At 36.9% G+C, this 128,558-nt stretch overlaps 10 protein-coding genes across 11 annotated transcripts; 5 read left to right on the forward strand and 5 right to left on the reverse strand.

Annotated features, from left to right (window-relative positions):
* Positions 1–4,236: 4,236 nt before the first annotated feature.
* Positions 4,237–7,292, reverse strand: tmem18 (transmembrane protein 18). The gene is made up of 5 exons (XM_073823758.1): positions 7,137–7,292; positions 6,854–6,971; positions 6,610–6,664; positions 6,435–6,528; positions 4,237–5,448 (listed from the first exon to the last, which is right to left on the reverse strand). The coding sequence occupies exons 1-5, from the start codon at positions 7,221–7,223 to the stop codon at positions 5,353–5,355; spliced, it is 450 nt and encodes a 149-aa protein (XP_073679859.1). The 5' UTR covers positions 7,224–7,292; the 3' UTR covers positions 4,237–5,352.
* A 1,722-nt stretch (positions 7,293–9,014) lies between these two features.
* Positions 9,015–21,693, forward strand: ccnt1 (cyclin T1). Of its 2 annotated transcripts, XM_073823239.1 has the most exons (9): positions 9,015–9,191; positions 9,997–10,078; positions 10,169–10,297; positions 15,445–15,505; positions 16,657–16,719; positions 16,834–16,879; positions 17,284–17,447; positions 17,780–17,850; positions 18,935–21,693. In XM_073823239.1, exons 1-9 carry the CDS (start codon positions 9,022–9,024, stop codon positions 20,186–20,188), a joined length of 2,040 nt encoding a protein of 679 aa, XP_073679340.1. In that variant the 5' UTR covers positions 9,015–9,021; the 3' UTR covers positions 20,189–21,693. The 2 variants fall into 2 exon arrangements, with proteins under 2 accessions (XP_073679340.1, XP_073679339.1); XM_073823238.1 differs by having other exon boundaries at positions 16,657–16,879.
* A 3,232-nt stretch (positions 21,694–24,925) lies between these two features.
* Positions 24,926–33,498, forward strand: pmelb (premelanosome protein b). The gene is made up of 12 exons (XM_073823240.1): positions 24,926–25,035; positions 25,803–25,916; positions 27,672–27,818; positions 28,626–28,766; positions 28,844–29,005; positions 29,091–29,456; positions 30,554–30,745; positions 30,882–31,022; positions 32,320–32,425; positions 32,506–32,711; positions 32,802–32,895; positions 33,093–33,498. The coding sequence occupies exons 1-12, from the start codon at positions 24,981–24,983 to the stop codon at positions 33,229–33,231; spliced, it is 1,863 nt and encodes a 620-aa protein (XP_073679341.1). The 5' UTR covers positions 24,926–24,980; the 3' UTR covers positions 33,232–33,498.
* A 275-nt stretch (positions 33,499–33,773) lies between these two features.
* LOC141291071 (tubulin alpha-1B chain) lies at positions 33,774–37,305 on the reverse strand. The gene is made up of 4 exons (XM_073823241.1): positions 37,148–37,305; positions 35,273–35,495; positions 35,047–35,195; positions 33,774–34,958 (listed from the first exon to the last, which is right to left on the reverse strand). Exons 1-4 carry the CDS (start codon positions 37,148–37,150, stop codon positions 33,978–33,980), a joined length of 1,356 nt encoding a protein of 451 aa, XP_073679342.1. The 5' UTR covers positions 37,151–37,305; the 3' UTR covers positions 33,774–33,977.
* Positions 37,306–53,454: 16,149 nt separating this feature from the next.
* On the forward strand, positions 53,455–56,157 carry tuba1a (tubulin, alpha 1a). Its single transcript, XM_073822833.1, has 4 exons — positions 53,455–53,591; positions 54,507–54,729; positions 54,813–54,961; positions 55,041–56,157. The coding sequence occupies exons 1-4, from the start codon at positions 53,589–53,591 to the stop codon at positions 56,019–56,021; spliced, it is 1,356 nt and encodes a 451-aa protein (XP_073678934.1). The 5' UTR covers positions 53,455–53,588; the 3' UTR covers positions 56,022–56,157.
* A 2,125-nt stretch (positions 56,158–58,282) lies between these two features.
* LOC141291221 (tubulin alpha-1C chain) lies at positions 58,283–61,337 on the forward strand. The gene is made up of 4 exons (XM_073823390.1): positions 58,283–58,414; positions 59,487–59,709; positions 59,975–60,123; positions 60,218–61,337. The coding sequence occupies exons 1-4, from the start codon at positions 58,412–58,414 to the stop codon at positions 61,190–61,192; spliced, it is 1,350 nt and encodes a 449-aa protein (XP_073679491.1). The 5' UTR covers positions 58,283–58,411; the 3' UTR covers positions 61,193–61,337.
* A 581-nt stretch (positions 61,338–61,918) lies between these two features.
* jph2 (junctophilin 2) lies at positions 61,919–84,159 on the reverse strand. The gene is made up of 6 exons (XM_073823389.1): positions 83,380–84,159; positions 77,344–78,163; positions 68,000–68,118; positions 65,946–66,907; positions 63,566–63,662; positions 61,919–63,449 (listed from the first exon to the last, which is right to left on the reverse strand). The coding sequence occupies exons 1-5, from the start codon at positions 83,756–83,758 to the stop codon at positions 63,582–63,584; spliced, it is 2,361 nt and encodes a 786-aa protein (XP_073679490.1). The 5' UTR covers positions 83,759–84,159; the 3' UTR covers positions 61,919–63,449; positions 63,566–63,581.
* Positions 84,160–85,944: 1,785 nt separating this feature from the next.
* Positions 85,945–101,476, forward strand: gdap1l1 (ganglioside induced differentiation associated protein 1-like 1). The gene is made up of 6 exons (XM_073823187.1): positions 85,945–86,144; positions 90,776–90,968; positions 95,404–95,577; positions 96,186–96,280; positions 96,746–96,860; positions 99,722–101,476. Exons 1-6 carry the CDS (start codon positions 85,965–85,967, stop codon positions 100,063–100,065), a joined length of 1,101 nt encoding a protein of 366 aa, XP_073679288.1. The 5' UTR covers positions 85,945–85,964; the 3' UTR covers positions 100,066–101,476.
* Positions 101,477–104,026: 2,550 nt separating this feature from the next.
* mfsd5 (major facilitator superfamily domain containing 5) lies at positions 104,027–106,993 on the reverse strand. The gene is made up of 3 exons (XM_073823186.1): positions 106,855–106,993; positions 106,078–106,172; positions 104,027–105,734 (listed from the first exon to the last, which is right to left on the reverse strand). Exon 3 carries the CDS (start codon positions 105,650–105,652, stop codon positions 104,207–104,209), a length of 1,446 nt encoding a protein of 481 aa, XP_073679287.1. The 5' UTR covers positions 105,653–105,734; positions 106,078–106,172; positions 106,855–106,993; the 3' UTR covers positions 104,027–104,206.
* A 2,864-nt stretch (positions 106,994–109,857) lies between these two features.
* On the reverse strand, positions 109,858–121,643 carry nr1d4a (nuclear receptor subfamily 1, group D, member 4a). Its single transcript, XM_073822717.1, has 8 exons — positions 121,616–121,643; positions 118,887–119,186; positions 118,651–118,739; positions 118,401–118,545; positions 114,895–115,469; positions 113,247–113,432; positions 112,796–113,006; positions 109,858–111,106 (listed from the first exon to the last, which is right to left on the reverse strand). The coding sequence occupies exons 1-8, from the start codon at positions 121,641–121,643 to the stop codon at positions 110,910–110,912; spliced, it is 1,731 nt and encodes a 576-aa protein (XP_073678818.1). The 3' UTR covers positions 109,858–110,909.
* Positions 121,644–128,558: the final 6,915 nt, after the last annotated feature.

Consider the following 128,558-nt stretch of genomic DNA (forward strand, 5'->3'; position numbering starts at 1 on the left):
AGTATGCAAATCGCATGCAAACTGATAAGCTCGGGAGGCAGTATAAATGTGGTGCATGCAGCAATTGCGTCAGAATTTTTTTTTTCACAACTGATTTGCCATTAGAAGATGACGTCCTACATCCGTATTTGCGCGGGACAGATCGACCCACCTGATAGCCACGACCACTGCATCGTCTGTCTGGGCCTAGCCCACGCAGGGGCAGCCCTGGAGGATTCTGACTGCGGGCGCTGTGCAGACCTGCTGATGTGCGTGCTGAGGACTCGCTGGAATGAAACTCGTGGCCTTTTTGGAGTAAGGCCCACTGCTGTCAGCGAGTCACTGGAGAGCCTCCCTCCCCAACCCAAAGGTACAAACGATGATTTTGTGCAAAGCCACCTTTCTCAACGGTCACCACATTCCCCAGCCACCTTCTCCGACGAGTGTTTCCGCCCCCCTCCGTCCATTGTGGAATTTGTTTCCTTCGGCTAGGAAGGCAAAGAGGACTCGATGTCCATTTCAGCCTCGGAGAAGGAGGACTGGGCAGAGTCGGAGCAGGATCGCCCCGACAGCAAAGGACCCACAGACCTCCAAGAGGAGGTCATAAGGGTCATCAATAAGGCTGTCCAGGAGCTGGAACTCTCTTGGAATCATCCAGAGGAGCCCGCCAAAGAGCAAGCTCAACTCCTGGTACTTCAAGTCCAGCCACCGCTAAGTGAATTCGAGAACTTCGGTGGCGCTCTTTCCTGACGTCCACAACCAGCTAGTTAGGACATGGTCTGCACCCCAATCAGCCATGTCTCACATGGACGAGGCGGAAGCCCACGGGTATGTGCACATACCCCCCATCGAGGAGACTGTCGCCGTGTACCTGTGTCCTGCTTCGGCCAAAACTCTGAGCTCGGATATCAGACTGCCCTCCAAGCCATGCAGGATGACAGAGCCATCAGTGAATGAGCTGTGTGCGGTGACAGACTTTGCGCTGATGCCAACAAAGCTTGCTGCCCAGGCGATTGGCCGAGCTGTGGGATTCATGGTAAACCCCCCTTCACCCCAAAGGAGGGAGGAAAGACCTGTGCCGGCTGCCGCAGACCCTCAGTGGGAACCGGATGCGAGGAGGAAAGTGTGGCCAGGTCCAGGGAAAAGGCATCACAGATACCCCTTTTCCAGAGATGGTCCTCACTGCAGAACACAAGATCCAGGGGGCGAGGTTGGATCCAGATCCAACTCCTCCCTCCTTACATATCCTTAAACCTACCCATCTCCACCCCTAAACCTACCTATCTCCACCCACTAGATGTGGATCCAGCCTCGTCCCCTGGATCTTGTGTTCTGCAGTGAGGGGCTACTGCTTTTCCACTAAAGCAGTTTGAGTGCTGGTTCGGAGACAGAGCCTAGTTTCACATTGGTTCTTTGTCTTTCGATACCCAGAACACCAGCTCGGAACCAGTGTAAAAGTAGTTTGTAAGTAGCACCAAAACATTGCTGGTCTAGAGGTAAGAACCCCTTGCATCAGAGGCTGGGGGCAGGGTTACCGTGACCAATAAGACAAACAGAAACTTTTGACCAAGCTTTTTATGAAATAGCTGATGTTTGGATGCTGATGTAGGTTCGCAAAGCCATTGTTGTAATTAGGCTTGTTCGGGATGTGTCAACGCTGCACGGACCAATTGGCGTGTGGCGTCGAAGTACCGCAAGAGAAATTTAAAAGCCTAAAGAGTCATCTGCTCTCTGATCGTTCGCGCTGTGCTTTGGTGTCGTGCGCCGGCCGTTCTGCGTGGCAAGCCTGGTGTGTTTGTTTTTGGCCTTGCCACACAAGCTTTGCTGGGAAAGATGAGACATATTCAGTGACGTAAGACCTGGCTCTGTGGTGGCTCTATAGCCTGTGGAAAAGCAAACTGGTTCTTAGAAGGCTCGACAGTCGAACCAACTCTGAACCGGCAATAACACTGGCTCTGAACTAGCCCCTGGTTCCTGCTTGTAGTTTTAACTTGCTTGCTTGGCGATGGAAGCACTAAAGGATTGTAGTTGGATAATTTACAGATGCCGCATGTGAGACCCTTTAAAACCGAGAGATTTACAGCTGCTGAGAAAGAAGATTTGGTATCATCAACATGTTTTAATGATGCTTACAATAAGGAACGTAATTTTACATTACACCTAAACGTTATACATTTGTTTTGTCAGATTTTCCAACATTTTCTCTCATTTTCTGGTAAACATAGTTCTCCAATGATGTTTAAAGACTAATACCTAGTTGATTTAATACTTTTGGCCTTTTTGCATAATGAAGGTAGTTCAATGAAAGGATATTCTAGACAAAGCAGAAAACCACAAATCCTTTAACCTCATAAAACTCATTTATCTTCCTGTTAAGTGTACAGAAAAATAGGAATTTTACATCTCAGCAATCCCCAGAAAGCGGAAAGCTTTCCAGAAAAGCACAGACCACCTGTTTCAGATGGTTCCTGTGTAACTCCTCTTGTGGTTTGGCCATAGAATTGGCATGGAAACCAAATGAAATCTCACTTAGAAGAGAAAGCCTGGTTTCACCACAGCTAACTCACTTGAAAACATATGAACGTTCAATCTCAAGACCCTTGAGGGGGATTGTTAGCATTACAGCTTTCCAGAAAAGAATATCATGTAACATCACACATCACACCTATGTGAAACAGAATACATTTTGGAATCCACAGCTGGATTTCGGCTCCTTTCGCTTTCCCGTAGAGAGGGAAAGAGGGAGTGAATAATGAAGATTGAAAAGTCAATAACCCTGTATAATATGACTTCATTTTACGGACTCCGGAGGATGGTAGTCACTTTGAAGTTTGGCCACTGTCAGTTTTAGGTTGAGATCTCAAGACTGCGTAAGTGAAGCGTGATCCCCGATAGTCGCACCATCACTGCACATCAAAAATTCAACATCATCTTGAGGCCAGATGATTTTCATAATGATTAGCTTTGCATTTTGAGCATCGCCTCAATGGATTGTATAATCCTGAACTCTTCAAAGCTGCTTATAATTATGCATGCATGCATGCATGTGACTCTGACCATATAGGGTGCACTGCAACATTTATGGACAGCACTCCACTAAACCCTGGGGAATTGGTGTACTGCCCCCTCTACTGGTTAAAGGAAGATATTAAAAATTGTTTTTCCTTTATACTAATTTTTACGTTTTCATTGCAGATTAAATTACCTGCATAACAATTTGTGTGAAATGTAACTATTTTAAAAACATTAAAATATTAAAGCATATTAAATGAATATATTTACTGAAAATGTAATCCCCCACAGGCCAACCAAGATGTACACTATCAGTCAAAAGTTTTTGACCAGTAAGATTTTATTGTTGTTTAACATTGTTGATTAATGATGCTGAAAATGTAGCTTTGATCACAGGAATAAATACATTTTAAAATTCATTCAAGTAGGAAACAGTTATTTTAAATAGTAAAAATATTTCAAAATTGTAAAGTTTTGCTGTACTTTGGATCAAATGAATGCAGGCTGGGTGAGCAGAAGAAATGTATATATATATAAAAAATAAAAAAAAAACATTAAAAAATCAAAAACTTTTGACTGGTAGAGTAGATGAGTTTTTGTTTCTTCATCATACAAGACTTGGGAGAAATGTAGCATTACATCACTTGCTCACCGATGGATCCTCTGCTGTAAATGGGTGCCGTCAAAATGAGAGTCCAAACAGCTGATAAAAACACAGTCTACAAGTAATCCACTCAACTCCAGTCCATCAGTTAGCATCTTGTGAAGTGAAAAGTTGTGTGTTTGTAAGAAACAAATCCATTTTTTAACTTGGTTCTGAAATCAATCCAAAAATTGCTTTCTCTAGTAAAAAAAATCAAGTCTAAATCAGAAGAGAAATTTGAACAGATTAAGCACTGTTTATAAGTCGAAACAGTCCAAAGCAGTTCAATACAAATATATCGGTGGATTTTGATGTTAGAGGACAAGAGAAGATTTCTCACTTAGAAGAGAAATCCTGGGCCCAAAGCCTGGTTTCACCACAGCTAACTCACTTGAAAACATATGAACGTTCAATCTCAAGACAGCTGATTGTCCTCTAACTGAAAGAAATGGATTTTATGGATTATTGACTATTTTGGCCAGAAGCAGATGGTTTAAAGTTAAAAAGCTTTAATGATGTTTTTTTTAGCAAACATGCAGCATTTCACTTCACAAGACATACAAGATAATTGTGATGGGTTTATCAGCTGTTTGGATTCTCATTCTGACGGCACCCATTCACTGCAGGGAATACATTGGTGAGCAAGTGATGTAATGCTACAGTACCAGTCAAAGTTTTTGAACAGTAAGGTTTGTAATGTTTTTTAAAGAAGTCTTTTCTGCTTACCGAGCCTGCATTTATTTGATCCAAAGTACAGCAAAAAGAGTAAAATATTGAAATATTTGTACAATTTAAAATGTACTAAAAATTTGTAAATATATTTCTGTGATTTCAAAGCTGAATTTTAGCATCATTACTCCAGTCACATGATCCTTCAGAAATCATTTTAATATTCTTAATATTATTATTATTATTATGTTGAAAACAGCTGCGTAGAATTTCTTTAGGTTTCTTTGATGACTAGAAAGCTCAGAAGAACAGCATTTATTTTGATGAATTTAAAGCATCCCTGCTAAATAAAATAATTAATTAAAAATATAGTGAAATATTTTACAATATTACTGTTTTTGCTGTATTTTGGATCAAATAAATGCAGGCTTGGTGAACAGAAGAGTTTAATTAAAATTAAAAATCTTTTGACTGGTAGTGTAAATTTCTCTAAAACATTGTCTGATGAAGAAACAAACTCATTTACATTTTGGATGACCTGAGGGTGAGTACATTTTCAGCAAATATTCATGTTCAGGTGAACTACTCCTGTAATGTTTATCTTTTTACATGCAACTCATCAAAATAAAAACCCCTGTGTATCTCAGTCTTTGTCGTAGTGGTAACAAAAGAAAACCACAATATTTATTAAAAAAAAAAAAAAAACATTCTGTTTATTGACATAAATAAACAATTTACATGTTCAACACTCAAAAACAGGATAGTATCAATTCATGTCAACAAGACAAAAAAGCAATATTGAGCTCTGGAATGGTCAATATGTACACAAAGCTGTTGCATAATACAGTTGATGGCTTTGTCAATAGGTTCGATAAAATTGGATAGCAGTCTGATAGCAAGTCGTCCATCAGCAATCTGAAATAACACTTAAGAACCTTCACACCACATATTTTCCCATGATCACCACATACTAAACAGTTGTTTCCTTCCGCTATATCTGCCCTCCACCACTGGACATTATGAAATGGATCACATCCTGTTCATATCTTCTACTGCGCTTTCTTGTTCTCTCTGGCAGCTTTTCTCTTTAACTGCATTATCTTCAATTCTGTCATGGTTGAGAAGGTCCTCCATACCCACACAGCCTAAAAAACAGAGATTATGTTCAAATCAACAGCAAAACTGCGTGCAACTATGAAAAAATATTTTGGAGGAGCACCATTGATATAAATGGAACTTTATGAGATTGAAAGTGATTTTTAATTTTTCCAGGGGAGTTTGTAAATGAGATATTAATTTGATACAACAGTTAAATAAACAAGAAGTTATTATTAAGTGACTTACATTGTCTGACTATAACAGCATTGCCTGATTTTGCTCTATTTCATCATCAAAAATAGTCTGAAACAAGTGAGCCGCTGCGCATCCCCATTCAAACACAGTAGTGTTTCGTTTATGAATGAATGTGCGTTTTTAAACGAATCTAGTGAAATTATTTAATTTTTCAGTCATAAAGACAGTCACTTGCTTTACTCCTGAATGAATCAGCCGTTCGAACGAATCAAATGATGATGATTCAGTAATTAAATCAGTGTCTATACGCCACCTGCTGGCAGATTTAGTTTCATTTTAAAGTATCTTTTCAGTTATTTAAATCATTTAATATTTCTGTATTCAAAATTGTATATTTAAAACATTCATCTCAACATGAATTTATGAATTTGACTGCACTCATGCCACCTCTGAGCCTCATTAAACATGAATAGCCACTTTTGTGTTCTTCTGTGCCACCTCTGTAGTACAAATTAATTTTGTTAATACTGATTTCATTTGATTGGTAACTTGTTCTTATTCTGTTAATTAAAAAAAGTGACATAAAACATTACATAATAAAGTTAGAAAAATGCCATTACAAAGGTAAAAACAAAATCCCCCTGTTAATCACTTTAAGGAGTCAAATATCACCTCATAAAGGCTACTTTTTTTTAATCAGATTTTTTTATGTGCTCTTGAAATTTTGACTGTGCTCCTACATTTTTAAAGTTGGAAAACAGAAAAGACAGAAAAGTAAGTGTAGAGCCCTGAGTGGTATTATATATATAAAGAAGAATATGCTAAAAGGAAAACTTACCACGATAATAATAGTGTTGAGCAAGAGCGGGACTGAGTATACTAGTGATATGAACATTCCTTTTGAATCAAAGTATTGGAACTTTGAAAAAGACCTAAAAACAAAATTCAGATGTGTTCAGTATAACAATAAAAGACATAACATCATGTCAGAGGGTTATGGTGGGTATAATCACCTCCAATTCATCGCTGCCAGCTCATTCAGGTATTCTGCACTGTAAACCATAGCGACTGACAAAAAAAAAGTTAGCTGTTAAATATATAACTAACATATTTAAAATAATTGTAAAAATATCAATTATATTTGGGGTGCTTCACAACTCACAACCCATTTTGTAATCTTTACAAGAAGTTAGTGCTGTGTTTTCCAATATAATTTAAGAAATGTACCCTGATAACATGTTTATTGCAAAAACTCACCCATCAAGAGAAAATGACAGATCTGAAGGCGGTAGTATTTACAGGATAGGATGGTGAAAGCAAAACACAAGACATGAAAGATCAGCAGACCCATCAGCCAGGGTTCAGACCAGTCAACCTGGAAACAAGATCACATGGTTATTACTAGGTCTTCCTAGGTACAAAAATACGTTTTCTTTATTTAATCTACGTGGCTTCGGTTGTACTGGGGGAAAAAACTACTAAACTGAGTTAGCTTTATGTGAACCATGACAAAGAGAATGTAATGTTGCTGTACACTTACAGACTGTAGAAAGCTCCATATGGACGTGATGCGTACATTGCTGAATCCATCGATTGGAATAGCGCTGATATTTTTAGCTTTAGTCATTTTAGTTCAGTACACGCCACTGTATTAGCGACTAAACCACATACAACATAAACACTTCCGCATTCGTCACTGTCTTTTTCCCTCGACACATCCTCCTGTCGTTGTCGGCTTGTAGTTTACCACTGGATGGCGCCAGTACGTCTCTAAAAAATGTAACGTTAGTTGATGCTGAAGTGCAGTTTGTTCACATACAGTAACATGGGACGTTTCGTATTAGTTATTATTACTTGTGCTAAATTTTAGCACTGGGTTTGAAATAAAAATAGAATGTTTTAAATTCCCGCATCGGGTTGAAAGGAACAAAAGTGCGACAAATAAATGAAAGACGATGTGTAGCAATGAAAATTTCAAAATAAAAGTCTCATGGAAACCTTTATTTTGGAGAAGGCTGGACGACATGGCGATACTCAACCTACTTACAAACTGCAAGAATTAATGATAATCATATTTAAAATGTTACAGCAAAAGTTACGATTGAACGTCAAAGAAAACTTACATATAGCTGACGCAATATATTTCAAATCTAAATGCCCTATCAAAAAAAAAAGAAGCTGGAATATTCTTGGATTTAGTTGATAAAATGTTTCATTGTAAATATAATTAATAATATAATTTATTATAATTTTTCTATTTTGTGCTCATTGATATGAGTTCTCTCTCTCTCTCTCTCTCTCTCTCTCTGTGTGTGTGTGTGTGTGTGTGTGTGTGTGTGTGTGTGTGTGTGGAAAGTTATAATTATTTTGAGACTGATGATATCTCCTATGATTTATTTTATTTTATTTAGCCTTGTTATTTTGTGCCCATGCCCGTTATAATGTTGAATAAGTTGATTGTAATTTGAATGCCATTTTATAAAATAAAAAAGTTAAGTACACTACCAGTCAAAAGTTTTTGATCAGTACAATCTTTGTTTTTAAAGAAGTCTCTTCTGCTCACCAAGCCTGCATTTATGTGGTCCAAAGTACAGTAAAACAACACTATTTTGAAATATTTTTACTATTATATTTTATATATTTAAAAAATAATTGATTCCTGTGATTTCAAAGCTGAATTATTCTAATATTCTGATTTGCTAAAAAAAATATATATATTATTGTGATGTTGAAAACAGCTGAGTAGAGTTTTTCAGGTTTTTTGATTAATAGAAAGTTCAGATGAACAGCATTTATCTGAAACCGAAATCTTTTGTAACATTATAAATGTCTTTAACATCATTCTTCATCAATTTAAAGCATCCTTGCAATATAAACGTATTCATTTCTATCATTTCTTTCTCAAAAAATTATACCTACTCCATGCTTTTGAATGGTATAGTGTATAATGTTACAAAAGCTTTTTATTTCAGATAAATGCTGATCCTTCTGTTCATCAAATAATTGTAAAAAATATATACTCAACTGTTTTAAATATTGATAATAATAATAAAAATGTTGCTTGAAAGCAAATCAGCATATTAGAATGATTTCTAAAGGATCATGTGACACTGAAGGCTGGAGTAATGATGGTTTTTATTTACTGTATATTTTATGTATTATGTATAATTTAGTTTGATCCTTATATCAGGGTGTCTCTAATGTGGTAATGGGCATTACAAAAAAATTCAACTAAAAATACCAAAAAGTAATATAATTATAATTTATGGACGCGTTTGGAGCAGAAATCAAGATAATGGAGTGTCCGTGGAACACGATTCAGTTCTGAAGGGGTTAAAGTGAAACCACACCGCAGTCGCATACCAGCCGGCGATGACGCGCTTCCTGTGACGCAGTGAGATTTTAAAACATTGTCCTTCTCAGTAATGGCGGCTTCGTTCCCTTCGCTTTCGCTAAATAACAATAAATGGTACTTCACGCGCGAACAAATCGAAAACAGTCCATCTCGCCGAGCGGGACTTGATCCCGACAAAGAGCTTTCGTACCGACAGCAAGCTGCTAACCTGCTGCAGGACATGGGACAGCGGCTCAACGTGTATCTTTTTCAGTTTGTGAGGCGTCGTTCTCGGCAGCTGCTCAGAGGAGACTGACGCCGGTTTGGGCAGCTTGTGTGGTGTTGAGTTTCAGCATTATAATCACCTGAAACGGCTCTACCAGTAAACACGCCTTTCGTACTGTGAAACTATGGGATTAAGGCGAACGGAATAAAAGATTTATGTCCCAGTTTGGTGTTTTTTGGTTTAGTTTAGGCCGCAGGGCCTAGCTGGAGGTGTCTCTCCTACTGAACAATAGCGCAGCCGGTGTCACTGCCATTCCCACTCTCCATTTTCCACTATATTTTTCATTGTACCATTTGTTTACACTCTAGTATTAGATTTATATGTATATCTATGCCATTCCAAACATATATCTGTTCGCATTTATTAAACATATCTTGATTTGCCCTGTTGGACAGAAGTTCTGAAACAGAAATAGAATATACAGTGACAGTAACAGAATAATATGAGTTATTCACTTTTATTTGAGTTTATTGGTGTTCCTTAGATTAAAAGAAAGTAGATAAATTGTTTTTCCTTTGGCAGGATTGAGTACTTTGACTTTTACATTTGAATAATGCCTCTAATGTGTCTAAAATGAAATGGTAGTACCTCTAATGAACTGAAATACAAGAATTTAATGAAAATATATGTCTGTGGTTGACGAGCTCAGTTTATTAATGCTCTTCTAAATATTAATAGTAGTTATGATGATTATGAAATGCTGAGTTTGTTGAGATGAGCGGTTGTGCTGTTATCTTAAATGCTTTTAATGTGTTACAATCCTTAACTTTGGACCATTAGGTCTCAACTTACAATTAACACTGCCATTGTCTATATGCATCGGTTCTACATGATCCAGTCCTTCACTCGCTTCCACCGAAATGTATGTGCTTTACCCTTCCACATGTTTTTATAAAAACCGCTGGCTGCATTTGACAAGACTCTAATCTCTTTGCTGTCATGTGTTACACAGGTGATTGCTCCTGCAGCTCTCTTTTTAGCCGCGAAAGTAGAAGAACAGCCTCGCAAGCTGGAACATGTTATTAAGGTGACCCATGCGTGTCTCAATCCTCAGGACCCGTCACCAGACACTAGGAGTGATGTAAGTAATGCTAGTGTCAATGTGAGATGGCCTTCAAACCATTTGCGAGAGTCATTGGTTCCACGTACTTGCTTTGTTTAAATTTGTTTTTTTTGAGTGAACTATTTCTTAAAGGGATAGTTCACCTAAAAAATAATAATTCTGTCATTTACTCACCCTCATGTCGTGCCAAACCCTTAAGACCTTGGTTCATCTTCAGGACACAAATTAAGATATTTTAGTTAAAATCCGAGAGCTTTCCCACCCTGCGTAGCCGGCAACACAACTGACACGTTCAAGGCCCAGAGAGGGGAAATCATTAAAATAGTCCATGTTACTAAAGTGGTTCTATCGTAATTTTATAAAGCTGTGAGAATAGATTTTGTGTGCAAAGAAAACAAAAAAAGACTTTATTCAACAAACAGGGTTCATACAAGGTGCTTAAAGTGCTTGAAGTACTTAAATTTGACTGTGAAATTTAAGTCCTGGAAAATCTTTGAAAACAGCCTTGTTTTTGAGAAGGTCGATAAAACAATCTTTTCATGCAAAATTAACAATGCAGCCTGTCTAATATAAATACAGAGTAAGGTTGCTCATTTCGGTTAATTTCCCTGACCGACAACCACTGCTCGTTATCCGAGCATTAAACGTTAACTGATAAAATTAGAATAATAAATTCGTTTAAAATAAAAATAGAATGCACGAGTATCTGTGATGATACATAAAAAATACAAGCAAATGTTTTATTTTAACGTGTAAACAGCAGCATACAGAGCAACAACAAAAACTGCATTCATACATAACGTTACTCAAATTAGCTGCGCTTCTGAGAACAGAGAAAATCAGAATGAAATAAAAAAAAGAATAATATAAACAGGCCTACACTAAATATGTATAGATTAAATAACTACCTAATTAAGATGACAAAACTAAAACACACTGAATCCTTCTATGCGCTTTGAAGAACTGTTAACGTTACCGGTCTTATTCTTCTCGTCAGACATAAAAAATATATAGCAGGCCAGCCTATACCTCAGTGTGCCTAGTTTTTAACATGTGGACATGCTGTACAGATAGACTGGAGCGCTGCCTGTTAACTGTTAGATCCGCGACAAAATCACCATCACAAAAATCCTTTCAATTTGCGATTCGGGTCTCTTCATCCACTGGTCATATGTAGAGAAACGTGTAGCCAATCACAGACATATCTGTTGATTTGTGGTCAATCAGAGGCGGCTATGTTACAATCCACTCACCACTCAAAGTGCAGGTTTCAGTTTTGCTGATTTCTACACCTCTGCGAACTCTCTCATAAAAACAAAGAAAATGTAGTCATGATGTAAATAAGAGATTAATTGTACAGTGTAAAGGTTATATTATTACTTTTTATTAACTTTGTGAGGTTGCCATGAACTACAGCAATGTATGAGTGACAGCCTTCCAGTAATTGTAAGGGGAGCGCGCACTTTTAGACTATATTTTTAGACTATTAATTCAGAATTTGAAGACGTTTATTCACGGATTCATTCTCTGGTAACCCAATATCGCCATTGCCATCGTGTTGCATATAGGCCACTACATCAGTCCCACAAACTAAGAGAAGGTAAAGCAGGTGCTTACTCAGTAAAATATGTCTGAACTGCCGCACTCGACACGCGCCCGTGAGTATTATTATTTTTTTTTTCACCATGCAGCAAACGTAAAAAAATAAAATTAGAAAAAAGAAATTAAACCGTTAAACTGATAGTAATAATCTGTTAAAATTCTTACTGTCGGTTAACGGTTAAACGGTCAATATGAGCATCCCTAATACAGAGCCAATTCTGGAGCGCAAAAGATCTTGCGATATTAAGCGTGACGATACTCCTTGAGGTGAAAAGCGGTCTCGCAATCTCAGTATAAAGAGTTTGTGGTAAAACCTTTGATACTGCTTGCTTTATATCAGAGGTCTCAAACTCAGTTCCTGGAGGGCCGCAGCTCTGCAGAGTTGAGCTCCAACCAGCTCCAGCTCGCACCTGCTTGGAGTTTCTAGTAATCCTGAAGACCTTGATTAGCTGGATCAGGTGTGTATGATTAGGGTTGGAGCGAAAATGTGCAGAGCTGTGGCCAGATATTAAAATTAGAGGTCGACCGATGTATTGGTTTTGCCGATTAATGGAACTATCGGTTATCGGCAAAAAGGTGGATTTAAAACATCGATAACGAAGCGGTGTGTACACAGTATACTGTGGTGCATGTTTTCATATCATTACTAAGTGATTAATTTGTTGACTAGATGCTGCATTAGTGAAAAAAGACAGCAGTATTCTTTTGCCCAATTGGTGATCAAATAAACTCTTGTAGGCCACCGCTTGTATTGAACTCGACGCGTCCGGGGTGTGTGATAGCAGATAGCTGCGAGTTCTTCTAGAGGCAGAGCTGCACTTTTGCCCGGTGTGTGACTAACATATTTTGATTAGATAATCATGAATGTTCTAGAATAGTACCAGTTGAATTGTGAAAGTACACAATATCCATGTGTTTGTAATTTCAATAATGTAGCCTTTGTGTAGATCAGGGGTTTTCAACTCTGGCCCTCGAGGTCCACTTTCCTGCAGAGTTTAGCTCCAACCTTGATCAAACTCATCTGCCTGTAACTTTCTAGTGATCCTGAAGACCTTGGTTAGCTTGTTCAGCTGTGTTTGATTAGGGTTGAAGCTAAACTCTGCAGGAAAGTGGACCTTGAGGGTAGAGCTGCACAATTAATCGTTAAAAGATTGCGATCTCGATTCGACCCCCCCTCACGATCTTAATCCAGCATTTATACGATTCAGCCAATTATGTTTTATTTATATTTTACTTTGATATTGATATATTGATATTTTATTAAACCTTTGCTAGCCTAATTACTGCACAGACTGCTGTGAGCTGATGCAGTGACAGGTTCGCCGGCCGTTCTCTCCAGCATTACATAACCATTTAAACTTCATCTTCAGCGCACATTCTGTCAGATGCAATTCATGGCGCCTCTGTCTCAATATCCTGTACAACGCGGCATTCATTCACATTAAATGATAACTCAGCGGCAGAGTTCCACTCACACGGGCGTAATTTCCAATGGGGACACGCTTTTTAAAATCCCGTTGGTGTTCACCCACTTTTAAATGGTTTTGTTCAAGTAATCTCTTGTATTGTAGAATGCACGCTCAGCGCCGCCAAGAGTTTCGCGCGGTCGTTAAAACGAAACCAAAAGTAAAACCCGCACGCTATTCAAAAGCTATTTTAATACCCTGCGTTTAGAGAGCGACTCCCCAATGCGCGCAAATTAAGATGCATTAAATTTCAAAGAATGAATTTTGAAATTTTAAGTTTTCATCTGAAATCATTTATTATTATTTCTAATGTGTAATAGGGAAAAAGGCAACAAGAAAGTCTGTTTGTGAAAAAGGTCAGAACTCCTGTTATGAAAGAGATTTTTGAGGTGCACTCAAAAAAATCATGATTCTCATTTTATTCAGAATCGTGCAGCTCTACTTGAGGGCCAGAGTTGAGAAACCCAGGTGTAGATATTTAAAGATGCAGGGGTCACAAAATCGCTAGCAAAATGTTTTAAAAACTCCTCAATTTAGTTGTATCAAATTTAAGGCCATAAAAAGTTTTAAATATGTTAAATAGTATAAGAAAAGTCTTAATTATAATGTTAAGAGGTCTTACAGTTGGGTATGGAAGAATCGCTATAGGGCTGGATAAAACTTTAAAAGGCAATGATGTCATTGAATAAATATGCGCACTGCGCGTTTCAAATCAAAATGCGGCACGGATGTCTTCATTTCAGAAACATGTCTTTGCCATTTTCATTTCATGCCTGATAAAACAGCGTTAATGCTGCTTTGTGAACAGTCATTACTAGGGAATGGTCAAATGGTTTATGGTCAAAGTATTGCAAATATCGACCCATGTTTTTATACAGCAAACACATAGAGTTGTTAATGTGCCTTCTAAAAATCTAAACAATTAAGGCAGTAATATTTATGTTTTAAATAAATATAATAAATTATATACTTAATTTATCCCTTTTAATGGTATAAAGGCTGAAATGCCATTGTATAAGATTTTTTGTTTTTGTGAAAACCTGTATCTGAATTATAAATCATGTCAGTTTATTGCTTAATATGCTACCATACATTGTCCAACCCCACTCATACTGTTCATTTGACTTGTGCAGCTCTTAAAAAGGGTTATAAATTGCCTTAAATGGGTTGACCTCTAGTTAAGATACTTTCGTTTTAATTGCTACTGTAGACAATAAGTCTTTATACCCAAACTATAAACTTTTATCTGTTTGTGTTGCTCTTTCTGGATCAACAGCAGCATGAATGCAGATATGAATGTCTTTAACACCTGTTTCACATCGTAAGCGTCAGTAGAGCATGAACAGCGCATTGTGAATTGTTGTCATTCAGGAATATGATCGTGTGGGTGTTTGAATGGAGATTAATCAAGCAGCTCTAATGCAAACACTGCTCAATTTTTGCGAGGATATCATGTATCGGATATATCGGATCTCTATGCAAGGTCAGAAAGCCCTCGGATTTCATAAAAAATATCTTATTGTGTGTTCCGAAGCTGAACAAATGTCTTCTGGGTTTGAAACGGCATGAGTGTAAAATTAATGACAATTTTCATTTGTGGCTGAACTATCCCTTTAAGAATTAGTGTACTTTCCAATGTCCTCAATAAATAGGGGATTTTCGTTTTTTTTGTGATGTTTTTTTTTTTAGAAACAAAAATGTATTTTTGTTTAATTTTTTTAGCCTGGCACAAATTCTTACCTGATATCAGAACAATATTTGTATCGACTAATCAAAAAATATCAAATTTATTCTCAAGCAGCAGAACCACAGCATCAACCATAACATTGCTTTTCTTTTGAACAGGTTGTGTAACCCACATATTTCTATATTTTCTGTTGAATTGATCTCATTTTTTCCCTCTCAGGTTGGATATGTGTAAACTGTCTTCAGTCTTTATCTAACTATCGTATTGATGAATTGGAAGGTCATAGCTTGTATGATAAGGTGATTGGCTTGGTGCAAAAAGAGGGTCATAATAATTTGATGAGAGCGAGTGAGCATGTAGCCCGTGACCAAGAGACCATGTGAGTAACCTGCTTGTCCTCTCAATCTCAGACATACCTGCAACAAGCCCAAGACCTGGTCATTCTTGAGAGCATTATACTCCAGACCCTGGGTAAGTTTGGAGGGGCAAGAATGGGTCAGTGAATCACCTTACTAGAGAGATGCACCAAATAACCACATATACTCTCATTCACTGCTAACTCCCAGGAGTCAACCGATCTATTACAAGCTCCTCATTAAGAGCCATTACTACTGTCACCTTTGTTATTTTTATTTCCATGTCAATCTGGCAATGCGCCCTTCTTGTGTGTGGTTTCGAGATTCTATCAATTTTGTGTTAATCTTGATTCCACTAAAAATGTCAAAACGTCATTGTAACATGCAAATATTTTTTTGCAGTATCAGTACCAAGAACCAACCTCAATCCGCTTTAGTCTTTTTTTAATGTATTTTAAGCTGACTTTATGTCTTTGTTTTACAGTGTTTCTGCATGTCTTAAAAAGTCATGATTCACCCTTCCACAAATTAAGGCCTAAAAGGTCTTAAATTAAATCAGAAGTCTTAGAGTCATTAGTAATGACATTAAATGTTGGATAACCTGCAAAAAAATTATATCTTCAGAAGATACAGTAAAAGTTATTTCCATATTCTTCTGGTCGTAAGCAGAGCCATCCAAACATTTTGTTTTTTGTAAAATAAGTTAAATGGACATCTATAGTTTTTGTTTTACAACTCTGAAGCATTGTTATAGGCCATAACAATGTGTTTGTGTTCCTTTACATTTTTTTTTTTCTTAAAATTTCTTTACTTTGTCTTAAAATGGTCTTGAGAAGTTTTAAATTTGCCTGTATAAGACTTGCAGAAACCCTGTTTGAACTTCAGTGGCATTTAGCCTGCAAATCTTTCTCATTGTGATAAAATTGTTTTTAGGAATATTTTAAGTTTTTTGTAGGATTGTTTGCAATAGCATAATATTTTTACAGCGTATTATATCAGGAGATGGTATTGGTATCAGCTCTTTGGAAAATTCTCTTCCCGTGCCAATAATGGTAATTTGTTTTGAAGATTTTGACTATAACCAAATCGCCCTACAGGCCACTTGCATGGAGCTCAAAGATATTTCACCAGTCAAGTTCAGGAAGACCCATGTTTGTGATTCACTCACTCATTGTGTAAATTGTGTTGGGGCTTCACTACTGAAGTTTCATTGTAGTTCAAACAAAAAACTAAAAGTCTCTCTCTTATCTGCTCTCTTCCTTCTAGCTTTTGAGATCACCATTGATCATCCCCACACACATGTTGTCAAGTGTACTCAGCTTGTGCGAGGTGAGAACAAGCTGCTCACAGTAAACTGTGCTTCATATTGCTCAGTAATGGGTACTACTAGCCCAAGAAGCTCACAGATCACGTCTGATTATGAGCTTTCCTTTGTTGTTCCAGCGAGCAAGGACTTGGCTCAAACCTCATATTTCATGGCAACAAACAGGTATGTTGATTTTCAAATCAATGTTCAGATGTGCAAACTACCAGAATTGTATACAGTTTTACATTTTTACTACAAATTAGATTAAAAATGCTAAAATTAACATTTTTAAAATGTAAATGGCTGGCACTTACATACATATATACAACAGACTGAGGTTGACAGTGTTGCCTACTACTTTTTGAAATACATGTTTGTATACTGAATAGTAATTTTGAATTTGAATCTTAATACATTAAATGCATCTATGCTGGATAAAAGTAATAATTACAGAAATCGTGCTGACTGCAAACTATAGAATAGTAGTGGATTTATTACTAGTGTAGCAATAGTGTTAAATGGTTTGTCACAAATTTGTCTTGTGTTTTGGTGTTCATTTGTGCTTTTTTTTTTTTTTTTTGCTGCAGTCTCCACTTGACTACATTCTGCCTGCAGTATAGCCCACCCATCGTAGCTTGTGTTTGTATTCATCTGGCCTGTAAATGGTCCAACTGGGAAATTCCAGTTTCCACAGACGGCAAACACTGGTGGGAGTATGTTGACCCCACAGTGACCCTTGAACTGTTGGATGGTATGTCTTTGCAAGTGATTTTCTTTTAAAAAATGGCAATTGTCTATCTAATAGAGCGGAAGTTTAATACTAGATATTTGGAATAGGATGTGATGGCTGTTTTAATGTTTGATTCATTGTTTAAAAGCATTGGGGTTTTTTTTGTAGTTCAGTTTACATTTAAAGACCGTTTTACTGTCATTTTTAAAAAAGCAACCATTAGTAGGACTGCAGTGTAGCCTTTGAATACATTTTAGGGTTTTAGCCAGGAAAAGAAACTGTAAAGATTTTTAAATGATTTTTAAGTAATCTGTTTTACTCAAGTCCTAAAGATTTTCATAATGATTTCACAGAGCTCACACATGAGTTCCTGCAGATCTTGGAGAAGACGCCTAGCCGCTTAAAACGCATCAGAAACTGGAAAGTAAGTCAGTTTGCCTTCATTGTTATATCTAGACAACAACAAATACAATGGGCCCACCTAGGAAGACTACCCCCGGTTTCACAGACATTGCTTAAGCCTAGTCCCAGACTAAAATGTAAGTCTGAGCTGTTTCAACTAAAAGAAACTTGCATTGACTGATCTTAAAATATATCACTGCCTTATCTCAAGATGCACATCAGTAATGTTTTTTTCTAAGGCACATTTATAAAAATTACGTAGATGTCCTAATTGACCTAGTCCGGACCTAGTCCCTTTAGTCCGGGACTAGCCTTAAGCCTTGTCTGTGAAAATGGGGAAAAAGTCTTAAATGGTACAAGAAAGTCGTAATTATGATTTTTTAAGAGGTCTCAAATTTGAGCACAGAAAGACAAAAATTGCAATAGTTTAATGTAATGATTAAAGTCCAAAAGGCCATGATTTCATTAAATAAGCATGACTGCTGCACGTATCAAAATCAAGTGTTGAGGTGCTTCATGCACTGTGGTTACTGGAAAAAAGCTTAATTTCTGCCATTCCAAAATTGTCATCTGCTGGAAGAAAATGAATTAGCATTTTCAATAAACCTGTCTGCTGTTTTTGTTCAGACCACTGTGACAATTCACCCATGTTTTTACACTGCTAAACAATTAAGACAGTAAAATATATTTGTTATTAAATAGAATAATAGATTGATAATAACTGTAATAATATACTAATTGATACTTTTGACTGATCCATATTCTTAAAAATTAAAGGCTGAAACGTTTATCATTTTATAAAACTTTTTGTTTTTGTGAAAACCTGTATCTAAATCATGCTTTATACGATCATTTTACAGTTTAATCTGTTACCATAGACATTGCCCTACCGCAATCATTTTATCTGTGCAGGTCTTAAAAAAAGTCTCGATCAGTAGAAATTAAAAAAGCAGCATTTCTTTGAAATATAAATCTTTTGTAACATTATAAATATCTTTACTGTCATTTCTATCTACTTCAATGTATTCCTGCTGAATAAAAGTAGCAATATCTTCCTTCGAAAAAAACGTTCCTAATAATTTTTTTTCTTCCTTGATGTGCTTTAGGCTGCAGGTCAAACGGCAAAGAAATCAAAAGTACAAGATGGTGATCAGTCAGAAGCCATTATGAACATGATCTCCATGGCGGCGTCCGACAGCACATTGGCCGGGCTGATGAGTCTCTCCGCCCCACCCTCCGGTTCCTCCTTAGACTCCTCAGCCGACGACCCCAGCGCTGCTCCCTCATCCCAACACTGGCAGGGTCCTGCCAAAGAGCAGCCTACCGCCAACGAGCTTCACGTACCTGCTAAGTTGTCTCTGAGCGAGTATCGGGTGAAGCACGCCGACGAGCTGGCGGCGCAGAAACGAAAGCTGGAGAACATGGAGGCAAGTGTGAAACAGGGATACGCCACTGCCGCCCAGGCCCTAATGAACCAGCAGAGGAAGGAGAAGCACCATCACCACCAGCAGTCCAGCTCTACTTCCTCAGACGTAAACAACCCCTCGCCCATCGTCCTAAAGATCCCGTTGGACGAACGATCGGAACGCAGTTCCATAAAAATGCGCTTCCCGGTGCCAGGCCAATCCAGCAGCGGGGGGCACAGCAGCAGCAGCAGCAGTCGAGGATCCGAGCAGGACATTAAAGTGCGAATTCGGGTTCCAGAAAGGCGATCCGGAGAAGACGGGAAAAGCCGCGAGAAGCACCGAGAGCGCTCCAACCACCACCACCACCATCATCATCACCATCACCACCACCACTCTTCCGCCACCGGCTCTTTATCAACATCGTCTTCCTCATCCTCAGCACAAAAACACTCGAGTTCTGCCAGCGCGTCAGGAAGTAGCAAAAAGGTCTCAGGTGATTCGGTGCGAACGAGTTCTTCGTCATCCTCGTCCCGAAAAAGAACCCACTTGCCGGATCCATCCGGCACCCATCCCTCGAAAGTCAGCAAATCGTCCAGAAACTCGTTTCAGTTGCCGACGCTTTCCGGAGTGCCCTCCCACGCGATGGGTCAGGGGTCCGACATCCTTCCCTCGCTGAGCCTCTCGCACCATCAGGGAAACTATTCGCACTCCAAGTCGGACAAAGCCGACACGAACGGCCACAATTCGGGCAGCCAGTCCAACGAGTACCAGGACACTTTTGACATGTTGAACTCGCTGCTCAGCGCGCAGGGGGTGCAGCCGGCGCAACCTCAGATGTTTGACTATCGCTCTCAGTACGGAGAGTACCGATTTAGCAGTAACGCTCGCGGAGGAGGCCAGGCACCACCTTTACCCTCAGAACCACCTCCACCTCTGCCGCCTCTGCCCAAATGAACTCCTTTCCACTCATCCGTCCACACACGCTGATCAAATCAGCCGTCTTGGGAATCCTTCGTGCATCTAACTTTGTGATATTGAGTTTGACAGCAGAGTAATGTAAGGCAAAAAATGTACCCGGTGAATCTTTGCCCTCATGTTGTCTTGCGTTTTGTGCGAGCGAGTGTGTTCACAACACCCATCTGTGGCAATAATGTTATAATAGAACAAAATATTGCAAAAAAAAAAAGCAAAAATGTTATTTATTGAAAAAAAATTGTACATACTATTTTTGATGTTGCTCAGTTTTATATCAGCGCTAACAGAAAAGCATAATGGAGTTAAGGGTATGTATTACTGAATGAGAGGGACCCGTCGTCCTCTTTAAAAAGTGTAACTGAATGCAAAAAGGAAAATGTTTTTTGTTTTATGTATGGATTTAAGTCTTGCTAACAATATATGTCTTTTTTTATCGAGTATGGTATTTATTATTAGCCTTTTAAAACCATAGTTATTAGCAGTCGTTGCTTGAACGCGTCAGACGATATCTGGATTTATTTTTATACTGTTGTAACCTGCTTCCCAGTCTGTATTTACTTGACACGTCATGTATGGACATACGAACCCCAATATTTGCATCAAAATGTATGTTTCTAATATATGAATAGTCACTGAAGTAATGTTTGGTAAATATTTGTGGTGTCTTGTTTTTTTTATCCTTCAGCTTTGTATTAATTCTGTAAATTGGCTATTTTTCCAAAAAAAAAAAATTCGGGAAAGTATGTCCAGTAGACCTACGATTCTAGATTCAGAGTCAGATGCAGTCATTGTTTTAAATGGTTGTTGAAAATCACACTTGTTTATGATACACTATACACAACAGTATGTCCAGCTTGTACTCATTTCATTGTTTAATTTCGTTTTTGTCTCTACACAAACCCAAATGCTGCCAGATACAGGCTGTTTGTCATTTTATGATAGAACTGACTTAGAAATGGCCTTTAAACTTGAGTGAAAATGAATCTGTGATGGGTAAAAATCCATTTTTCCACCAATTTTCAGTGGAACTAACTTCTTTTGATGCTTCTTTAAAAAAATGATTCTGTCTGCATTTTTAAATGATTGATGTTTAAAATGGTGGTACTGTTGTCCAACAAAGCTTAATATTTTTTAACCTTAAAGGGATAGTTCACCAAAAAAAAAATGTAAATTCTGTCATTTGCTCACCCTCATGTTGTTCTAAACCTGTATGACTTCTCACAAAAGTGGTTTTGTCCATATAATGAAACTGTGTGGGGGCTCCAGCATATCTCTATTTTTGGATGACTGTCTCATTAAATTGTTATTGTCTGTATTTGAACACTCAGATTGACACTTGTAGAGCGAATGGTGAGAATGCTGCCCGCTCATGTTTGTTTGTAGTCATACCTCCATTTTTGTTCAGCTTTGTAATCGTGTCAAGGTCATGACAATGATAAGCCATCCGATCCTGATTCATGAAATTAAAACTGGTGGGAACTTAACTGTTTTGAGCCAATCGGTTTGTACCTTTAACAAGATTGTCTCCATATCTTGCTTGATCATGTTTGTGTATGCAGTTAATAATGCAGATTACTTCTCTAACTGTCCTGAATTAATGGCATGACTTTCGTTGATCAGTTTTTATGGACAAAAAAAGTGGAAGCATGAAATTGAGTTTCTACTGTCAGAGTAAATGTTGCATTCTTTTACTAAGATGTTAGCAGGGATTCCGGCGTACTTTTAAGGTTTCCTGATTACGCCTGTAGATGTTGAGGAACATTTCAGGAGCATTGTGAAATCATACGAAACACACTATAAGCTATAAAAGATCTGTTATTCACAGTTTTGGCATATATTCCCTATATGATGCACTCCTCATTTCCTGTCCCTGTTTTGTCCTTCCTTAGTCGAATGAAGATTGAAGGTTTTAAGATCATGTTTTACTTTTGTGTTTGCTGGTTTCTAGTTTGGTTCAGTAAGACTGAAGAGAGGCGGCGTTCTGTGGGTCTAATGCAATTCATGTCACCACTGTATTTTCTGTGTACCTCCGTCTCAAGAATATAGCGTTTTATCAAATGTATATACTGTTTTCTGTGTTTTAGTGGTACCACATGAACTCTCAGGTTTTGAATTGTCGGGGTGTTTCTTGTCAGAAGTTAAGGTTTGCATTTTTGTGAACTTGGTTCCTTTTTATAAATGTGGTTGATGTACAATACTGTTTTATGAGAAACATACCTGTGGGTGTTTTTCTTACCGATTGCAGTGTAAATTGTTATAATGTGACAGACGTTCTACTCATGCTTCTTGCAGTAAATTCACTTTTCAGATTTTTATACGACAAATCGACCAGTTTTGCTTCCACCTGATGTCAACACCTTCATGGTTTGCCTTTGAATTCAGTGCTGGAATAAAGAGATACAAGAATAAACAAGGAATGTTAAATGTGGCTGTTTAAAACAATTCTGAAAATCTGATTTTTTTTTTTTTTTGTAAGGATGCTGAAAAGCCAAAAATCCGGGTAAACCAAAAAGTCACAAGAGCTGCCGTAATCCTGATTAACTTTCCATTCCAGGCATTTTTGTCTAGCCGTAATGTGTAACGTATTGTTTTATTGATGACTTATTAATGGAACATTGCCTGAATTAGAGTAAGTCATAATTCAGATTTCAACCCAAAATTATAGTTGAGGTCATAGGTTTACATACACCTTGCAGAAATGCATGTTATTTTTTTATTTAGTACTGACCTGAATAAGATATTTCACGTAAGATGTTTACATGTAGTCCACAAAAAAAAAACAATAGTTGAATTTATAAAAAATTACCCTGTTCAAAAGTTTACATACACCTGATTCTTAATACTCTGTTGTTACCTGAATGATCCACAGCTTTGTATGTGTTTTTTTTTTTTTGTGTGATAATTGTTCATGAGCCCCTTGTTTGTCCTGAACTGCCTGCTTTTCTTTAAAAAAATATGTCAGGTCCCTCTGACATATTCAGCTGTATGATTTTGAGATTCATCTTTTCACACTGAGGGCAACTAAGGGATTCATATGCAACTATTACAGAAGGTTTAAACGCTCACTGATGCTCCAGAAGGAAACGCAATGCATTAAGAGCCAGGGGTGTAAACTTTTGAACAGAATGAAGATGTGTACACATTTTCCTGTTTTGCCTAAATATCTAGGGTTGTTTTTCATTTAGTGCTGCCTTTAAGAAGCTACAGACAATAATTGCTTATTTCCCAGAAGACAAAATAAGTCAAATTTACTCTGATCCTCAAATTCAAAAAGTTTTCACCTCCTGACTCTCAATGCATTGTTTTCTTCTGAAGCATCAGTGAGCGTTTGAACCTTCTGTAATAGTTGCGTGTGAGTCCCTTAGCTGTCCTCAGTGTAAAAAGATGGATCTCAAAATCACAGTCATTGTTGGAAAGGGTTCAAATACACAAAAATCTTAATAAAAAAAATTGCAGGACCTGTTTCGGACAAACAAGGGACTTGTGAACAACTGTCACTCAATAAGAAAAACACAGCTGTGGATCATTCAGTACCAACATAGTAATAATAATCACACACATGTTTGCATTATGTAACTATTATTTTCTCTTGTGGACTATATGTAAATGTCTTTTACGTGAAATATATTTTTCAGGTCAGTACTAAATAAAAACTTACATGCATTTTGTACGATCCCTCTTATTTTGATAAAATATTAACAATATTTTTTGCAATGTGCCATTATTTTTGACAATTAAGAGCACTCTGTCCCTTCCTTCAGTAAAGTATTTCACTGATATATAGTGCGAAAACAAACCTGTTAACCTCTGTGCATTAGTATTCACAAAATGTAGATGATTTGTGCCGCATTCACAGTGAATGTGCGCTCAAACCTGAATAGGCTATTGTTCTTGGAGTCAGCCATCCTTGATCTCGCATGACTGTACCAGCCATCTAGAGTAAATCCGCCACCATTTCCCTTCATTTGCATATAGCATTGTTTTTCACTCACATCTCGATATTAACAAGCATGTTTATCTTTAGGACCAAATCTGAAAATGCAGTTTCTTGCATTTGTTAGGGTATTAAATTGCAAAATGCTCAAATGTGGCAGAAAAAGCACATTGGCTTATGGCCACTGACCCATTTAAGAAACAATGCTATTAAAAGCGTCAGATGTCTAGCCACATGCAGGTCCACTAATATCACATGTAAGCATTCTCCAACTTGGTTCCTCATTAAAATAAGATCAACTTGGAAAAGTGTTTGTAATCTCAATGTGACCCTTAAAAGTAAAAAAAAAAAAAGCCTTAAAATGTCGAATCAACCATTTTACACAAACAATAGGTTCTTCGTGGTTGTTTGCAGCACTAAGGTTCAGAACTATTTAGATGTTTTAATCTTTTTTATTGTTATTTTTCTCAATATGATATTGATATTTTAAGTACAACTCAGGCTCTATAAACTGCAAATCCATTTTAATTATATAGTGTCATTAATAATTAATGGCATTTTAAACTGCTACATGCTACACTAGAATATGTTGCACATTTATGTGTGTGTGTGTGTGTGTGTGTGTGTGTGTGTGTGTGTGTGTGTGTGTGTGTGTGTGTGTGTGTGTGTGTGTGTGTGTGTGTGTGTGTGTGTGTGTGTGTGTGTGTTTGTGTGTGGGCGTGCCTGCATGGTCTTAAGTGATGGGAGGAGCTATTGAGCCCCAGATGTAGGACGTGACTATATAAAGAGCTATGTCTTCGAAGCTGAAATTCGTTAAGGTGCCAATAAAGTGAAACAATGAAGCTGCTTTCAAGAATATTGCTAGTGACCTGTTTGTCTGTTGCCTTAACAAGTAAGTAAACATTTCAATATTATTTATTTAGATATATTGTACAGCATCATATTCTTGTATATTGCATTTCCCTGGTTATATAATGGAATTATGTTGACCAGTGTTTATGTTTAGTGCAGGGTTCTTACCTGAATTGGAAAGAATAACTATAATAGTTAATTATTTTAGTTATAACCTGCACTGCTAAAATTCCTAAAGCCTACAGGCAGATTTAATGCTGCATGACAACGTCCTGATCTCCTTGACCGCCTTTTATTCGTTAAAAGTTCAGTAACAATGTGGCACACGAGAAAGTCTGGGAATTTTCCAAGATTGGTCACAATGTGTGTTAGCTAATCAGATCAAATAAAAACTAATAGATTGTATAACTTATAATACTTAAAAACTTATCATTTCTGTGTTGTCTTTGATACCCATAATCTGGTGCAGCACCCACTGTTTCATTCATAATTGTAACACTGCATTCGTATTTTGAGTTATGTGCTCTGAAAGCAAGTCCCGCCTTTATGCAGTAAAGCCCAAAGTGTGGTCACATAGACAGCTGACCATCACATGCACAGGATTTGGGGTAACACTGCAGAAAGTGTGCTTAATTTTTTTTATCCGGTCACATGCCCTGCCTCTCATTGGCTCAACTAAGTAGACTTTAAAGTTTGTGGCTTTTATTGTCAAATGAGAGTTAAAAGGCTTCCAGTGCCTTTACTCTCATATTATTGAGAGTATTCAGTATTCAGTTATGTATGTATTTATTTTTTTCTCTGCATTAGAACAAGTTGACAGAAGCAACTCGAAATCTAGATTCAGTCAATATCAGACATGGAATACAAAACGGTTCCCCATGTGGAAAGATGGAGACCCACGCTACAAAAACAGCTGGACAGGTAATAAAATGCAGTATTGAAAGAAAGAACTAGATTTTCTATATTGGATGTTTAGAAGTGTTTAAAAAAGCTGTTTTTGCGATGGAATTTGATGTGGACTCTTACTTTTTTTTTTTAACCTTTAACATCCATGGAAACTTTCAATTGCACAAAAGATTCTTTAGTTGAAAAATTTGCTTCACACTATGAAAAAATGTGACCCTGGACAACAAAACCAGTCATATGGGTCAATTCTTTGATAATTTGGAACCTGAATGTGCAAAAATCTAAATTTTAAGAAAATTCCCTTTAAAGTTGTCCAAATGAAGTTCTTAGCAATGCATATGCCTAATAGGGCTGCAACTAACGACTATTTTAATAGTCGACTAGTCACCGACTATTGAAACGATTAGTCGACTAATCGGATAATTATTCAATTTTTCTCAAATTTAGCATGAGATTGCTTTAATTATGTGGAAAATTATAGTAAATACAAGAAAGAAGGGGGTACTTCAATGAAAAATGCATATTTTATTGAACTTTGCTGCTGATAGGCCAATTCATACTAAAAGTAAATAAAAATGCCCTGTCTAAAACCATTTAGGCACAGTAATCGGTCAGTACAGACATAAATGCATAAATTAAGAAACTCTATAATCTTTTTAAAGGACAGGCACATTTGTTTTATAAGAAAAAATAAATTAAAATCAAGTAAACATTTTCTTCCTGTAAACCAGGGGCAGGCACATCAGCAGCAATAATACCGTAAACAAACATGTATCCAAAACAAAACGTATTGGCTTCCATGTTATTTAAATCTTACCGAGGCCAGCCAAACTCTGTTTCATTCAACTGTCCGACGTGCTTTCTCTTTAAATGTTCGTGCATCACAGAGGTGCTGCCGTGATGCACAAGGACTGCTTTACAAACCATGCAGGTAATCTTTTTATTCGCCGTAGCAGGCTAAAATGCTCCCAAACTTTACTCCTGTTTCATACATACTCAGTCTGCATTGCGTCTACAGTCCGTGTGCGTTACGTATGCGGTGCAGAAGCAGCACGGACTCGTTTTGCGCTCACACAGAACGCGTTTACAGTCCGTACATGGTGAACGTTGTAATCCGTTAACATGGGTGTGGAAAAAAAATACGCACTGCCGACGGAGTATGTGTGAAACGGGCGTGTTTTGGTACGCGCAGCTGCTGCATTCAGTGCATTGGACGCCGCCATTTCTGTATGTTATCGCTCAGCATAGAAGCTAATGCCTATGTGCGACTCTCGGCAGAGAGATGCCTCACTCGGTCGGAGAAAACATGTCTGGCGACAACATCGACAATGAAATTCATTGTCGACTATTTCTATTATCGATTTTTGTCGACAATGTCGACGAATCGTTGCAGCCCTAATGCCTAATCAAAAATTAAGTTTTGATATATTTACAGCAGGGTCATGAATGGTTCTTTTAAAAACCAATCACTGAAAGGTGTTATAGGTAATACAAAACTGAGGTTCTACAACTTAAAACTAAAGGTTCTTTATTTGCATCGATGGTTCTATGAAGAACCTTTAACAGCCATGAAAACTTTACATTGTACAAAAGTTTCTTTATGTGTGAAGATTGAAATGTTCTTCACACGTTCTTTTAAAATACTGTTCACTGAAAGGTTCTTTGAGGAACCCAAAATGGTTCTTCTATGGCATCACTGCAAAACCTATTTATTTGTGTGTAGATAAAAGCATCAGTACATTAAAAAATCATAAACGTACATTTCTACAGGTGGACAACTGAAGTTTGATGTGGGAAATGATGCACCCACCTTGACCGGTGCCAAAATCACTTTCACCATTGACATTGTGTTCCCTCACAACCAGAAGGTCTTGCCAGATGGACAAGTTGTTTGGGCAAAAAACTGCACAATCAGTGGTATGTTTCTTTCATCTTCAGTTCATACTATTTAGAAAAATGAAAATGTACACTAGCAGTCAAAAGTTTTTGAACAGTAAGATTCTGCAAAAACGGTACAATTTTGAAAAATTTTACTATTTAAATTAACTGTTTTCTGTTTGAATATATTTTAAAATGTAATTTGTTCCTGGGGTCAAAGATAATGGGGTCACAGGATCCTTCAGAAATCATTCTTTATTATCAGAAATAATGTATTATTATTATTATCAACAGTTAAAACAGTTGAGCTTTTTTTAAAGACTCTTTGATGAATAGAAATATCCAAAGATCAGCATTTATCTGAAATAAAAAGCTTTTGTAGCATTATACACTATACCATTCATTGGAGGGGGTATAGAAATTAATAATTAATACTTCTATTTAGAAAATATGCTTTAAATTGATCAAAAGTGATGATAAAGATATTTATAATGTTAAATTATTTTATTTCAGATAAATGCTGTTTTTCAAAGCTTTCTGTTCATCAAATAAACTCTACTCAGTTGTTTTCAACATAAAAATAATACAAATGTTTTTTGAGTAGCAAATCAGAATATTAGAATGATTTCTGAAGGATCATGTGACTGGAATAATGATGCTAGAAATTCAGCTTTGAAATCACAGGAATAAATTACATTTTAAAATTTATTCAAACAAAACACTTTTACTTTTGGATCAAATAAACGCAGACTTGGTGAGCAGAAGAGACTAGAATGTTTTGACTGGAAGTGTACATTCTGCAGTTTAGCTGTATCAATCTTAAAAGTGGCAACTTTTCTAATTTAGGCACACAATTCCACGAGGGTGAGCCTGTCTATCCCGAGGAGAACTCTGCTGATGAATGGAGCGCTGTGTTCCCGCATGCTCCTCTCCTTTCTAAACAAGGAGACAAGCAACCTCCCTATGTGTTTGTATGGAAAACCTGGGGTAAGAAAAGAAGCACTTACTGTTCTGTGATGCACAGTCATCTAATCTTCCTGACAATCCTCTGTTGTGTCTGACAGGAAAATACTGGCAGGTGTGCGATAGCCCTTCCTCATCACTGACCATCGGCACTGATGACGTTCCTCTTGGCTCTTACATGATGGATGTTGTCATTTATCACTACAGGCAAAAAGACAAATTCATCCCTATTGGATATGCATCCACACAGTTCAGTATCACTGGTAAGCATAACGTAATGTTGATCCTTTAAGAACCAGTGGTTTTACGGTTTAACTGATGCAATATATTTAATCCCTGTGATTCCAGACCAGATTCCCTTTGCGGTTTCCCTGACGCAGGTGAATGACAAAGATGAAGGCGATCAGAAATTCATTCAGAACAGAGCAGTGGCCTTCAGCGTCACCCTTCACGACCCCAGTCAATACTTAAGCAAATCAGATGTGATTTTTAACTGGAACTTCGGGGATGGCAGTGGCACTGTAATCTCCAGGGAACTCACTGTCACACATACTTACATCGCAGCTGGTTCTTTCAAGCCCCAAGTTATTGTACAAGCAGCTATTCCAGATTCATCTTGTGCCACTCCACCAATCCTTCCAACTGAGGCTCATCCCACCATCAACACCCTCACCTCTGAGAGCCCCATCCGTCCTACTGAACACATCACTGCAGGTGCATTGACTTGTACTTACCCTCTTGTCATCCAAGATGTTCATGTCTTTCTTTCTTCAGTCGAAAAGAAATTGTTTTTTGAGGAAAACATTTCAGGATTTCTCTCCATATAATGGACTTCTATGGTGCCCCCGAGTTTGAACGTCAAAAATGCAGTTTCAAAGGGCTCTAAATTATCCCATAAGAAGGGTCTTATCTAGCGAAACGATCAGTTATTTAATAAAAAAATTCTATTTATATTCTTTTTAATCTCTACACAAAGTGCACAGAGCGTTTGAGGTTAAAAGGTATATAAATTGTCTTTCTTTTTAAGAAAATAACCGATCGTTTTGCTAGATAAGACCTTCTTTCCTCGGCTGTGATCGTTCAGAGCCATTTGAAGCTGCATTTTGGATGTTTGGATGTTTGGAGAGAAATCCTGAAATGTTTTCCTCAGAAAAAACATAATTTCCTTATGACTGAAGAAAGAAAGAAATGAACGTCTTCGATGACAAGGGGGTGAGTACATTAACTGTACATTTCTGTTCTGAAAGTGAACTACTCCTTTAAAATAGGTCCGAGTTCAGTCTTATGAATTAGTATAGTAAACTAACGTTAGTCCTCAGCTCTTAAGTATTTCACACAATGAGCTTCAACAACAGCTCGCGTTTTACAGCAAAATGTTAACTGGCAACTTACAGTCATACCCTAAACAAACTTTGCATTTACAATAAACATTGCTAATATTTTTCAGGATTAGTCACTTACATTTCGCGGCATCAGTCGACAGCAATCGGATCACGTCAATTTGCCAGTGAATCGTTCATTTCAACAGATCCGTCAAAAAGAAAATAATGATTCATTCATTGAACGTCTCGGGTTCGGAGCAGTTTGATTTGTTCGTTTCGAAATAATGAGGAAAGATATAGTTATTAAAATGTAGTTGTGTAAAAATAAAATATTCTTTAAAAGTTAATACATTAACTAAACGTTTCCATCACACAACATTTGCTTGTTTATCTATGCTTAAATTAGTGACATTGAAAATAAGCAGTGCTAGCCTAATTTCAGTCAGTGTAACAGTTAAAATATTTATCATTTACTTTATGATTCAACAGATCAAGCTACCAGTAAGTCTTCAGCTCCCATTCAGAAATCCACACCTGCATCTACAATGAAAACTATTCCACCCGCACCTACAAATGGAGTTCCAACAAGATCAAGCCTTGAGAAGGTCTTTGATCTTAGATCTGCATCTGAGATGTCTGCAACTTTGAATACTGCAACAAAGACAAAACTGAAGGCAACTGGTGAGTTGCAGTTAGAAATATTTAAAAATTTCAGTTAATATAATTTAATTATGTAAATTTACATAATAGTGTTTATAATGTATAATAATAAAAAATAATATATTAATATAAATTTGAACACAAATTTTCAAAACAGCTGCTGACATGGAAGCGAAAATCAAAGAAGACCATATTGAAAACCAGGCCCATGTATCCATAATAAAGCGTCAGGCTCCAAACACAAATGACTGTGTGATCTACCGCTATGGATCCTTCTCAACTGATATTGAGATTATTGGTGAGATTCCTTCCTTGAGCAGTACTGCGTTTTTACAGTTGAAGTCAAAAGTTTACATACACCTTGCAGAATCTGCAAAATGTTAATTATTTTAATAAAATAAGAGGGATCATACAAACTACATGTTATTTTTTATTTAGTACTGACCTGAATATGATATTTCACATAAAAGACATTTACATATAGTCCAAGAGAAAATAATAGTTAAATTTATTTAAAAAAAATTACCCTGTTCAAAAGTTTACATACACTTGATTCTTGATACTCTGTTATTACCTGAGTGATCCACAGCTGTGTGTGTTTTTTTTTTTTTTTTTTTTTTTTTTTGTGATAGTTGTACATAAGTCCCTTGTTTGTCCTGAACAGTTAAAATGCCTGTTGTTCTTCAGGTACCACAAATCCTTTGTATTTGGACCCTTTCCAACAATGACTATGATTTTGAGATCCATCTTTTCACACTGAGGACAACTGAGGGACTCATATGCAACTATTACAGAAAGTTCAAACGCTCACTGATGCTTCAGAAGGAAAAACCATGCATTAAGAGCCAGGAGTGTAAACTTTTGAACAGAATGAAGTTGTGTACATTTTTCTTATTCTTATTTTTTTTATTAGAATCATATTTTTTTTCATTAAGTACTGCCCTTCAGAAGCTACAGAAGATACTTGCATTTTCCCAGGAGACAAAATAAGTTAAATTTACCCTGATCTTCAAATTTAATAAGTTTTCACCCCCTGGCTCTTATTGAATCGTGTTTCTTTCTGAAGCATCAGTGAGTGTTTGAACCTTCTGTAATAGCTGCATATGAGTCCCTCAGTTGTCCTCAGTGTGAAAAGATGCATCTCAAATCATACAGTCATTGTTGGAAAGGTTTAAATACACAAAAATGTTGAAAAACCAAAGAATTTGAAGGATTTTTCTGAAGAACAGCAGGCAGTTTAACTGTTCAGGACAAACAAGGGACTCAAGTACAAGTATTACTAAACAAAACAACACATTTCATGGATCATTTAGGTAACAACACAGTTTTAAGAATCAAGTGTATGTAAACTTTTGAACTGTGTCATTTTTATAAATGCAACTAGTATTGTCTCTTGTGCACTATATGTAAATGTAAACCAAATTGTAAAACTTATTCATGTCAGTACTAAATAAAAAAAGAACATTTATTTTGTATGATCCCTCTTAATTTGGTGAAATAATTAGCATTTTGCAGATTCTGCAAGGTATATGTAAACTTTTGACTTCAACTGTTTGTGTCGTGTATTGAAGAGTAAAGTAAGTTTGTGTTCTCAGAGGGCATTGAGAGTGTGCAGATCATCCAGGTGGCTGTAGCTGATGGTTTTTTGCTAACAGAGATGGAGCAGAGTGCTGTTGATTTCACTGTTTCCTGCCAAGGAAGGTGAGATCTGGCAAAACATGTAGCTGGAACCACAAAATCCTGCCTGATGGAGCATTCACAACCTTACCTCTTCTTTCTAGCCTCCCCACTGAAGTGTGCACTGTAGTGTCAGATGCAGACTGCCATGTGCCAGTTACGACCATCTGCAATGCTGTGAACCCCTCCTCAGACTGCCAACTCATCCTTCGACACTTCTTCAACGACACTGGGATCTTCTGTGTCAATGTGTCCATGATGAATGATGACAGTCTGGCTGTCACAAATGCCAGGGTTAATATTAACATAGGTGAGTTCATCTATTTACTATTGATACATTAAGCAGGGTGCTCCGAAATAATAGCAGTGCTGTTTATTCATCTTACATGTCTTTATTTAGCAAGTTCCAGGTTGACATCTGCAGGTGCCGCTGCCCTTTTATTGGGCATCCTGACTGTCGTATCAGCAATGGGTGCTGTGGCTTTTGCATATAAGTAAGTCATTCCAGCATAGCAAAATATCCATGCACTGATTTATTCATTTAGCATGAATTATTCATGAATCATTATTATTTTTTCAACCTGCTGCTCTAGATTTCCCAAAACTTTAATCAGTAAGCAAATTAGTGTGAACATTAACTGGTAAAACTGGTTGGAAAACACTAACTGGCCTTGTTTTTCAACCTTTCTAGACGTCTCAAAGGGTATCAAAGGCTGACTGAGGATCCTGCTGCATGCCAATCTAAAGACGCTGGCGGGAGCTCAATGCCAGTGCTCTTCTGGGGCCTGATGAACCAGCAGACAGCAGATCAGAAAAAAGGAGTAGTGTGAATTCTGTTTAAAAAAGTAATGTTACATTACCAGTATTTTGAATAGCGTATTCTTTTATACACATTTGACCCCAAATCCTTTTTCTACAAAGGATAATTTTGTACTTTAAATTCAAATAAGATAAATTTTTGGTCAACAAGAATTTTTTTAAGCAATTGAATAAAATATCACAAAAGCTGCTATTACTTTCAGGCCTTTTATCTTAGACATTATTGTCAGATTTCTGGATTATAAAAATAAATCCAATTAAGGCTTTTTACTACAAGACCTTTTTGATACCATGACCTGTCATTTCACTGCTGTAACTCATTTGTGCCTCCCTAAAAACCTAGAATGGCCTTAATACCAACTTCTGAGTGAGTACTAATCTACTTTTCCTTCATCCAAAGTGGTTGGAAGCTAAACCTGTCAAAGGCCATCAGTTGACCTGTGGAAACTGGTTAGTAAGCAGATTACTTCTCTTGAATGCCTGGAATGTCTTAAAACCGTCAGCTTATGTTAACATCCGCAAGAAAGATTGTTAAGAACTGCACGCAGACAGATTTATTTAACATCACCATCAATTTATTCAGTCAAAATTTGGCAATCAATTTCCACAAATAATAATCATACTGGCCATAACAATACAACAACAGATCAAGAATGTGTCTGTAACATTTAGGAGCAGACTTTACACTTGATACCTCATGTATATCGTGTGTAAATTACCAGTCTACTGTTTTAATTTCAGACATTTAGTGAGTATTTTAATACTCCTCTCCCTCTTCTTCTCCTTCACCCTCAATGGAGTCGACACCGACCTCCTCGTAATCTTTCTCCAGGGCAGCCATGTCCTCTCTGGCCTCTGAGAACTCGCCCTCCTCCATACCCTCACCCACATACCAGTGCACAAAGGCGCGCTTGGCGTACATCAGATCGAACTTATGATCGAGACGAGCCCAGGCCTCAGCAATAGCTGTGGTGTTGCTCAGCATGCACACGGCCCTCTGCACTTTAGCCAGATCACCACCTGGAACCACAGTGGGAGGCTGGTAGTTGATGCCGACCTTGAAACCAGTGGGACACCAGTCCACAAACTGGATGGTGCGCTTGGTCTTGATGGTGGCGATTGCGGCGTTCACATCTTTGGGCACCACATCACCACGGTACAACAGGCAGCAAGCCATGTACTTGCCGTGACGTGGGTCGCATTTCACCATCTGATTGGCCGGCTCAAAGCAAGCATTAGTGATTTCAGCCACAGAGAGCTGCTCATGGTAAGCCTTCTCTGCAGAGATCACTGGGGCATAGGTAGCCAATGGGAAGTGGATACGAGGATAGGGCACCAAGTTGGTCTGGAACTCTGTCAGATCGACATTGAGGGCACCATCAAACCTGAGGGAGGCTGTGATGGAGGACACGATCTGACTGATCAGCCTGTTGAGGTTGGTGTAGGTAGGACGCTCGATGTCGAGGTTCCTGCGGCAAATATCGTAAATGGCCTCATTGTCTACCATGAAGGCGCAGTCGGAGTGCTCTAGGGTGGTGTGGGTGGTCAGGATGGAGTTGTAAGGCTCTACAACAGCGGTGGAGACCTGAGGAGCGGGGTAGATGGAGAACTCCAGCTTGGACTTCTTGCCATAGTCCACAGACAGACGCTCCATCAGCAGAGAGGTGAAGCCAGAACCGGTTCCACCACCAAAGCTGTGGAACACCAGGAAACCCTGGAGACCTGTGCACTGGTCAGCCTACGGTTGAGAAAGAGAAACAGTTTGGTTATTAACCCAACATAATATATAATTCATTTTAAGGATGTATTTATTTACAACTGCCTACCAGTTTGCGAATCCTGTCCAGCACCAGGTCAATGATTTCCTTTCCAATAGTGTAGTGACCACGGGCGTAGTTATTGGCAGCATCTTCCTTTCCAGTGATGAGCTGCTCAGGGTGGAACAGCTGACGGTATGTCCCAGTGCGCACCTCATCTGGAAACACAGGTCTATGTTTAGAAAACGGAAATAAATAAATACAAAATAGCTCAAATTAGGTCCCATCCTCTTACCAATGACAGTGGGCTCCAGATCTACAAACACAGCTCTGGGGACGTGCTTTCCAGCTCCAGTTTCACTGAAGAAGGTGTTGAAGGAATCATCACCTCCTCCAATGGTTTTGTCACTGGGCATCTGCCCATCCGGCTGGATGCCGTGCTCAAGACAATACAGTTCCCAGCAGGCATTGCCGATCTGGACTCCAGCCTGACCAACGTGGATAGAGATGCACTCACGCTGTGGAAAGAAATGGGAAAATTAAATCAAAACCTTTTTATTGGATTGCTAGCTCTCAAAACATACAGAGTTGACATTTGCATTTGTTTAATATTTTGGGTACAACAAAAATGCATGACTGACATTTCATCAGAAATGTACCATAAACGTCTTCCGTTGGAATCATGAATGCACTGTGAACACCTGCTTAATTATATTTATTTTAAGGACAGACATGCAAGAAGTGAACTGGCATGATAAGGACTTAGTAGGTTACCAAAAAAGAACAAAGAACGCAGTCAGTTCTCTTTATTCAATGGGAATGAGGCAGCAGAATGGGAACAAGGCAGATGCCCCACCCACATAGAACAGGCTTGCCAGACCGTGTCTGACTACCGTCGAAAGAGAACAATAAAAATGTTGACAGAAATCCACCTTTTCCCATTTATGCCATCTTAAAGGTCTACAATAGAGTATGGATTTCAATAAAGGAACAGCCTTTATTTTAAAGAGGCTTTTATAAGCAGCAACTGAATTTTCTCAAGGACTTAACACGCTATTTGAAAGGGAATCCAGAATGTTCCTTAATGAATATGGGTTTTAAAAAAAATACCATTTTTCTTAACATCTCAAATATTCAGTTGCACTGTTACATTTCTTATTTTTTTAAATAGACAGCTCCTATGAATTTAATAAGAAACAACCTTAGCAAATTAATAAAATGCATAAAAGCATTTAATGTAAAATCTCAATGGAGATAATAACAGCTGTGGAACAGAACAGGAATAGAAATCCAGTCATCTGCTGCACAGGCTAGATATGAGCTTCTGCAGACAGCTGCAGTCCCCACCCAGTTTACTCCTCATGCGGATGGAGGAGGGGTGGATGCAAATTTCAAGAAAATTCTGTCATCTCTGATGACAAAGAGCTTGTGAAAAAATAAATAAATAAATACAATCATTCCATTTGTGCATTTTTGTTAATATATTAAGTCAGATTTATTAACTATGATATATTGTGATTTTTAATTACGCTGCAATTTTTTCAATAAAAATCTGTGTTATATTATCCTATCGCGTAGGCAATAATTGCGGTAAAGATAATGCATACTATTGTGGCTATAATTTCAATGCATATGTCAAAAATAATTCCATCATGTAAGGCTTTAGAGATGCACCCTCAAAACAGGTGCACTACTAAATGTCATTTACATGAGACGTTTCAGTATTTAATCATGTGCTTGATCAAAACTGATGATCATATTTAGGAAAGCATTTGACAAATAACGCGTAATTTCGCACATATTCCGAAGGCACCGTTATGGATGAATGAATGAATGAATTGATGGATGGATGAATGTAATCCTGTAGGCGTTTCCAAAGGCAATAATATAAGCTCAATGCATGTACGACGAATAATATTTTTAAGTGTGTCATTCTTTGCATTACAATACTGAAGATTATTTGTAAAAAAAAAAAAAAATCAATTCGTTTCAATGTCGCGATCTCTGCCTCCATTTTAAGCAAAGGGCGCTTGGTGAATGACAAAGAAAAGCCGCTTGAGCTGCTTTGAAAAAATAACAGACGAGGATTAAACGACACTTACATTTGTAGCCGAAAACCTTTTGCGCGTGGTTATTTGAAAGAAAAAGAAAAAAAAATGCTATTACTCACCATTGTTCTGGTGGGGATGGAGCGATGAAGCGAATATCAGCAGCCAGGAAATTTCTTTATTGTTGGGAGTATACTGTGAGTACACTGTCCAAGATTGAGGCAGTCAGTGAGGATGAAAAGGAGGGGCTAGAAAGAGCGTGACGTCGAAACGAGGAAGAGAGATTAAAACGCAGCCGGTAGTGACCGATATAAATCAGTTCAATGCCCATCTGATATTTCTTAACTGACATTTGTCGTTTTGGTATTCGTCCCAGATTGTGGTGGAGATTGAAAGCTGTTATCATCCATTAGGTTTGTACACGTTTCCCTCCAATAACACCTCCTCAAGCAAATCAATGCGTTTTTGTTATCCTGGACCACAAAACCAGTCATAAGGGTCAATTGAGATTTACACATCACCTGAAAGCTGAATAAATGATTTTCATTATTAGGATAGGACAATATTTGGCCGAGATACAACTGAACCCTGAAAAAAACAGCATATGCTGGTTAGGTATGTTTTGGTGCTGGGATGCTGGTTTTAGCTGGTTTATGCTGGTCATGTTGCTGGTCAAAGACCAGCATAAACCAGCAAAGGACCAGCATAAACCAGTTAAAACCAGCATCCCAGCACCAAAACATACCTAACCAGCATATGCTGTTTTTTTCAGCAGGGAAAATATCTGAGGGTGCAAAAAATCTAAATGTTGAGAAAATCACCTTTACATTTGTCCTAATGAAGTTCTTAGCAATTAGCACATTTACATTACATTTACATTTATTCGTTTAGCAGACGCTTTTATCCAAAGCGACTTACAATTGGGAATACAACAAGTGATTCATCCTAAGGAGGCAGATCAACATAGGAAGTGCTCAAAAATACCGTATGACAGGCGTTGTTAGATGAGTACGGGCTAGAAAGGGAAGATCAGAAAAGAGAGGAATTTTTTTTTTTTTTTTTTTTTTTTTATTGAGTCAGATAGTGTCGAAAAAGATGGGTTTTCAGCAGTCGCTTGAAGACAGTAATGGAGTCTGCGTTCCCGGATGGGGGTGGGAAGATCATTCCACCAGGCAGGGACGTTGAAGGAGAATGTTTTGGAAAGTGATTTCGTGCCTCTCTGTGGTGGTACAAAAAGGCGTCTTTCACTAGAGGATCTCAGACTTCTGGAGGGAGTGTAGATGCGTAGTAGTGAATGGAGGTAGGCAGGTGATGAGCCGGTGGCTGTCCTATAGGCCAGCATCAGTGTCTTGAATTTGATGCGAGCCGTAACCGGTAGCCAGTGCAGGGATATGAAGAGAGGTGTGACATGGGCCTTCTTGGGCTCATTGAAGACGAGCCGTGCTGCTGCATTCTGAATCATTTGTAGAGGCCTGATTGTACATGCTGGAAGACCTGCTAAAAGAGCATTGCAGTAATCCAGCCTGGAAATGACCAGGGCCTGTACGAGGAGTTGTGCAGCATGCTCTGTTAGGAAGGGCCTGATCTTTCTGATGTTGTGCAATGCAAACCTGCAGGATCGAGCAGTTTTAGCTATGTGGTCTTTAAAAGTCAATTGGTCATCAAAGATTACACCAAGATTTCTGGCTGAAGTCGATGGGGTAATTGTTGATGAACCTAACTGGATGGAGAAGTCATGTTGTAAATATAACATATAGCATATAACTATAAATAAAGCTTTGCTATATTTATAGTAGGAAATTTACAACATGATCTTTACTTAATATCTTACAGATTTTTGGCATAAAAGAAAAATCTATAATTTTGACCCACACAATGTATTTTTGACTATTGCTACAAATATACCTCTGCTACTTAAGACTGGTTTTGTGATTCAGAGTCACAAATTTATAACTGAAAACATCTCTAGTTGTTTCTCTAGTTTACGGTAAGCTCCAGTGAGAATATACTAGTGTTTCAAGAACCATGTTTTGTTTACAGGAGCAAAGGAAGCAAAGTTTGCTTTGTTTAGTCTCCTCTTGGCTTATATTGAAAATCTACGACATTTTCTTTGCAAATCCTCATTTTATACTAATTCGTGACCGTGTTTTGTTTTGCTTCCGCATTCGTCACTTCTCACTGGAGCTTATGCTACACCTAAGGCTATATGTTTACACTAGTGTAAACTATTGTAATAACTTTTGGTACGGTTACGCCTGTCGTTTACACTACACCGGCATTTCAGACCCTTGAAAACAGAGACTTTCGGAAAAAAAAACTCCAGGGTTGCATTTCAGTGTAAACGGACCAAAATGGAGACTAACAATGGAGTAGCTGCCCACATTCACTCTGCGTATTCTTGATGACCATGTAAACAAAAACAGCATGCTCATTTGTTGCGTCTCATTTCGAAAGCTGTTTTAAGAAAAGTAACTGTTAAATTGCACTGTTAAAAAATACAGTATTTTTACACCCCCAAGGAATAACAGTCAATTTTATTGCGCTTATTTCTATTAAATAAGACATCCTTGATGACGTATACAGCCTGAATGGTCATGTGACATGTGTTTTCGCTTGTGTAGTGTAGGGAGATCATTTCTGAAACATTCAGTGTAGATTAGTTTTCATTTTAAAACGGCATTTTAAAAGTCCTGCGTCAACCGCTGGAACGCCACTCCCTCATGTACATGCGGTTTATAAACTTTTAAATATGGATATTTTTCTTACAAAAACGCATGGATTATTGAATAGTCAGTTACACCCATTCACTGCCATTATAAAGCTTGGAAGAGCCAGGACATTTTTTAATTTAACTCTGTATTCATCTGAAAGAAGAAAGTCATATGCACCTAGGATGGCTTGAGGGTAAGTAAATCATGCAGTAATTTTTATTTTTGGGTGAATTATCCCTATAAACAGAGCTGGGTAGATTACATACAAATTGTAATCCGTTACTGATTCCAGATTACATGACAAAAATTTTAGTCAGTAGCGTAATCCATTACATTACATGTTTTAGGTAATATAATCTAATTACTTTTAGACATCCTTTGAATTAACTAATTTATGTAAAAAATGCAAAGAAAAGATGTTCCAGTCATTGTAATTTGCAACATGAAATGCATTAAACATTATATTACATCAAGGTTTCCTAAACTACAGTTTGCAAAGGAAATGCCGGGGGTTTGTCAGTTTAATGAAAAGCTAACAGTTAATTAAATCATAAAAAATTACAATTAAAATAAATAATTTTAAAACAAAGTCCCTTTCAAGGAAAGTCTCTTTACTCTGCAGCCATATTTGCAACACCTCCGGGCAGATCATACAAGACAAAGTCCATTCTTAATGAAAGGGGGAATCCTGAAATCTCAAAAACTGCTGGCTGAACTCACAATTAAATTACATATGTCAAATCAGCAAAAAAAAATATCTGTAATTATCCCATTAATGTTATTTTTTATGTTAAACAAGTGTTTAAAAGCTTATTTTTCAGGCTAGACCAGCCAACGTGATTACAATTAGCTGGTCAAGCCTCAGGTTTCTATGGAAAATTTGGCTCTTTCATTTAGAAGATGGGACTATTCCTCCATATTGCGCATTGCAGTTTCTCCCATTTGTAAGTATAGGAGTAATGCTGCCTTCATGTGATATGGCAAAGATGATGCTTTCCACTTGTGAAGTGGAAATTACCAGTGTGTCGTGTTCAGGTGCTTTTGTTGTCGTAGTGAAGAGAAACATGGCGGACTCGGAATTTGTCCTCACATGCTATTTGGGTAAAAGTTTTAAAACGGTTATAAACTCCCTAATGCATCTGCTACAGGAAGAAGAGGATGCATCAAAACGCAAACGATAAAATGATAGGCTGTATATCTTATTGATCATGAATAGTATAGTTTTTTTAAAGACAATACTAACTAATGGTTCTGTTTTAGCTAGCCTATATAAGTTTTTATATAAGCCTATATAAGTATATATATTTTATATAGCCTATATAAGTTTTTTAACTTTTAACATCATGCAATGTTTACCATTCAGTATAGTTTCGTAGCTGTCCGCCATGTTGAAAGGTCAAAGTTTATCTCATCTCGGCAACTCGGGTATCATAAAAAATTTCGAGCTTTCCAGTGGAAATTACAACGTGAGTGGGTGTTCATGTGCAATTTCGATGTCGGATTTTGGTATTTACCATAATTACGATAGCACATGAAGGCAGCATAAACCGTCTTTGTATTTTCATAGTCTTAAAAAATCCAAACACTGGATGAAGTTTGTTTCAAAATTCTTGTTTATTTATTTTTTTGACATATTAGAGTCAAATGTTTTCACAGAAGGAATTATTGGGTATTTCATTTTGTCGCTCCATAATTTAGAAAATGCTTAGAACAGGCAGAAAACAATAGATTTTTTACAGTTTTGGGGGAAATAAAATATTAAGCAAATTATATATGAGCAAATCCCTCTGTAAAAACCTTCAGGATATAGTCAATGTCAAGTTTGGTGTGTGTAAGTGCTACTGAAGTGAAGATTTATGGCTCAGTCTAGGACAGGGGTTTTCAAACCTGTCCTGGAGCCTCCCCTGCCCTGCACATTTTGCTTGTCTCTCTCATCTAATACACCTGATTCAAATCATCAGCTCATTAGTAGAGACTGCAAGACCTGAATTGGGTGTGCCTAATAAGGGAGACATACAAAATGTGCAGGGCAGGGGAGGCTCCAGGACAGGTTTGAAAACCCCTGGTCTAGGAGGAAAAACTCATTTTGAGAAAACGGCCTCTAAAATGTGATTGTAATTGAAATCTATTGACACAAATAGATAAAGTGCAAAAAAAAACTTAAGTGTATTTTAGATGTTTTCTTTCCACTAGTCTGAAAAAAACACTTTATGAAAAACCAAAAAGTCCAAAATCTCAAGCTTGACAAGGTGCACGAAAAAAAACTGTTTTTGCCTGCAGTGTCTCCCCTTAAAAAACAAAAGCCTTGCAAAGACATAATAATACATGGTTAAAAACCCTACAGAATGATCATTTAAACAAAAATGAATGTGTTCATCATAGTGTTACCTAGTAGTTGATGCAATGTTAAAACCCTTCTTAAACCTAAATTTCTTTTGTAAATCCAGTGGTCAAATGCTGTGTCGCCACCTGACCAATGATTAGTCTATGTGTAAATGTCCACAAAATTGGACTTTCTGAATGCATATAATTCTCCAGAAATGGTTTTACAGGTCCATTTACAAGCCTAGGTTTTGTCTCTAGAATGAAATCTGTTATTACCTTATTTGGAAGGTTCATGAATAATAATGATGAGCTCTGCTCTGATTGGCTGTTTCACAGACCGGCTCATTTCAGTAGCTCGCACATGGAGGAAAATTATATATATATATTCACGGAGCCCGAGCCTCTATTAATATGCGGGTCATTGAAACTGCTGTTTTGAATGCACAAACATTTTACTTTCACTTTTGAGATTTGCAATTGCACGTGCTCTGCGTAACTTTATACTTCCGCGGCAGTACTTACCACATATTTTACAAGTTTAGATACATGTTAGTGATGCTCAGGATCTGTAAATCATTCGTCATCGTCCGCGCAGTCATCTCTCCTTACTCTGTTTATGTGGTAAGTGAAATCTTATGTACTGCAATGTAAGAAGCAAGAAGCTAACCGTGTCCCTTTAGAGGCTCGCCTTATTTTATTAGAACGCGTTGTTTGTTTTCCTTGCCTTTCTGAGAACAGACACCAACCCATCCCCTGCACTTAAAGGTGCCATCGAATGTATTGATACAATATTTTAAATTGTTCTCTGATATCTACATAGAAGGTATATGGCATAGGTAAGGGCAAAAATTCTCCAGAAACGGTTGTACAGGTCCATTTACCACCCTATATGTCGCTAGAATGAAATGGTCTGTTATTACCTTATTTGGAAGGTTCATGAATAATAATGATGAGCTCTGCTCTGATTGGCTGTTTCACAGAGCGGCTCATTTCAGTAGCTCACACAAGGAGGAAATATATATTTAATCACGGCGCTCGAGCCGCTATTAATATGCGTTTTTTTTAAACTGCCGTTTTAAATGCATGATCATTTTTGCTTTCACTTTTGTGATCGCATGTGCTCTGTGCAACGTTATACTGCAGCGGCAGTACTTATCACATACGTTTAGATGCTTGTTAGTGATGCTCAGGATCTGTAAATCATTCACCATCATCAGCGCAGTCATCTCTCCCGCTCTCCATTTATGTGGTAAGTGAAATCTTATGTACTGCAATATAACAGGCTACCGCTAGCAGTAAGCTAACCATGTCCCTTCAGTGGCTCGACTTATTTTATTAGATCGCCTTATTTGTTTTCCTTGCCTTTCTGAGTAAGTTACAGACACCAACCATCCCTGCACTTAACATCTCCTGCACAACCTGGAACATAACATTTATTCCCGTGATCTGCAGTTTTCGCTATTGTCCTCGCTTTGTTTTTTCTCACAATAGCCTAGCTGCAGAACTTCTGATGTTTGGGCTATGCAAATGTTGGGGGCGTAACTATTAATGATCGCAACTCTAGTCACTGTTATGTTAGGTTTAGCCTATTTTTCAGTGGTCTTTTCCAAACACCAGATTTCTATAAGAAGGAGGAAACTATGGTGTTTGAGACTCACAGTATGTCATGTCCATGTACAGAACTGTTATTATTCAACTATGCCAAGGTAAATACAGTTTTTCATTCTAAGGCACCCTTAAGGACATAAGGTTAGCTGAGGTTAAGTTAGTGACTAATACTGAATCATTTTAGTAGCTTGAGACACCAAGATCAGCAAACTGCAAACATTTTTTAGGTTAGCTGACATTTTACAGTCCTGAGTTTGTGAACACTGTGCATGAACGTATAAAGTATCTAAATGCAGATAGTGTCGCACAGTAGATGCTATCACACTGAGCCTAGTGTTGCATGGTACCATGAGCCCTCCCACTGTCCTGCTTGCTGTCTCTCCTCCCTCTGTGTCCTAGATTTTGTTAAAATGATGTCATCGCATTTGTCACGTGAACGACTTGACTCTTTTTTCCCCTGCTCTGTCAGTGTCAGTGAGCTGTTCACATCTGTAACCGGCTTTCTGCAAAACTGGAAGCCTGTTTGTGTGTGTTTAAACGAATACATGACTGCACATTCCTAATTGCAGGGTTGGTTTGGTTTGAGCCTCCTACTTACTTCCCCAACTCAGCTATCTCTGGTATTTAAGGCAGTTTGTTGAGTCTTTCAGACTCTTGTTTCCTAAAATAAATATGACGGAATAACCCTTGACTATATTGGTTAATATAACCACACTGTCATTTTTTATCCAATCACAAGTGTGCTTGTTTACAACATAGCAAACATCTCAAAAGATTCAAGCTTAGCATTCCGTCGGAAGTGTCCTATTGGCTAGAATACTGCAGGGAATTTTCACAGCTGCTGCTGTGAGAATAGGATGGGAGGGACGGGTCTGTGTGCAGTTGCCAGTGGTGAGCAAACTTTAAACATAAACCTTACAACCTATTTGGAATTCTGCCACTCACTGTGTGTACTTAATGTCAGTCTGTATTCCATAATAAATGAGTAATGGATTTTTTTACATCAGCTAAATGCTTGGAGTGCTTACGAATATATAAAGTATTGCCCATTTAGAGAGAAGCCTTTGCACTTGATATATATTTTATATTAGCAGGTTTTGCTAATAAATAATGCAGTAACCAGATACTGTCTTTACACAAATTTAAACACTGATATAAGTAACAATAATCTGTCTAATGCATTTATTTCAACTCTATTGTTCAGTTATCACAATGTCTCCAGTGTAATAGCAGATAACATCTGGAAGTAGTTAAGCCAAAAGAGAAGCTGTGAATTTAAATAAAGATAATCATATCATGTCCTTCAGTATTTGCAAATCACTTTGCATATCTGTGTTTTGTTATATCTTGTGCTTTTCCTGTTATAACCTCTTGTCCCTGCAGGTTAGCTGTAGTCTGTTTTAGGCCTGCGCTATTGAAAATATTGATTTCTGGCTCTTGTCTTAATGGGTTGTGCACTGCAGTGAGCAAAATCAGATTATGCTGAAAAAGCAACAGAGATGTTATCCATCTTAGAGCAAGTGCATTCGAACTTGCCTACAAAAGTGCACAGTTGAAAAACTAAACATGCAAGGGTGTTACAAAATAGTTCAGATACAGGGTTAACCATTATTAATGAACGTTCATACAATTTAAGAACTACAGTGAATTCCTAAAGGTATATGAAAGCATTATTATTCTAAACATGTCTGCGGAGCTATATGAGACCTGTAGGATTATTGTCTTCACTGGTGGACTGTTGTTAGCAACCAGCCTATAAACACTCATGCGTGAAAACAAGGAAAGGGAAGAGAAAGAGAGAGAAGAGAGGGAAAAGCATTTAAGAATAGACTGGTTTTAAGCAAACTGTAATAAAGGCTTAAATAAGAATTTTGCATTGAGCAAATGCAATAAAATATTTTAAATGCAAGTCTTAGAGGATATGTACACTCTTAAAAATAAAGGTGCTTCACGATGGCATAAAAAACCTTTTTTGTCAAAATGGTTCCATAAAGAACCTTTGACATTTGAAGAACCTTACTGTAAAAGGTCATAAAAGGTTCTTTGTGGCGAAAGAAGGTTCTTCAGATTATGAAAAGGTAAGAAAGAGATGTTTTTTTAAAGAACCTTTGACTCAATGGTTCTTTGTGGAACCAAAAATGGTATCACTGTGTATTTTTAAAAGTCTACAGAATTGGTTCAAAGTCAGAGTTGGAAACATCTTGAAAAAAAAAAAAGATTTTGTGGTCTTTAACCACAAATTTTGTATGTATGCAAATTGTATAATATCCAAGGTACACTTTTCTAGTAATTGTGGAGCTAATTAGGGCCCGAGCCCAAAAGGGCGAAGGCCCTATTGTTCTTCTAAGGGTTCTTATTTTTTTTTTTTTTTTTTTTTCAACCGTTTGGGCACTTTTGGGGGCCTTAACATACTCAAAAACTCTTGAAAATTTGCACACACGTTGGAATCTGCCGTCGTCCGGACGCCACAGAGGCTGGGACCCGGGCGTGGTTCAGGGCCTCTACAGCGCCCCCTGGAACACAGTTTGAAAATTTGATGTACTGCGCACACATACTTACACGTATTGATATGAAACTCGGTACACATATAGAACTCATCGAGCTGAACAACTTTTGTACTCTATGTCATAGGCTCCACGCAACAGGAAGTGAGATATTTAGGGCTGTTTAAAAAGCGCATGCTCTGGAATTTAACGTACTCCTCCCAGGGTTTCCATAGGATTGTCACCAAACTCGGTCAGCATGATCTCAAGACATAGGGGACGCTAAATTGCGAGGGGATTTTTGATATCTCAAACGGTTTGGCCGTGGCAAGGCGACAAAGTTAAGGCGAGAAATGAGAAACAGGAAGTGTCTAATAACTGTTGTACACATTGCCTGATTCTGATGAAACTTCACCAGTTTGTTCGTTGTATGATGCCGATTCCATAAATGTGACTATTATGAGTCATAGTTATAGCGCCACCAACTGGCAGCAGGAAGCGTGTCATTTTCAAAATGCTTTGAAATCAGCCTCTTAATTTTACTTGATTTTCTTTAAACTTCATCAAAATCATGTCAAAACACGGCCGATAAGAATATGTAAAGGGGTCGATGATAAATCAAATGCTGTTGCCTTGGCAACGTCTCAAACTTTAAAATTAGATTCCTGTCTTTTCGAGGCAGATAACATGCTTAGAATTTCATGAAACTCAACACACACATCAATATTAATGATAGTTAGACACTGGCAAAAGGTCATAAATGGGCGTGGAGCAGGCACTCTATAGCGCCATCTTTTGACAAAAGTTGGGGGGTTAGTTTTTCCTACAGTCACCAAACTCTGTACATATATTGTTCTCATCAAACTGGACAACTTTCTAAATTAAACTCATTAGCTAAGACCAACAGGAAGCCGGCTATTTTGATTTGAATGTGGATTTTTTGAAAAATCAGGCTGTAAACAAATTCACACTCCTTCTAAGAAAAAAAAGCTTTTCACACCAAACTTTTTTAACATGAAGAGAAGATTCTGAAGATGTTAAATTGCGAGCGGATTTGGGATATCTTGAACGGTGTTGACGTGGTGATTTTTTAAAGATGTAGTAAAAAACATAACCCTAATTTTTTATATCTTTAAAGTGCAGCATCCAAACTCTTTAAAACTTTTTTCACACAAAGATCTAATCATCATGAGCAAGTGCTGGTAATATCATAACTAATCACGCTTCTATGAATTAAAGAAAATTAAAATAAGAACTCAGTAACCTGCTGTCACTGGGCTGACTGTCTGTGTTGACACTAAGAGTGACTGAAGGGGGGAGGGGTGAAAGGGAGAGAGACCAGTGGAACATGCTGTTTTGCTTCAGACCATCTTTGAGGAAGATGCTTATTGCACATTACACATTGCTGTAGTTCAGGGCTGCTCAACCCTGCTCCTGGAGATCTACCTACCTGCAGATATTTGTTCCAGCCCTGCTCCAACACAGCTGTCTGTAATTATCAAGTGCTACTTAAGAGATTAATTAGCTGGTTCAGGTGTGATTCTTCAGGGTTGGAGCTGAACTTTGTAGGATAGTAGATCTCCAGGAACAGGGTTGGGCACCCCTGCTGTAGTTTAATCTAGATAAATATGTCTGAACTTTGAGAGTCTGATCTTTAAGAAAATATAAAGGGTCACAAACTCTTTCATTCTTTGTATATTGCAGTTGTTTATTTATTTTTTACTGAACTATACCATGAACTTGTCCTATTCAGTCACATAGCAAAAGATTAAGAAAAATACAACTTTTTAGCATGAGCGATTTATCTTCATTGATAGACATTTATTTTCATAATTTAAATTTTAGATTGAATAAAAAAAACACTAACAATTTCAAGACAAACTTTGACAACAAAACAAACTTTGCTGTTATCTGTTCAAAACATCTGAAAATTGTACCATTTTAAGATGAGTTATATTTATATATCGCCCCATTACAATACCCAACTTGATTTTTAAAGATATTTTTAAAGAATGAAGGGTTTATTGAGCACTTTATTGTGTATTGCTGTACACCCACATGAACTGTGTTCATGTTCATGTTTATTCACAGTACATACACTATGTTAAAAGATACTAATTTACCTTTAAACAATATATGAGTACTTTTAATATTAATTAACATTAATAAATGCTATTTAATTATTGTTCATGTTAACTAATATAGTTAATGTTAATAAATGAAACTGGATGGTAAAATTGTATATTTAGTGTGTATGTGTCTGTGTGTTGATTTTAAAATTTTACCCTTTCAATTCAAACTTTAAATCCAAACTGGCTGAGGGTTAATGTGAATGCATGTGCCAACTGGGCACCGTTTTCCTAATTGATTCTTAGTTATGTAGCGCTTAAAAGTGATGTCTTATAACAGGTGTCACCTGCAAAGCAATATCCACACACAAATTGAACAGATAGATAACGATGACATTTAAGCAGAAGTGGTGGACGTAAAGCAAGCAATAATAACATTTTGTTATCATCATAAATTACTTGTTCTTATCGTCATCCTCAGAATATTGGGAAAATGTTCCCTATATTGTGAACGGCTTTGGGATATCTTGAACGGTGTTGATGTGGTGATTTATGAAAGTAACAATAAAAAAGATGAAGAGTTTTTTCATATATCTTTGAATTGCATTATTCTAACTCATCAAAACTTTTTACATATAAAGAACAAGAAATTCTTAGGAAATACGTGTAGTTTCAAAATGTTATCATGCTCAGAGGCCCCAAAAACATTAAAAGTGTTATATAAATTTGTCAGATTAAAGCTCTAATACCAGGGATGAACACTAGAGGTCCTCATAACATAAGGAATCGTTTGACCTCTAATGCTATTTAGCTTATTGTCAGTGTATAAGAATGACAATAATCCATAGAATCAGTTGATTTGTACTGTATTGTCAGTGTACTTATACATAATTATTTTGTATAGGTGCTTAAAGAGCATTAAAATCTTTTTTTTTAATCTTTTAAGGAAAAGTTATATGATTTAAATACATATATACACTCTCACTGATAGAACAAAAAATCTTATAAGTATGACACTATACTGCTCAGTTCACTTAATTAGAATGAGAAACAAATACAAAAAGACCAAAAAAATCAACTAAGTTAATATGTATTTATTTTTAATGTATTTGTTTATAATTATTTCACAGATTCTTATAGATTATTAAAATAAAATTTAAAAATGATTGTAGACCATAAAACATGGTAACTATTTAAAATAGGGTCTCTTTTGTTAACAATGGTTAATGAACTAACAAACACGAACAAACATCGAACAATATATTTGTACTCGATTTTCTTCAAACTTCATCAGAATAATGAAAAAAAAATAAAAAAAACGATGAGAGTCTGTAAAGGCGTCCCTGATGCATCAAATGCTGTTGCCATGGCAAATAAATAAAAATAAAAAATAGATTCAAATATTTGTTTCCTGTGTTTTTGAGGCAGATATCATGCTTAGAATTTCATTTTCATTTTTACATTTTCAATGATTTATTATATATTTAAAGTGCAGCATCCTAACTCTTTGAAACTTTTTTCATACAAATAACTATCCATTCTGATCAAACACAGATCATTTCATAATTATATAAAACTCCACGAATGAAAGAAAATAAAAAAAACATATCTGATCTCACTCTTCTCTGTGTGTGTTTGTGTGGTAAGTGGCTGAGTGTAAGGAGGGGGGATGGGTTGTAAGAGAAAGAGTCAGACAGGAGGAGAGACAGTAAGGGTTAGTCCAAAGGGTTACTGTGAATGCATGTGCCAACTGGGCACCGTTTTCCTGATGCTATCGGGATGGCGACTGCACAGACGGCGAGGGCCCGGTCATCGCTGCTTGCAGCTTTAATTCTCATTGTATTTTCAGAAAGTTTTGGAGTAGTTGTCCTCATCCCAAATTTGTCACTACTGAAAAACTGTAATATGTCATTTAATAAAAAAGGTTATATTAACCTATTAAGATTTTGCTTACACCTTTCTTGTAAATATATATATATTGTTCTATTTTATTAAAAGTTGCCAGAGATAAATCAATAGAAATTACAGTTTTAACAACATTTCAGATGTGATTTAGGAGATTTGTTGTATTTTGGGCAAAAGGTTGATCATACTAATTTCAAACTTAAGGATTCATTAGTGTCAATATACTTTGCATCAAACATTATCATAACATCCTGGTTGATAATTCAGTGTACTTTATTTTTGACAAAACATTTTGGTCGCGACAGCACATTTTTCCGTAGTGACGGTAATGTTTTGGTAGTGACCACATCACATTACAGAATTTTAACTAATACTAAACCACTACTAAAACATACCAAAATACTAAACGTTTGTATAACTGTACTAAATTTTGTTTATTTCCACCAACTAAAGGATTATGTGTTCCCATTTGTCACTACCATGACAATCACGACTAAAACATGTTGTTTCGGTAGTGACAAATGGGAACACATAATCCTTTAGTTGGTGGAAATAAACAAATTTTAATGGGATAACATCCATAAAAAAACAGACCATTCGTTCGTTCGATCGGTTGTGACTGTTTCGGTAGCGACAATTTTAGATACTTTCTCAAAGATGTTAACCAGCACATGGTTAACTAACACAGTTCTAAATAGTGGTACACATATAAAACTAAAAATTATGGGGCCCACTACTCCCTATTTAGCTATGAGAGAGAGTGACACATGAATATTTCCTGATGATTCCATAAATGTAGGGGTTAAAATCAGCCTCAGCAAATGGACTAAAACATACACTGTTTCGTTAGTGACATGAAAATGCGGCACACATTTTTTACATAATGTTTTAGGATTTACAAAGAAAATATAAAATGCATATTATTTAGAACTTTAAAAAAAAAATCTAAATTCTATTTTTAAAAACAACAATGAAATATAAAATATGAAAATGTGTTTAATATTGTTTTCATAAGTTGAAATGTAAAGGTTAGGGTTTGGGACAGCCACCCCCCAATTAAAGGAACCAATAAATGATGATTTTATATAGGCTTACTGATATATTAAATATTATTGTGGATTTCGATGGATAATCGAAGGATCTTAGTAAACATCTAAGATTTAAATTCTTAAATGTTTTTTAAATGTTTTTGTTTGTGGGACAGCAGTTTGCACCAATTCTGTAGAATAGCCCATATATATATTGCAGAAGTCTGACGGTTTATGGCAGCAGATCCAAAGCAAGTAACCATGATAGAGTACAAACATTATGTTCCCTAAAACAAACATCTTTCAAAGGCCGATGACTATGAGTGGCTCAAAAAAAATATTGATTCTGGAAAACAATCTTTTTGGGCTCACATAAAATTTATTAGAGGAAATATGTGACCATGGACTACAAAATCAGTCATAAGGTTAAATTTTACAAAACTGAGATGTATACAACACATGAAAGCTCAATAAATAAGCTTTCTATTGATATATGGTTTGTTAGGATAGGACAAAGATATGCCTATTTTGGAATCTGAGGGTGCAAAAAAATCAAAATACTGAGAAAATCACCTTTAAAGTTCTCCAAATTAAGTTCTTAACAATGCATAATCAAAAATTACATTTTGATATATTTATAGTAGGAATTTCACAAAAAAACTTCATGGAACATGATCTTTACTTAATTTCTTAATGATTTTTGGCATAAAAGAAAAATCAATAATTTTGACCCATACTATGCATTTTTGGCTATTGCTACAAATATACCCCAGCGACTTAAGACTGGTTTTGTGGTCCAGGGTCACATATACCTTTATCCTCATAATGTTGCATTTTATTTTGTTTATACTAACAGAACTCTCAGTATTAGTGTCTTCTACTATCTGCGATGAAGACAATAGCTGAAAATATCTACTTGCATTTAAGGTACAATACATCTCTAAAAAATGTATTTAGATAGATAGATAGATAGATAGATAGATAGATAGATAGATAGATAGATAGATAGATAGATAGATAGATAGATAGATAGATAGATAGATGCTCTGTTGACGATGACAGAATGTAGTATTAGGGTAACCAAATAGGACCAGATGGAAGAGTTGGTGGTAAAAAGGATGGGCCTGCCCCTCACTCCCTGCTGGGGCAGCTGCATCCTCCCCCTGAGTGCTGCTATTCAGATTCTGGGTCATGTGACCTATACATAATGGCCGTTAATGTAGGCTTGTGTATTATCTCCAGGATACTAGTCGGTATCCAAGCAACTCCCTTATTCATCTCTTAGCAACGGCTGGAGCCTGGGAGGAGGAGGGAAATGGGGGGTTGGGTATCTTAGTCCCTGGCCTATATTTCTCAGCGTCTATGCAGGGTCATTTCACCTCATAGGGTTATGACTCAACATTTTAAACATTTCAATAATCAAGTTATACATCAAGATTCATATGCATTTTAGTGAAGACTAGTGAGAAGATGCTGGTTAATGGCATTCTGATTGTCATAAGCTATTATTTCTTGAGTTAGCTACAGAATAGGTTGTAAAACACATCGCAAATTCTTTATATTTTACGCAGAGTCTTAGAACAACCGCTGTCGCCTCAAAAAATCAAGTATTGATAGTGATTTCATCCCAGTAGCTCATTTGAAATTGGTTTAAGTTTAACTTGGTTAAACTATAGGCTATATAATAGTACATCTTCTAGTTTTTTTTTTCTGAGAACAAAGATAACCGCTTAAAGAATTGGAGAAGAATATGTGACAACTCCAAAATTTACCTCAGGCAAAGCTCTTAAAAGGGGCAGAAGGTATCAATGAGAACAGATGGAGAATAGAATAGGTTGATCAAGTTACACAAAGATGCTAGTAGACAAAGGTTCACATGTTATACATCTTGAAAACATGAAAATAATAATAAATAATAATAATAAAATCCTGATGTATGGTATTGGTTATATTAATACAACCAATTTTGAGTCATTAAAAGCATAATAGGATATTGAAGGAGAACAACCCTTAGAACTTTAGAACTATCAACTTACAGTTTTACCCTTTCTCCTTTCTAGCAGCTTACTAAAGATTTAATAGTTGATTTTAAACAAAATCTTTTATTTCATGAACAATTAAGTCTTGGAATTAAACGTTTTTCGGGATGCTTTAGTGTTTCAGATCTATTGGGTGAGGTTCTGGGAGGTGTCTTACTAACCTTAATCTTCCTGACAACCAATAGAAATTAGTCTAGCCCTGCGAACTAGGCAGATTTCATCTCGTCTAACCAATCAAAGGTACGAAACGTAGTCGCCCGGGCAACACTCGTATATAAAGTGAGGTCAGACCGTTATAACGTTATTCTTCTTACACCGACCCCTTAGTTGTCGAACTGTAAGATCTCTCCGTCAAGACTCTTTTCTTACCCGGCCAAGCAACACTAACAGGAACAATGGTGAGCACGAATTCATATTCTTAATATTGATTACTTATAGAAATAAACATTTTTATTCGACTTATTGAATGACATTTAATGCATCTTATGTTAACTGTTAGGTATTTAAATAATATTTCGGGTAGGCCTATATAGCCTAAAATATATCTTTATAAAAAACATTTAAAGAAATTATTTAATATACGGTTTTTTTTTTTTGTAAAAAAAAATCTAAACGCTTTGGGTTTGTAAATGATGTATTTGAAATTTTCTTAATTTATGTATTTAAATGTATGTATTTTACATAAATAATATAGTCACGCATGTGTCCTAATAAAGAATATGAAAAAATAGGAGGTTTTGGCAATATGAAGCACGCTAGAACGAGACAACAAAGAGAATGGAGCCGCATAAATAATCTGGGTGTAGCCGGCTCCATGCTGTCCGGTATGGTGTCATATTGAATCAATGGACAAAAAAAAAAAAAACATGAGATGCAGCGCCTCCCAAAGGATATGGTCATTTATTTATTTGTTATTTTTATCTTTTTTAAACAAACGTTCTATTAAGAATAGCCCTATTTACATAACAGTTTATTCGAAGGATGATTCGCTCGATTAAATTAATTAATTTATTTATTTGCACAAATCGTATCGCATTTCAGGGCTGTGGGTGAAGCTGTTAAATATTCATGGGGATGTAGGCTGCATCACTAATGCAGCTGATGGACATTACCAGTAAACCAGCAGCTGGGGGTGTTATCTGATCACTTCCTCTGACATAATATCTCACCAGGATATTATTGCACAGAAACAGGATATACAAGCTGTATGTAGCCTTAGAAGGTTAAATGTTAGGAGAAATCCAGCTTGACGTTTACATGGCGCAGTGAAATTTATTTGGTTTGATTTTTAACTTCTGCCCTTTTCTTCACAGCGTGAGTGCATCTCTATCCATGTTGGTCAGGCTGGAGTCCAGATCGGCAATGCCTGCTGGGAACTGTATTGTCTTGAGCACGGCATCCAGCCGGATGGGCAGATGCCTAGCGACAAAACCATTGGAGGAGGGGATGACTCCTTCAACACCTTCTTCAGTGAGACTGGAGCTGGAAAGCACGTCCCCAGGGCTGTGTTTGTAGACCTGGAGCCCACTGTCATTGGTAAGAGGATGGGACTTGATTTAAGTTATGATAATTGTGTATGTCAAAGTGCTCCGTTGGCTAAACACTGACCTGTCTGACAGATGAGGTGCGCACTGGGACATACCGTCAGCTGTTCCACCCTGAGCAGCTCATCACTGGAAAGGAAGATGCTGCCAATAACTACGCCCGTGGTCACTACACTATTGGAAAGGAAATCATCGACCTGGTGCTCGACAGGATTCGCAAACTGGTAGGCAGTTGTAAATAAATATAATTTTTTAATGAATTATATATTATGTTGGGTTAATGACCAAACTGTTTCTTTTCAGGCTGACCAGTGCACAGGCCTCCAGGGTTTCCTGGTGTTCCACAGCTTTGGTGGCGGAACCGGTTCTGGCTTCACCTCTCTGCTGATGGAGCGTCTGTCTGTGGACTATGGCAAGAAGTCCAAGCTGGAGTTCTCCATCTACCCCGCTCCTCAGGTCTCCACCGCTGTGGTAGAGCCTTACAACTCCATCCTGACCACCCACACCACCCTAGAGCACTCCGACTGCGCCTTCATGGTAGACAATGAGGCCATTTACGATATTTGCCGTAGGAACCTCGACATTGAGCGTCCTACTTATACCAACCTCAACAGGCTCATTGGCCAGATTGTGTCCTCCATCACAGCCTCCCTCAGGTTTGATGGTGCCCTCAATGTCGATCTGACAGAGTTCCAGACCAACTTGGTGCCCTATCCTCGTATCCACTTCCCATTGGCTACCTATGCCCCAGTGATCTCCGCAGAGAAGGCTTACCATGAGCAGCTCTCTGTTTCTGAAATCACTAATGCTTGCTTCGAGCCAGCCAATCAGATGGTGAAATGCGACCCACGTCACGGCAAGTACATGGCTTGCTGCCTGTTGTACCGTGGTGATGTGGTGCCCAAAGATGTGAACGCAGCAATCGCCACCATCAAGACCAAGCGCACCATCCAGTTCGTGGACTGGTGTCCCACTGGTTTCAAGGTCGGCATCAACTACCAGCCTCCCACTGTGGTTCCAGGTGGTGATCTGGCTAAAGTGCAGAGAGCCGTGTGCATGCTGAGCAACACCACAGCTATTGCTGAGGCCTGGGCTCGTCTCGATCATAAGTTCGATCTGATGTACGCCAAGCGTGCCTTTGTGCACTGGTATGTGGGTGAGGGTATGGAGGAGGGCGAGTTCTCAGAGGCCAGAGAGGACATGGCAGCCCTGGAGAAAGATTACGAGGAGGTCGGTGTTGATTCTATTGAGGGTGAGGGTGAAGAGGAGGGAGAGGAGTATTAAATGACAGAATGAAGTGCAACATGAAGTAACCATGACATGGAAAAATTCAAGCATTGAAAAATAAACCTTACCACCAATAAAAATGATGTTGTTACAACTCTTTGGACATCTGAAATAAAGCTCCTTTTCAAATGAATTTAGTTGTCTTGTCTTAAATTCTTGTGTATAGGCTATTTATGTAGGCTATAGCAGATCGTGACCCTGGACCACAAAACTTTAAGTAGCACAGGTATATTTGTAGAAATAGCCAATAATACATTGTATCGGTCAAAATGATCACTTTTTCTTTTATGCCAAAAATCATTAGGATAATGTGTAAAGTAAAGATAGAGTAAAGATGTTCCATGAAGACATTTTGTAAATGTTCTACCGTAAATATATCAAAACTTAATTTTTGATTAGTAATATGCATTGTTAAGAACTTCATTTGGACAACTTTAAAGGTGATTTTCTCAATATTTAGATTTTTTTTTGCACCCTCAGATTCCAGATATTCAAATAGTTGTATCTCTGCCACATATTGTCCTATCCTAACAAACCATACATCAGTGGAAAACTTTTTTATAAATCTTGATTTAAAAAATGACTGGTTTTGTGGTCCGGGGTCACATACACGCAACGATAGTGTTTTAAAGATCAACAATAATTATTTTAAAACAATAATTTCATCTTTTCGAACTCGCCTTTTTAGGAAAGAACCAGACATGGGTATCATGTAGGCAAATAACATATTTTTAATGGGAATGAATTTGTATTTAACGTTATTACAGTTTAATAAATACATTAGAAATTGACAATGATAACGTTTTATTTCCATGGTTATTCAAACAGTGAATAAATTATATACAGCAAGGGACATTATCACTAACTTTGATCTTTCACGAGCTTAGGCACTCGCAAAAAAAACACACCTTTATAGTTATAATCACTGAAGCTTCTACACTGTGAAATGAATCTCTGACTTACATTGTACGTATGCGCTTTGTTGTTTATGATGAGAGAATTCATGGTTGCGCTGACTCAACAAAACTCATGAGTTTCAGTGATGAATCATCTAAATGCTTCTGATTGGTCATTGCATTCCTAAGCTTAACAGAATCGTGTTTGATTGGTTACGCGCAACACTGTAAACGCCTAAAAAGAATGAGCAGATCTTTATTTAATGCCGCATTTTCACTTTGTTAGCAACAGACTAAACACATTTCATTTGATTGTGCAGGGGCATTTTTGTCCAATTTAGTGGCATTTTTTGCCCCAAGTCCCCGTGGCCAGGGGAAGGCTTACACACGTTTTTCCTAACTTGGGTACCATCCAGAAAGTAACAGGAACACAACAAGTAGAGAACAGCCTTGACAAACAATAAAGTAGCATTCATTGCTTCAGTACCCTGCTGAAAAAAAAAAAACAGCTAAAACAAGCCTAGGCTGGTTGGCTGGTTTTAGCTGGTTTAAGCTGGAAGTAGCTGGTTTTAGCTGGTGGTTTCCCAGCCTGACCAGCTAAGACCAGCCTAGACTGGTTTTAGCTGCTTTTTTTCACCAGGGTACATGGCTTTTATGACTATTTTCATTCTTTATGATCCAGTTTAAAAACACATAAAATATTTTCCTTACAGCAACATTTCCATAAGAACAATTCAGTCTGTGTAAGTACGCAAATCAGCACAGATATAGCCTTACATTTCATACAAATGTATGATTCCTGAACCATGGTTGTGTGGTTTTCTGAGGAGCATATAAATAGCATAAAATGATAAGCATTGGGTGTGCTTTAGCCTACTTATGAAAATTATACTCATAATCTGAATTACCAGAAAAGTTTCCCCATGCCAAGTGAATAATGTCAAGTGAATAATGATAAACGCTGCCGTTTTTATGATGTAGGCAAAGAATGAACAACATGCACATTGTCAAAGACTTAATTAACTGGTAGGCTAAAACAAAAGAACAAAAGCCATTTATGCCCATAATTATGTACAGTTTTACACACCCTCTTTTGTATAAAAAAACATAAAGACCAAAAAAATTTTAATTTTCTTTAATTCGATGAAATGTTAATTTTTTACATGACTAGCATCCCATTGTTACTCATGCTCGTCCCGCCTGTACAGTATTTTCTGACACATACGTTATTGTTCAAAGGTTGGAAGCAGCCAATGGGGTGTCACTAGGTCTCAGACGAACCAATGGGGATGTGACAGGAAGCGAAGCTTCTCCTTGCTCGTGCTCCGCCCTGGTGACGACTGACAGAAAAGTATAAATATTCCCACCCGCCTTTTCAGGCATTTCATTCTCACCAGACTCATAAAAGTCGACCTGTGAGAACGCAAGTAACAGAAAACTATCTACGGTTTTTTATCTCTTCATATTTGTTTTTAACAAAAACTTTCGAAAATGGTGAGTATAAACTTTTGTTTTATTTATAAATAGGTGTTATTATCGTTAAATGTGAGTGTTTTACAATGTCTGTTATAACGGGTTTTTTACATTTAAAATTATGGAACATTATTTTAATATTTAGGTCATGTAGGTCTACTTTGGTTCTGTAATTCTCATTTTGGTATGTATTTGAACTTAAATGCTTTATTTAAATGTTTTTTTTTCTAATTCTTTTTATACGTTAATACGTTTTTTAGACATGTTTTACAAAAAAAAAGTAAAAAAAAAAAAAAAAAAAAAAAAAGAGATATAAAAACGCATATCTCATTATCAAGGCCGTTGTGAGGATGATCCACTGACGTGTATAGTAAAATATCTTCCTTTGTTCTGATGACTATGCGAAGTCACTTCTCTAAAGTGGTGTGCTAGAGTTACCGGCACAGGAAGTGAATCAGGAGGACCACATGTTGTCTGGTGAAAGTTGAATTCCAGTGCTCAGAGGTTTAAACCTTAGTAAGTTCCTCATGATTAAGCTTAAGTGGTTCATGAGCATGACCAGCCTAAAACAGAGAAGTGTTTTACCCAGTTAAAATTGTGTAGTAATACTCTAGGCTTAGATACTTATTAAAATGTATATCATTGGTTTGTTTGAGTCTTATTTTACAATGTATGTGACTAGTTTTAGTTTTTTGTAGTTATTCTTGAAAAGTTGATGTAGCTGCTAAGGAATGCAGGCTACATTGTAACGAAACCCCTCAGCTTTTGAAACAATGAAACAAAGGCGGATCTGTTTCGTCAGCTGTTTGTATGGTCAGGGATTTGTGTGACTATAGCAGTTTCCGATCTGCAGTAGATGCATTTTTCATTTTCCATTAATTAAAAAAAAGTGTTTGGGTATAAAAGATTCCATTCATGTGTATATAAATATGCTCATTAAAGAGTCTTTTGTTAGCTTTATGAACTAGTAAAAGCGGTTTTATTTTGTGAATATGCATGAATGAATGGCTAAATCATTATTTGCAATTAAAAAATGTTTACCTTAGGTGTGTTATGTCTACAAATTTTATTAATCTCTCTTGTCTCTTCACAGCGTGAGTGCATCTCTGTCCATGTTGGTCAGGCTGGAGTCCAGATCGGCAATGCCTGCTGGGAACTCTATTGTCTTGAGCACGGCATCCAGCCGGATGGGCAGATGCCCAGCGACAAAACCATTGGAGGAGGTGATGACTCCTTCAACACCTTCTTCAGTGAAACTGGAGCTGGAAAGCACGTCCCTAGAGCTGTGTTTGTAGACCTGGAGCCCACTGTCATTGGTAAGAAGAGTTTTTTTTAGGGATGTAACGATATCATAAATGTTGTACATATTAAAGATAATTATTCTATCTAATGCACTTTCAGAGTTCAAAGAGCTCTAACCCTTGTTCTTTACTAAGAAAACATAAGTAAGAAAAAAGTCTTCTTTTCTGAACTTCAAAAGGGACTCAACCCTCTATTTATTTGTGGTAGTTTTTCTTTAATTGTTACAATGTTTCAGTATGTATAGTTCTCAAGAAATTTCTTCTAAACCCGTCTGTCTAGATGAGGTGCGCACTGGGACATATCGTCAGCTGTTCCACCCCGAACAGCTCATCACTGGAAAAGAAGATGCTGCCAATAACTACGCCCGAGGTCACTACACTATTGGCAAGGAGCTCATTGATCTAGTTTTGGACAGAATTCGCAAACTGGTTAGTCTTTAATTAAACGTCAACGCCTTTGTAGTTAAGTGGTGTTAAATTATGTCTAATTAAAGCATTAAAAAACATGAATCATGTTTTTCAGGCTGACCAGTGCACAGGCCTCCAGGGTTTCCTGGTGTTCCACAGCTTTGGTGGTGGAACCGGTTCTGGCTTCACCTCTCTGCTGATGGAGCGTCTGTCTGTGGACTATGGCAAGAAGTCCAAGCTGGAGTTCTCCATCTACCCCGCTCCTCAGGTCTCCACCGCTGTGGTAGAGCCTTACAACGCCATCCTGACCACCCACACCACTCTAGAGCACTCTGACTGCGCCTTCATGGTAGACAATGAGGCCATTTACGATATTTGCCGTAGGAACCTCGACATTGACCGTCCTACTTACACTAACCTTAACAGGTTGATCAGTCAGATTGTGTCCTCCATCACAGCCTCCCTCAGGTTTGATGGTGCCCTCAATGTCGATCTGACAGAGTTCCAGACCAACTTGGTGCCCTATCCTCGTATCCACTTCCCATTGGCTACCTATGCCCCAGTGATCTCCGCAGAGAAGGCTTACCATGAGCAGCTCTCTGTTTCTGAAATCACTAATGCTTGCTTCGAGCCAGCCAATCAGATGGTGAAATGCGACCCACGTCACGGCAAGTACATGGCTTGCTGCCTGTTGTACCGTGGTGATGTGGTGCCCAAAGATGTGAACGCTGCTATCGCCACCATCAAGACCAAGCGCACCATCCAGTTTGTGGACTGGTGTCCCACTGGTTTCAAGGTCGGCATCAACTACCAGCCTCCCACTGTGGTTCCAGGTGGTGATCTGGCTAAAGTGCAGAGAGCTGTGTGCATGCTGAGCAACACCACAGCTATTGCTGAGGCCTGGGCTCGTCTCGATCATAAGTTCGATCTGATGTACGCCAAGCGTGCCTTTGTGCACTGGTATGTGGGTGAGGGTATGGAGGAGGGTGAATTCTCAGAGGCCAGAGAGGACATGGCTGCCCTGGAGAAAGATTACGAAGAGGTTGGAGCTGAGAGTGTGGATGGAGAAGATGAGGGTGAAGAATATTAGAAGTGCTTTTCACTTCCACTACCTGTTGTTTCCTGTCTGTTGTCATTTTTGTGTGTTTAGTTTCCTCACTTTCCAGTTGTCATCTGGCTAAAAGGTCAATCTAACATTTTATGCTCTTGAAAGAAATAAAATGTTGTGATATTTATATCTTCTCTTGTGTTCTTTCTGGACTAATGGTCCTGAATATTTCTGGTATTTCCTTAAACACTTGCACTGGAGCTGTCTGCTTCGTGTTGAATGCAGAGGGCAGTATTGCTTCACAAATGGCTGTTCTAGTCTCAGTGGTGCTCAATCTGGCTGACTTTGAACAGTGCAGCAGAGTGATTAAATGTTAATTGACCAATCTTTCTAGTAGGCGTTCTATTTGCCTATGCTAATGTATAAGTGTTGACGACTTGCCACTTTATCTGAGTGAAATATTCTTCCCATGTTTTGAGTAAATGGTGTTAGAAGAGGCCTGTGTACCACCCTAATCTAAAATTGGGCCTGGCATTCAGACCCTGTCAGGGGAGAATATGTCAAGCTGTTGGACAGGTGGAGTTTAAATATATATTCTTTGTTCCCCCTTGTCTGCCTCTTCTTAGATGAGAGAATATACAGTGCTAATAGACATTTAGTGGTTTTGGACTGCAAACTGTATAAGTGAATAGTGAATATGTGAATATAAGTGAATATAAGTGAATATGTAATGCAGCAGAATTCAGCTGGAAGTAAAGAGAATGAGAGTTGTGCAGTTGAAAAACATTTATTTAATTTGTGTGGTGCATTTTCTTTATTCTAATGACTCATTCATCATTGTGAGTGCTGAAACACAAACTTGACAGTCAGGTGAAGAGGGAAATTTGCAGAAAAACTAAAGTAATGCAATGTATCACCCATGCTGAAAACTGTATATGTGTTAACTAAATGTAATGCATTTGAAAGTCATATTACGGATACTAACTAATGTGTTGCAAAGTGGTGAAAACGCTTAAATGTCTAGCGATTTTAAAGCTTTAAGAAACAAGTGGCTACTATCTGTATTTTGGGCAAATTAGAATTTGTAAACACCTAATCAGAATCGGTTTAATTTGATGTGAAATAATAAAATGTGAACACCCCTTTATTTATTAAATAAATAACATTTTGGACAGTTAACACAATTTCTATAAGACCTTTTCAAATTTGAGGCAATGCACTACTATATATGGGTTAAATTAGCTAAAACCATGAAATGTTTCTGGTAACATCCATAATTTAGAAATTTACAAAAACACTCATGTGCACACATGCATAAAAATTGGGACATGTACATTTGCACAGTCTGGTTTGAACATTCTTTGATCTCTTGCATACTGTTTTATGTCTAATACAGGCAGAAAAAAGGCTAAAGAACCTTCATGTTCACAGTACAACAGTTAGTAAACCACAACAAAATTTTCCATCTTGTTTTTTCCATTCAATAAATAGTGGTATTTTTAGATTCTTGTTTAAAAACTCTCACGCCAACTTCTGGAGACCCTCTCTATAGGGATGGTTTAGCTTAATAACATCAACCATGTTACATCATCATAGACCTCATGCAAGAGATTTCTATTTAGAACATTCTCATTACAGCTTTTTTCTTGTCTTTTTGTCACAAATGTTCCACTATATACTTTCATTATGGAAAACACTAGGTTTTATTGCAATTGCAATTTTTTTTTTTTTGCCATGTCGCTCTTTGTCATGCAGGGGAGACTTTAAGACATTAAATGTGCATTTGCATTCAGCATCTGAGATTATGATGCATGACACAACCTGGTGTTAAAGCAGAAGTGCACTGGTGGATTTTATGTTTGTTCTAGCCATTGAAAAAAAGAGGATTGACCCATTTTGTAAAGTCATAACTATTTGTTTATTCTCCAAAGATGAATGTTACATGCCGAGTGACATGTTCTGCTCTATAGGATGTGTGACGTGTTTGTGAATGTACATAACAATTAGCCCTTCTAGATGATTCAGCTTCAACTGCATTAGACTTAAGCAGAACTGTTAAATGCAGCAGTACCTTTCACAAACAAAGCAAATGTGCACAAATGCTTTATTCTATATTGTTCAGGCACTGAGACACACTGATCACTTGGGAGCACTCGGTCCAATTACAGATGGCAACCGACTTTAGAGTAGCTCAGGAGGGCTGGTCTGAAACTGGATAACGCAACAACAGAGCCGTTAATGGAGCGCAGTGCATCCTCACAGCTCCCCATGGTAGTTTCTTTCACCTGGATGGTTTTGGCTAGAAAGAGGTGTGTGAAATAATACGCACAGTGATTTTACAAAGAAAAAAAAATAAAAGTTGCACTTCATGAAATTAAAAAAAAAATAAAAATAGGATATAGGGTGGTGGCTTACCTTAGGCTTTGTCATCTCAAGACAAGATATGAACGAAAAGAATTGCCAAACCAATGTTCAGGAATATAACCATGCAGATCATAATCGTGTTTGGCCCCTAAGAGAAAAAAAGTGTTCACAAAAAGTGTTAGTGCCAATTGTGTAAAGTAAAATAATCAAATGATGGTGCTCCAGGTGGTATTAACTTGTGCAGTAGCCCAAAGGGTCCAACCCTAGCACACCTGAACCAGCAAATAGGGTCTTCAGGGCGACTGGAAGCTTTCAGGGAGGTGTGTAAACTCTATAACAGGGGTTTCCAAACTCAGTCCTGGATTAACAACCCTAATTAAACACACCTGAACCAGCTAATTAAGGTCTTACTAGACATGCTAGGAACGTCCAGTCAGGTGGAGCTAAACTCTGGGGTTTGGAGACCCCTGCTTTATAACATGGGTTCTCAAATCTGACCCTTGAGGTCCACTTTTGTTTAGTTTAGTTTAGTTCCAACCCTGATCAAACACACCTAAGCAAGCTAATCAATGTCTTCAGGATTACTAGAAAATTACTTGCAGGTCATTTTGATCAAGGTTGGAGCTAAACTCTGCAGGAAAGTGGACAATGAGGGCCAGAGTTGAGGATTTATGCTCTATAAGATGGTGGCTCTTCAAAAGCATAAGATGGTGGCTCTTCAAAAGCAAGATTGGACATTGCTGTCAGAGTGTCCAATCCTGCTTCTTGAGGGCCACTATCCTGTTGTTCAAGGTCCAAACCTTATTAAACTTTGCAACTAATCAAGGCTTTCAGGAATGCTATAAATTTACAGGTAAATGTGTTTTGGTAGGTTGGAGCTAAACTCTGCAGGACATTTGCCTTCCAGGAGGGATGTCCAAACTTGTTCCTGGAGAGCCACTGTCCTGCAGAGTTTAGCTCCAACCCTAATTAAACACACTTGAATCAGCTAATCAAGAAAGCTACAGGCAGGTGTGTTGGAGCTAAACTCTGACTAGGTGGCCCTGCAGAAGCAGGATTAGACATTGTGGTCAGAGTGTCCAATTTTGCTCCTGGAGGACCACTATCCTGCAGATTTTAAGGTCCAATCCTAATTATACATACCTGCACCAACTAATGAAGGTTTGCAGGAATGTTAGAAATGCTAGGTTATTGGCCCTCCATGAGCAGGACTGGAGAGCCACTGTCCTGCAGAGTTAAGCGCCAACCATAATAAAACACACCTGAATCAGCTAATCAAGGTTTTACTAGGCATACTAGAACCTTTTAGGCAGGTGTGTTGAGACAAGTTGGAGCTAAATTCTGCAGGGCACGAGCCCTCTAGAACAGTGTTTCTCAACTCCAGTCCTCGGGACCCACTGCTCTGCACATTTTGTATGTCTTCCTCATTTAAGGCACCTGATTTTGATCATCAGCTCATTAGTAGAAAGATTCATGAACTGAACTGAGTGTGTCAGACTCAGAAACATACAAAATGTGCAGAGCAGTGGGTCCCGAGGACTGGAGTTGAGAAACACTGCTCTAGAACACTCCTGCTTTTCAATTGCAAAAGGAAGGGCTTTTTACCCATTGCAAATATTTTTTTTTCCAAAAGCTGATTGGTTGGACCTATGCTCAGTGAGCCACAAGATCATGCTGAGGTGCAATGTGATATTGGTTTTCTAACAGACTGCAAGGGGCTTTTTGAAGGTGAGAATTTGTCATTTTGAGGTTTCAGCCTTGTATAGATATCCCTGAGAGTGAAAAATGTGGTCAGAGGACCAGAGCCAGGGCAGAATTTCAAAGCACAATCTGTTAATGTTCCAGAGCCGTGTGTTTCAGTCCACTCAAGAGCTGTTTAGATGAATGTGCTTTCTCATAACATGGCCAATTTGGAGGACATCTAAAGCTAAGATAGGTGGACCCCTGTAATGTAGATTCAATGATCAATGACTGGGCTCTGGTTATGCAAAATACACAAATACAAACAGAACAGCTTTAGAAAGGGTAGGGTAGGAACAAGTGAAACAAAGTGGATGAGGAATGTAATGTTTTCTTCTTTTTTTTCCCAAGGTGATGATACATGGGACAATTTTGCTAAGCAATGTTAATTGGACACTTTTCCATTGAGAATGGGAAAAAAAATTCTGATTGGTTGAGAGCCCTGTGTCTCACCTGCTACATGTTAACAGCAATATTGCTCAAAAGGTTGCCCCATGTAGGATAAATAATAAGACATACTTGTAGATTTGTACATGCAGAGAGGTTGTAAAAACCAGTTTTGTTGAATTTGTTATGCTATGGAACTCTGAAATATGTTTGTCTGCAATCTTTAAGATGTTTCATGGGATTCAAAAATCAATTGAGATGCTACTTGTAATCAGAATACCAAGATTTGATTTGTTATCCTTACCTCATCTACCTCCAAAGGCTCTTGTCTTGTTTCGCTAGGGGCTTTGACAATAGACCTCTGCCTCATCTCAGTTTTGGCCTCGACCTTAGCAACTGGTTTAGCAACTGGCTTGACCACAGGTTTAGGTTCTGGTTTAGGCACTGGCTTGGGCTCAGGCTTTGGTGCAGCTTTTGGGGCAGGGCTTGGTTCTCGTTTCGGTGACGGTTTAGGATCAATCCTGTTAGTTACTTTCCTCTCCTCCCTGACTTCTGTCCTAGACTCAGGCTTGCTTTCTGTCATCGATGCTGGGCGCTCATTTACAGGCTCCTGTGTTTTAGCTTTGTGTTTGACTTCAGCTGCCTTTGGCTCTGGTGTTATTGCTCTGGGGGGCAAATTAGGGACAGGGCGAGGAAGTGGTTCATCTTCGTCGGTAGTTAGGACGAGGTTGGTTCTTACTGGTGTAGCAGCAGGGGCAGGTTCTGCTGCTCTAGACTCCGAGTCCATTTTTCGCAGGGCTTTGATTTCCAAGTCTGATCCCTGCTCGGCTTTGGTGCTCTGCTGGCTAGGGGTACGGGATGGGACCTTGCTGCTGGAAGCAGAACGCTCCTCTGGAGCAGCATCTGGAGCGGGAGCAATGGCAGGAGTGGAAGACGGGGTGGTGGGTCGACTGCTCGGCCTACTACCTGCTCGACTGCTGCCTCTGCTCCCGCTCCCTCGACTGACCTTGTCTCCGTTCCAGTTGCCGGGGCTCAAGAGGTTAGGATCTTCCTTACTAGGTGCCTGAGGGATGATGACTGGAGTGGGTGAGGGGGTGCGTGCAGTGGTGGAACTTGGTCTTAGACTTTCCATCTCATGCATGAAGGGGCTCTCCGGCGGTGTTGGTAGGGAATCCTCAGCTAACAAGGCCTCATGCATTCTCTTATCTGCATTCTCATTGCTCTCAGCAACCTCCTGCAAGGCTCGTTTTTTCATATACTCAGGACCTGAGGGACAGCATGTGATGCATGGTTTATTAGAATTAACCATAGGTTCAGTAGATGATATTGTTACTGTCTTATTAACACTTTATTATTTAACACTGAAATATTATACACATACAATTATTTTTGATAGGTTCAAAGGTGAACATAATTAGATTATGTTTTGCAGGGTTCCTAAACAACCAATACAACTGCATGAGGGTTTCTGCTGCCCCCACTAGGTTTGGAGCTGACGGATGCAACTTAACAGAAAATTAAAAAAAGTTTATTAAATTTACGAAAAGGTCTTAAAGGTTTGGAACAACATAGGGTGAGTAATTAATGACAGAATTTAATTTTTGGCTGAAATATCCCTTTAATGTAATGTAAATATCCCTTTAAAGACTAAGTTTAAATTTGGTGCCTCACTGTCTTTGAATCTTCATCACATATTCACATATCCTTTCTATCATTTTTACAAAAAGAGAAAAATAACCCTGTACTGTATTTTTAACACTGAAACACAAGACCCGGGTGTTGAATAACATGTTCAGTTTCAAGCTGACAGGTAGTTGACAGAGGCCAAGAATGCAACCACTCAGGGACAGAATAATAATGTTGTACTTCAAGAAGAACTATGAAATTTAATCGCCTCATCAAAAACAAAAGCAGGCTAACATCCCATATGTTATTATTAAAATAAGCAATGAACTATATTTATGCATTTTGTTATGCTTGTCTACAGTTTCATCTTAGATTTTGGAGACGGTGCCACAATAAAACTGTCAAGAGCTTAGCAGTACACTTCAGATGCACAGACACAGGAACAGAGTGAACTGCTAAAGGGCTTGTGTCCTAGCAATCTAATCCTGCTTCAGACACTCAGCGATGTTTACATGTTGGGTTTAGACATTAACAACACATAGACTGTTCTGTAATGAATGCTGCCATACTGTAAATCTGACTTTATGTCTGGATTAACAAGCATACCTGCTGCATTTATTTCTCTGAGATACAACCTCCACTAAAACACTCTTTGGATCGGGAGGATCTTAACCAGCCCCCGTTCCCTTGGCCTCTGTTGATATTTAGCAAACAATGAAGTCTTCTACCTACCTGGTTGATGGAAGGAGGGAGAGAGCTCTCTTGCAACCACACGGGCGATACTAGACTCATTGTTAGCGGCTATGGCGGACTGGTCTGCGGCATCTCCTTTGCTTTTGGCATGGGCCGTTCTATGAAGAGAGAAAATAACATGTAGTTTGTGGTATTATATCAAATAGTGGTAAATTCGTGATCATGAATGGATGTAATTACAGAGCAAAAGAATGGGAAAAAGGGAAAAGAACAGAAAGAACAAAACTATTTTTTTTTACAGAGTTGGACACATTTCAGAATTAAAAAATAGGTCCTCTTTTAGTTTATGATTAAAATTTGAATTGAATTGTCCACACCCACCTGGAAGTTAAATTTGGATTTTAATGAAAAAGAATTTACTGAATTGTGATTCATAGAAATTGAACACAGGTAACATTTAACACAAATTCAGAAATGTAACACAAATTGATCTGAAATCTGGAAAAGTGATTTTCCACCCTGGTCCAAAATCAGTAAATAATTACTAAATTTATTTAATAAAACATAAATATCTATTCAGAATAATTTTATAATTATAGTTTCAAAAACATTTTTTGTTATCCTGAATAAATTATATTTTGTGGATTGTATGTATAATGGTTACATATAAATTTTTTTAACCTATATTTGTTTTGACAAATGTAGCTCTTTTTACCTAAAAAATTGCAGTTGCATGAATTTCCTTTAAGTGTCAACTAAAAGCATAATCTTTGCATAATCCTGCTTACATTGTTCCAACGATTTTAAAAATTCTTTTTTGATTTCCCCCAAAAAATTATTTGCCAAATGTTTTTAATCACTTACAGTGCAGTCAAAATTTTAATTATTTTACCAAAATAAGAGTGATCATACAAAATGCATGTTATTATTTTTTTTATTTAGTACTGACCTGAATAACATCCATTCATGATTTCACATAAATGATGTTTTCATACTGTGTTGTTACCTGAATGCTCCACAGCTGCTTTTTTTGTGATAGTTGTTCATGAGTCCCTTGTTTGTCCTGAACAGTTAAACTGCCTGCTGTTTTTTAGAAAAATCCTTCAAGTCCTGAATCCTCAGTGTGAAAAGATGGATCTCAAAATCACACAGTCTTTGTCAGAAAGGGTTCAAATACACAAAAATGCTCAAAAACCAAAGAATTTGTGAGACATGAAGGATTTTTCTGAATAACAGCGGGCAGTTTAACTGTTCAGGACAAACACAGAATTCATGAACAACTATCACAGTATTAAGAATCAAGAGGATGTAAACTTTTGAACAGGGTCATTTTAATAAATTCAACTACTATTTTCTCTTGTGGACTATATGTAAATGTATTTTATGTGCGTTGTGACAGTGTTTCAGTGGTGCACTATTAAAGGAAAGCTCTGTTTATTTCTGACATTAGATTAAATAGTTTATTATTATCACGTGGCAAACATACTGCCAGTTCTGATGTAGTTGGCAATGAGAAGAAAAGCATGGGTGTGACACTTTTTTTTATTAGAAGCGTATTTCAACTCATATCTTGCCAGTAGGACCAGAGCAGCCCAAGACAACCCGTCTCGTCTTTATTTGGAGAGATGGGTTAGCAGTTGTCTGCACTATAAAAAGCAATGTTAACATCCCCTCAGCTCTTAAGAATCCCATGCAGTACCCATCCCAGTCAGAGCAGGACCTCCATAGAACAACAACAACAATGCTGAAGAATGTTCTAGAGAGAAACCCCACTCGCCTAAGAGCCACAAGAGTTTGGGTTGCTCGCAATGTGTTTGACTTAAAACACGAGAGGAAGAAGTGTGTTGGGGGTCGTATGGCAGGAGGTTATTTATAGCAGAAGAGGGTGTCCTCTTCACCCATTGAGCTGGAGCTAAAATAAATCACTCTTTTAACACCCTGCACCTCAGTGAGAGACGAGCTGTGCTACGACACGCCGCTTTAGAGAAAAACACCCTTCATTCTCTACCGCATACATTGTATTTATTCATGCAAAATTATTCATGGGCTAAATTATACATGTGTTGGTCACATTAGGAATTACTGCACTGCAAAATTACAGTGCACTGCAAGCCACCGAACATAGTTCTGAAAAACAAAAAACACTTCTGCCCTCATATTTAGAAATTTTTCTTAAACAAAACACAAGACAAATTCTGTCCTTAATGCATGAGGTAAGCAAATCTTCACGGTTGTGCTTTTTGTTTGTCACTTTGATTAAAAACAGCAATGTAGTATTTACTCTGTGATATTTTCCATACTGTAATGTTATCCTGAGTTCAAAATAGCCCGACTACTTAAAGACACTGTACTGAGGCTGTCTCTCAGTGGAAAAGTTCAGACCCTCCCAGCGGTATGTCGTCAGAAATACATTTACAGTAATGTCTGCATTAAGTTCTCGGCAGGTGCTTTCATGAATTCTTGCTCAAATGAATGTCCATAATAGGAATATTTCTCAAAGTTGCTACGTGCAATTAAAAAATAGCTGAACAAAAATGATGTCTGAAAGCATGCTTTCAACTAGTAACCTGTTCAGTGTAGGAATGTATAGTTCTGCATTACTATTGGTTGGTTGTTGACAGATCTGTGATAGATGGCATTTTCTACTGTTCAGACAAAGGAAGCATACTTTTACAATGTGTTGAAGTGCTAGAATAATGAAACCAAATGACCTTTAGGTTTGCAAATCCAATTTTCAGAATGAAAATGTCCAGATAATTCACTCACCATCATGTCATCCAAGATGTTTATTTCTTTCTTTTTTCATTTGCAAAGAAATTAAGTTTTTTGAGGAAATATTCCAGGATTTTTCTCCATATAGTGGACTTTCAATGGAAGCCAATGGGTTAAAGGTCCAAAGTGCAGTTTCAATGCAGCTTCTACATGATCCCAGCCAAGGAATAAGGGTCTTATCTAGTGAAACGATCTGTCATTTTCTTAAAAAATAAATAAAAACATACTTTTTAACCACAAATGCGTCTTGCACTAGCTCAACCTCACATTACGTAATCATGTTGGAAAGCTCATGTGTGTTCAGTTCTTCATCTGTGTACTTCGGTTCAAAAAGGTAGGGTAGAGTAAAAAAAACTCTCAAAATTTAAGGATGTGTTCATACTTTTTATGTTTGGTTAGATTAAAAGGCACTCTGGTGCGACTGATCTATTAGTGCGGTTCAATTAGTGTGAACACTGCCATCCGAACCTTGGTGCGCACCAAACAAGTGGACCGAGACTGCTAAAAAGACACTGGTGCGATTCAAATGAAATATTAACAAAACACAGCCCAAATACTTCTTAACGAACCAAAAACAGGATGTAATGAAAATATGAAATGATATGTGACATGATTTGACAATTCAGAATGAGCTGTGTATCCAAGTGAGCAAATTGCAAACGTGGAGCAACGAGGAGGTAAAGTGGCTCTTACACCGTGTCTACACTAGACTTGAGCGTCTTGGTGTGACAAAATACTATAGAACCCTTTATAATCAGTGATGCTGTCTACACTGAATGTGGCACAACTCGACACAACAAATCCCTGACAGTTAACTGTTGCTGCGCTCTATTTATGAAGTACTGACACAAAGTTCAAATGATTTTTAACGGTCGCTTTATCGCATCCAGTGAAGACAAACTTTAGCTGTTGTGTCCGGTGTAGACACAGTATTATGAGTTCTTTGTGAGTTCGCAGGTAGTAAAAATAATATCATATGTACAAGCAACAACATACACTTTTATCAAGCAAAGTGATTGCATGTTAAAAAAAAAATTGGTTATTTTTAACCACAAATGTTCATCTTGCACTAGCTCAGCCTCACGCATTGCATACAGTAGTAATGTTGGAAAGGTCACGTGTGACGTAGGTGGAAGTACCGATCCAGTGTTTACAAAGTGAACGTGCAAAGAAAGTCAAACTCCCTTTACAAAAAAATACAATGTCGGATGATCTTAGGGTGCATTCACACTTGTAGTTCAGTTCTCTTGGTTAGTTTGATCTGGACTAAAAAAAAAGAAAATGATACATTTGGTCCTGGTCCACTTAGCGTTCACACTGGCATTTGTGACGGTAAACCTAAATCACAACCTGATTGGTCGGGTTGAAAGACGTTTATTTTGTGACGGAACTCACTAAACACCCCAAACAATAGGTCTGTTCGACTTAATCTTCTGCGCTGCTTTAAGATGAATACACCTAAAGCCGTCTGCTACTAGACACAGTCATTGTTGAGTGTACAAATGATTTTATTTTTTACCACTTGGGAACTCACGAAGAGCTCATAAGAGACTCTTTACCTCCTCATGGCTCCATGTTTGCCCTCTGCTCAGTTTGTTTTGGATACACCACTCATTCTGCTTCGTCAAAATGTGTCGCATCTTGTCATTACATCCTAGTTCATTTAGAAGTATTTGGTGTTGCATTCATATTTCATTCAAATCACACCAGAGTTTGTTTGAACACTCGTTTGGAGCGCACCAAGGTTCGGATGACAGCCTTCACACTTACTCAAATAAACCGCAATCACCCCACAACAGAGTTCGTTTTAACTGAACCAAACATGACAAGTGTGAACGCACTCTTAAAGTTGGAGGAGAAAATGAGATGGAGTTTTCCGCCTTACCCTACCTTTTTGAACTGAAGTACACAGATGAAGAACCATGCGTGACCTTTCCAACGTGATTACGTAATGCGTGAGGTTGAGCTAGTGCAAGATGAGCATTTGTGGTTAAAAAGTAAATAATAATAATAATAATTATTATTATTATTATTATTTTTTATTTTTTTATTTTTATTTTTTTTTTTTTTTTGGTAAATAAGATAAAAACCCTTATTCCTCAGCCGGGGTCATGTGGAGTCCTTTGAAGTTGCATTGAAACTGCAATTTGGACCTTCAACCCAGCTACCACTGAAGTTCACTATATTGAGAAAAATCCTGGAATTTTTTCTTCTTCAAAAAATAAATAAATAAATAAATAAAAAATTTCTTTGTGCCTGACAAAAGAAAGACATGAATATCTGACATGGGGGTGAGTAAACTATCAGGAAACTAATTCAACTAACTCAGAAAATATTTAAAAACATTTAAAAAAAAGCTTAAAAGGCTTTATTAAGCATCATGTTTTAATCCCTTTATGCAACGCGTATCATGTACTCTGATAACCGCCAATAAAATGAGCTGCCGCGTCTAAACTCAGGAATGAAGCAGGGTGTTGTACATCTATATACCGCCAGTCTTCTCACTCATTTGCAGGATAAGCACAATTTATATCCCTCAACGATCTGACACCATTGCTGACGCATGAATTTCAGTATGTAATACCACCAAGAGCCCTTTTTACTGGTTTACCAAATTGGAAAATAGGATTTTATATGTATATACATATATAAATAAATAAACTCTAATCTTATTTTCCTTTTTCCCTATTTTTAAATTTGTATTTTAAATACAACATTTATCTATATGGTAGATAATTATGTATATATTTGGAGATATGTGAGGGTTGTAGATTACGTCAGGTACGTCTGTGTCTAAGAAGTTGAGGATAGACGAGGCTATCAGCTGTTGCATTCCCCTGTGATTGTGATATAGCAACAGTGCCTGTCCTTTTTTAGGCAGGCTTCCTTTTCTGACACCAGACCCATGTGCGTCATTTACACCCGGTGCCGTGGCCTCCGAGGAGTCTCGACTTCCACACAAGACCCTCTGCTGTTCTAAATACATTATGATTAGAGCAAAGGGGACAAACCGGCACCTGGACCCCACTGAACAAACTCTACAGTCACTGTTTTTATTACTGGTGGAGGGCAAAGAAGTCTGTTATGGTACAAATAGGACAGGGGAATTGCAGATAGGGCTTTGGATCATATTAGGTAAAAGTAGGCAATAGAGATTTTATTTAGAATTAGGTATTTTTTTTATTTTTTATTTTATGACGTTATATATGTTATTTTCTACTACTTTATTTTTATTTTCTTTTATACTTTCTTTTATACAAATGTTTTTTATTTTATTTTAAACTTTTTTTAAAGTTATTTTATACTATTTGTATTTTATACTTATTTTATTTGATAGTTATTTTATACTATTTTAATTTATACAGTTATTTTATATGTTTTTTAATACCATTTTATTTTATAGTTATTTTATACAATTTTATTTTATATAGTTATATTTTTGAAACTAAAAATGATTTCATACAGTTATTTTATAAATCTCTTAGTTTATAAAATTTTTGTTTTATTTTATACATAGTTGTTTTATACCATTTTAAACAATTTTTTATACAGTTATTTAATACTATTTGTTATTTTATACAGTTTTGTTTAGTTTATACCGTTTTATTTTATACAGTTATTTTATACTATTTATAACTATTATATTACACTTTTTTTAATTTTATCCTATTTTATTTCATAAAATTATTTTTAATATTTTTTTACTATTTTTTTTATAAAGTTATTTAATACTATTTGTTATTTTATAAACTTTATTTGTTTACTCATTTTATTTTATAAGTTATTTTATACTATTTTAAACTTGTTTATTTCGTGCTATTTTATTTTATACTGTTATTTTATGAAAAAAATATACAAGTTATACTGTTATTTTTTTATACAAATGTAGAGTTTATTTATTCATTATGATTTTTATACATCTATTTTATTCATACCATTTTATTTTATGCACAGTTATTTTATACTATTCTATAACAATTTTTATATATATTTATTTTATACTACTTTATTTGTATTTTATTTTATACAAAGTTATTTTAATCCATTTTATAACATGGTTTTTTTTTTTGTTTCATATTTTTTTTTATTTCATATTACTTTTTATTTAATACAATTTTTAAACAAACCTACTGTAGCCCATGAATCTTGAGTAAAAATACCTTAACTAGCATTGTTTCATCACCAAATTTAAGCCAGTAAAATTGTAAACACGTCTCACTTTCACATCTAAAAAATAGTACTGTTAAGAGTTTCTTTTAAGTCACACACTATTCAGAAGCAGAATAAAAGTGTTTCTGTGCTTATCCCCATGCATTTTGACCTAGTGTACTACTGAATGACAACAAAAAAGTTACTGCCAAACTCAGCTTTGTGTTGGTTTTGATTTCCAGTCACTCTTTCTGTTCTGTCTGGGTTGGTGTCTCTTATCGCTGGTAATGATAAGATGAGATTTCTCCTCTATAAACATTGATCTGGCACTAGCTAAAACACTTGAGAAGCGGCATGGAGGTGTATAGTAACAGTAGGCTCCTTTTTTGAACCTTTGTCTTTGCTTGGATGTCATTCTGGCAGGTACAAATGTTTTGCTTATGTATAAGGAATGAAAACAATGAAGTCTTGTTTTTTGTTCCTGAAACTTGTGCTTTGATTCATTAGTTTTCCTGTGTGCAATCTGCTTTGGGTCTGCTGTCAGGTTGTCATGTTTAATAATGCCTGAATTCATTTTCATGGGATGAGCATCAACAGCAGCGAGCATCTGATGACTGAGAACCCGAGGCTGTTTGTCTTTGGTTTGTGCATCTCCTTACAAGGAGGAAAGATTTTATCAAAGCCACTGCACCTGAAATTGGCCCGCTGTTTATAACCCATGATAAACTGCAGATGCTGTCAGGAGTGTGTGGAAATCTAAATATTTTATCCTGGAGGGAAGCTGTATTATTAGTGTCAGTGCGTTCGTTCGAGTCCTCTTTATCATGTCTGGAGCTCAGCCTAGCCACCAAGACGCCATGAATAGGAAAGAAGCTTGGAACATGTGGCCTGCTTTGAGTCTGTTTGTTTGTGCATTTGGACAGACGGTCTGGAAACCAACACCAAGGTGGCATCAGGATGTTTATTGTTCTCGCGCATGCTGTGTAAAACCTACAAAGCACATCCTCTGGCAGGCTTGGCTTGGGCTTGCGTATTCTGAAAATTAGAGGTAAATCTAGCCGAGCTGAGGTTTGTGGAGAGTGTATTATTTATTTATTTATTAAATATTACATGAAATATTATTAGTGTTGTATTATATTTTTATATTATTATATTTGTTTATAAATACTTTGAAATAGTTTTTCTGTTTTCTGTTTACATTTTAATTTTAGTTAGTTTAATTCATTATGTTGTGCATTTTTCCTAATTGTGCCTACATATATTTTACATATATAGTACATGAAAATAAACTGAAAATGAGAATTTTGGCAACTGGCAACTAGCTGAAAAAGATTAACTGAATATTTTTTCAGGTCAAAGGTTAGTTTTCTGGTTTTACTTTTAATTGATTATATTAATTCTGGTTGTCATGACCAGTAAAATAGTATTTAAAATGATTAAAAATAAGTTTTATTTAAAATTAATGTTATACATGTATGGAAAAAAAAATAATATCATAATTTCACTTTTTCTATTTTAAAGTTAAAGTTATGTAAGTTATTTCATACTATTTTAAAGTTTTATTTTATACTATTTTATTTTATATTATTTTATATAAAGTTATTTTATACTATTTAATCTATATTTTATGTTATACAGTTATTTTAAACTATTTTAAAACATTTTTTTATTTTATACTACTTAAATTTTTATTTTAGCCAAAGTTTAAGTTTATACTATTTTGTAATATTGTTTTTATTTTATACAGTTTTTTATACAGTTTTTGTACTATTTTTACTATTGTTTTTTGTTATACAGTTATACTATTTATTTTATATATTTTTTATGTTTATACCATTTCATTTTATGTTATTTTATACAACATTATTTAGTTAGTTTTTAACTAATTTACAAATTTTATTTGAATCCTTTTTTTTTAGATTATTTAATTTGATACTATTTTAAACTTTTATTTTAAACTTACTATTTTATTTTATACAGTTATTTTATACAGTTTATTTGATACCATTTTTATTTTATATTATTTTAAATTTATTTTATTTGATACCATTTTTTTATTTTATACAAAGATATTTTATACTATTTTAAAACATTTTTGGTTTAATACAATTTTTTAACTACTTTAATTTTTTTTAGTTTATACTGTTTTATACCATTTTATTTTTAGTTTATACCATTTTTATACAGTTATTTTATGCTGATTTGTTTTTAAAAAAATTATTTTATACTATTTTATAACCTTTTATTTCATACAATTTTATTTTATATCTTTTATTTTTTATTTTACACATATATAAAATATTTTATGCCCCATTTTATTTTTCAAATGTTTTGGAATAACATATAAAGTACAAGTACCAGAATAAATGCAAGATCAGTCCTGATCTGTGTCTGGTTTAATTTAGCAGTAACAGCCAACCATATCCAAAACAAACCTAGCAGTTAAATGATTTACTCCTTACCTTGAGTTGGCGATTTCGGCCTTCTGTTTGGCAATGGCAGCTGCCCTCTGGGCTCCTTCCACACTGCGCTCCACTTTCTGCTTGATCTTAGTGCCCTTCAGCTGAATCACCTTCTTCTTTACAGACTTCACCAGCAAGTTGTTAACGTACTTGCCTTCTTCTTTGCCACCCTCCGCGAAAGTGGTGCACCCATAACCGTGCCGTTGGTTGTTCAGCCATTCGCCCTCATATTTAAGCCCACTAGAACGTTCACTGATCCCGTAACCCGAGCGCTTGTCGTTTTTCCACTCTCCCATGTAGACTTCAGTGGTGGTGGCATCAATGTCCGATTCCACTGGGGGAAACTCGTGACCTTCACCTTCACCTTCGCTCTCACCCAGGCTGATGGTGGAGTTGGCATCGCTGGCGGCAGAGCTGAGAGCTGACTCACTGCGCAAAAAGCTGATCTTGCTCTTGTTGCTGGAAAGCGACGTGTGGGAATCGGACTTCTTCAGCTTGCCAAGAAGCGAACCACGCCGAAAGAGGCCTCTCTTCTTGGGCTTGACTGCATCTGGGTCCACTTGTAGGGTGAGGGCGAAGCCGCCACGAGATGGGCCCAGAGGCATGGGCGTGTTGACCAGGGTCTCCTGGCCGGACGCATTGGTGGCGGTGATGACCGGGATGTCCTGCTGCAGGAGCGTCCCGTTGCTGTGTTCACTGCGCAGGGAGCTCAGAGAGTTCCTCAGAGGAGAACGCACCACCGCTGCCATGCCGTAGGGAACGCTTTGACGTACTCCATAGCCGTGTCGCATACCGCCAGTGAACTGGCCCTGGAAGGTGCCTATATTGGCAAAGACATCAGTCAGAGAATGGTAAAGGGATAATGTTGTAAATAAAATGTTTATTGTTTGTTTTATTGACATTTCAGCATGGCCTTGCCATTAAAAACACAATTATTTTGCTGTCACAATAAAGCCCCAGTGTAAATGGCCCACAAATTTAAAGTCACAAAAATAGTTCAGCCTTTGCAGTGAATAGGTGCTGCTAGAATTAAAGATCAGACAGCTGGTCATCACAATAATAATATAATAACATTCATCAATTTACTTCTTTTGAAGTGAAAAGTTGCAAGTTTGTGAGAAACGAATATTAACTTTAAACAGTTGGATTTTTCACTGAAAAAAAGCATCTTGTCTGAATCAGGAGAGAAATACAGGGTTCGTACAATGTGCTTAAAGTACTTGAATTTAAGGCCTGGAAAACACTTGAAAAAGACAAGATTCTAGAAGAGGTACTTGAAAAGTCCTTGAATTATTAAAAGACAGTGTATCTATGAAATATGTGTTTGTTTGTTTGTTTTTCAGTAAGCACATCTTTTCACACAAAATTCATGCAATTTAAAATACATCATACTTTTTATTTCAGTTAATGTCAAAAAACCAGCAACCTAAGCCAGTAGCATTACTGACAATGTCGTGTAAATATGGCTGAAGATGTGAAAAGATGAACAGATGAATCAAATCAATTGAGTCATTTACGCTGGAACTGCTCCGACTGATTCAAACTCGTGACTATGATCATTCGTTTTAAGCGATTCACTAGCAAAAACCAGATTAAATTAAAGCCATTCGTTTTCGAATTTCGACATCACTTGTAATGATTTTAAAAAGCATGTAGTGATGGGTGAAGCAGAGCTTTTCGAAACTTTGAATCAGCTAAATCAATGCATCGCAAAATGATTCACTGTTCCGAAGTACTCCAATCAGACTGTGTATCACAAATCTTCAAAACGTGTATCAAAAATCCTTTCGATTTAGATCGGAACTTAACGTTTCATGAATTATTTGATTCAGATCGGTACTTTACATATTGGGACTTCACGCAAATCTTTTTATCTGATTCTTTTTCTTAAACCGTAGAAAACAGTAAACAATTATGGCAGTAGAGTTATAAGACAAAAGCAATAAACACAAATACAAAATTAACCGTTGTTTTACTATTAAAAAAGGTGTGGTATATGTTGTAATACTTTAGTAGTAATACTTTGCATGTGCTTTACTTTATTTTTGCAATTTTGTTTTATTAGTAGATTTACATTTATCTATTTAGCTTTTTTTTTTTTTTGAAAGAGAAGACATTGTTTGATAAGTGAAATCTTTAATGTCCTTGAAAATCAAAAAAAGTAGTGCTTAAAGTCCTTAAAAGTTCTGGAATTTCATTTTACAGTGTCTGTACAAACCCTGGAAATATGCACACACCAAGCAAAAACAGTCCTAACCTTTCTAAACTAAAATGTTGGTGCATTTTTTAACTGGAGGAAGCATTATTACAGATTATGAATTATTGTTTTGTTTTTTTTCATTAGCTGTTTGGATTCTTATTCTGACAGCACCCATTCACTGAATAGGATCCTTTGGTAAGCAAGTGATGTAATGGTATATTTGTAATGAATTGGCCTAAGTACATTTCCAGCAAATTTCATTTTTGGTTGAACTAAACTAATATTTAGTAAAAAACACACAAAACATTATTTAACATATACAACTCATAATCTAAAATCCAACAATCCAACAACAACAAGGCTGAATTCTATAATCCAGAATAAAAAATTATACAATTAAGTAAAGATGATTGGAGTATGCTTTACAAGAACATAAAAACAATGGGAGATGCCTGTGAATGAATAAAACTTTCTAAAGACCCACGTTTTTGTTCTGTCCACTTTAGCCCTGATGCCTTTGAGGTTTTTAATAGAACACAGCTACTGAAAGATCTTACAAAGAGAAGAAACGCTGGCATGATGTAAACATGTCGATGCTTGTCATAACGCCATGGCCACTGAAGGAGTTTCTCAGTGTGGATTTCACTCGATATTCGGGAGCATTTAGACTCCTTGTGGTACAGCATTTGGTTTAAGCCTACAGTTATATCCATTGGCAAATGTAAGCACTTTCAGTAGTTGTGGTCATCGTATCAGTATTTTATTTTCCAAGTTGTGTTAAGATTAAAATAGCAACAGGTAGCGCCAGTGCACAGAGTGCAACCATTTCACATCATCAAAATAAAAGTGCCCCCCATAGTCCAAAATTATATAAAACATTGTAGATTTTTTACATAAATCTTTAATGGGTTTTCTACTACATATTTCAGTAAAATTCATAATTTATGCTATATTAAGCCATATAAGACTTAATACCCGGGGTTGTAGTTGTTCTGTAGAGGTTTGGAAAGACAGGAGAGGAAGACTTAATTGATGACACAATTCTCATCCCTTTAACTAAAATACAGATTGTATTACAACACTGCATTTTATTCAAATGCAGGCCCACCCGTAAGCTCATTGTCACTTCAGGCATGTGAAACAATGGTATTTACAGCGGTATAACTGCTAGGGAGCCGTCTCTTTCATATCTTTCTCAGGAGTAATAAACCACGTGTGGTTATTTATGTCATCGGGGCTTGTGGGTCTGGTTCGGTCATGCAGCACATGTCTGAGATCCATCAGTCCTCAGAGACGGGCAGGGCAGAAGGGCACAGGCAGGGCTATTATTGTGCCTTTATTCACACAGTGATGCACTAGCACTTAACACTGATAATAGTGATGACTCAGCTACCTGCTCAATAGATACAGTATATAGAAAGACACCTATATGATAATTGGTGTAACATCATCTGAAAGCTAAATAAATGGGCTTTCCGTTGATGTATGGTTTGTTAGGACAGGACAATATTTGGTCGAGATACAACAATTTGAAAACCTGGAATTTAAGGGTGCAAAAAATCGAAATATTGAGAAATTCGCTTTTAAATTTGTCTAAATGAAGTTCTTAGCAATGCATATTACTAATCAAAAATTAAGTTCACATATATTTACGGTAGGAAATTTACAAAATATCTTCATGGAACATGATCTTTATTTAATATCCTAATGATTTTTGGCATAAAAGAAAAATCTATCATTTTAACCCAATCAGAATCTGAGCGAACCTGAGCATTTAAACTGGAAGATGACAAAATTACAGTGCTAAACAGAATAATATTGAGCCTTAGTGCAGAAGCTAACATAGTTATTGCTATATTTATAGTTATTGTTCATGGTGCAAACAGAATGTATGAATTTTATTATAATAAATGAAAAATGAAACCATTTAAATGAGGCATAAACATGCAACACTTTTTGAGGTCACTTTGCACATGCAAAAGGTCTATAAATCTAAATCTATAATGCCAAGAATGCTGATACTATGCTGATAAAGCCAGAAAATAATACCATGTGGTCAGAACTGACCATTTAAGACTTAAATTGAAATAATTAAGAGAAGGGAAAGTCAGTAAGTTGTCTTAAATGTCGACATAAAAGCCTAATGTGACCCAACAAAAGAAAAACAACTTGGCCACCAGTGAATGAGCCTTTTTATTTGTACTCACACCACACGTCCAGAAAGAACAGGATTTGTGGCACTAATTTGTAACCACCCTTCATTCTGCACTGGCAAATGTTTCTTAGCAATAGGCATTTACCCAAAAGGCCATCTGTGGCAACACCAGGGTTCCATGATTTTAAGCTTCAAGTTGATACTACTAGCATGAATGACTGCTTATCTCATGTTAATTAATTTTTCAGAGATATATTCATGGGAATCTTTTAGTCATGTAAGGATATTAGTATACAATTTGTGTAGAGAAGTAACCTACTTTTAGATTGCAGTACTGTAGTTATGTAGATGCGGATTTCCTGCATACAACCCTAAGTCATATGTGACCCTGGACAACAAAACCAAAATAAGTAGCATTCGTATATTTGTAGCAATAGCCAAAAATGCATTGTATGATTTAAAAGTATAGATTTTTCTTTTATGCCAAAAATCATTAGGATATTAAGTAAAGATCATGTTCCATTAAGATATTTTGTAAATTTCCATAAATATATGAAAACTTATTTTTTTATTAGTAATATGCATTGCTAAGAGCTTAATAAGGACAACTTTAAAGATGATTTTCTCAGTATTTAAATTTTTTTTGCACCCTCAGATTCCAGATTTTTAAATGGCTGTATCTCAGCCAAATAAAATTCAAATTGACCCTTATGACTGGTTTTGTGGTCCAGGGTCACATATGATTGTTTTTATTCATTATTAAAATCCAAAGTTAAGATATTTAATACATAATTTGGTTGAAATGCAAAAAACTTTTTATGTGCAAGATGACGTCTGAATGTCTCTTGCTAATTTAAACGTAGTCTACAGTAGCCTGCAACTGTGAAATGTTTATTATGGCATACTTATATTTATTAGTATTTTACTTGCTATCAACCATTCTCTTCCCATAAGAGGGCGCGCGGGCATTTGTAAATTTTATGGGTCTGGTTTCCAGATTCATCCACGTCCAGCTACTTTTAGCTGTACAAAATAACTAACTTTGCTGCTTGATATTGCAAACTGGTGTTTCTTTCCATATTATTATAATGTATTATCTTAATTACGAACACATTGGTTTGAAGTGGAAACAGTTTATCCATTTACTGCACTTTGTTATTCTTCTAGCTATTTCCTACAGCGGCTAATGAACCGGAAGTCTCGCACATTCATAGAAAACGGCTCACTTCCGCGTTGAAAAGTAAGGTGAATACTGTATAGTATTGCGTAAAAGATAATATTCCAATTCAACTGCAGCCACACAGCATAATCGGTGTATTCCAAAACTGGAACAAATGATTCAATCATTCGGTTCTTTTTACTGAATCAAATCCACTTATGAACCACTCTGAGTGTTTACTGAATTAATTTTACTCACTTTACGTACAGTCAGTGGTGTTTCTATTTGTTAAATGAATGAAATATGTTACCACATTGTTGCTTTAGTATTTTTGTTCATAGTTAGAACTAATTTGTGCATTAGCTTAGTAATTTGAACTTGATAAGAAGAATCGGAAACGGATTCGGAATAGTTGAACTCATCCCTAGGTGCAGGTATTGCGTTACAAACTCACCCCTGGTCTTAAAATGTCAGCTCACAGCGTGCATTTTGCACTCATAAAAGTTCATTCTACGACCTTACCGCCATCCGCATAGGTCTCCGTGCCGTAACCATCCTGCAGTCCGTTATTCCAAGTGCCCTCGTACTTTGCACCGCTGGCCTGACTGATGCGCGTCCCGTATCTGCCTTTGAATCCGTGCGTCCACTCTCCCTTGTAGATCCAGTGTCCCTTGGTCTCCACACCTAGACCGTGACGCTTTCCCTGGGACCAATACCCCTCGTAAGTGTTTCCACTCGGCCAGGTATAGACTCCCACCACCTCGAACCCGTAATTCCAGGAACCGGAGAACTCTCCTTGTCCTTTAGGACCGGTACAGATCCCGTGCCCGTGCGCTTTACCTCCCTCCCAGCCTCCACAATAAGCTCCGCCATCATCGAACTCGAAGCGACCTCCGCTCATCTTAATGCAGTTACCTCTAACTTGTCAAACTTTCAAGATGTGACTTTAAAAATCAACAATAACGAACGGCTCAATCTCTGTCAGGCGCTGTTAAATCCATCTGTCAAACTCCACAGATGCGTAAAACGGAGATGGTAGATCCTTTCCTTCTGTTGAACTTCTAGAATCGTCGTTTACGCGCATAATTTGTTGATAGGTAAATCCTTAGATGTGTTCAATAGAACTAAACGTGTTAAAGTTTGAAGTTGAAAGACTTGGGAGAAGGGGGATTGCTTTTTTTAGTTACATTATATTGTTTCAGTTTACAATGATCTATTTAACTTAATCGAATTGTCGAGCCAGTGGTCTTTCATGGCTTTCAACCCCTCTCCCCTCTCCCTGCCTCCCCGCTTTGCACTTGGAGCTCCTGGATATGTTTTAGCAGTCCCAACAAGGCTACCAGATCCCAACACTGTTCCAAAAATACAGGCCAATCGCCCCTCAGCACCCAGGCACTTTTAAAAGCGCTGCCAGATCACTTGCGGAATAGGGTTGGGGCTCAATGTCCATATCAGGGGTCGCTGGAGTCCGTGTCTGTTATTTTAAGTGTGTATTTTCAAACAGATACGGTTAATGCAATAGCATTACTCTTCCTTTTTTTTAACAGACGCACTGTTTACAAACGTTTTAAAAGTATGAAACAGTCCTAAACAGTCCTACAGTCAGCGGGCAGTAAACAGATCGAATAGATTGGATTTGACAGTTTGGGAGTGTTAGGAGAGTAACATCAGTCATAAAAAATTAGAAATATTATGTTGCAAATAAATTCATCCCCTTATTTATTTATGCATTAATTATTATTATTTTTTAAACCTTTTTATTTTCTTTTTCCCCTTGCATTGTTTGCTATAACAAAACAGTGGGCATGGCTATTTGTAAATTGTATTAATCTGGCTTCTGGTTTCATCAGCTATTTTTAACAAAACTCGTTTTGCTGCTTGTTATTGCAAATTGGTGTGTCTTAGGCTATATTATTTTAATTTTAATCTTATTTATGAGCACACTGGTTTGTAGTGCAATCAGTTTTACCGTTTACTGCACGTTGTTTTTCTAGTTATTTCTCTATAGTGGTTAATGAACCGGAAGTCTCGCCCATAGTATTATTTTCGCGTTAAATTAAAAGGTGGATAAATAAATAGGCAAAAGTCTAGACAGAAGTTAAATTAACAGCTCCAAAGCTAGATTCTCTCTGGTAAGATCCCACAGTCTTGGTCTTAGCTGAGTGATTGTTGAACAGAGGCCAGCTTGCACTCACTGGATCCTTATCCATGCTGATAATGCTGACAGAGAAACCTGTATTAGCTATTAGCTCCACTTGATCTCACAAAGAGAGAGAGAAATATACGTGGAAAGAAACAGCGCCCTCTGCTGGTTGCTGTGTGGTATTGCGGTGACCAGCTGTAGTTACAGCAATAGGCAATCTTACTCAATCATTATTAATTAGAACGAACCACATCGTTTGAGACAAGAGTTTCATATTGGTTTATTTTGAATCTTTAATGCATTTATTGTGTTTTATTATTAATGTTTATTTAAAATGCATTAAAATGCCATTTATACAGACAATGACTTAAATTCTGTTATGGGCATTTTAATGGGTTGTTTATTTTATTTGTATTTATTTTTTTTTAAGTTAAAAAAAATCTGGATGATGTAACCATCTGGAGATTATATAGTAATAAAAAAAATATTAGAAAATAGATTAAAATTCCATTCATACAGATTACTGTGATGGGCATGTTTCAGTGTTTTTTAAAACCATTATATTTTTTTCATTATATTTTAATCATTTAAAGAAAAATAATTTAGATGATGTAACGGTTCAGATATTATATTGTAATAAAAAAATAAAAATAAAATAAAATGACATTCATTCAAACAGTTACTTGAACACACTGTGATGGGCATGTTTCAGTTTTTTTCTATCATATTTTTTAATATTTTAAATATATATTTTTATTTATATTTTTTTTTTTAATAAAAAATTTGAAAAAAAAATTATAGAGTAAAACGGCGGCGCGAAAGTGCGGTTGCCGATGGCGTGTCGATGATGCCCCTGTTCGTGGTGCTGAAATCCCCCCGCGCTCTTCCTCCCTCCATCACTCCCCTCCCTCCCTCTCTCTCTCTCTCTCTCTGCTCCTCTCTCACACGCACAAAATCCTCTGTCATGGCGTCTTCCAACAATGTTACTCCCACCAACTGTAGCTGGTGGCCCATATCAGCCATGGACGAAGATGGCAAAATCACAGACGGAGAGGAGAGTCACGAGCCCACGATAGAACACAAGCCATTCTCCAAAGACAGGCTCGTGCTGTACCACTGGACTCAGTCCTTCAGCTCTCAAAAGGTAAGAAAAACACAGCATGAAAATGGTGGGTGAATCCATACTATGCAGTGTGGGACAAATAATGCCAGTCAGATAATATTGCGCTTTCTTAGGATGGATGCATGCGTGTTTTATTGGCCTATACCTGTCTGTTCTGTTGCGTCCTTTATGAAGACATTACGAAACCTCAGCAGAAGCAGGAACATTTGGACTTGACTAGCTCTAAGTCCACTGCAGCCCAACATCATCGATCAGTTATATGCATAGTGCCTATCAGATGGATTTGGGAGCTGATACATAGCAGTCGGAAATGTTTATAACGGGTATAAGGCTGTCGTTGTAGAATTGTGTGTTGCTTTGCACTGGAGGATGATGGCACTCTAAATTATTCATTAAAATGAGGTAGCTTTGTGAAAAACAAACGGTGATTTCGTATTCTGCTGTCAATTGCTTCGTGCACATTTCAGGCAGTGTCAATGCACGACAGAAATGCCTTTAGTGTTCTTCATAAACGTGTAAAGAATTAAAACTGACTCAAACTTTAGCTACGTGTTATTATAGGCTTTTTTAAATAACATCATAAAAAACAGTACACTTATTTTTAATTCCTTTTCCAACTTCTCCCTACTGTATTAGCAAAAATGCATAATTTGATTTAAAACTTACACTATTTATGCCAATATATATAATATATATTATATCAGTGCTGGGCAACAAATAATCATGATTAACCGCATCCAAAGTTTTATTTTATATAATGTATGTGTGTGTACTGTGTATATTTATTATGTAGCGATAAAGACACACAGTATGCAACATATACTATATATACATATAAAGTATTTACGTGTATTTGCATGTATATGTTTATATTCATATAATTTATATTATATATAAATATATGTAAAATATAAACAACTTATTTTCTTAAATATATACATGCATGTTATTTATACATATCAAATATACACAGGACAAACCCATATATTATGTACACACAAAAACACACTATTACATACATAAATATATAATTACGTACTTATATTTAAATATACCTTAAATTGTGCATTTTAATATAATATACATATATGTGAAAAATTTCACATATTTACACAAACACACACTATTAAATATAAATATACACTATATATATTGTAAGCAAAGTGTGTGTATGTTATATATAACAAAAAATGCACGCGCATATATATATATATATATATATATATATATATATATATATATATATATATATGAAAAACATTTCACGCATTTACTCAAACACATGCGTGACTCTGGACCACAAAACCACTCATAAGGGTCAATTTGTTTTAAAATTGAGAATTATACATCATCTGAAAGCTGATATATATAATAAATAAGCTTTCTATTGATGTATGCTTTGTTAGGATAAAATAATATTTGGCCGAGATACAGTTGCAATTAAAGTTGTCCAAATGAAGTTCTTAGCAATGCATATTACTAATCAAAAATTGAAGATACAAAATATTTTCATGGAACATGATTTGTACTTAATATCCTAATGATTTTTGGCGTAAAAGAAAAATTTTGACCCACACAATGTATTTTCGGCTATTGCTACAAATAGACCCGTGCTACTGAAGACTGGTTTTGTGGTCCACTGTCACATATTATGTATTAAACTGTCTTTCTAGGAAACATATTGAAGTGTCATGACCTTGAGCACAAGGCTAGTGAAGGCTATATATGACTGACAACGCTTTTTAAAGGTATCGCAATATTCAAACGTATAGTACAATGTTTAAATGTTTAGCGTGAGATGGCATAATGCACTTTATTAAAACTTCAAAAAATTCTAAATGTTAAATTTATTATAAAAATCACTGATTTACAATGGAAAAAGGCCTCATATTCAGTGGAATGTACAACCAGGCCTCAGCCTGTTTGTTGTGCGAGAGCTGCTTCTCTCCACAGTCAGTCTGCTGCTGGTGTTTACATGATTTGAATGAATGTCACGTGTTACCTAAGCTAAACCTGATTCCTCACAACGATATTAAATTGAGCAAAACATTGGTGAGAATCAGATCACAAAGTGATTCATTTTGCTGATTACAGTAGTTACAGACTTGCATGGAAAGCTGAGCAAAAAATCAATGACCTGCCAAAATTCATCTCCTATTTACTGACCAGCAGACTGAGAAATACAGTCAAACATAACAAAGCTTGAGTAAGGCTCCTGAGAAATTCGTTTTTGACAGATTTTTATAGAAATATTAATTGGAGAATATTTACTAGGGATAGGAATCAAAACAACCATGACATCTCAGAAAATAAAAAGGTCTTGCTGACCTTTGTTTTGGTCATGAATTGTATTTAATCGATTTATCATCTTGATGAAGCTGTAAAAAGTTAAGCTGTAATGCTGGCTGGTTATTTTGTGTCTGGTTGAATCCAGACATTACACAGTTGTTGCAAAGTGCCTAATCAAATGTGTCTATTGGTTCTGCAACACCTCAGCACAGACAAAGCTGAACACAGCCTGACATTCATTAGGCTTTGCTCAAGCTGCTGGCTGATGCTCTTGTCACTCATCAGGCAGAGCCTCTCGTTTTATCTTGATCGATTAATCAGGATTTGTAGAATGAGGCAGGATTGTATCTTCAATGCTACTTGTAACCAAAACTGGAAGAAAACGAGAGCTGTTTGACATCAAGACTTAAAGCAACCATACTGTGCTGTTTAGCTTAACGCCAAAGTGTAATAGCTAAGAATGTAAAATCTGCTATGTTCTTATGTTGTATTTATAGTTACTATATGTATAGTTGCTATATAGTAGTCATTATTTGAAGTGGATCAAACCTTTCATCAAAAGTTGTCCTAAAACCAAAACAATACCCATTCTTGTCTTAGGACAACTCTGATGAACTTTGTTTTGATCCACTTCAAATGTTGACTACTGTTGTTACTGCAGTAGACCGTAAATAGTCACTTTGTATACTAACAAGCATTTTAAACATTGCATATTGAGTCAAAATGGAGCCAAATGATAAACAAGAATAATATTGGACTTACAAGCCATAAATGGTTTATTTAATCACATTTCTAACAGCTGGTGAAGCCAGACATTTAATTAAAACTAATGCTTTCAAAACTCACATTAACACTAAAATTGATTTTAATGATTATTGAATAGATACAGTGTTGACACAAACGGAGTAAAAAAATATTTTTATTGGTTTGTAATGTACATAAATGTCAAAGTAGGCTCCAAAAGTTTCAGACCACTATTTTTCATTACATTTTAGTAAGTTTGCTGTTTTTTTTTTGTCATTTAAATATTTTTTATGTATGTCTATAAAGTTTTTATCAGTTTTTTTATTTCAGTTCTAGTTATTTTAGTTCAGTTTAATGTGTTATTTGTGCCCTGGACCACAAAACCAGTCATAAGTGTAATTTTTTTTTAATTGAGTTTATACATCATCTGAAAGCTGAATAAACAGGCTTTCCATTGATGTATAGTTTGTTAGGATAGGGCCGAGATACAACTATTTGAAAATTTAGAATCTGAGGTTGCAAAAAAAAATCTAAATATTGAGAAAATCGCCTTTAAAGTTGTCCAAATGAGGTTCTTAGCAATGCATATTACTAATCAAAAATTACGTTTGGATATATTTTCAGTAGGAAATTTACAAAATATCTTCATGGAACATGATCTTAACATCCTAATGATTTTTGGCATAAAATAAAAACCGATAATTTTGACCTATACAATGCATTTTTGGCTATTGCTACAGATATACTTGTGCTACTTAAACTTGAAATTAAGGTTTTTGAGGAAAACATTCCAGGATTTTTTGTCTTTATAGAGAACTTCAATGGTGGCCAGCAGTTTAAAGGTCCAAATTGCAGTTTCAACGCAGCTTCAAAGCTGTCTACATGATCCCAGCTGAGAAATAAGGGTCTTATTTAGCAAAACGATCAGTCATTTTCTTAAAAACATAAAAATTTATATACTTTTTAACCACAAATGCTCGTCTTGCACCAGCCCGAACTCGCACATTACATAGTCGTGTTGGAAAGGTCACGCATGATGTAGGCAGAAGTACCGACCCAGTGTTGATAAAGCGAACTTGCAAAGAAAGTCAAACGCTCTTTACAAAAAATAAGATGGACTTTTTCGTCCTCCCCTACATTTTTGAACCAAAGTCCACAGACCACACGTGACTTTTCCAAAGTGATTACGTAATGTGCGAAGGCGTGCATGTGCATCGCAGAGCTAGTGCAAGATGAGCATTTGTGGTTAAAGTATATACATTTTTTTTTTTTTTTAAGAAATTGATGAACATTTTACTGATAAGATGTGTATTCCTCGGCTGGGATTGTGTAGAGCCCTTTGAAGCTGCATTGGAACTGCACTTACCTTCAAACCATTGGCCACCATTGAAGTCCAATATATGAGGAAAAATCTTGGAATGTGATCCTCAAAATACTTAAATTCTCTGCTGAAGAAAGAAAGACATGAACATCTTGGATGACATGGGAATAAGTAAATTATCAGGAATTTTTTATTCTGGAAGTGAACTTCGCCTTTAACTATAGAACCTTTGTCCAAAATCCTAAAGGTGTCAGAAGGCAGTATGTCATGAAGATGTCATGTGTGTGTTTTGTGGCAGGTGCGTCTGGTGATCAATGAAAAAGGTTTGCTGTGTGAAGAACGGGATGTCAGTCTGCCTCTCACTGAGCACAAGGAGCCTTGGTTCATGAGGCTCAACCTAGGGGAGGAAGTGCCGGTTTTCATCCACGGAGACACGATTGTCAGTGATTACAACCAAATCATTGATTATATAGAGACCAACTTTATCGGAGGTAACAAACCACTTACTCATGTCTACTGTACAAGCTCTATGGTATGCATTATGATTTTTCTTTCATGTTCTTACAAAATACCTCCAAAAAAGTTGTATAGATAAATATTACTTACCCTCATGCATTCCAAACCTGTAGACCTTCGTTCATCTTCAGAACACAAATTAACATACATTTTTGATGAAATCTGAGAGCTTTCTGAAACAGCAATGCCACATAACTGACTAAATGGTCAAGGCCCAGAAAGGTAGTAAGGACATTGTTAAAATAGTCCATGTGACATCAGTGATTCAACCGTAATGTTATGAAGCTACGAGAATACTTTTTGTGCACAAGGAAAACAATTATTATTATTCAACAATTTCTTCTCTTCCGGGTCAGTCTCCGTCGCCATTCACAAGAGTACCACTATTTTAATGATGTCCTCACTACCTTTCTGGATCTTGAATGTGTCACTTGCGTTGCTATCTATCTATGCAGGCTCTTGGATTTCATCAAAAATATCTTAATTTGTGTTTTGAATCTAAACAAAGGTCTCACAAGTTTGGAACAACATGAATGTGAGCAATTAATGACAGAATTTTCATTTTTGGGTGAACTGTCCCTTTAACTTGATGTAGTAAAATAACTAAAACTGAAAATTATTATTAACTAACTACATTTGTTTCGTCCATAGCCCTTTGTAAGCAATAGTAAGCACTCAATCAGAATCACAGTCATTATAGCGCATTGTATTTTCTCTCACAGGCTGTGTGTCGTTTTGAATGTCTTCACAGTTTGAGTGTGGGGGTGTTTTCTCTGAAGCTTGTCTCTGATCCAAGATCACTCACTCATTTAAGTGATAAGAGCTGAGTGTGATCACTCAAGCTCAATCAAAGAGATCGAAGCAGACACTCCTGAACTATATTTTTCATTTTAGAGCGTCCACACACATGTATCAGTGATATAGTAATATCTGATGCATCAATTAGATATGAAACCCGATTTGCATTTTCTGACTATTCTTCCTTTTGATTTGATTTAGTTTATATGTTAAATGTTTTAGGCTAAAGCAAATGCAAAAATGCAATATTTACAGTTATAGGTTGCACTGCAAAGACTAAAATAAAGCCTAGTTCGTTCAGTTAACTTTGAATGCATAAAAAAACATGTAAACATGTAAAACACATGTTTGACATGTGACCCTGGACCTCAAAAACAGTCATAAGTCACAAATTAGTAATCAACAATTAAGTTTTGATATTTTCGGTAGGAGATTAACAAAATGTCTTCATGGAACATTATCTTTAATTAATATTCTAGTGATTTTTGGCATAAATGAAAATTTGGTCATTTTGACCCATGCAATGTATTTTCGGCTATTGCTACAAATATACCCATGCTACTTAAGACTGGTTTTGTGGTCCAGGGTCACATATTTACTGTGCAATTTGCTATTTCATCATGTTGTGGATGGTGTTAATAAGTTCATGTCCTTGAGGACAAATTGTGAAAATGTTCCTTCACACATGTTATGCTACTGGCCAACCCAATTTACAATTGCCATCCACAGCTCTAAATGATATTTTATAGTGAGGCCTGTTAGAGTAGACAAGGGAGATTTTTTAATGACGTTTGTGCTTTGGTGATATGGCATATTTCAGCTGTTTGTGTGCCAGGGTAACAGAGAAATGTTCGATCTTGTATTTATTGGCTGAATTGATCTTGGAGAGCTGTAGGTCAGCATGCTGGAGGCGCAAAGCAGTGTAAAATGGGATACCCATTTTGTACCATCCATCCTCTGACCCATTGTAATGACACTATAGGCTTATTTTTAACAGATATGATAGCTTCTATCTGAAAAATTCTGTAATTTATTACTCACCCTCATGTTGTTCCAAACCCGTAAGACCTTTATTCATATTTGGAACACAAATTAGGATATTTCTTATGAAATCTGAGAGCTTTCTGGCCCTGCATAGACAGCAATGCAACTGACACTGACATCAATATAATAGTCCATGTGTCATCAGTGGTTCAACCGTAATTTTCTGAAGCTACATGAATACGTTTTGTGTGCGAACAAAACAAAAACAACAAGAATCTTTACAAGAATAAAGTGCCAAAAAACTGACATGTAAGAGAAAAAATGGTTGAATAAAGCCTTTTTTTACTTTGTGCACAAAAAATATTCTCGTAGCTTCATAAAATGATGAACTACTGATGTCACATGAACTGTTTTAACAATGTTCTTACTACCTTTCTGGGCCTTGAACATGTCAGTTACGTTGCTCTCTATGCAGGGTCAGAAAGCTCGTGCATTTCATCAAAAATATCTTAATTTGTGTTTTGAAGATTGTTCAGTTACAAGTTTGAAACAACATGAATGTGAGCAATTAATGACAGAATTCAAAAGAGACATGGCTACATATATAGCATCATTGTGGAAAAAATTATTACTCATCTTTCATTTACATTTAAACAAAAAGTGGCATGTCCAAAATTATTCATACCCTTCTCGAAAATCATTAGAAATGCCTTTATTGGCTATTACAGCAATCAAACGTTTCCTATAATTGCTGACCAGCTTTTTGCATGTCTCCACTGGTATTTTTGCCCATTTATCTTTAGCGATGAGCTCCAACTCTTTCAGGTTGGAGGGTCTCCTTGCCATCACCCTGATCTTTAGCTCCCTCCACAGATTCTCAATTGGATTTAAGTCAGGACTCTGGCTGGGCCACTGCAAAACGTTGATGTTTTTGTCTGCTAACCATTTCTTCACCACTTTTGTTGTGTGTTTTGGGTCGTTGTCGTGCTGAAATGTCCACTGGTGCCCAAGGCCAAATTTCTCTGCAGACTGCCCGATGTTTTTTGCCGTTTACTGTGATTAGTTTCCCTGGTCCACCGGCTGAAAAACACCCCCAAAACATTAGGTTCCCACCACCATGTTTGACAGTGGGGATGGTGTTCTTAGGGTTGAAGCAGGGCCGGCCCGTGGCATAGGCAGTATAGGCAAATGCTAATGGCGCTGTACATCTAGGGGGCGTCAGAAATGGAGGAAGAAAAAAGTGTAACTTCCACTATTCTTAAAACTAGTTGAGATTATGACTTCAGAAAAGAATAAGCCCACATTAATTGAACTACATAGCAAAGCCTATTAAGTAGTAGTAGTAGTAGTAGTAGTAATAATAATAATATTGCCTACTTGCCTAAGACACCTCCCCTCTTCCGAATAATCAGACTTTACCTGCTACACGGTGGTCGTTTTTTGATGGTCTTTTTTTATTTGGGCTAGTTAAATTAATTTTCAGGCAACCAAAATCTGAATAGCACCTGCCCGAAGTGCTAACAGAGATTTGAAAATTTTGTGAGCCCTGAAATCCTTACTTTTTTTCGTGCCTACTCGTTTCTTTAATATCTTATTTTGCACAGTGCCGTATTTATATTGTATTTATAAGTTAATGTCACTTGTTTACATTTTTTATTTAGGGAGTATTTAAATCTAATACTTTACTTACTCATTGTGGCCAAACAATTCAATTTTTGTTTCATCTGACCATAAAACAGAAGACCAGAAGTCTTCTTCTTTGTCCAGATGAGCATTTGCAAAGACCAAGCGGGCTTTTGTGTGCCTTATCTGGAGAAGTGGTGTCCTCCTTGGTTTGCGTCCGAGTAACCCAGCGGTGTGCAGTGTCCGTTTGACTGTCTGCCTTGAGATGTTGCCACTAGCAGAGCCCAGATTCATCAGGATGGCCTTGGTGGTGAACCTTGGATTCTTTTTTACCTCTCTCACTATCCTCCTGGCCAGCACAGGTGTCACTTTTGGCTTCCGACCACGTCCTCTGAGATTTTTCACAGTGCGGAACATCTTGTATTTTTTAATAATACTTTGCACTGTAGCCACTGGAACTTCAAAACATTTAGATATGGTCTTATAGCCCTTTCCTGACTTGTGAGCAGCCACAATGCGCAGCCGCAGGTCCTTAGTGAGCTCCTTTGTCTTAGCCATGACTGTCCACAAACCAACAGCAGAGAGCGTCTGTTTTTCACCTGTTGAGTTTATTAAAACAGCTGTTCCCAATGAATCAGGGTAATTAGGATGCTTTAGAACAGCTTGGACTATTTGGAATGGTATAGAACTTTGGATTTTCCCATAGACTGTGACAGTTTGCAAAGGGTTTGAATAATTTTGGACATGCCACTTTTTGTTCAGATGTAAATAAAAGCTGAGAAAAAAAAATTCTCAATGATGCCTCTTGTACATCTTATTATCTTGTATGTCTTATTATCTTTTGGGAGAAGCCTGTGTCAATTTTCGGTCAAAAAAAAAACTTGCTGGTTGAATAAAAGTAACTTTAAGTCAGAATTTGCCAGGGGTATGAATAATTTCGGGCTTGACTGTATATGCATACTAAAATGCTATCTTTGTGTGTGTGTGTTCTTTTTTTCCTTTTAGACACAGTAGCCCAGCTGATTCCAGATGAAGGCACTCCCATGTATGCAAGGGTACAGCAGTACCGTGAACTGCTGGATGGGCTGCCCATGGATGCTTACACACATGGATGCATCCTGCACCCTGAACTCACAACCGACTCCATGATCCCAAAGTACGCCACTGCTGAAATACGTAGTAAGTGATGCTACAAATTTTGTGCACCATTAAATTCTACTAAAGAACATTTTTCTTTGTGAAATGCTGAGTCTGGGAATGCTTTTATTTCTCAGATTTCACATTTTGATGCAAATTGATGTCTCAAATGTTGACTATAAATTGGTAAGGCATCGTTTCAGCAAAATGCTCTAATGCTGGCCTATTTATACAGAGTTCATCGATATTGGACCTACAGTACAACGCAAGTAAAGTGTTGATCCAGCCAGTGTGTTGCAGCTAAATAAATTATGACACGGAAACCCGGCGTAATTGCAAATAAATCTCTTTTATAGTTCATAACTTGGAGGGAGTTCCTATGATAGGTGTTGTTTATTACAGTCACTGCTGTGATTTTATATGTGAAGTCTTATTAAATTCCTTAATTAGTTGTCAGGAACATTACAAATTTTCAGAAAATAGTGGCAGTTTACAATGTGCTGCCTGACAGTGTTAACTATAAATAACTCATCATAAAGAAAATCCTACAAAACCTAGATTACTTTTCAGATTTGGGGTTTACAATGTTAATGTGTAAACAAATGAAAGTTCTTTTACTAAAATAGACAATTTGGTATGATTTCTGTCAGGACATTTGGCCAATGCAGCATCTGAACTGATGAAGTTGGACCATGAAGAACCCCAGTTGACAGAACCATACCTCTCTAAGCAGAAAAAACTCATGGTAAGTCAGCGGTTTCAACACATACATGATGTGTTTCTCATTTTGGATGGATACTATCCACCATTTTCTTCAACGCGGAAGTAAGCTCATGGGTGGGACATCCGGTTCATTAGCCACTATAGGGAAATAACAAGAAGAATAACAATGTGCAGTAAACGGTAAAACTGTTTGCACTACAAACTAGTGTTCATAATTAAGGTAATACATTAAAATAATATTGTAAGACACACCAATTTGCAATATCAAGCAGCAAAACAAGCTGTTTTGTACAGCTAAAAATAGCTGGATGTGGATGAGACCAGAAGTTAGACCCAAAAAATTTACAAATGGCTGCACCCATTCTAACAGGAAGAAAAAGGTGGATAGCATATATTTGTCTTAGCTGAAATATGAAATTAAACTGTAGTCATATCTTAATATGAAAACTGAATAATAATCCTTGTCTTGAATACTTACATTTTGCAGGCGAAGATCTTGGATCATGACAATGTGAACTACCTGAAAAAAATTCTTGGTGAGTTGGCAATGGTGCTAGACCAGGTAGAGGCAGAGCTGGAAAAAAGAAAACTGGAATATCAAGGTATGTGTTCTGTTCACTTAACATTTAACAATTAAAATAAATAATAATATAGCTGCAAGCAGCGATTACCGAGGTTCAACATATTCAACAATTTTCCAGATTGAGCAAAAAAAAAAAGACTAGTCCACAAAAGAAGGTTTTTTTACATTTTCTCAATCAACAGTGGTTCTAGAGGCAAAGTCATTAAGGAGGTCTATCATATGATATGAATATCATGTGTGTGTGTGAAAAAACAGTGCTTCCTTGAAAAATGTTGTGAGTCCCCAGACAGCTGACTCCATGCCGGATCCGTTTTCAAACCGGCAAATCCGCCCGCATAACAGTCACATCCGCTTGAATGCTCTAACACGGATTCAGGCCGAGTCCGTGGAAACGAGCGCGCCGCTTATTTTTTTTGCTTGGTACTGAACCAGAACCAGGCCAAATCATCAAAAAAGAAATCCGCATCTGGCCTGGAGCTGGACCAGTTCTGGTGCAGATGCGGAAAAACGGATCCGTGCCCAGTATTGGCCCGTTGTGCCAAAAACGAAACCGGCCTAAGTCCGTTGCACGGATTCCGATGGGTCTGGACCAGATCTGGGCCAGATGATTTTTGCTATCTGGGTCAAACTGATCCACTGAGTTTAGTTCCAGTCCACCTCCGTTAACCCTGTCTAATAGAGGCTCAAAGTTCATCGGCCTATGGCGGCCATGTTTTTTGAGTTGTGGTACTTTGCACCAAAAGTATGTGTAAAGATGGTTGCGTAGTTATTATTAAATCAAATAAATAGGACGTTTACTCAGTTAAAACCGTTCATCCAAAACTCACCTTTGAACTAGTGCATTCATTAACCTAATTTTTAACCTCAAGCGAACAAAGTAGGGAGGAAATAACATGTTATTAAATAACAGTTATGGCCAGTTTTTTTTTTCCTCTTCTAGTGCCACCAAGCTCCGTGGCTTTTTTCATGTGACCTCAGATTCAGCTCTTACATACGCTTTGTGAGTTTGGCGAAGATATCTCTCTTCCATTCCGTTTTGGCGTCTCTTTGCAGCAGAGAGTCAAAAGTTAAACAATTTTTTGACAATTATTGATATTTACTCTCCAGAGAATTTTCCTGCACTGGTTTGGTTCCGATTGGGCGAAAGACCTAGGACTAGTTCGCAAAAGTAGGTTTTTTCCAAAAGTGCAAAATACACAAAAATTTATAATAGATGGTGTGAGTACTACCATCCCTCCAAGTTTCAAGCCCCTGCGACTTGCGGTTTGGTCTGCCCGAACAGTTTTACATGGAGATTGCTGATCCTTGGCCATTTGAACAATTATAATAGGGTTTCAGCGCTACGCGCTTGAATCCCTAATTAAAATAAAAGGATAAAATCCGAGAGCTTTCTGACACTGCGTAGCAGTGCAACTACTAGTATGTAGTAGGAAAGAAAGGTAGTAAGGACAGTGATAAAATAGTCCATATGGTTCAACCGTAATGTCATGAAGCTACGAGAATAGGAGAGCGCGGGGCACAACCTAACACTTTTTTGAATTTCTCAGTTTGTGTAAATCTACGGGGGTTCAGAGTATATTTTTTTTATCCATGTTAATTTCACAATTTTCTAGTACAAATATGTTTCTTTGTTTCATAATTACAGTGTATTCGTTTTTCATTATTTTCCCCTTAAAAGAAAGGAATTGAAAACCATAGGTGGCCCATAGGTGGGGTAGATTGTAATGTGCCAAAATGCTTTACATTTAATTTCTGAATATTAAACATTGATTGTTAGTCTTTAGTCACCTGTTTCCTGTGGTTTCTCATTAAAATCCATAAAAGTAAATGGTGTAAATTACATTGCTAATGTCACAGAATAGCATAGTTTAATATAGTTAATTTAATATACTTTCCCATATGCACGACTGGAGTTTAAAACTGGTTAGTGTCTTCTGTTTTCATCTAAACTGATAAATAACAGATTGGAGATTAAAATAATAGCAGATTTGTCTAATTTTAAATGAATAGTAAACACTGAGATAACAATTTACTTCAGCCAGAAATGTACTTTTACCATGGTAAAATAAATATTCAGCAATATCTTCAAAAGACTCTTGAATTTTGGCACACTTTTTTCTCTCTCTGTATAGTGTTGCTATGACAACTAGTAAATACTGCAAAATTGGTTATGTTAGCATGAGTGGAAATATTTAAACCATGTGTTACAATTCACCCTGTGTTAGTTTGTGCCTCGTGCTCTGCTACTTATTGTGTGCAAAGAAAACAAAAAAACGACTTTAACAATTTCTTAATTTTTGAGTGAACTATATTTTAATGCTATTTTATTTGATTAAAATAAATCAACATTAATAAGAAATTAAATATATGATAAAACAAAATAATCTTATTTAATTTTATTTTACTAAAACATAAAAATAATAATATAATTAATAAAATAAAAATATAACATTATTTTAAATTGTTTTTTTTTAATAAATCGTATTCTATTGCATTTTATTCAAATAAATAACTTAAAAAAAGACTTTATAAATAAATGTATCATTTTTAAATAACTTTTTTAAACATGATCTTTGATTAAATATTAAATTATTTTTATAGGTGCATTTGTTGGAATTCACATTTGTTAATCTGTATGTATGGATTTATTTCTTACCTAAATAGTAGCTTTGAGACCATGTTATTTAAGTATTTTTAGAATACTTTTATAGTTATTAATATTTTGAATGAGTGTTCTATTTTTATTTTAATATTAGGTAAAGTTTTAGTAATTTTGTTGTGTTTGTGTGACTAGTTTTCTTTTAGTTTAGTTTAGTTCAGTCTGTACTGTGTTAGTATATTGTTAGACTAAATAAAAAGTTGTCGTTCCTTTCTACACAGGTCAGAAATGTGAATTATGGCTTTGTGGACCTACTTTTACACTAGCTGATATTTGTCTTGGAGCCACATTGCACAGGCTCAAGTTCTTGGGACTCTCAAGGAAATACTGGGAGGACGGGAGCCGGCCGAACCTGCAGTCGTTTTTTGAGCGGGTGCAGAAGCGCTACGCTTTCCGCAAGGTGTTGGGGGACATCCACACGACCCTGCTCTCTGCGGTTCTACCCAATGCATTCCGAATGGTAAAAAAGAAGCCGCCCTCCTTCTTTGGCGCATCCTTCCTCATGGGCTCTCTCGGGGGGATGGGCTATTTTGCCTACTGGTTTTTAAAAAAGAAATACATGTAGTGAATGTGCTCTTGTAGTGTTTTGTGTCTGTGTATCTGTGTGACGTTCGACCTTTTCGGTAACACTGTTTTACGAGAGCAGGAAAAACAAGACAATATACAGAGATTAACACTATTACTTACTTGGGTGAATAATTAAATAAATATATAATGAGAACATTCCAAGACTAGGAATTCTTCTTAACAGCACCTTCTCTGGTAATGAATGCCTTCGTGATTTTCTTTTTTATGATTTAAGGGTTGATTTTATTCATATAAGGCTTACATACACCATAACTATATTGTGTTTTTCGGTCCAGATTATAAACACTAAACATTCAGCCATTTAGGACACCTGTAGGTTGATTCGGTTATATGGTATAGCACAACGGCCCAAAATAACATTTATTCATTTATCCTGAATTCATATTTTGCGTTATCACCCATTAATGGGTTTCCAAACACTTTGCACTTCTAATTTTAAGAAACTCAAATCAGACTATTCTGCAAAACTGCATTTAGTCATTCACTTTTTAGTGCAGATCACTACAGTTTCAGAATATTACACTTTACCAAGAATGCAAAAACACTGAAGAGAACTGAATGTTCCTCATAAGACTGCCAATCTGAGCATTTTCTTTTCTATTTAATTGTATTTTTTTTGTTTTATCACTAGCAAAGTAGTCCAAAGTCTACTGAGTCACATAATGAGAAATGGAGGTGGTATAGAAATGTTAATGTAAGCGTAAAAGATACTGCGGTGTTTAATATGAAAGCAAACACACCTTGATATTTAATAGAAAAACTAAATAATAAAAATCAAATGGTCATTTAAACTAGTATATCCATTTCAAGCATGCCACTGTTTAATTCAAGGGGTTTATAACCAAAGACAGCGATAGGTTTATTTCTTTATAAGTTCACTTGTACATTATACTCAACTTAGAAAAAACTGTGAGAGACCATTAAATGTTTTGCCATGCAGTAAACACAATACAGCTAAGTTCTATACCACCTCAAGATAACACACAAGCCATATACAACTGTGAAGATGCATTAATACTCTTATGATTTCATTTTATGTACTTCTGTTGGTCATTTTCAATATTATAACTTCAACAAATGTACAGTACGATGTCTGAGATTTAATATCTCAGCACCTCAAAACTCATCGAAATGTACTTAATCTGGAATGTTTGTTATGAATTGCGCTAAGTGGCGATCCCTACTCTAAAACGGAATGACTGGGAGTTAAATTAATACGTGAGGAATATGTCTGTGGTCATTAGACTTCACAATAGATTTTTTTATTTTCTAATTTTTATTTTTATATTTTTAAAATATGCATTTATTTACAGTGCTTTCTAAGATGTTTGTTCATGAGCCTTAATTTGTTCAGTTGCCATCGATTTCAATAAATGAAAATGCTTACATTAACCTCTTTGTATGGTCTGTGTGCAGCACAAGATGTAGATATTCGTCTCAAAAATGCTTATTAATGTTATTGTATTAGATTAAAACTTACTGACTTGCTCACAAAGGGTAAAACAACTCCTAAACAAAATTTTGAATTGTTTAGTTTTCTACATTGTTACGTTACTGGTGTTCCCGGTAAAAAATTACCTAGCTACAAAATATTGCTTGTATATCTTTCAATATGTTATGTTATTACCAAATGTTGGATTCAGTCTATTTATTAACTTGTTTTCTTTCAATTAACCTTTCAATTAAGCCACACATCATGTTCTCACTCAGTGAAAGACTGACAGAGCAGGTTACTTTTGGTATGAAACATTTTGTCATTTTTAAAAAAGAAATTCAAACAATAAATACTGCTGCAAGCAGCGATTACCAGGGTTCAAGCGCTTTAAGGCATTTAAGCAAATATGAATAAAGACATTACATATTATTTATCATGAATTTATCATACATTTCAATATTATTCAATATTTAAATTTTTGATAATTATTGACCTAGATAGTCCAGAGAATTGCATTGCACCGAGCGAAAAACCTGCGTTTGCAAAAGTAAGTTGTTTTACATTCTCTAAATCATTTAACAAACAGTTTGATTGACAGCAGTTGTTTTAGACCTCAGACCTCACATGACCTCAGATTTAGCCCTTACATACACTTCTTGAGTTTGGCAAAGATATCTTATTCCGTTCAAAAGTTTTAGCCAAAGTTGTTCGGAATGAGGAGGTCTATCGTATGATACGAATAAAAATGTGATATGGCCCCCCCAGTGGCTGATTTTTTTTTTTTTTCAAATTTCTCACAGACCTTTAGGGCTCAAACAGGCCCGTTGAGTTTCATTCCAATCAACCTCCGTTATCCTTGTCTAATAGGTGCTCAATGTTCATCGGCCTATGGGAGCCATGTATTTTGAGATATACAAATGTCCTTATAGACACTTGTGGCACTTTTGACCAAGAGCGTGTGTACCATTTTCTATGTTGGCAGGACTAACGGTTGCGTAGTTATGTCCGTTTGCATGTTTTTTCCCCTCTTATAGCGCCATTAAGTGGCCAAGCTCAGAGAAACTTCCTGCACTGGTTAGGTTATGATTGGGAGAAAAACCTAGAACTAGTTCACAAAGGTTTTTTTTTTTTTTTTTTTTTTTTTACATTTTCTCAATTATTTAACAAACAGTTTTATTGACAGCAGTGGTTCCAGAGGCAAAATTGTTCAGAATGAGGAGGTCTATCGTATAATTTGGCTGATTTCTTTCAAATTTCTCACAGAAATTTAGGGCTGTGAGTCAAATAGGCCCACTGAGTTTCTTTCCGATCAACCTCCATTTAGCTTGTCTAATAGGTGCTCAACTTTCATCAACCTATGGCGTTCATGTTTTTTTGAGATATGAACTTTCAACCAAGAGCGTGTGTACCATTTTCCATGTTGGCAGGACCAACGGTTGCGTAGTTATGTCCGTTTGCATGTTTTTCTTCCCCTCTTATAGTGCCACCAAGTGGCCAAGCTTTTGGCGAGTTTGGCGAAGATATCTCATTCCGTTTAAAACTTATAGCCATTTTAGTAAAGGCGAATATGCCCCTTTTAATCGTTTTGGCATCTCTTTGCAACGGAGAGTAGAAAGTTCAACTTTTTTTTTGATAATTATAAATATTCACTCTCCAGAGAATCTTCCTGCACTGGTTTGGTTCTGATCAGGTGAAAAACCTAGGACTAGTTTACAAAAAAAAAGAAAAATTCCAGGCATGAGCCAAGAATTTCAAACATTACAACAAACGGTTTAGGAGTTACCTTTGACCACTGTAGCGCCCCTGTCAGGCCAATTTTGGCGAGACTTGGTTAAGTTGCAGACTGTGGGAATACTACCATCCTTGGTTGCTCTAACAATTACAATAGGGTTTTTTAGCGCTACACACTTGAAGCCCCAAATACTATTTTGTTGCTCTTTAAGTGTGTCGTGACGGGTCGCTGTAGCGCCTCAGTTCAAGTGACACATGAGCTGATCATCTTTTCCCTTATTACTATTATAGCACAAAATAAACAAGAATGAACATCAGAGGGAACTTTGTTTCAGCCACAGAAATACACCAACACATTTTTTTAAGTTCGTCCACCAACGTTAATCTATTTTCCGGTCTGGTTTGTTTGTCAGACAAAAATGGCAGATTCTGCGTTATGATTGATCAAATTGCCTGTCAATCAAACTCACCGCAAAGGGTCAACTAGTACAGGATTTGTTTTTCATTTTGTAACTGACTGATCATAGTCCTCACTGACCTGAGCTTATGCACCTTAGTTTTTTCAGTAAACAGTGACAAAATTATCCATAAAAATGCATGAGCTCAGATAAGGAAGTCCTATGATAAATCAGTTGTAAAAAAAGAAATCAAAACCTGTTCTAATTAAAATAAAACAAGCCCTATTAAGCATGAAATCAACCATCTGTTCTTGCTTTTCTGGCTGGATGGCTGATTAACAACACTGCAAAAAACAAATTTTAATTTTAAAAACTGCAAATTTTAAGGAGTTTATTGGTTTCTATTAAGAAGAAAAAAATCAAACCATGTAATTTCTGCTTTGTTTAACCCATAAATACATCTGTTTAACTAAGACAACATTCATAAAGAAAAAAAACGAAGAGTATAAAACCAAAGTCCTCCTATTGAAATCCAGTGTCCGTTGTTTTACAGATCAGATTTCTCCCTCTAATTTGGTCCCCTCTAGTCTCAGGTCTGCATCATTCCTGCCCACAGTAAAAAGGCTGACAACAGCAAGAAGAGCAGCTAGCATCATCCCCGCACATCCTGCAAACATGTGTCTGGTGCCACTACCTGCCTCCCCTGCACCGGACCCAGACACCTCCCCGTGAAGAGCCAGCAGCCCCAAACAAGCTAGGAGGTGAAGAGGCAAACGAAACCACGCCAGCACGGCAGCTCTCCGCTCCATTGGAACCACTCGGCCTTGGAGAAAACTCACCGCTGGGAAATAAAGCCCACAGGCTAGTTCGAGCAGTAGGAAGGCAAGCAGAGATTCCCTTGGCCGGGGCTGGCCGGGCACGGTGGAGAACGTCAGCATGAAGAAGGAGAAGAAAGCTAGCAGAACAGCAAGGCAGAGCAGGTGACCAGGTTGGAGTCGATACGGAGCTGATGTGGCTAGTCTGAAAAGTGTGGAACCAGCCATGCTGGCCGCCATCAGACTGGAAAACACAATTCCTAATGGCGGCCCATGTGGGTCTAGCACAGGAGTCCAAAGAAAGACAAAAATATAGAGGACACTTTCAAAAAGCGCCTGAACGCCTCCTAAAAGCATAACACGGCGGTCCGACAGCAAGCAGCGCAGTCCATCAAGACAGCTTCGCCAAAAACGAGCCCGTGTCGACATTTGCATCTTCGGGGCGTTTAGAGGATTAAGAAGTGGGCCGTTTTTGTCTCCACTGGCGCTCTCTTGTTTATCCTCCTGACCCCATTCGGATAGCACAAACCAGGCACACGCAGCAAGGCTAGGGATTGCCAAGAGAAACGGAGCGACCGGTCCCAACCCAAGCCATTCGGCAAACAAGTTTGCCACCAGCCCGGCAGCAACCGCTAGTCCGTGATTCCAATTTGCAACCTTACCAAAAGTTACAGGAATCCATTCTTTGGGAAAGTCATGAACCTCAACATGACCGTGCACATACCAGGCCTCAAACACGGAGGTTAGCAAAGAGGTGGACAGCCCTCCTAAAACACGTCCTAGCATGAGGATAAAATAGTCTTGTGATAGCTTGGTAATGCAGCAGATGGAATAAGCCAGGCAGAACAAGAGACACGTCTGTCTCCGTCCAAGGAACTGCGGTAGCCAGCCGGCCACTGGGGCAAACAGCACGCAAGAAGCTAGTCCACATACGTACAGGATGGCGATTTGAGACTCTAGGAAGTTGTAATGTCGGTACAGTTTATAAAGGTAAGGTCCCTGCAGCCAGTCTGCCCAGAGGGCCAGGAGATACGCCTTCAGAAAGAGCTTCTGAAACTGCTGGAACGCCGGATTGGCGACGGCTGTCTGTGTGGCCTGTGGCGAGGTGAGACGGCGGGCCGTGATCTCTAAAGTCACACATAGTCCCGCCAAAACTATAAATGCAAGGTATGCGGTCACAAACATTATGAGCAAAAGGTGACTGAAGATGTCCTGAATCCTAAATCGGCATCCTCATGCTCTTGGTCCAGTGAAACTCATAGTTCATCTGCAAGAAAGGAAAAAAACATTAAGTAGGAGAAATGGTATGATGAGTACATAGTCAGCAATAAATGTGACCCTGGACCACAAAACCAAAAATACATTGTATGGGTCAAAAATACTATTACATTTCTTTTATGCCAAAAATCATTAGGATATGTTCCATGAAGATATTTTGCATCTTAGATTCCTGCATCTCGGCCAAATATTGTTCTATCCTAACAAACCATACATCAATGGAAAGCTTATTTATTCAGTATAAATAACAATTTCAGAAAATTAACCCTTGGTTTTGTGGTCCAGTATCACAAATGTCAAGAAGAATTGTTATCTACCACAAAATGTCTTACCAAAAGTGACATTCTTCATCATGTGAAATTCAAAAAAATCAACTGCTGGATAAGCCCAATGGAGAAATCATCATGACAGACTTACAGCTTGACTTCTGAAATAAGCCACATAGACATTATTAATACATAGAAACAGACTAATATCACTAAAATATGTTTTAAAAACACTAATGCCATTTTTAGATCCAACCTGACTTGTTGACTAAGCTTTAAACATTCATAACTGATGGGTTAAGCGTTTTAAATAGACCTATCTTACTCATAACATCCTCCTTAAGGGTTTAAAAAGGCTCCGCTGATTTTAGGAAATAAAACACCTTTTCTATGCCATTATTACAGCATAAATCTTCTTCTTCTTCTTCTTCTGTTTATTTGGCGGTTGGCAAACAACGAATGGTGTGCATTACCGCCACCTTCTGAAAAGGAGTGTGGATCTGGACTACTTAGGCTACTCTTTATAATAATAATTAAAAAAAAAAAAAAAATAATAATAATAATAATAATAAAAATAATAAAGCAATTATATTCTCCTTAGTAGACCCGTTTCTCTTAAGAAAAGGAACAGATAACTGTAGCATGTTTCTTCAGACTGTCTCTGTAATAACACTCTAATCCTTAAGGGTATTTGTTCAGCTTCAAGGCACCTAAGTAACTTCTGCCTCTCATACTGGTACTTATTACAGGATTCTATCACATGCTCTATAGTTTCTTGAGTATTGCAATCACTACACGTGCCATCAGCATGTTTTTTCATTAAAAACAAGGTACTGTTCAAACCTGTATGGCCTAGCCTCATCCTAGAGATCACATCTTCTTCCTGAGTATTCCTATGTACGTTTCTGCACCCTCCCACATTCTTTTTTACAGCATAAATGCCTTCAATATTCGCTTATATCTTCTACAACATCCGTGTGTGTTTCCGGGTTACTCAAACGTAATGACGCAAAGCCCACAAAGGACGCTTGCGCTCAGCTTATGAATATTAATTACGTTTCCCGACGGTCACAGAGTACCGATCTCTGATTGGTCACTGAGCAATATGAATATTAATTAGGTCTATACCAGGACGCTCCAACAAATTTACCAAACAACGGCGGAATAACCATTTTTAAGTTAAAAGCGTCAGATTAAAATGTTTTGAACTGAATAGTTTTATACTAAAACTATTCAGGAGCTTTTGACCTTGACTTGATCTTTTATTCAGCGCCAGCACATGTTTGTGAATCGAGATGAAATATGATAAAATTATTGAAAAAGACTGAAATTAAGGTAAGAGTAAGCAGAATGTTTATATTATGCGCTGTTTAAAAAGGTATTTTGACAAAATATCTAAAAAGTGTGAAAATATTCTACATTTTGTGTATTTAGCACAGGTATGCTAGCTATAAATGTAGCTTTAACATTACCTAGCAAGAATTTGCTAAGAATTTGAAACATATTGAAAATGTCACCATGTCCACCGTCAAACACAATAACTTAAGATATAATGACATTGTGAAACAATAAAAAAGACAGAATAGCATGTGTATACACGTCTGCTAACGTTAGCTGCCCCATTAAACTACTGAAACTTTTTTTAAAGTTTATTTTCACTAACAAAAGTGCCTAGCGTTGATTACACAAACATAAATGAAACATACTCATGACTGTATTAATATTCATAGGTTTTGCAGTCGCCATGTTTTGATTTTTAACTGCGCCTACCGTGAGTTTCCACACGATGTCACTGCAACACTGTTTACTATGTAACATGCTGTTTTAAATATTTTTTCTGCATGACAGATATATTTAATGTCTCTCAGATTAACTAAAGCCCTTCAGTGTTGTACAACAATACCAGTAAAATGTGATATCTCCTGCAAATACGCCTTTAAAGCATAAGAATTCAAGCAAATTTCATTTAATCTGGCTACATGCATGAGTTTGGCTACTATGCTTTGCCACTGTCCTGAATTAAACTGGATTAACTGAGTCTGTTTGACAACCAAAACGTGACTGACAGTTTCAGGCCAGTTACAATTATTTCTACATTACTCTGAAAAGCGCCTGACATAAAGACTACTGAGGAAAGGCATGACAATCTAAATGGTTTGTCTACTTAATTTATCTTTAGAAAGCATAAAGCATGCTTTGGTGTTGCAATACATTATATATTATTTTTCATTATTATTTTTAAGATTTAGTCAGCAAACAATGTAAGTTTGGAATAATTAAGATTTTTATAGTGTTTTTTAAAGAAGTCTCTTCTGCTCACCAAGCTTGCATTTATTTGATCCAAAGTACAGCAAAACATCAAAATTATGAATTATTTTTACTATCTTTCTATTTGAATATATTTTAAAATGTAATTTATTCCTGTGATCAAAGCTAATTTTTCAGCATAATTACTCCAGTCTTCACTTCAGTGTCACATGATCCTTTGCTGTTTAAGAAACATTTTTTATTATCAATATTTGAGTTTTTTTTTTTTTTTTTTTTTTTTTTCAGGATTCTTTGATGAATAGAAAGATCCAAAGATCAACATTTATCTGAAATAAAAAGCTTTTGGAGTTAGGGTTAGGGTTAGTTATTTTAATAATAAATAATTAATTAGGGTTAGGGTTAGTTATTTTAATATATATATATATATATATATAAATACACACTACCGTTCAAAAGTTTGGGGTCAGTACATTTTTATTGTTTCTTTTTTGTTGTTAAGAAATTAATACTTTTATTCACCAAGGATGTATTAAGTTAATAATTAAAAGTTAATAATAAATAATTTACATTGTTATAAAATATTTCAATTTTGAATAAACACTGTACTTTTTAAACTTGTTATTCATGAAAGAATCACAGGTTCCAAAAATAACTTGATATTATCCAACATTGAACATTCTAATAATAAATCGGCATATTAGAATGATTTCTGAAGGATCATGTGACACTTAAGACTGGAGTAACAGCTGATAAAAATTCAGCTTTTCATCACAGGAATAAATTCTATCTTAAAGTATGTTAAAAAAAACAAAACATTATTTTATATTGTAAAAACATTTTGCAATATTACAGTTTTTTTCTGTATTTTTAATCAAATAAATGCAACCTTGATGAGCATAAGAGACTTCTTTAAAGATTATTAAGTCTTACTGACCCCAAACTTTTGAACGGTAGTGTATATATATATATATATGTATATATAATTTTTATTTATTTATTATTATTATTATAGAAATTAACACTTTTATTTAGCAAGGATCCTTTATATTGATCAAAAGTGACGATAAGACATTTATAAATGTATACATTTATACAAAAGATTTCTATTTCAAATAAATGCTGTTCTTCTGAACTTAGTAATCAAAGAAACCTGAACAAATTCTACTTTGTTTTCAACATAATAATAATAATAATAATAATAAATGTTTTTCGAGCAGCAAATCAGAATATTAGAATGATTTCTGAATCGTGTCACTGTAAAGATGCTAAAAATTTAGCTTTGAAATTACAGAAATAAATAACATTTTAAAATATATTCAAATAGAAAACAGTTATTTTATATAGTAAAAATATTTCTGTACTTTAGGGATCAAATAAATGCAGACTTGGTAAGCAGAAGATCTTACTGTTCAAAAACTTTTGACAGGTAGTGTATATTATTAAAAATATATATTAAAAAAAGAGACAACATCGTAATAGATAATCTTGTATTTATATTGGTTCTACAGAAGAAAACTATTTACAAAATATACATTATCATATGAATGAATTACATTTATTTACCAGCCATAATAACATTCGAGCCCAAAGTGCCTTTTTGACATGCTTTGTGATCTTAGTAAAGGCTGTAAAGATACTGTGCTGGTGCCAGAAGTTCAGGGGCTCTTTCTCACGACACACAGATGAACAGTCCATCGCATACAAGGCACCAAACGCCCCGTTTCAGTCAAACACACCACTGCGTAACCCTCTTTCTCTGAACAGGCAGTTAAATCAGTGGAAATGTGCAATATTTACAGTAAGAAAACAGAAAACTACAAAACATAACATGCATAGGAGAGAATGCTGGTTTTGTATCCCTAGATTCATATATATTCATACAAGAGAATGTGTGGAAATATACTGTATTGACAATGATAATAAAAAGGCGAACAAATATAACAGTTTTATCTATTCTCAAAAGTGAAATGACATTTAAAACCTGTTTTTTAATTTTTAAAGAACTTAACGGTAACTACAGTTGTAGATACAGTAAATCTTGTGTAATTAAACGTTTCACACTAACACGGGTGACAAATCTTGTCTCAAACTGAAGTTTTAATGTGACGTAACTTTATAAGTGATATCAATGGCTTATGTACATGTATTTCAGTCCCTTTCTCGAACACACAGGCACATACACTCACACAATTGGCTTTAAATGGTCCCTAAATTACCTTTCTACTGTATACATGGTGTACTAAAAACTGTGCAGGCAGTACAGAGGAATGACCCGTTTTTGGTCTTCAAGAGTTCTGTGGTAAGCTTATTTATGATGATATGAACTGGCGCAGTGTTCCCTCGCATAAATATAATCAACGACGCTCTTGAGGCGAGCTGAACAGAAGGGCGATGCATGTATGAAGATGATCCGTGAAAGCTTAAATGGAAATATAGTCTTGTTTAGAGCTTGCTGAGAGCCATCTGTTCATTGTGTTTCTCATTAACACACATAATAACGAAAGGTTCCTATGGGAACATGTTCAACATCTCTTCCTCTAAATGAGCAGTCTCTCTCTTAAACAGGAAAGGTGTTCTCTGATTGGCCAGTGGTGGCCGTTGGTTGAGCTCCAGCTGCAGCAACTGATCGCTCAGGGATCGATACGGAAGGCTAGCAGCTTGTCGGAGTGAAGGTTGTTGAGGGTGCGCAGGTCTGGCAGGCGCAGGAGCAGTTTGGGGAAAAGAGAGTTGTCGTCAGGGCGGCGACGGGTGACTAAGGTGCGCAGCGCTCGGATGAGTCCTTCCTGTAACTGTTCCACAGCTACCATATCCGAAATGCCAGAGCAATCTGAGGATAAATAAAGAACAGTTTATTATTAAATAATCAACAGAAAAAAAGCAAATAAATATTATAAAAATAAATAAATAAATAAAACATTATATTATATGCAATATAATTTTTTTATTAATATTATTTTTTAACCATGATTTGTGGCATTAAAAAGGATTTTAGGTTTTTTGTGTTTTATGTTTGATTTAAAATAAAATTATTTTAACTAAAAAATATATATAATTTAATTACGTATATTATTAGAAATTGATTTAATTGATTATTTTTGTTATATTATACAATAATTTCGTGGCATTTAAAATGATCTATTTTAGTTTTCGGTGGTTGGTTGAGTTTTTTGTTTTATGTATCATTTTAAATTTTGTTTTAGTAATTTTGTGGCATTTCAAATTATTTATTTTAGTTTTTGCTGGTTGATTGAGCTTTTTGTGTTGTTTTATGTTTGATTTAAAATATTTTAATTTTAACAAAAAAAAAAAATGAAATGAAATAATATATTATTAGTAAATGGATTTAATACATTAATTTAATTTAGTATTTTTTTGTACATTATACATTTATAATTTTGTGGCATTTAAAATGATTTTAATTTTTTATTTTAGTTTCCAGTGGTTGATTGAGTTTTTAGTGTTTTATGTTTGATTTAAAAAAAAAATATTTTAAACAAAAAAAAATTAATTAAGTATATATTTTTGGTATATTGTACATTATAATTTTGTTGCATTTACAATGATTTATTTTGGTTGTAGTTGTGTTTTATGTTTGATTTAAAATCATTTTAAATTAAATAAAAAACATAAAAAAATTTAATTGAGTATATTATTAGTAAATTGATTTAATTTCGTATTTGTGGTGTTGGTTTATTTCTTTCTTTCTTTGTTCAATATTTGTAACCATAATTTGATTAGAGTGTTAAATGTCATCTTTTAGAAATTTCCCAAATTAATATCCACTTTTTATATTGCACATTATAATCTTGTGGCATTTAAAATGATTTATTTTGGTTCATTGAGTTTTTGTGTTTTATGTTTGATTTAAAATAATTTTATTTTAACAAAACAAAAAGAAAGTACTATATATTGTTAGTAAACAGATTTAATTTAGTATTTTTGGTGTGTGTATATTTGTTTGATTTAAAATAATAGAAATTTAACAATACAAATATATTTTTCATAATTTAATTGTTTACATTATTAGTAAATTAATTTCATTCAGTATTTTTGGTCCCAGTATTTGTTTGTATGTTTATTTATATTTTTTAACCATCATTTGATAAGAATGTTATCTTTTAGAAATTCCCAAAATGAATACCTTTTTTTTAATATTGTACATTATAATTTTGTGGCATTTAAAATTTTATGTTTTTATGTATATATAGATATAGATATAGATATAGATATATAGATACTGTGTATTATTAGTATAACTGATTTAATTGATTAGTATTTTTGGTCTCAGTGTTTGAAATTTGAAATAATTAAAAGTTATCAAACAGTTTTCTGCTACAACATAAAAAAGAATTATTCAGTTATTCAGTATCTGCCAGAATTTCAATATTACACGAATGAGAATCCCTATTATAAATAATTAACTCAATGTTAAGGATTATTAAGCATGAGCAATAATACCAGTAATGCACGCCTTAGCAAATAGCACTAATTAACTTGACTCCTGCGTTGCTCTCACCTGCAGAAACCAGTACCACAGCCATAAAGAGAGCCATCTCATCTGACTCCAGGCCCAGAGAGCTCAGCTTGGAACTGAACTCAAACATGGCGTCCAGCAAGGAGCCCATGCCCAGACCCCTAAGGGTGATCAGCGGGTACGTCTGCCCATTCAAGAAAGTCACTGTTCTTTCCTTGTGGTTGAACAGTGAGCAAAACCTCACCATAAGCACCTGCAAAATGACAACGAGATAAGATCAGCAAAAAAATTGACCCAGGTAATTTTGGAGGTTGACTTGTAACTTGACTTGTCAAACTTTGTCTTAACCAATTGCATGAGTTTGAATTAGAATGAATTGGGAAATCTGTTTGGTTTAGTGCTGCTAGTGGCCTAGAAATAACACACTTCAACTTTGGTAGTACAGAAAGGGAAGTAAACTTCAGGAGAAATATGAGGATTACGTAATCAGTACCTGGAAAGTGCCTGCTTTGAGCAACATGACTTGATCATGCTGGCAAAGCTCCTGGAAGCCCGGAATGCCCTTCGCGAACTCGACCACTTCGCGTACAGCCGGAGTGAAGCACTGTGAGAAAGACTCCCACACCTGCTGACTGGAGACGCCAGGTGCTGACACAGGACATGCGTTCAGTGGACAAGCCTATGATAGAGATGAAATATCATATTTTGATTAGCACGTATGCTTAACCCTCATGTTGTGTTTAATCCAATGTACTTAAAGGGACAGTTCACCCAAAAATGAAAATTCTGTCATTTGTTACTCACCCTCATGTCGTTCCAAACCCTTAAGACCTTTGTTCATCTTCAGAACACAAAATAAGATATTTTTGATGAAATCCGAGAACTTTCTGACCCTGCATAGAAAGCAATGCAACTGAGACATTCAAGGTCTAGAAAGGTACTAAGGACATCGTTGGTAGTTGCGTTGCTGTCCATGCAGGGTCAGAAAGCTCTAGGATTTCATCAAAAATATCTTAATTTGTTCTGAAGATAAATGAAGAGCTTACAAGTTTGCAATGACATGAGGGTAACTAATTAATGAGAATTTTCATTTTTGGGTGAACCACCTCTTCAAATTATCCCTATAAACATAGTATTGCCGCCGTAATGAAACACTCATATGACAAACTCATAAAAATACAGGTTTCAAAAGCAGGTTTTCACAGCAATGCCATAGAAAAATCATTTTAGGTTCAGTGAACAGTTCTTTAAAAGAACCATTTTTTTTCTTAAACATTATGATAATCTTAAAAAAACGTTTTCCACTGTTAGGAACCTTTTGTGCAGTTGTCCCTTCGCAAACAGCTTGATTGACAGGCGATCTGACCAATCATAACACTGAATCTGCCTTTTGTTCGACAAACAAATCAGACAAGAGAGTAGATTAACTTAACAATGAAGGATGAGCGCGATACACGGCTCGAAAGCAGCGGAGCTTTTTTTTATGCCACAGTCGCCCACTTCCGCTTCTTCTGGTCGTGTGTATATAGGAAAAAGCAGTGCTGTTTTATTATACTAGATACATTTAAGTGTGTTGAAAGTTCTGTTATGATGCTACTCTGCGTTCGTCACCTGTCTAATAAAATGCATAATTTATTAATTTTTGGAGTTTCCATGTTTTCTACAAAATAAAACCGGAAAATCAAGGGTGTATCAAGGCAGGTGACGCAATGACACAGTCATTACACTAGTTAAAATTGCTTATTTTATCTGGATTTAAACATTCTTCGAAACATTTGGGATAAGGTAAGTGCATAAGGCAGCAAAATATATTACACTGTTCTAGTGGTTTTTGGATATTTTAATAAAAAACCTTACGTATTGTGCCTTTAAAGAGCCTCAAGACAGTTTCATAGCAAAAGTAACCTGCTTTATCTTGTCCGTCAGCGTGTTGTCAGTTTCCTATGTTTCGCGATGTGTTTTTCACTGCGTGAGCACATGATGTGTAGTGTTAAAGTGGCACTGTTTGTAACTAAGGAGGGCAGGTTTTTGCAAAGGGTCAACTGAAACGTTCCGTGGATGTTAAAGTTTCTTAATGAAACCAAAGTTGCCATAAAAAAAACTTCATTTAAAGACTGTATATATTTCAAAATATTCCTCACCAGCACTTTGGAGCCAGCAGCCAACTTAAACGGACATGAGGCCTGGATTTGGGACTCGCTAGCGGCGTAGCTGTTGTAATTGGCCTGAGTAGGTTGTGATGGCGGGCTAACACCCGACTGGGGGTGATTTTGGCTGAACGAAGGAGCGTAGCTGTACCGATGATTGTCCATCAATGAGATTGGGCACTTGCTCTCGCTGGAAGAAACTGGGCAGCGAGACGGGGCCGAGAAGCTTTCGTGAGTAGTTGCGTGATACCCCACGAGAGGGTTCCCGTGACGATAGTTGCTGTCCTGAGAATGGTTGTTTTGAAAGTTGCTTGATCCACTGCTGGTGTTCATGTTGCCCACACGCTTGCCCAGGTGGTCCTGTGTGTTTGTGAAGATGTCCTGGTAGGCTCGGGATAAGGCACCAATAGACTCTTTGGATTGGTTCTCGCTGGGGCTGGAAGGAGGTTCACGTGGCGGGGAGGTTTCCATGCCCATGGAGGACGATTCATTGAGGCTGTTCATGTAGCTCTGCATCTCGTCCAAAAGCCGCTGCTTCTCTCGTTTTGGGATGCGACCGAAACGCACAGCTAGGGGGCAGAGAGAGAAACAATTGGTTTAAAGTCAAAAACTCTTAAGAAATTATCTTCTTTAACATCTCACAGAAGAAAATAATAATTCAGAAGAGCAATTGTTGATAGAATTTTCAATTGTGGGTGAAATATGTCTTTAAATTATGGTAAATTTTCATTTCATTTTGGCTTTTATTAATTTTAGCCAAAATAAATGACTGCCCTGTTGAAAAAAAAAAAACAGCATATGCTGGTTAGTTGTGTTTTGAAGCATGATAGCTTGTTTAACTGGTCTTTAGTTGGTCATGAGCTAGTTTAAAGTTGCTCAGGACCAGCTTAAACCAGCTCATAACCAACTAAGGACTAGCTTAAGCCAGGTCAAACAAGCTGCCATGCTTCAAAACATACCTAGCCAGCATATGCTGTTTTTTCAACAGGGTGGGGTGCCTTGACGACATTTAATCTAAAAATAAGTGTCAAAGTCAATGTTAAAAATACAAAGTGTTTTGAAACTACTTCATTTTCTATGTAAATCACTGACAAAAAGATCCTGCCTGATCAGTAATCAAAATGTCCATGACCCATTTCTTTTATAATAAAGCACATGGCGGCATCAGAAATAGCGTAGTGTGATAAAATAACTGAAATATTGTCTGAAAATTGCTTTGGAAGTGAAAAAGGCACAAAAATAGCACAGCTGCTGTGTAGGAGACAACTTGCTATCTAGTACCTTTGGTAACTGTGGTGTGAAATATTGATGATCATTAAATGCATCTCTGTTGTTTTTGATGCTTTCGCATCTTTTTACAAGCCCCTCACTCTTCTCTCCATCACCACCCCCTCCTCTAAGTGAATCTGTCAGCTGTTGAATCTAAAAATAACTTCAATGCTACCATATGTTGCCTCCCCCCACTCTTCATCTCTTTCTCCGTCACTACCTCCCCTTCCTCTCTTCATCCCTATGCTACTCTCACTCCTCTCTGAAGCTGTAAGTAGGGCAGTGGGTCAAGCAGAATGTGATGACAATGCCGCGGTAATTGGGAGAGAAACTAATAACTGTGGTAAGGAAAGGCGTGGAGAGGAGAGGAAGAGAAGAGAAGAGAAGAGAAGAGAAGAGAAGAGAAGAGAAGAGAAGAGAAGAGAAGAGAAGGAACACAATGTCATTTGGCAGATTGAGATGACAGTAGTCGTAAGGTTTTATGGTACATCCTGGGTTTACAGGATGAGAGCAAAGGGCGGAGATGTTCCATATATTATATATGTCTCGCAACACCTGCATCTGAGAATATGAGATAAGCAGATGGAGGGATTTTCTGTAACTAGCATGCAATGGTTCTTTGCGTTACCCTGCAGGATGGTGAACAATTTGCATTGGCAAAGTCCACTAACCCATCAGAATTATGTGCCATTCAGAACTTAACTGAAAATGGCTTTTAAATTGAAATAAATTTTTTGTATTTCAGCTCAGTTTGCACTGGTTAGCAAACAAGATCCATAATTGGACTTAGAATTTGTCAAAATGTACAAAAAAAAAGTTTAAATTTTTTTTTTTAAAAAGCAGTTTTGTGCTGAATTGCAAGATATAAAGCCGCAATTCTGAGAACATCGTTTTTTTTCCCTCAAAATTAGCAAAAAATAGTGAGTTTTTTAATTAATTCTGAAAAAAGACAGAATTGCGAGAAAATTAAGTTTAATGTAACAATTTCCTAGAATGCATTGCCAGTGTTAAGTTTCTTTCAACTGCAATTCGGTAAATTCCTATCATTTCAATTAAAATCCCAGTTCAACTTCCGTTGGGGTACGGCCGATTCAAATTCCAGTGCATCAGTTTTGAATTTCTCCTTAAACCCGATGAGTTCAAATTCTCATTATGAATCTGTCATCAAGACTATGGCGCTTCAACCTGTGCAAACAACATGACACAGATAGCTCCAGAGCGCTGCACTGATTACTAGTCTGCCAAATGGCATGTTCATAGCGGAAGTGAAACCATGCCGCCCCACGGTGTCAAACCAAACATCTGTTTGTATCGCACGACCAAAATTAAACTACAGACTGCAGCGAAGAGAAATGAAATCAGGGCGTCTACTTTATTGTGGTATTTGAGGCCGTTACATGAGGTTTTCCTGTTTGTGCAAGAGAGCCCGTCAGAGAAACAGGTTTCTAGGTTGTGGGCCCCAACAATCTCAGGAACCAGGGTTAAATGACTGTTTACCTCCCCCACTTTGTACCCAATAGACTCATTTCTGTTAGTGCCCTCTTAGAACAACATCCAGGGCAATATGCTACCATAGCCAACCTGACTTTCAAGCACATCCGCTGGTAACACCGTGTGAAATACTGCTGGGAAGTCTTAAACAGGTCACAATGTACAAGTGTCAGTTTGTTTTGCTAAATTTCCTCAAAAGTTTTATTGTTCATTTCACTATTCATCATAGGCAAACAAATGAGGCATTGTTCTTCTGAAGAGCTCAGATACCTGGCTTTTTCTGCCTCCCTTGCTTAATTTTTGCTGCAGCACAACATTAATTGCTGAGGATGTTATAAGGGCACAAGCGTGGTAATCAAGTTGCCCGTGTTCCAATTTCTCAAAATAATTCTTGTATTTGCTGCAGTTTTCCAGATGACAGATAGCTTCAGGGACTGCGTGACTCCATCCCTCATAAATCATTGTCTCTACGAGGGATTGGGAGGCAGAGCTTAGGGAACGTGCGAGGGGGAAGGGTAAACCGATGAAGAGAAGGAGGCGAGAAATAGAAGGGACCACAAAGGGCAGAAACGAGCGCACAGCCAAACTAAAAGAAACTTGCTCTCTTGAAAGTTACCAACAGTGCAAGACTAAAAGGGGAAAGTAGGTTGAGGGGGCGGGTTTGGTGCTTGGCCTGAAGAATGATATGAAGTACGACTTTTCACTATTTGTCATATGTCATAACCTCCTAAAAATCTTACCGTCACGGGACATGCCAACAGAGAGGCATTTTTTGAAACGGCAGTGTTGGCAACGGTTGCGGTTCATGCGCATTATCAGGCAGTTCTCGTTCTTCACGCACATCTTGTAGTTAATGTTCTGCTGAATGCTGCGGCGGAAGAAGCCCTGCAAAGAACACAATACATGCGATATGATAAACCACAAAGATATATCAGAAAAGACTGATGCATGCATGTTTGTTTGTCTTATCTGAGGCTCATTCTGTCTTACCTTGCAGCCTTCGCATGCATGGACACCATAGTGGAACCCTGATGCAATATCTCCACATACTTTACAAAGGAGCACCATCCCTCCAGTCTCTGCTCAGATAAAGATAGAAACACAAAGAGAATAGGGTCAGGACGTACAAAAACGCATGTCCTTAATATCGGGGACTCGTTATTCCTTTGTGAGAGAAGATGCTGACTTTGTGTGTTGCAGGTGTACTAAAAAGGGAACCCACTTACTGGTAAACGTGCCAGTGAATCCACAAGGCCTTTTAGCGGCGATGGGATGGGAGTAGCTGTGCGGGTTTGAACCTGCATTGGAGTTGTTGTAGACTTCAGGGAACTGAAATACCAGTTTTGGAGAAGGTGGCGTTCCCACACTCCCTTGCTGCTTAAGGGCCCCAATCTCAGTGAAGGTGACCTCCTCTGGGGAAGAGGGCTGGGAGTGGGAAGATGGAGATTGAGTTTGATAGCCGCTAGAGGGGCTTCCCGGGCTTGGACTGGCACTGCCATTGGTGCCAGCGTAGAGTATCACACTCCCTGTAAAAAATACAAAAGTATATGAAGACTTTGACTGGGAAAAACATAAAAATTAAACTTTTTGTTAGTTCATTTCATATCAATCACATACATTGTGTACATTATTTGCAAGTCTTTAAACCACCATTTTAACATGTTAAATCCATAGTCAAAAGTTAAGAGTTAGGATTAGTTAAGATTAATACGTCCCAGTTCAGTTGTACTGGTTTATTTGCAAATCAAATCTAATTTGCATTGTCATTAAACAATGCTAAATTAAATTTTCATATCTAGACCAAATGCCTTTTTGCAAATTTTAGTAAAATGTGATTTATTTAAACCGGCACGGTATCAGGTGATAAATATGCTTCCAGTATTCATAATTTCCTATTTGTATATTAAAGTAACCTCCTTGTTGCTCAACCATCAAATTCTAGGTTAACTACAAATGCCCTTCCTATCAGTTCTCAGATTTTCATGAAAGAGACCATAAGTACCACATTTTGCTTCTGTCAGTTTTAGGTTTACAACCAGGATTATGTCTTTCTACACCCTTCTTACTCAGCTAATATTTCCCTCTGATTTTAGGCATTAATTATGGTTAGGGTTAGGTTAAGGGGTAGGGATAGGGTTAGGTCTATGTTGTTGGACAGTAATGTTGATTTAGGATCAACAAAACATGTCAGACTTGGCAAAATCATGGCAACCTTTTTGATTGAATGAGTCAGATCGGCTGAATTTGGAGGTGCATTCTAGCATACTACTTACTATTTCAGCCATATACAGTTGAAGTCAATCTGCAAAATGTTAATTATTTTACCAAAATAAGAGGGGTCATAAAAAATGCATGTTATTTTTTTATTTAGTACTGACCTGAATAAGATATTTCACATAAAAGATGTTTACATATAGTCAACAAGAGAAAATAATAGTTGAATTTATAAAAATGAGTCTGTTCAAAAGTTTTCATACACTTGATTCTTAATACTGTGTTATGTTTTTCTTTAGTGATAGTTGTTCATGAGTTCCTTGTTTGTCCTGAACAGTTAAACTGCCTGCTGTTCTTCAGAAAAATCATTCAGGTCCCACAAATCATTTATTAGCATAGCATTTTTGTGTATTTGAATCTTTTCCAATAATGACTATAAGATCCATCTTTTCACACTGAGGACAACTGAGGGACTCATATGCAACTATTACAGAAGGTTCAAATGCTCACTGATGCTCCAGAAGGAAACACAATACATTGGTAACATGCATCAAGGTAACAACACAGTATTAATAATCAATTGTATGTAAACTCAATTTTATAAATTCGACTTATTTTCTCTTGTGGAATATATGTAAATGTCTTTTAGTGAAACATCTTATTCAGGTCAGTGCTAAATAATAAAAAATAACAGATATTTTGTATGATCTCTCTTATTTTGGTAAAATAATTACCATTTTGCAGATTCTGCGAGGTGTATGTAAACTTTTGACGTCAACTGCAAATAGATTGTAGAAACAGTAGGTGAAGTATGCTAATATGCTGTTCTCAATTCAGCCAGTGGGTTTTTAACTCGAGAAATGCTCGGACTGATTCAGTGAGAATCTACTTCACCGACTGTTCAAAAATATCCGGTTAAAAAACTGCAAACAATACCAGTTTGTTTACTACCTGGTTATTATGTGCGTAATATTTAATCGCTTGCAGCACCTTTCAAAGGGAGGTGATGCAATGATTTAACTGACTGGGACTGAGTAAGGTTTCCTCAGTCGGAACGATCTGACGAGCTAAAAATAATAACGCTACACAGCAACATATTGCGACGAATATCCCCATTTTAGTGAATTAACTCAAGGTGTTTTATACTGTTTAGTTTAATAGCCGCACGGTACTTCAAATGAAACCATCGGCTTGTTTTATTTCCATTCCCCCGCAGGTTTCTCTTTCTCTCCCTCTGGGTTTCTGCATCCTATCGCATCCTCTCCGGTCATGCGCTCAAGATGAGCTGAGACTAATGCTGCATCCCAATTCGCCTACTTATACTACGCCCTAAAAGTATGTACTCTTTTTGTGAAGAAAAAGTACATACTTTTGAGTATGTAGCAGAATAGTAGGCGAGCTTTGGGACATACTACTTCGTCATAACTGCTTCTTTAACGGACGCTCTGTTGCTTACCTGAATCCTGTCACTGTTTAAACTGCCCTGTCAATCATCACAGTTAACATTATCTACATTTCGTTTAATTTAATTTCCTGAGAGGCACGTTCTTTCAGGAGTCTTTCATGCCGAGAACTCTGCTCGTGTTTGCATAATTATGCATTTAAACGTTAATGACCAAACCTATCATTAAAAAAGTTCATAATGTTGTTGCACATGAAATATAACGAGGATAACATTTAAAATATATTTTTTTTATCAGGTTACACACTGATTATTTATCACTCAAACCCCTTTCTCTACCTGTCCGTTGTTCGCACATATCCTCCATTTTTGTAGTTTTTTAACACTTTTTATGCGTGTTTGTAGTTCTAATCGAATCCTCCTTCACCGCGCAATGTGTTGTGGGCAATATTAGCCGTTAGAGTATGCATTGATCCGCACTTCGAATTCTGAAGTGAAGTAGTAGACCATCCGGGAATCTTTGGAATACTTTTTTGAACATACTACGATTTGGGACATACTAATTCTATTTTCGAATACTATTTAGGACGGATAGTATGCGAATTGGGACGCAGCAACGGTCTCACGTGTTTGCTAGCTCTCCCGCCTCTTCTCTCCAATAATAGCCCTGGCATAGTGCCCCAGCCAAACTGCACAACACCTGACCGCCGCCTCACATGGATTCCTGACACCGTTCCTACCCAAACCAAATCCGCAGTCTCGTGTAAACAGCTGCAACAGTCGGGAGCATCAAAAACACACACGGGGGCGCGCGCCGAAGGTTTGCAGTGAAGGCTTTGCGATGATATTACGGTTCCCACACAGATGTATTTCCTGTGAGAGAGGGGCAACGAGGACTCACGTTTTGGTAGAATGTGCACCGTGGCTTTCGGTTTGACTTTTTAAACAACCCGAGGACATAGTCGGTCAAATCTGGGCCAAGAGAATGCGATTTAAAGCCGCAGTGGCTAACGTAAAGCATCTGGGGAATCACTTGCACCATGGTGTAATGCAGTAGCAGCTTTCAACAGACAAACTAGTTTACTAATAATGTTTTTAATAAGCAAAATAGCAATTTAATAGTATGAGAAGTTGTAGTATTACCAGTAATGTGCTCTGTGTGAACGCAGAATGAAGATTACCGGTATGAGCAGTTAAAACAGGCTGACTAATAAATTCCGCTTTGATCCAAATTGGCCAATCATAGCGTTCTTATGGAGATGACATGATTACAAGCTGTTTACAAAGCTCTGCTACTTTTTTAGTTTTTCTATGTAAATATGCGCTAGATGGACATCTTTGACCATTGCGCATCATCCAAAGTCCCTTTAAGGCAAGTCATGTCACTCGGCGACCATCTTTGAAACGCTACTCGGGCAGGCAAGTGCAGCTCCTATCTCTTTGAATGGGGAAACATCAAATTCTCCAAAACTGTTCGCCAAGCTTACGATTAAATTTCATATTTTAAATCTCCAAAGAAATCCTACAAGAACTGCCTTATAAATATGGTCCCTTGTGCTCCAATAGCGTGAAAAAACGCTTATTTTTCCGGCTAAATAAGCCACTGCGCATGCGCAGTACTGAGCACACGTCTCAGAGCGCCGACTGTTTCTATAGCAACCGGGACTTCTAACGGCAGCGGCAGTGACGCGCAGACTTTACTAATCGACGATTGGCTCTTTCACTAAGAAGGCGGGGCTTCGCGGCCATAATGAGCGTTGCATTTTTCCCCATTCAAAACTATACGAGTAACAAGTCTTGGGTATTCTATAGTCTTTGGCATCATCTCGCAGTTTTTCAACATGTCACACTCGAGACCCAGCCTTATTTTAATTTTATCAGGGCTGTGGTTCTGCAGTTGGATACAATTTAGTGTGTCTCATGCATATAAGAGCAAAAACGTGTTTTTTAATCACCCCCTTAAGGGCAATGCCAGTTATGCGACAAAACGGACGCACAATTCAGTTTGGCTGTGCTTGACATCACTTCATTCACTGGTGCTCCGTGTGAATGCACTGTTATGCCTGTCACTCAGACTTTAAATATGTTGTCAAATTAAAAGTGAAATTAAAGTGCTTCTACTCATGTGGGCGAATGAAAACAACGGCATTTTGATGCTGATGTGTGAATGGTCTTTTACTGGTAGGTCTGGTACTGGTACACTTAATGTACTAATACTGTATGTATCTTTAAGGTTCTAATATGAAACCTTTAGGGGTAATTAAAGTACAAAAGTGTATCATTTCAAAGAGTACCATCTCAATAACATCTCTTCTCACAGTGTAGTGTGAGTTATATGGCAAACTGTGTACTTGGGTTACCGATTTTCAATAACCTCTAACCCTAAATGCCCGAGCAAACACTACTAACAAATATATTGATTCACACTAACACAACCCTAAAGAGCATGGGATAGTTGACCTAAAATTACATTTTTGTGGACATTTAGTCAACCTTATTGCAAGTAAACATGAGTATCTTTCTTTTTTCAACAAAAAATGAGTTATCTATCACAATGTCCAAGTTGCTTTTCCCTGTATAATGAAAGTCAGTAATGCTTATGGCTGTTCCTGGTTTCCATCCACTTTCATTTCATTCCTGATTGTTAAATATCTCAAAAACAAATGTTGTTGTTTTTAGGTGAACTATGCTTTTATTACTGTACAGTGCTTATGAACAATGACAACAGGCTAAACATTTCCTTACTGTCCTTCAATCTGTGTTTTCTGTGTACACACAAATTGGAACCCTTTTGTGGTAAACAAGTTTAAACTACCAGCAAATATCTGCCTTACTCTTTTCCGTGTGTTTTCACATGCTGCACGCGGTATTTATTTAGCTCAAGTGCTTTTGAGATCCGGCCAGCGGCACGTGCAGCAGGACTTATTGTTGACATACTGTTGACATACTGCGGCGCAGGATTTTACAGCCTTGTGATAGTGAGCCCTACCTGAGTGTGTTACTCGGCCCTGCCCAGCTTACAAACCCCACCCACATACACAGAAATACTCACACCTGGACACACATGTGAGGCCACAAAGGTTAAAGAGACGAATGACATTGTGGATAACAGGACATGCCCGTTATTAAATCAAAGCGTAGTGGCTGGGGCGCAGCTGTTTTTAGCACCAGTTTCACATGATTGCAAACCAGTCTAAAGGGTTTAATTAGATATTAGTCTAAAATAAGTAGGTGTGATATTATTTTCTCTTTGACCTGCCCTTTAGGAAAATAACCAGTTATGAGGAACAATACAGCAAAGACAATAGTTTTTACAAGCTAAATGAGAAGCTGTTCACATGTCATCGCAAGCCGTTATAAATTAAGGTCAATGGAAACACCAGCATTAATTGAAGAATCAGCAGCTCTCTTTGTGAGCTTAGGCAACCCATGCAAACGCTAATCTGCTAGTGAGCAAAGGCAGGCATAGAAACGTGAGGACTTTGCAGGGACAATTATTCCCTCCTCCCTGGTCTCAAACACTGGCATGGTCTCCCTTCCTCCCTCCCTTGAGGAATTGCTAAAATACTCTACCTTGCATGACCGCTATGTCTTGTACATTTGCCTTAATATATGCCATCTTAACATTTCTGCATTTGTTTGAGTTAGGGATCTGATCATATACTTTCACTATTTAAAACTTGTTTTAGGACAAGCATGACTATTAAAGGAGATGTGATCACTTGTCTAGGAATTGTATTGATTAAATGGGTTAATAGAGACAGAACTGCCATTTGTAAACTGGGTCAAAATCAAATGTACCATTTAAGGCCAACACAGGGAAAGTTCATCCAAAAATTAAAATTACCCCATGATTTACTCACCCTCAAGCCATCAAGTATAAGACTTTTTTCATCTTTTTTCAGATGAATGTCCCGGCTCTCCCAAGTGTTATAATGGCAGTGAATGGATATTGAGATTTTGAAGCAAAGTGCATCCATATATCATAAAAAAGTACTCCATGTGCATCCAGGGGGTTAATAAAGGCCTTCTGAAGTGATCTTACGCTACGCATATGTTGTACATCATCTGCTGAAACACCATTTTCTCGTGAATGTGTCTTCAACAAGTTTTAAATATGGATATTTTTCTTACACAAATGCATTAATTCACTTCAGAAAGCCTTTATTAACCCCCGGAGCTGTGTGGAGTAATTTTAGGATGGATGGATGGATGCACTTTATTGGACTTCAAAATCTCAACACCAATTCACTGCCATTATAAAGCTTGAAAGAGCCAGGGCAACTTTGATTGTATACGACCTAGGATGGTTTGAGGGTGAGTAAATCATAAAGTAATTTTCAATTTTGGGTTAACTATTCCTTTAAGTATAACTCTCTTTCTAGAGAGTTTTCACTATTGAAGCTTTTGAAAGCTTTTTTGAAAGCTGCTTTCAATATTCAAATGGATGTAGAAAAAGGTTTTTGTATCACTTGATACAAAATAAATATTTTTTATAATGTTTAATATTGGCTTTAGTAGTAATGCTTAGCATTTTCCACACACTGTATTGATACTTGCTAACATATTGCTCAAATAACTCATGTTTTGAGGTCCTAGGTATACAAAATGTTTTAAAAAAAATCATAATCTGCCTTGAAAATCTCTGAGAGCATTCACCAAAAGTACATGTGGATAGGGCATTTCGTACAATGCCGAATGTTCTCATGCTGTCATGAAGCTGTTTATGCGAACCGCTCCAAAGAAAAAGTTGCATGAGGCGGGAAACGTGATGAGGCGCTACACTGACTGCATGAAATCGCTGACCCACTGACCAACCTCCCCCTTTCCAACGTACAATCTGCATCAAAACATAGAATCACTGAAAGAAGCAGTGAGGGCGGGGGCGTGGAAATCACGCGCCGCACGCGGCTGAGAGAGCGCATGCACGTGAGGACGATTGCAGGCGCGAGAGATACGCGCGCACTGCGCTTCCACAAGCAAATCTGAAAGCCTCGCTCCTCTCATACAATCAGAAAACGCTATATAACAGAGCAAGTGGCTAAATAGAATGGTAGGGGGTGGGTGGATGGTCTGTTACCCTGCATAAATCGCTTCTAGAGTTTCTCATTCACCTAGTATGAACTGAGTACAGACTTGTGTGATGTACATTTAAACTGTTGGAACGGTTCCAGAGTTCTATAAACGCAACAGCGTTTGTTTTTCCCGCAAAATAAAAATAAAGTTAACCACATCCACCTTATTTTTCCCGTAAGAAAGACCATTTGTAAATTCAATGTGTCCGGCTTCCGGTGTTATTAGCCTTCAGCTATTTTAAGCTGAAAGTTAAAAAAAAAACAGCTTGTTTTGCTGCTTGATATTGCAAACTGGTGTTTCTTACCACATTATTTTAATGTGTTATCTTACTTATGAACACAGTTTTACCATTGTTATTCTTCTCATTATTCCCTGAAACAGTGTCACACATTCACAGAAAACGGCTTACTTCTGCGTTGAATGAAATAAAATAATTCAAGGTCCTGTTTTTCCACAATAGCCACATGTTCAACACAGGTTTCATAAGGGGTTTTCTAAGGCATGTGAAGTCAGTAGGTTAGTAAACCAAACCATAATTGCCATAGTTTTGCATAAGGGACAAAAATATAAAACTAGAGTAGTGCTTCTGAAGATGGAAGTTGATTCTATTGTTATCTAAACTGAACCTTAAAATGACTAACGTAACTAATGTAACCATTTTATGAAGATTTTTTGGGTATAATATGTCAGTTTACTTTATTTTGCTATCCTCACATAAATGAACTATATATACTATGTTATATACTATAAAAACTATATTTTTTCTATAAAGTTTGTTTACGCTTTTACTCGCAGCTTGGTGTGAACAGTGTTTCTTTATGGTATCTAACATCATATTGGTTATTGGACATAACATAATAACAATTTCTCCTATCATTTAAAATTGATATGGTTGCATTACTAGAAGTCCATGTGGGCTGGATCCAAAGTCACATATTTGAGTTGTAGTATGTTTACTTGTTAAAATTCCACTTCCTTCTTTCCTGTTGTCTACATCTTAAAGGTCATGTGTTCAGATGTTATTATTTTCCTGTCTGTAATGAATTTACGCACATGTTATTGTGCCTCGTATTTGTTTTACATGCTTTCAAGGCTTTCTGTCAAACACACATTGTTGAGAGGGTGCGCCAGGCACGAGACATTGTTTCCATCACCTGTTCCGGAACGTGACTGCAGCTTTTGTAAATGAATCAGCCGTCAATTAACATTGAAGTGGACTTGGTTGACTGAGCCAGCATGTAATTGGCCCTTGGCTAACCTTGGTAATGAACCACTAACTAAATCAGCTTAGTCGGTTAACCTCCTTGGATTGAAGGCTAGTGCATATTTGAGTAACTCAAGTTAAATTATAACAAATTTCATGAAATAAATTTAAAAAACTAAAGCAAGGTTTAGTGCATTAGCACCAATGTCCCTTACTAACTTTCCTTGAGTGTTGGTAGGACACTCTGTGATGTTTCTTGTTTTTCCTGTTTTTTATTATGAAGTTTGCTTTGAATATCTCATGTGATTTAATGACCATAATCTAGTTTACACTAGTAAAGTGTGCTGATATGTCAGAGCCAAGTTTGACAGCGCACTTATCTCAAGCTTGGATCATCTACATACACGTGAGTTTGTTTTCATGGCTATAGCAGGAAGTTGTTCGCACGCGCGTGGTTTCTAGGCAGATTCCGTGAAAGCAATCACACAGCGTTTATATGACAGCAGAAACTCTAAGTATGGTAACGTTTATCACCATCATTTATGTGATTCACACAATGGACTAGACCAATACTATATTTAGATGCACTTTGTAGTCTTTATGCCGCACTGATGATGAGTCTGCCTAGCGCAATCATCAAAGCATGCCAATGCCTTCATGACACCTGCTTAGATCATTACAGCAAACCAGTGTGCATCATGAAATTCACATCTTTGTCATGAGTATAGTTCACATGCAACTTGCAGTTTTTAGAATGCCTGGAGTATATTAGAGTAATTAAAGATTTAGAGCCATATGGATTGCACTTCTAAACACAGTCTCATCAGATAACACAAAACACGGCATGGAAATATGCTTATGATCTCAGCATTTGTATAAAATGCACAGTGAAGTAATCATAATTAATATGAAACCTGCCCCAAACTCCAAAGCTTTTAGAATGAGCATGTCTAGTATCACTAATTAAATTATGCATTTAAACACCATTTAATCAGAAAACAC

The sequence above is a fragment of the Garra rufa genome, chromosome 18, assembly GCF_049309525.1.
Source record: "Garra rufa chromosome 18, GarRuf1.0, whole genome shotgun sequence".
NCBI lineage: Eukaryota > Metazoa > Chordata > Actinopteri > Cypriniformes > Cyprinidae > Garra > Garra rufa.

Coding starts and splice junctions, on each gene's coding strand:
- tmem18 (XM_073823758.1), bottom strand. CDS start 7,223: ATGACTAAAGCTAAAAATATCAGCGCTATTCCAATCGATGGATTCAGC. Junction 6,665..6,853: donor CTGTCATTTTCTCTTGATGG/GTGAGTTTTTGC, acceptor TTTTTTTGTCAG/TCGCTATGGTTTACAGTGCA. Junction 6,529..6,609: donor CTGGCAGCGATGAATTGGAG/GTGATTATACCC, acceptor TTTTGTTTTTAG/GTCTTTTTCAAAGTTCCAAT.
- ccnt1 (XM_073823238.1), top strand. CDS start 9,022: ATGGCGGCTTCGTTCCCTTCGCTTTCGCTAAATAACAATAAATGGTAC. Junction 9,192..9,996: donor ATGGGACAGCGGCTCAACGT/GTATCTTTTTCA, acceptor TTGGACCATTAG/GTCTCAACTTACAATTAACA. Junction 15,506..16,656: donor CATTATACTCCAGACCCTGG/GTAAGTTTGGAG, acceptor TCTTCCTTCTAG/CTTTTGAGATCACCATTGAT.
- pmelb (XM_073823240.1), top strand. CDS start 24,981: ATGAAGCTGCTTTCAAGAATATTGCTAGTGACCTGTTTGTCTGTTGCC. Junction 25,917..27,671: donor CTACAAAAACAGCTGGACAG/GTAATAAAATGC, acceptor ACATTTCTACAG/GTGGACAACTGAAGTTTGAT. Junction 32,426..32,505: donor ACTGTTTCCTGCCAAGGAAG/GTGAGATCTGGC, acceptor TCTTCTTTCTAG/CCTCCCCACTGAAGTGTGCA.
- LOC141291071 (XM_073823241.1), bottom strand. Junction 35,196..35,272: donor TCTGGAGCCCACTGTCATTG/GTAAGAGGATGG, acceptor CTGTGTTTCCAG/ATGAGGTGCGCACTGGGACA. Junction 34,959..35,046: donor TGGACAGGATTCGCAAACTG/GTAGGCAGTTGT, acceptor TCTCAACCGTAG/GCTGACCAGTGCACAGGTCT.
- tuba1a (XM_073822833.1), top strand. Junction 54,730..54,812: donor CCTGGAGCCCACTGTCATTG/GTAAGAGGATGG, acceptor CCTGTCTGACAG/ATGAGGTGCGCACTGGGACA. Junction 54,962..55,040: donor TCGACAGGATTCGCAAACTG/GTAGGCAGTTGT, acceptor GTTTCTTTTCAG/GCTGACCAGTGCACAGGCCT.
- LOC141291221 (XM_073823390.1), top strand. Junction 59,710..59,974: donor CCTGGAGCCCACTGTCATTG/GTAAGAAGAGTT, acceptor CCGTCTGTCTAG/ATGAGGTGCGCACTGGGACA. Junction 60,124..60,217: donor TGGACAGAATTCGCAAACTG/GTTAGTCTTTAA, acceptor CATGTTTTTCAG/GCTGACCAGTGCACAGGCCT.
- jph2 (XM_073823389.1), bottom strand. CDS start 83,758: ATGAGCGGAGGTCGCTTCGAGTTCGATGATGGCGGAGCTTATTGTGGA. Junction 66,908..67,999: donor TCCCTCCTTCCATCAACCAG/GTAGGTAGAAGA, acceptor GCTGTCCCTCAG/GTCCTGAGTATATGAAAAAA. Junction 63,663..65,945: donor AGCCTTTGGAGGTAGATGAG/GTAAGGATAACA, acceptor TTTTTCTCTTAG/GGGCCAAACACGATTATGAT.
- gdap1l1 (XM_073823187.1), top strand. CDS start 85,965: ATGGCGTCTTCCAACAATGTTACTCCCACCAACTGTAGCTGGTGGCCC. Junction 90,969..95,403: donor AGAGACCAACTTTATCGGAG/GTAACAAACCAC, acceptor TTTTCCTTTTAG/ACACAGTAGCCCAGCTGATT. Junction 95,578..96,185: donor CGCCACTGCTGAAATACGTA/GTAAGTGATGCT, acceptor GATTTCTGTCAG/GACATTTGGCCAATGCAGCA.
- mfsd5 (XM_073823186.1), bottom strand. CDS start 105,652: ATGTTTGTGACCGCATACCTTGCATTTATAGTTTTGGCGGGACTATGT.
- nr1d4a (XM_073822717.1), bottom strand. CDS start 121,643: ATGGAGGATATGTGCGAACAACGGACAG. Junction 113,433..114,894: donor CTGCTGGCTCCAAAGTGCTG/GTGAGGAATATT, acceptor TCTCTATCATAG/GCTTGTCCACTGAACGCATG. Junction 113,007..113,246: donor TCAAAGCAGGCACTTTCCAG/GTACTGATTACG, acceptor GTCATTTTGCAG/GTGCTTATGGTGAGGTTTTG.